At 39.0% G+C, this 144179-nt stretch overlaps 2 protein-coding genes across 3 annotated transcripts; one reads left to right on the top strand and one right to left on the bottom strand.

The window, feature by feature from the left end:
* Positions 1 to 2944: 2944 nt before the first annotated feature.
* VGLL2 (vestigial like family member 2) lies at positions 2945 to 9484 on the top strand (the record flags this gene model as incomplete). Of its 2 annotated transcripts, XM_084228106.1 has the most annotated exons (4): positions 2945 to 3025; positions 5236 to 5548; positions 7560 to 8081; positions 9444 to 9484. In XM_084228106.1, 4 exons carry the CDS (start codon positions 2945 to 2947, stop codon positions 9482 to 9484), a joined length of 957 nt encoding a protein of 318 aa, XP_084084232.1. The 2 variants fall into 2 exon arrangements, with proteins under 2 accessions (XP_084084232.1, XP_084084233.1); XM_084228107.1 differs by lacking the exon at positions 7560 to 8081.
* A 14142-nt stretch (positions 9485 to 23626) lies between these two features.
* On the bottom strand, positions 23627 to 129358 carry ROS1 (ROS proto-oncogene 1, receptor tyrosine kinase; the record flags this gene model as incomplete). The annotated part of the gene is made up of 44 exons (XM_084228398.1): positions 23627 to 24047; positions 28220 to 28380; positions 32130 to 32264; positions 33558 to 33761; positions 33993 to 34090; positions 36470 to 36599; positions 37495 to 37559; positions 38997 to 39159; positions 40414 to 40549; positions 49853 to 49936; positions 51633 to 51823; positions 54038 to 54155; positions 54817 to 54982; positions 56855 to 57031; positions 57118 to 57350; positions 58105 to 58249; positions 59938 to 60140; positions 62916 to 63092; positions 66888 to 67174; positions 68361 to 68566; positions 69659 to 69861; positions 70212 to 70275; positions 74021 to 74283; positions 76316 to 76460; positions 76834 to 76994; positions 77310 to 77524; positions 78646 to 78746; positions 89748 to 89939; positions 92325 to 92503; positions 93476 to 93586; positions 94307 to 94519; positions 96203 to 96699; positions 98452 to 98549; positions 99251 to 99435; positions 99595 to 99717; positions 101165 to 101241; positions 101859 to 102060; positions 104080 to 104218; positions 104903 to 105051; positions 115064 to 115124; positions 118923 to 118949; positions 119540 to 119599; positions 121705 to 121749; positions 129236 to 129358. The coding sequence occupies 44 exons, from the start codon at positions 129356 to 129358 to the stop codon at positions 23737 to 23739; spliced, it is 7023 nt and encodes a 2340-aa protein (XP_084084524.1). The 3' UTR covers positions 23627 to 23736.
* Positions 129359 to 144179: the final 14821 nt, after the last annotated feature.

Genomic DNA, 144179 nt, shown 5'->3' with positions numbered 1-144179 from the left:
GGCATGTTATAAAACTGTGGACTATTTATATTTCTTACTTCATTCTGGATTGGGGGAAGGGGACGGTTTTCCTGCCTAAAATCAATATTGATGCTCACTAATCCAATCCCTGTGTTTCTTTAAATTCCTGTGCGGCCAGTGAACACCTACTTAGCGTCAAGGAAGTGTTCAAAACAAAACAAAAAAAAAAAAAAAAAAAACCATTTCAAGTGAAAGGAGATTAAGAAAGTGGCCCTAGGCAGCTGACATCGTATTCTCTGCATTTTCTTCCTTTGAAGTGTAGGAAATCGCCGCTCCTGTAATCCCTCCAAAAATAACATTTTTCTGGGCCTTATAGGATTCCGAGAGGTTGTCGTTATTTGCTCCTGAATTTGCAGAAAAATCAAAGCTCTCCCAGTGCCGTGGTCAAAGTAAAATAAAAGTGCCAAAGTGAGCAGGCACAGGGGATAGGCGGAGGCGGCTAGTGAGGACAAGAGTCTATTTTCCCAGCAGTCGCGAGACTAGCTACCCGGTGCCGGCCTTCCCCGCTGGGGATTGCAGCCACCGACCCCGCGGCTGCACCCGGACTGCGCCCGAAGCAGCGCGCTCTGGAGACTGACGACGGCCTTGGAGCCACGGTGGATGCCCCAGCCCCGGGAGGAACCCTAAACCTAGGAAATCAAAATAGAATCTCTGTGTCCAAATTGGAGCCTGAAACCTGCGGGGGAAAAAAATGGGAGTGTTCCCTTGAGAGCGCTGCTGGTGGCGAGCTGTGGTGCGGTGGCTGCGTGGGCGCATCGGCTCGGGCGGAGTCCTTGGAGCTGACCCGAGGGCCCATGCCCCGCCCCCCACCCACCCAGGGCCTAGCGAGGTGTGGGGAGTTGGGAGGAGGGGTTGCCGGAGGAGCTGCGCCCAGTACCTTGGGTGCTTGGCGGCAGAGAGCGAGATTGGGACACGCACGACCACACCCGCCCCCAGATCCACAAGGACGCGCTGTGGTTCTTCGGGTGACAGTTGGGCTCTTCTGCCCACAGAGGAAATACAGACCGGTGGTTATTCCCCTCCTCTGGCACTTCCAGGGTGGAAGGACCGCGACGGGGCTGAGAGAGTTGCTCCACTTCACCTGCGAACCGACGTCTGTCCCAGGCCAGAGGAGCTCAGCCGCTGGGTAGACAGGCCCTTCAAAAGGGTTTGCTTAAAACTGGGCTAGAGGGGTGTCTTTACTTTTATTTTTAATTTTCATTAAAATAGATTGCCTCGTAGTTAAAGGAACTCCATTTATAAACCGGATTGGATAGGACAAAACTCAAAATCCACAGCGGAAACAATTTCGCTTTAAATAGTCACTATTCAAAGACTTGAATATATCTTTATACCTTAAATGCGTTTGTTCACAGCTTTAGAGCCAGAGAACTTTTTGTTGGATCTAAACTGAGGAATACCTAGAATTGGCTTGCCTTAGTAACCCAAGCTCTTCCTTGTATCTGGGCATTCAGGGCTTCCGATCTCTGCCCACCCCCCCGCCCCCCAACCTGGCCCAAAACTACTTCCCTAACACCTCTTCAACCCCCTGACCAGCCCCACGGAGTGCCCGACCTCGATTCATTCCTCAGGGGTGGGATGGAGCGCTCCTACCTCACACGGCCGCCCTAGGGGCTAGGTTTGCTTGGGGGAGGGTGGAAGGATCTCAGCAGGCAGGTGGAGCCTGGAAAGCTCTCAGGGCGAGGAAGAAAGGATGCATTTTACAGAGGAAGGGCATCCTCTCTCGCTACTCTAAAACGAAACAGAAAACCGCAGCTTCATTATTACTGGCTGCAGAGGCAGCAAAAGCTGTTTGTGACCTCTCTTGGTTCCTAGGATGCCCCCTCAGGCAACCAACCAGCCCTTGCCCCAAAAAGTAACCGAAACTTAAAAGATCGCCGGCTGGTCGAGGTGACCCGGGCAGCCGGGGGCTGAGTAAGACCTCCTCGACTCCTCGAAAGCAACTCGAACAGCGAGGAGGCAGAGTTAGGGCGCGACCAAAGCGGACCCAGCGGGTTTGGGTGGAGGGCTTCTAAGAGAAAGGGGAGCGGCGGGACCCTAGAAACGCTAAAGGAACCCACCCAGCCGAGCGGAATCGAAATGCAGCGGCCGCCCGAGGCGCGCGAAGGCGGCGGGGCAGGGCCCCATTTGCAGGCTTCAGCTCCCCGCCGCTCTCCCGCAGAGGGAGCTCCTTCGCCCGGGTAGGAGTCCCCCGCCCTCTAGATACCCTAAGAATACCCGGGTCCCTCCTAGGGGAATCCTAGAGATAGCGCCGTTCCTCCAGGGACAACACCGGGAAGAAGAGCAGAGAATCTGACCCCCCTCGACACCCCTAGACGCACACAAACTCTCAAGGCTCCAGTGTGGGTCCGGAGCTCTCCCACAAAACCTTTCCCCACCTGCATCAACTTATTTCTATACCCATCTGTAAAGCCTCCCATTTACCTCTTCTCCCACCTCATTCTCTCTAGCCCTCGCGCCCTCCTTACTCCTGGAGGTGTGCAAGCTCCCAGGGGCGCCCCGGGCTGCGCTGAAGCCGCACGCCCTGGACACCGACTCCGCGGAGGGGAGCCGCGGGAACTCTCACCCACGGCCCCTTGGGTCCTGGTCCCTCGCTCCCCATTGGCCCCCGGGTCCCCGCCCTTTGCGGATCCCCTCCCCCGGCTCCCCCCGCCGCCCTGTCCTGCACCGGGGAGTGGCGTCAGCACGCCAGGCTGGCGTAAGGTTTAAATGCCCACGGGCTGGCGCCCCGGCGCTTCTGTCCCCGAGCGCGGACGGGACCGGAATTTCGGGGGTGGGGGGAAAGCGAGCTCGCGAGCAGGCTCCCGAGCAGCCGAGCGCCGATGACTCTGGAGCTGGGGCCCAAGCACCACCCATGCAGCATCCCCGAGCTCCACCGGCCGAGAGTTGATAAAGCACTTGACCGTTTCTGCCGCGGGGAGCCATGAGCTGCCTGGATGTTATGTACCAAGTCTATGGTCCTCCGCAGCCTTACTTCACAGCCGCCTACACCCCCTACCACCAGGTACGTGTCTCCTCCGGGTCTCCTTCGCGCAGGTCTTGTACCCCGAGGTCGCGGCGCCTCCGCGCGGGTCCGCAGCTTGCGACCTGCGGCAGGAGCCGCGGAGATGCGAGGATTGCGCGCGCGGCCACCCGGTAGGTTGAGCAAACCCCGTTAGCTTGAGGGTTTACCCTCCCGGGAAGGCGGCTAAGCCCAGTTAAGCGTTTCCCGAGCTCCCTGAGGGCAGCCGGACGAGGATCGCGCGGGCTGGGCTGTTTTCTTAGAGTCTGTCGGACTCCAGGGTCTTCTGAGCCCAGTGCTGGTGCACGGAGGTGCGACCCAAGTTCACGAAGGGAAAACCAGAGGTGAGAGTGACAACAAAACAAAAGCAAAGCCCTGGCTCTGTCTGGGAGCTGCGAAGACCTGCGTTCTCATCCCCACTAGCTCACCTGAAGGCATACTTTTTGTCCGTTTGAATTCCCTGACGACCAGGACAATTAGCTCCAGAACTAGCGAATTCGTTAAAAAGAGAACCGCACCCAGAGCGTTGGTTTTGTAATTGATTCACAAAGCTCTGGTGATATCCCGGGACTGTGGTTGACCTGACAGAAGCAAACTTCGTAGGTGACAGTAGTTCCCCTTTGTCAGGCTTTCTTGACCGAATCCAGTTGCCTTGCCTTCAACCAACCAACCACGGGGGTAAGGCCACTTAACTCTGGTTTTACAAACTTTTCAAGTTCGTTTAATTATTCTAATTTCTCTTGTCTCTGGGTTGCATCTGTTGGAACAGGTTTTCTTTCCATTTCTCAGCTGATGAGTCCAGGGAAAGAACAAAATCACTCGCCAGGGCGGTCGAGGGTCGCAGGAGTGCCAGGCAGGTTCAAAATTGAGGGCCGGGGCTCATGCTTTGGGGAAATTGAAATATAACCCAAGCAGAACGAACGAGTCCATGCTTTCACCAATTTTGCTTGCAAATTTAGAACGTTTATTCGCAAATTTCCTGATGAATTAAGGATGGGGTGGATAGGTTTGGCTTTTTCTACGCCCTCCTTCCTCTTTTAAAACTTTCCAACCAGGAGTTTTAGCCTCAATGTTAATTTTAGGTATCACCAGACTCCTATTTGTAAGCCAAAAGGGAATGTGAAATAAGTGGTGCTATTGCTAAATAATTCAAGTCTTTTTGGCTTCAGTGTCTGAAACGAGTTCCCTTCCTAGGCTGGGACTATTACAAATGGAAGAGGTGGGTTGTTTTTCTGTTTGGTTCTTTCACCTCCCTGACCCTGGACTCATCTTTTGTATGAAGATCTGCCCATTTTTTCAAATGACTGGCCTCCTTTCTAGGCCATCTCTTCTCTGCATTGCAATGAGACCATTGCTCATTTCTAAGAAAATTATTTTCAGTAGCTGCACTTAGTTTTTAGAAATCGCTGTCAAACAGTCAGGATTTACTCATCCTCACAGCCAAGATCCTAACCTTCTCTTCTGTTCTTTTTGTTATTTATTTCCTCGGTGTGCATAAATAATGGGGAGCATAGAAATGCTTATAGTTCACTGTTTTTTTTTTTAATTTATTTATTTACTCACAAGAGCTCTTTAAAAACTGAGGTAGGCTTTTAAATGGGCGGTTTATAAGACCAAACAAATAACTTACCTTAATTAAAATGACCCATACACAATGTTATTCCTTTTACTCCATGTGATTCTATCCTAAAGGGAACTATTCCACACCTGTTACATTCCTGGTTGCATGAAGTGGATTTTGGTATTTTCATATTCCATCTTGAGGATGCTTAATCCTGCATCTTGTGCATCTGCCCAGGAGTCAGGTTTTAACAGGACTTGGGTGTCCTTTACCCTTGAATTTTAAAAATATATCTGTCCTGAGCCCAGTTCTGCTGTTAAACTCAGCTCAAAACCGGGCAGTTTAAGCATCTTCTGGGATCTTCACCTTGACATCTTTACAGAGCTTTTTCTGTAGCCTGGCAACAATTCCCTGGAGACCAAGGCACCAAGAAGGTTATCTGCCTCTCAAAAAGCCCACCCCTTTTTGGTTACAGGTTGGGAGCCTTGTTGACTGTGCCACCCATGCTACTGCTGGATTTATAGTCAAGAGCACAAGACTTAAGACAGTTGCCCCCTGGGTACCTTAGAAGTCCAGATGAGGGAGCGTGGTCTGAACCTAACTTGCCATCTCTTTTGAAACTAATTTCTCTATTCTTTCTCTCTGTGAGCAGAAACTAGCCTATTACTCCAAAATGCAGGAAGCCCAAGAATGCAATGCCAGCCCCAGCAATAGCAGCGGCAGTGGCAGCTCCTCCTTTTCTAGCCAAACTCCAGCCAGTATAAAAGAAGAGGAAGGCAGTCCAGAGAAAGAGTGCCCACCAGAGGCTGAGTACATCAACTCCCGCTGTGTCCTCTTCACCTATTTCCAAGGGGACATCAGCTCTGTGGTAGACGAGCACTTCAGCAGAGCCCTGAGCCAACCTAGCAGCTATTCCCCAAGCTGTACAAGCAGCAAAGCACCGAGGAGCTCTGGGTCCTGGCGGGGTGAGTATGATCTCCGCTGAAAGGGCAGATGGAGAATCCTCTCAGCCTGGGGTTCACCTGCAGGGGCCTAAGGAGATGCAGCTGAAAAACAGTGTGCATCAGGGAACAGCCATAGACATAAAATTTCTCCTTGAAGAGGTAGGACAGAGTAGAGCAGTGACCTTCAGAAGCACTGTGCTGGGATTTGGAAAGTTTGGATTTGCTTGTTGGTTCCACTGCTTCCTAGCAATATGACCTTGGGCAAGTTTCTTAACCTCTTTGAGGTCATTCTATTTACTGGTATCTAAAATTAGGATAATACTTGCCTTCTTAATTATCCCTGGGGGTGACTTTAACAGAAACAGAAAAATATATGTAAACATACCATGGAAGATGTGAAGTTTTCAACACTCTCCCAAGGCAGGGAGGAGAAGGAACATCGACTACAACTTAGAAGCCCTTTAACCAACTCTTGAAAATTTTCCCCAGAAGAAAGCATCCTAGACCTCATACCAAGAAAACCTACTGAAGAATGTCTTCCTAAACCTCCCTGTGAATTTTGCCAGTTTTTTATTACTTGGAAATCTTGAAACAGATAATATCTGTCAATGAACAAGTAAAATAACAGAGAAATAAAAACCTGAGTACAGTCAAAATATCTCTAAGAGTTTTCCCCAAACACATTTCCACTTTGTTATTCTACTCTTCCCTCAAAGCACTGCTTTATCTAGCCTGGGACACTGATTTCTTGAACAAGTGAAATCACTCTCCCTTCTGTTGTGAAACAGCCCCTCCCTTTTTACCAAGACAAGGGTGGGGATGATTATTCCATAAACTTTCCCTCTAACTTAGTTTCTGATGTTTACCAAGCTGAAAAAATGAAGACTTTGTTGTAAAAAGGAAAACAGATATTGTATTTTGAGGGGAATGATACCTTCATCCTCCCTTTTACCGTTCAGTCTGACAGTTTGTAAAAGCCTTGCCTAGTCAAGAACTAAGAACACTCGTTTCAAATACAGATGCTTTTTTATTCTCCAGGTGCCTAAATATTTTAACATGAAAGGTTATTCACTATTTAGAATGTGTTTTCAAAGCATTTTAAATTCTCTACTATGTGATGTAGATGACTTCCCCAGAGGAGGTGCTCAATAAAAAAGTTCCTTGAATTAAAAGCCTGTGTTTCCCACCCTCTCCTCTAAAGGCAACAAATTTGATCTAGAATTTCAGGCACTAGGAATCAGCCAGAATATTGATGCTGACAAAGATAATGATAATAATAGTATCGTATCGTACAGTATTTAATATTGTAGTATTGGCAACATTTTTTCCACTTAAAACGTTTAACTTGTGTCCCTCTGCAGATAATACAGCTGTCCTTTTAACGTATCTAATTTGCTCTATTGCTTTAGTTCTTGGAAAAAAAATATTTGAAAGGTTTCTAGAAAGGAGGCTAATAATAGCAAGACTTCGAAATATGTCAATGGACTTCCAGTCTATGAGAGGTCTTGGAGGGGCACATTTTCTGGAGCAAGGGAGGCTGAAACGCGAGAGGGGCTAGTGAGATTGCTAGGCGACCGACCAAGAGAGGGAAGTGGTATCTTTAGCTTGAGAGGCTGCGGGCTGGGAAAGGGAGAGAGGCCTGTCTGCCAGGAGTTCACTTAGGCAGCTCTGCCCGGAGTCAGGGTAAGCTCTCTGCGCCCCCAAACGTGCACTTGTGGGTGTGTCCATTCTTCCTCTTGCAGCCACTTTCCGTGTTTCCGCACTGGAAAAGCATCTGCAAATACCAGAAAGAGGACCTCCCCACTAAAGGGTTCTTCATAGTGCAATGCCCGGACCTCGCCTTCACAGGCTGCAGCCCCCTTAGAAAGGCTCCTCCCTACCAGCCCCCTGCCGCGGTTATCCAGCCTCCGCCTGCGGGCGCGTTCAGCTTTCCTGCCTTGCAGGGTCAGAGCTCGTGCCTCCCAGACTGACACGCTCCTCTCTCTCTCTCTCTCTCTCTCTCTCTTCTCCCCTGCGCCCCGCGGGCCTGCAGACGGCTCCTTCCCGATGAGCCAGCGTAGCTTCCCCGCCTCCTTCTGGAACAGCGCGTACCAGGCGCCGGTGCCCCCGCCGCTGGGCAGTCCGCTGGCCGCCGCGCACTCGGAGCTGCCCTTCGCCGCCGCCGACCCCTACTCTCCGGCCGCGCTGCACAGTCACCTGCACCAGGGTGCGGCTGAGCCCTGGCACCATGCGCACCCCCACCACGCGCATCCGCACCATCCCTACGCGCTGGGCGGCACCCTGGGCGCTCAGGCTGCCCCCTATCCACGAGCAGCCGCGGTGCACGAAGTCTACGCGCCCCACTTCGACCCGCGCTATGGCCCGCTGCTGATGCCCGCCACCTCGGGGCGCCCTGCACGCCTCGCTCCTGCTCCGGCGCCTGCGCCCGGCAGCCCCCCCTGCGAGCTCTCCGCCAAGGGTGAGCCGACTGGCACTGCTTGGGCTGCACCTGGGGGGCCCTTCGCTAGCCCCGCCGGGGATGTGGCCCAGGGTCTGGGCCTCAGCGTGGATTCAGGTAAGCTGGAAAGGGAAATTGGCCTCCTTCGGCCCCTCCTACCCCATTCCCGACCCTGGGTTGAGCCCTGGACGCCCCTAGTTCTCCTCCGATACCCTTGTGGCCCTGTAGTCAGAAGGACTATTTGGAGAGGTTGTGTTTCATCAGACAAAAAACCCTTTATTATTGGTGTGGGTGGAATGAGAACTAGGACCCTACCCTAATCTGGTTGGCAAATATTACGGAGGATTTTTTTTCCCCACCAAAGAAAAGTCGTTGGAAAGGTTCTAGCTCTGCGCTGTTATTTCTATAGCCACCAGCCACGTGTGTGTTGAGCACTTGAAATGTGGCTCGGCCGAATTGCGATGCGCTGAGTGTATAATGCACACTGTATTTCAAAACTTGGTACCAAAAAAAATGTAAAATTCAACTCACTAATATTTTTATGTTGACTGCATGTGGAAATAGTTTCAACACATTGCATATATTGGGATAAATAAAATATACTCCTAAGATTAATTCTCATCTGTTTCTTTTTATTTATTTTTTTCAATGTGGCTGCTAGAAAATTCAGAATTGTGCCTGTGGCTTCCACTGAGTTTCTGTTGGACAGCGCTGATCTAGAGTACCTGCTAAGGGTGTAGCTTAAAATCCTCTACAGCTTGAAGAGATCTTGTCACCTAGCCACAATCATAAGGAAAGAAAAACATGTCTCTGATATCAACTTAATTGCCAAATAAAATAGGTCTCCTGAAAACATAGAATTTAGCAAAAGTAGGACTTTAATGATAATATTAAGTCTCTGACTTAAAAAGTTGATTTTTTTAAAGGTGTATCCAAAGAAGGGTTTATTTTTGTGCTTGCTTTTTTGGGGGGGGGAAATGAATAAATGCAATCATTGGTTTGTAGTTTTGCCCACTCCCCCTTCCCTCCAGTGAAGATCTGACATTTCTGTTGACTTTGCTGTTACTTGCATTCATACCCTTTAGATGAATTCTGTGACTTCCACAATAAAACAATGGTGTTTGTCTCTTTCTTTCCTTAAATATCCTGTGCCTCTCCTCCCTATCCTTTCTCTCTCTCTCTCTCTCTCTCTCCCTCTCCCCCTCCCTCTCTCCCTCTCTCCCTCTCTCTCTCTCTCTCTCTCTCTCTCTCTCTCTCTCTCTCTCTCTTTCCTCTCCTCGACTCTCCTCTCCTCTCTTTTCCTCTCCCTCTTTCTTTTTTCTTTCGGTTTTCAGGTTTACAGCCTCAGGACAAAAGCAAGGATCTGTACTGGTTTTAGCCAGCCCAGCTTCTTCCCAGTAGGTCTCTGCCTAGCGCAATTGGTGACACTCAGAGCTGACATCAAGTGGGTTTGTAACAGCTTCTGATCTTGGTTTGCAGCTCGTCGTTATTCCCTCTGTGGTGCGTCCCTCCTGAGCTGATCTGCTGCCCCAGGGTCCTCCTCCCTTTCTCTTCTGACCAGCCACCCAGCCTCAGCTTCTCTGCCTCTCACTGCATGGATGAGAACCGTGGGGGATGGCAGAGACTTCAAACTTCTCCATGTGTTGAAAAAACTCAAACATACTTCTACAGAAATAGTATCTGAAAGTTATTCTTTCTGTGCGAAGAGCAGATCCAAAGACCCTGAATTATGTTTAATGACTTTTGGCCAAATCACTGGAAATATCTATGGAGAGAGCACTTCCGTGATAGAAGTTTTCTTGGAAAGAGGGAAAGAAAAAAAGACTTTTTGGTGTGAATATTTTTTATGCTGATGTGAATTATTTCATTAAGTAGTGTGGTCTTAACACTACTGATGTCAATATCCTCAGATTTAAAATGTATTTGTATTTGCATCAAAAACTGTGACAGAGAAGTAAAAAGAAGTTAATTCCTTCTTCTTCCAGCACCCTTTCTGCCCACTCACTGGCTCCAGCACCCACTCCAGACACAAAGACACACTTTTTTTTCCTCTGGCCTGTGAACATGGAAGTCTCAGCCTGAATGTGAGTGGCAAGTGGCTTATCTGGAGCCACCTGCCCAAGTCGTACTGAAATGCAGCTGTTGTAGGACAACTGTTTAAAACTCCAGAAATACATTGACCAAGGTGGTACTTCCCCATGTTTGGCACAACAATTGCAATTACACTGGATATATTTTATATATGTGTGTACATATATCATATTTTTTACAAGGAACATTTTGTGATGAAAGAAGAAACCCTTCTCAGTCTTCTCTCCCACAAATCCTGTCCCTCCCTCTGTCCTCTGGATTTAAAAAAAAAAGCAACAGGAGACCCCAAACTGTCTGCAGGACAAACTAGGAATCACCACAAGGGGAAGAAATGCCCATGAAGACTCCAATACCTCAAATATTTTTCTCAGTCTCTATGGTCATGATTGGTCACTTTAATCTTGGGACAGAGCAAGGGGTCTGTGTGTGGGCAAAACTGAAGGAGATGAGGAAGAAGGAACGAACATTAAAGATGTCTATTTACTACAAGGTCACTGTGTTGTTTCATAAAAAGAAAATAAATGTCTTAGTTTACCTTCAGTAGAATAAAATGATTTCTAGTTGTATGGCCTGATGTCAGTAAATAATATTACTTATTATATATATGCATATATATTTATAGCTTATGTTTTTCCAAAGTGCTGGCTGTGCTGTGAAACCTGTTAACCCCTTTCCACCTCACATCAACCCTGGAGATGAGCAGTTAGGTGACCTGGAGAATCAGAGAAGGTGCAGAAAGCACTACTGTACACCATTCAGTGACATACACATTTATTATTCTCTAGAAAAGAACAGTTGTTACTTCTTAAATTCTCAACTCTTAGGACAGTAGAATTGTAAATTAAAATGCATTTTTAAAAATATTGGTTATTTTATATTTTTTTAAGATTTAGTGTTATATTTTAACTGTTCATTTCTTGTGTTTTTTTAAAGATTTATTTATTTATGCATACAAGAGCTGGGATACAGGCCAGATATGCAGAGGGGTGAGAGGATTCACCAGAGACAGAGTGGGGAACAGGCAGACTGACTGAAACACACTGCTGAGGGGAGCAACTGGTGAGCCAGAAGAAGTCTGCTGCACCATGTGGGTAGCTCCCTGGCCGTCCAGGGATCGAACTCATGCTGCAGTGTCTGCGGATTGCTTCATATTGCAGTGCTTAACCCCTTGTGCCACAAGGGAGGCCCCAGGTTATTTTACATTTTAATAAGCTCAACAAGGAAACCAAAATCATCAGTAGACAAAAAAAAAAAATAAGAAATCAATAATTTCCTCTTGACACCAAGTCAATCATTTTCTCTTACTCAAGTGCCCGAGAGAGATATTGTGTGTTATTATCAAAATTCCCTTGTCAATTGTTGAAACATAAAAATATTAAACACAAAAATGTTGACCCTTATTATAACATGAGAGACATATCATTCAGATAAGAGTCTCAGGAGTTGGGGAGTCAGGGACCTTACTCAGAGCATGGCTTAGATTTACCCATTCCCTCTTCCTATCATTTTGGTAACTGTGAAGTAGCTCATGAGCATTTCAAGAATTTTTTACTGCTTTTTGCCCAGAAGGAAGGGGTCTTGTGATGGCATTGTACCATGTGTGATGACAATAGCAACTGATGTTATTGTTTGTCATGTACCAGGCATTGCTCCAGGGGTTATTTACTTAAGCCTCACAACAATTCCATGTTTTATTTATTATTGGCATTTCCTCTTACATGAAAGAAAACGGAGGCTCACCAAGGAGAAACCATTTGCCCAGACACATGACTTGTGAGTGGCAGAGCCAGGATGCAAACTCAGGCCGCCCAGGTGCAGAGACTGCAGTTAACCACTGTGGCACCTGCTCCAAATATATATTGCTATGTCTTTGCTTCTTTCTTCCTCCCTGTGCATGAACAAGGAAGGGAAGAAGCAGGACAGCAAAGACTGACAGTATAGAACTTAAAGAATCCCTGGTATCATAGGATGTTGCCCAAATTCCTTTATCAAATAGCATTACCTGGAGACCATTTGGTGAGATGTAGGTTTCCATGTTTCTCCCAGAGGGAATAACTCCCTCCCTTATGATTCATGTCAGTATTCAACAGCCTTCACTGGTCTGAAGCTCTTCATACCCAATCCCACCAGGTCACGTAAGAGTTAGCCTGAGGTTTGGACATTGAAGCAATAACTAAAATTAACTTTGGAATTCTCTGTGATTTTTAAAAAAAGATTTATTTATTTATGCATACAAGAACTGGGGTACAGGCCAGAGGTGTGAGGGTGAGAAGATTCACCAGAGACAGAGTGGGAAGCAGAACAGGCCAATCCACTGAAATACACCACTCAGGGGAGTAGCGAGTGAGACAGGAGAGGTCTGCTGCACCATGTGGGTCATCTCCCAGACTGGGGATCAAACTCGTGTTGCAGTGGCTGCAGACAGCTTCACAGTGCTGTGTCTCAACCCCTTGTGCCACCAGGGATGCCCCACTCTGTGGATTTTTAAATCCATGTTCCACTACACGAATCAGTGGTATATGCAAGCATAAACAAAATGCATTAAGTTTCCAGTGCATGCTGCAGAATTTGCCACAGAGTGTGCAGTTGAAGAAAGCACAGCAGCACATTCTCGGCTAGCCGTCTTTTCTGGCAGCCTTTTACATGTGCACACCCTGCCAAAAGCACTCACAAGATCTCTGCTGAGAGCAGGAGCCTTTCCCCAAGTTGGAGATGCTGATTACTGAAACCTCTCTCTTGACTTGCCTCAGACCTGAATCTCAGATTGCTGGTGAGGAGATTCATTCATGGGAACTGGCTTTGAGGCAGTCCTGAACAGACAGTCCAGACTGCGGGGCCAGCCTCAAGTGAGGAGACCAGCTCCTTCTAGGGTACCATTCCTAAAGTAGAAATGCAACACGGTCTCAAATTATGATTTGGTTGTGTGTAAGAAGAGCATCAAAGAGAAGTCTGGTGACTAAATAGCCCTAACTGACATTCTCTAGGCGCACCAAGTCTGGCAAGATACAAATTGCTATGCCTTTCTTGAAAATATCAGTGCAACCTTGCAGAATAGAGTCATTGAAAAAAAAAAGAACATTCAGGGAAATGAGGGATGGTGTGAGAAGAGGAGAACTTGACGTCTTTACATATGTTATACCAGCTGAGGGTCTGAGACAAAGATGCGATTCCCCTCTCACCATCCCCGTTGGCAGTAGAGTGTCCTCATCACAGTTTTCCATTTGCAGTTGGCCGAGGCTGAGGAAGAGGTGATGAAAAGGGGAGAGACAGCTCTCCGCCACCAAGTAATCCTTTTGCCGATTGCCCTCTGGCTGAGAACTCAGTCACCCAACTACTGGGAACTCTATCTGTTCTGCTCCTTCAGTTTAAGAGGAGTTGCCATCCTGTCTCTTCCCCTTTGAAGTTCTATTTCAATGCCTGGCAAATTCTAGCAATGACTTAAGATTGATTGGGGCCTGGATGGGAGGAAGGGAAGACATGGTGTATGTCTTGCCCCCCTTTCTGCATAAGTACTGCATTTTCAGTGTCACTTTGCATCAAGGGAAAACAAGTCCTAATGTAATAACCTCCAGTTTGATTAGAATCACAAACCTTGCATCTTTGTGCATGCACCCATACATTTTCTGTCAAAGTAAACCAGAAGCTCTTTTTTTTAAAAAAAAAAAAGATTTATTTACTTATGCATACAAGAACTGGAGTACAGGCTAGAGGTGCTGGGGGGGGGGGTGAGAGAATTCACCAAAGACACAGTGTGGATCAGAACAGGCAGACTGACTGATATGCACTGCTGAGGGGAGAAGTGGGCGAGTCAGGTGAGGTCTGCTGCGCCATGTGGGTTTCTCCCTGGCGGGGAATAGAACTTGTGCTGTGTGGCTGCAGGTAGCTTCATAGGTTGCGTCTTAATCCCTTGTGCCACCAGGGAGGCCCCAGAAGCTCTTTTTTTTTTTAAAGCACTTAGTGATTGATTACTTGGGATTGGATAAGATAAAGCTTTACAAACTACTTTCCATATAAATGCCATTTCCATATTTGTATTTTTAATACATTTCATTAGGTGTCAAATTATAGGAGAAAAATTGAAAGATATTTGAAAAGATGAAAAATAAATAAAACCAAAAAACAAAATTCCTTTATAAAATATTTTAATGGTCTGTTGACAGTTTGCATACAAATAATTCACATTTGATTGCACTTTTCAAAGTCTTTGTCTTATAGCATTCTTCTTGCAAGGTTTTTAGGATATATTATTATTCATTGTTTATTATTATATATTCCCAAAATCTGGAGTAAAGGAATAAATGTCCTAAAAGCAGTATCATTATTACAGTTGTTGGTTGTCCATAACTGTTTTTGACATTTACACAAGCAAGAGGGGAAAGCAAACATTCACTTTACATTTCTCAAACACCAGCTCTCATCTCCCATGAATAAATGAAGCTGTTATAATACAAATATGATAACCACACAGTAGAAGCTATCCACAATGCACCTGTCTGTCTGTTTCTGTGTGTGTGTCTCTCTCTCTATCACACACACACACACACACACACACTCACACACTGATGCAGCCTAAAGAGAAATCAGAGACACCATACGCTCAGACAGGCCTAGACACAAATGATTATTCTCACTTGACAGACCAACTGCACTGCTCTTTGCTTGTATTTCACTGCAGCCCCAGAGGGCTGGGTCAGGAAAGAGACACTTGATAGCTGCAGTTTCCGTGGTTGAAATATTTGTGAAGTTAACGCATAATGTGAAAGCAGAAGCTAATAAATTATAGGATGCTAATTGGAGCTGTAGTGGAGCTGTCAATCATGCCGTCCTAAACACAGAGAGACCCTCATAACCTAAAAAGGCAAGGCAGCCCTTAGGAACAGCTCCAGTTGTTTCCAGCCTTGACCTCCAGTCACAACCACATGTCCGGGTAGAGTGGCCACTGGGCAGCAGGCAGAGGTGATTCTGCTAATCCAAGCTCGCTTTAAGAAGCCAGGCACATTCTCTTTCAGGCACAAGAGGAAAATACTTTACTGAAAAAGTAATGTTTAATGTTCAGAGAAATGCATACTGAATTTATAAGGGTGATTATTAAACATTACTCTTCATTTGGGATTTTTCACTTTAAAAGACAAGTTTAGCTGAAGGAAAAAATTATCTAAAGTTCCCCACAATATACCTATCTCAAATTACAGTATTTCTGTGAATCTTCCAATGAAATCTTATGAACTAAGCTCCTCTAGAACAAAAATAAGAAGGCCAGATTTCCTCTGCCTTCCTGGAACTCATTTATTGTAAGAAGAAATAGGAGTATATTTCCTATTCTTCTGTTTTTAGACTCTCTCGTTAGCTCTAGTTCTTCATATCTCCCAGTGTTTTAAAATGACTGATTTTGTTCAAACTATTGGCCTTTGTCATTATTTCCATCTTCTATTAGAACTGCGCAAATGAATATATTTTACCATTACATATAAGAAATCTAGGCTAGTAGTAAACTAAGCTTTGGAAAACAAAACCAAAGAATTAAAATTTTTGATTCCTCATCAATATGTGCATGACTCAAATGATTAGAAATTTTTATCGGTTTATTTTTGAGGTGCATACTTTAGTCTCTATTTACAACAAGTAAAATGTTCCAATTACCTTCTAAGTTGGAAGCTGCTTTAGAATAGTTTTCACTCAGGAAAAGTAAATGGTCTTTAATCAGACCACTCAAGCAGTTTTATAAAGGAAACTTAGGTTTTTTTGGTTTCATTTATCTTTTTTGTCTCTTCAAGTACCTTTCAATTCCTCTAAATTCTAAACACACACTTGATCAAAACAATCACAATGGAGGGAGTCACAAGTTCAGTTCTTTGCCTGCTTACTCTCATTAATGACCTCATCTTTATTTTAGCCAACTGTATTATCAGTCTTGTGCTAATAATGTTATTATTGAGAAAAGGGATGGAAAACAAAACTCAAAAAAAAATTTTGGTTGTTTTTGCTCTTTAATTTTACCAGGCATGATCCTCTTTCTTTTTTTCTCCCTGCTGTTTTACTCAATGTGCAATCTATTTCAGGAAACAATTGGATTTTTTTTTCTAGTATCATACAACTCTTTTCATTCATTGTACCTGCTTTTTTAAGGAATCTCCTGCTGTCCCTGGATGCACTGTCAAAGCTTCTGCACTGTTGGTGTCAGGTGGCCTTGCTTTGTGTAGTGTGCTATCCCCTTTTGCCTCGGGTACTTTGCCCTCCACTCTCATCACCTGACAGAAGGGCATTGACAGACAGATTTTGGTAGGAAACACAGAGAACAGAGCTTATGATATTTGTTCTTCTTTGTTCAAAGACTTTTTCTAAAAACACATTCTTTACTAGTACTTTTTCTAAAAGAGTAAAAAGAGGATCAAGAGAATGTCAGACTTCTACCCTGAGGGAAAAACCACAATGAAGTTGTATTCTGTTGCAACTGGGCAAGAGGAAAGTATTCACAATATTACACTTAATAGTTCTAAACCATGTATATTCACCATCATCTTGCACTGAAACTTGATATGTCTGTTAATTTGATGTATAAGGAATGATATTATAATAATACCAAATTTTTAAAGAAATTCATCATTGGGACACTGCCATCTTCCTTTTTTTTTTTTTTTTTGCTTGAGATATAAAATATACTGAAACTAAAAAGAGAAATAAATATTGCTTCACAGCCATAGAATATATCCAGGTTGCAGGTTAATATTGAGGGTCTTAGGAGAATGAGGCAGAAAATCTAGATTCCACCAAGTTTCCATATCACAGAACAGCAACTAGACCAAAACCAAGATTTTTGCAAGACAAAATCATACAGTTTATATTTTTTTAGGATCATAAAACTTATGACTACATTCTTACTATAATTTTAGTGAGAATATTTAATTCTTGTCACTTCCTTTATCTGGAGAATTTCAAATTTGAACTCAATTACACACCTTTTATTCTCCTTACTATAAAGAGAAAAGTGCTAAAAGTGACATTATAGTTAACAATGTGCACATTGTCTTTTTGTTTCCTGATCGAGGTCTTGTGGTCTTGTGATTTTGTATCCTCTATGTTGGTATCAATGGCCAGAATGAAGTAAGTGCTAACTCATCTCAGTTTTCAACAGGATTCTAAGCTCGCCATCAGACAAATTCAGCTAATGGGCCATAACCTAGAAATTACCAGCATGCCCAAACATAGTTTTTCTATAACAGTTGACTCTTTCTCTATGTTAGAGCAATCTGCAATGTTTTTCTCATGTTCCATACAATTCCCTGTAAATTCCTACCTCCCTGTGTACTCACCACTAGTCTTCAGCCTGACTTCCCTCTTATCCGAATGCTATCTATTCTTCAAAGTCTAACTTAAATTCTGCCTCTTCATAAAGGTTTATCTCCACACCAGTCACAGTGAATGCTCTTAGCCCACCTGATATCAATGCCTCTTATTGGCACTTAATAACCTCTTGCGACATGAGTTCAGGATTTGAGAGGTTGCATTAACCGTAAAGATCATCCCATTCACTCTTAACCTTTATTTTCTTTATCCTTAAATAGGTATTAAGTATACTGAACAGATACCATTAGCTATTGTGAACAAAATTAATTATTGCATTAAAATTTTTAATTTTATGATGTGCAAACCAATTTTAAAAATGAAGGTTGGTCTGAGGCTTGGAGTTTATGTTTAAACAAAAGCTGCCTGGGTGCTTAATGAGATGTCCCTGTTGCAGTAAAGAATTATTTAATGGCATATTTAGTACAATACTAAACCTATTATAAGAGCCTATTTAACATATCTTTGCATTTTAGATTCCTTCTTCAATCAGTTGTCACTTTACTCAACACTCTGATCATTCCATAAAATGGAAGTTATGTCTAGATATGTTTTCTCACTTAATAAAATATAAAATGTGGATGACAACAACAACAAAAGGAGTAAGAGGGCCTCCCTGGTGGTGCAGGGGTTAAAGACAGCACTATCAAACTATCGCCAGCCACTGTAGCATGATTTCGATACCCAGTCAGCCAGGGAGCTGACCTACATGGCACAGCATATCTCTCCTGTCTCGCCTGCTGCCCTCCTCAGCAGTGTATTTCAATGGATCTACCTGTTCTGCTCCCCACTCTCTGGTGAATCTTCTCACCTCCCCTGCACCTCTGCATCCTAGTTCTTGTGTGCATAAATAAATAAATCTTTGAAAAATAATAATAAATAAATACATAAATAAAAGGAGTAAGGAGTCTGTTACTTCTAGCAGGTGCCAAATGGTATCAAATATCCTTTTCCTGCACTTGTATCCTCAGTCTCTACCTTCTGTCCTAGGACATCACTTCAACAGTTACCCTCTTTTCTTCCTGCATATTCACTTCCCTGTCCAGTGAGTCATTCCCATAAATATAAAACAAGCTGTAATATTCTTTGTTTTTTTTTTTAAAAAAAAAAAAAACCTCCCTTAACCCTATCTCCTTCCAGTTACTACCATGCTTCTGCTCCCTTCATTTTTTTTTAAAGATTTATTTTATTTATACAAGAACTGGGGTACAGGCCAGATGTGTCCAAGGGTGAAAGGATTCACCAGAGACAGAGTGGGGAGCAGAACAGGCAGACTGACGAAATACACTGTTGAGGGGAGCAGCGGGCGAGACAGGAGAGATCTGCTGCGCCATGTGGGACCCTCGCTGGCTGGGATCAAACTGGGCACTGCAGAGGCTGCGGACAGCTTCACAGCAAGATACTCAACCACCTGAGCCACCAGGGGAGGTCTGTTTCTGCTCCCTTTGAACACCAAAATGCCTTAAATGAATCATCTCCTTACTGTCCCCACTTACTGTTGCATTTTCTTTTGTTCCCATTTTCTTTTGTTCTAATTTAGCTTTTCCTACACACACACTTGTCAAGGTCAGCAGCTAGCTCCATATGGTTAAACCTGAAGATCAGTTCTCAATAGTTATTTTACTCATCTCATCAATAGGGTGATACATCAGTTAAGATCTTCTGACAAGCACATGTCAAGACACATGCACTTGGGCCTCCCTGGTGGCCCAAGGGGTTAAGACGCAACCTATGAAGCTATCCACAGCCACTGCAGCATGAGTTCAATCCCCACTGGCCAGGGAGCTACCCACATGGCACAGCAGACCTCTCCTGACTCACCCGCTGCTCCCCTCAGCAGCGTATTTCAGTCAATCTGCCTGTTCTGTTCCCCACTCTGTCTCTAGTGAGTCCTCTCATCCCCCACACCTCTGGCCTGTACCCCAGTTCTTGTGTACATAAATAAATAAATCTTTTTTAAAAAGACACATGCACTTGAGACCTTTTTTAATATATTCCAGAAAAGATACTACATCCAGCATAAGAAGAGCAAATGGGGTTATGTAGGTCATGGCACTCCACAAACATGCTACAGGATCCAATCGTTTCTGCAGGAGCCTTGGTGACTTAAATGGAGAAATGATAAAAACCATGGTCCAGGACTGTGCCCACATATCAGTTGTCATAAGGTCTTCTTCTCTAGCTATTTGCATGGTAAATGAGCCAGACGCTAAACACGATCTTGCTACCTGTTCTCTTAAGTCATTCCTAATAATATACTAATAAATGTACAGTTTCAGGCCTTGAAGAAAAGAAACAATTACCAAGAAGAGTAGCATGCAATGCTTTGTCAGAGGAAATACCTGAGAAGGATAAAGAGGGGAAGAAAGAACAGATGGGAATGCAGGCCTACTACCTATAAAGGAGAGAGGAGGGAAAGTTAAACTGGCTTCCTTTGACCAAGGAGAGAAGGTCAAAAAGAAGTGAAGGGCACCTTAACATTTATCCCACACCCATAAAGCCCATCTGAGGATAAGAGCTGGTGTGAGGCAGGGAAGAAACATAGTAATGAAATAAATTTTTGCCTCCTTTAGCAAACATTCACTTCTAGAATTCCACCTCATCTAACTTAAATATGAACCTCATAACAGCCACCCAACTTCTACTCTATCTAGGTGTGGGGAGATAATTCAGCATCACAAGAATCCTCTTGAGTCATGAATATCATTAAACCTACTTTTTGTCATCTCTTTTATGAGCTACAAATGAGAACTTGTGAAATGTATAGGAAAGGATGATGAGAAAAGCAACTGATTAATCCATTAAACATAAATACCTGCTTTGTTTAGGATTAAAAGTGTTACAGGACACAAAAGTTTATAGGACACCATCCTATCTTCAGAAAGTTTTCGTTTTGAGTAGATAGATACATAGAAATAGGATGGGGGGCCTCCCCTGGTGGCACAGCGGTTGAGCACTGGGTTGCGAGGCTGCCCGCAGCCTCTGCAGCACCAGTTCTATCCCCGGCCACCGGCGAGGGTCCCACAAGAAAAAAAAAAAAAAGAAATAGGATGGGAATACATCTGGTTATCACTGAAGTGCTATAAAGACAATAAGGGCAAAAAGTAATTCTGAAAAGGGAGAAAAGATAATTGGGAACAAGCCTTTCCAAAAGTTGGAATATGAGCTAATCCTAAAGGATGAGTGCAGGGTCTCCTTGGTGGCGCAAGGGATTAAGCACAGCATTGTGAAGCTATTCAAAACCTCTGCAGCATGAGTTTGATCCCCAGCCAGGGAGCAACCCACATGGCACAGCAGACCTCTCCTGCCTCACCTGCTGCTCCCCTCAGCAGTGTATTTCAGAGCTGCCTGTTCTGCTTCCCTCTCTGTCTTTGGTGAATCTTCTCACCCCCTACACCTCTAGCCTGTACCCCGGTTATTGTATGTATAAATAAATAAATCTTTAAAAAATAAAGGATGAGTAGGGTTTAGATACGAGAAGAATAGGAGAGGTGGTCCCAATAGGCCAACATAGGGATAAGCAGCATATCTGGGCCTGGAACAGATCATTTTGAATAAAGTATTTTCACCAGAAATAAATCAGCATTAATTTTACATATAAATATTTGTTCAATTGGTAATGTTAAATCATAAATAATGCTTTTCATTTTCAACTTAAATACTTTACTTATAAATTATTTCTTTTCCTTAAATTAAAATGAAGATTAGATTAACTTTTCTATTGTCTTGTTTTTACCAATTATAGCTTCTGCCTAGGGGAACCTTTATTTCTCCCACATCTAATATTTTCAAGTCAGATTTTGCAGATTAAAAATTTAACAGGAAGATTTTATTCCTCTGTTAATACTTGGGAAAAAAATTTTTTAATGAGTGCTATTTTTAGCGATTGCCAATTTTTTTCTATACATTGCAAATTCTAACTTTTTCACAATTATACAGTATTCATTACTAGTCATTAATATTTTATCAATAATAAATTTTATCTATGAAATTTTAGCCAGTCTTTTTTATTTTGTGTTATATATTTCTACCAATGTTATTTATCATGAAATATAAAAATATTGCTAATCTATACTTATTTCTTAGTTCAAGCATGATATTTTATGGGCCACCCCTTCAAATAGCCCATACATGTCTCTATTTTCCAAACTGAAATGCAAAGTCATTGTCCCAAAAATCCAGTTCTCTACATGTCTGATTCCCTTGTGTATTCAAAATAAAGAACAAAGGCACCTGGTTGCAAAAGCCCTGGTTGCAAGCAACAGCAACTGATTCCAGCTGATTTAAAAGAAAAGCATTTTGGGTCCTCCCTGGTGGCGCAAGGGCTTAAGCACCGCATTGTGAAGCAGTCTGCAGCCTCTGCAGCATGAGTTCGATCCCTGGCCAGCCAGGGAGCAACCCACATGGCTCTGCAGACATCTCCTGTTTCGCCCGCTGCTCCCCTCAGCAGTGTGTTTCAGTCAGTCTGCCTGTTCTGTTCCCCACTCTGTCTCTGGGGAATCCTCTCACCACCCCCCTCCGCATCTCTGGCGTGTACCCCAGCTCTTTCATGCATAAATAAATAAATCTTTAAAAAAAGAAAAAGAAAAGAAAAAAGAAAAGCATTTATTTAAGGGATTTGGGGGTAACTCACAGAATTCTGGGGAGCACTTGAGGACCACACTTGGAAACGACAGAAATCAGGATCAGCTGCTAAAGGCAGATGATAGCTGAGCTGGTCTAGTCTGGTTATCTTGGCTACTACGGGCACCAGGCTTCAAACTCATTCTGCTGGCTCTCCTGGCCCTTAACACTGGATGTCAGGAGCCAGACCAACCACCGCTGCCACCATCACAGGGAAGCCTCACTGTGGCCCGTTTCTTTGCACCCCTAGCTCTCTAATAGAAGCCTGGAGTTGGTGTGTCTAAGTGGTGGGGGGTAGGGCACATACCTGCCTTCTCGCTGCAAGAAATCCAAGGGTAGCAAATGGAACTTAACTCCTACCCAGAAAATATAGGTGGAAGAATTGCTCAACACTAGAAGGGGTATCATTGACTGGCTATCAAAAAAGAATGTTAAATGTCCACTAGAGACATTTAACAGTCAAAAGATCAGAGAGAAAATATCCTGATCTTGTTGAACAGAATAGCCACAGCCCCTGGAACTTTACACGGGAGCTGTTCACACCAGGGCTAACACATTGCCTCCCCTGTATTCTTCACTGTATAATTATCTGTGCAGTTTCTCAGGCAGAAGTCAGTTAAATAAATAAACAAAATTTTCTGTGGGGAAGCCAATATGCACTCCTCCCTCAGTAGTTTATAGCAAATATTTTAATCAAAATGTTCTCTACATCTAGTATTTTTTCTATGCTTCTATTGATGTTGCCATTAGAGCTGTTGAGGTTTTCAGATTTCAATGGGTAACTGAAAAAATGATTGCCTTTAAATCACCGCATTTCTCTGAAGATTTTTAAAAATAGTTCTCATTTGGATATTTATTATTTCATGTAATGTTAAAAATCACAGAGCTTGAATTAACATTGTATAATCATATATATTTGATTTTAAGGATAATTCAAAACTACAATTTTAAGCATTTTATGTATAAAATAGGTTGAGCAAATAAAAACAATCTTTATGTTAGCAAATTTCCATAACAACACACAAGTCACAGAATGATTTTTATACAACCCAAAGATTGTGGAATGCTAAACTTTAGGACTTAGGGATTTCATGATCCTATTTTCAATATGATTGAGGTTGCTATTCCAAGCATCCAAAATACAAAATATTTTAGAGTAGTCATTAAAGACAAAATTTTTTTACAATAATAACTTTCCAAATGTTTTCTTGTGTCATAGTGCTTGTTCCTTCTCTATGTGTAGAATTATTTAGTCAGGGAGGGAGGGCGGGAGAGATGAAGGGAGATATAAATATTCCCTTCTAAATAATCCGTAATTCCGCCAGTCCCCTAAGCATTCTTCTTAGTACCCTCTTTTGGATCCCTGAACAAAGCTATTTTGTTTCCAACTATCTGACCAAGATGTTTCTGTTACAGCCCAGACTGATTGACCTGAGGGATGTCCAGGGAAAGGGGGAGCAATGTCTCTTTTGAGGTCTTCCTAAGCTTTCCAAATGCTTAGTGTGATTTCACCCCAGAATTCTACTGAAGTTTAGGCAATTGTTATGGGGTTGTCACAACTGAACACAAAAGGCTCTTGGAATGAGGAATTCAGGAACTTTCCAGTGTTAATTCACTGTCATGGAATACCACAGTTTCTATCAGTCTACTATGGTTTTCTTTCAGTAAATACTTCAAGGGACTATTTATCTCAGCCTTACATTTCCCAACAGAATTATTAATCAGACCCATCTCCACAGCCACTGTGAGTGAGACAGGCATAGTTCAGGCTTTCGGGCTTGCCAGGAGAGCAGTAAGCCTCTTGTTTTTCTTGGCAGATATTTTTGTCTGCATGTGGTTCCTTCTCTTCTTTCCTCAGACCACAAGATTCTGATTCCTTGGAGCCTAGAGGACCCTCAGAATTTTCTTCACCCTGGCTATATTCTGCAGCAAGTACCATGTAGTTTAACCCTTCTTGGTTCCTGGTTTCCATTAAAGCAATTGACATAATTCCATCTGAAGTCACACAAGTCATACTGCCATCTTCATCTGTAAAAAAAGCATAAAAGTTATTCTAGCATCTATTTGACTTTCTTTACCTGTAATATACAGGCTGTATGAGAACTATAACAATACCAACCTTATACATTAGTTCAGCCAATATTTATGAGGCCCACTGAGGGAATACAGAGATAAACAAGACATGTTCCCTGACCTTGAGTTAGTGTAATCTTAGTAGGAGGGTAGAAATATTACCACAGAAGGTGATATGTGCTACATAAAGGAAAACATAAACTGTGGTTAGAGTGCAAGAGTGATTACATCCACCACAATGGGTGGATCAGGTCATGAGAAAACAGCAAGAATAAGGGTTCCAGGGCAGGAGCTGGCGGGGGTGGATTGCAGAATGGGTAGGCAGTCAGCATGACTGGCCCTCCTCAACTGCCTAATCCCCATAAGTAGAATATGGAGCCATTAATATTAATTGACAAATAAATTAAAATGAGAATGCTTACGATCTCAAAAGGCTGATCAGGAATGGACACAGGCCTGGCAAGTTTTGATGGCAGATTTGAAGGAGGCAGAAAATGACATGAAATACAAACATCATTATCATCTCTGTCGTTACTAACATTCATGGAAACCAAGCACTTCTAAACTGTGCACATATACAAATGTTAAAAAGTGATAGGGAGAAATATGATATTGAATTTTGTATAATCGAGTGGCCCAGATTATTGAGAAAGTTTTAGAATTTCAACAAAAACTTAAATCTTTAGTATGTGTAGCTAACTCATGTTATCAGCTGCTTAACTGCCATATCTTTAACCCATTAAGTGCCATATTGGGAAACTTTCTGACAAAACATGATTGATTCTTAATTATTGCCAGTTGTTAGGTTATTAAAAAAACTTTTTAAAAAGGCAAATAATTATTTTTTACAAATTCTGGTGCCGTATGTCAAAGAAAAATCATTAACTAACTACGTCTTGGGTTCACAGTTCTTAGAACAATATTTAGTAATTTGATTCGGTAAAGCTTTCAGCAGGCAGTACATCTTATTGCCTAAAGAACGTATGAGAGATTGGGGGGGGGGTGTTTTGTTTGTTTTTGTTTTAAAACTGAATAAAAGGTGTGCAAGTCCCTTAATGCAGAAATAGGGAACAAAGACAGCACACCCTTAGTAACCCTCTCTTTAAGAGGGAAATATTAAAATACAGACATCCCAGTAAGACAGGGTATTTACAGACGAGACATATGCTGGCTGACAGGCTATGTTTAGAACAGCAGAGGAGCATTTAGATTTGTTTCCTGTAGAACGCTCTGGGCTGGTGAGGTGATGTTTACACAAATGTTTGGATGAAGTCACTGAGATATTTTTACTAGATGCCCAGATTTGTTACTAATCTCTCTCTCTATTCCCACTCTACCACATTAGGTTAGTAGGACCATAGGATAAGTGTGCTATTATTTGTCCTTGTGATCTTAATGTTTTTTTTTTTCCCCAAACAAATTCCTTCCAATGTCTTCCTTATCTTACTATATACCTCCAACAGAAACAATGAAGACAGGCCTCTTCCTGTTTTGCTAAATATGCCCACCAATCTACAAAGCAGTAAACTGTTTTTAAACAATTTCTATTTTCTTAAAAAGTAATATAGTTAGGCTTCCTTTGAAGGGGAATTGAAAACCCATGATTTCAACCCTTTGCAAATTTTTTACCTGTCAATCTATTTCTTCTTTCTTCTCTGTCCCTTTTGTTTAGTCACATCTCAATTGTCAAACATTTTAGTGACTTCCATATCTCTTTTCACTCTTTATTGTCGGGATATGTATTCATTTCAAATAATAGAATGTGAATTTCTCTTTTACTAAAATTATATTTGTGTTGGCAGAAAATTACTCATTTCTAGCTACATTTTCAAGGTTTGATGATCTTCTCTAAACTCTTACTTCATTATTCTGTAGATTCATGTCTGCTTTTCTCTTTCTTGAATATTATTTAGAATTTTGATTCAGTCTGCCAACAACTTTGGCACCTAAGAAACCAGGAAAAAATGGAGTATCTTTCCCAGCAGGCTATACTGCTATGTTCTTTCAGATACTTAGCAGTTAGGTATGTGCAGTGCACTTTTGATTGTGTACTTGAGAAGCATGTGTGGGCAATTTCCTTACCACAGCCATATCTCTATGAAGACTCTGGAATGGAGCAAAACTCCAGCCTCACCTCAGCATATGACTATGGGCCAGTTTCTAAACCTCAGTCTTCCCCTCCATAAAATGGTGATATAATACACCTATCAAAGAGTTATTGTGAGGATTTCATGTAGTACAATGCATGACACATTAAAAAATGCTAAAATAAAATAAAAGCCATTTTTTTATTTTAATTTTCTAAGCCATTTTTTAAGGGGGTTTTGTTCCATATTTTTGTGTGAGTATTATTTGCTACTTGTCTCAGTCACATAGGTGACTTAGGAATGCAACATGGTAAAAAGATTATCTCCAGGGATCATGGAGACTCGAAGCAGCTAAGGTAAAGCTAAGCTCTCAAACCTTCTCACAGCCATAATGGTATGATTTTTATAAGATGCCTGCACACATTAGAAAAAAAGAAAGGACTCCATGGACAAAGTAAAAGGGTTGGGTTTTAAAATACAAATCAACTGCAGAATCCTTTTATTCCTCTGAAACTTTTTTCTTTATAGCATTTGATCCCCATTCCTTATTGAGCCACTCTCCTTTGAATTTCCATGACAATACTCTTTCACAGACTCCTTCTTTCCTTTCTGGCTTCTCCTCTCCATGCCTGCCATTTTTTTTTTTTTTTTTTTTTTTGTGAAAACCTTCATATATTGACTGTTCTTTCAGTGCCATGCTCTGTCGCTTCTTATTTTATACACTCTAATTGTGTAACTGGTGATTGAAGCCAAAGACTGTTGCAGGTGGTGTCCTCTGGAGGGGGTGCAGGGAGGATGGATAGCCCCAGGGAAAATTCGACAAAGTATGGGCCCAGGTGGAGACAATGGTAAGAAATATAAGGGACTGCAGAAGCAGCCCCAGCATTCAGTGTTCGGGATTCAATGTTCCGGATTCAGCTTCCGGGATTTCATTGTTTTTTTGGATCTTCAGCTATTTGGGGTCAGCGATTTCTGCCCCTACCATGTTGATCTTCCAGAAGGCTATTGTGGGCCTCTGAAGGATGTGGAGAGGCTTCCAGCAGCCAACCTCAGACAAGAAAATTTCAGAGGTTTTGCAAGTAGCTGAGATACTGAAACTGTTCCTTTCTGCTGCAGCTAAGGCCCAGCAGGGAGGGCAAAAACCCAGAGGTGGCTGAGCTGTGGGTGTGGCCATTTGTTGGGCTGTTCGCTGTGGTAGTGGCTGTTTTGAGTGGCGCTTGTCTGGTGCTGTACTGGGGCATCTTGGCAGCTCTGTAAGCATCTCCTGTTGTGTATTCTGCGGACTTCGTAAGTTGGATCCTGGCATATTGTTTGGCTGCTACATGCTGTAGGGCCTTTGCAGCGGGAAGACACCATCTTCGGAGCATTTGTTTAGGATGAGACTGCTTCAGGTGAGGTAACGGCCATTTTTGGCCTCAATAACTCTTTGTTTTTCTTTGGTTTGTTAAATAAATCCCATTATTTTTCTCTGAAGCTGAGTAGTCTTGCAATTGTGCATGTGCATGAAGAACTCAGGCAATGACCAATAAACTATTTGGGTGCTATCATTGGCCAGTTTTTGTGCCCATTGCTGCCTTGTATCAATTGAATGGTCTCTCACCTGTATCCTTGACTTCAACTCCCTCCATTTACAGGATCTACTTTCAACTGAATACTAGACTTCTCCTCTAATTCCATAGCCAACTCAAACCAAACATGTATAAAGCTCTTCCTTCTCCTAGCCCCCCATCTTTGGAAGTGTGCTACTTTTAACCTAGTTTCATGAATCACAAGGATTCAACATGATTGCCTCTCTTCTTCACTAATTAGATGCCAAATCCTACAGCATCTACCTTTGTTCCTTCCAACTACACCTGTTACCATTCATTAACTCAGCTTTCATTAACTATCCTTTTTCATCTGTTTTGAGTAACCACTAGCCCTCCAATTTCATCACTTGCCATTTCATAAAATGTCTTCCGTATACAGTCCCTTTCACCTAGTTCATTCAGTTCACACTGAAGAGAAACCAGAAAATTCTGAAAAAATAGTCACACTTACCTTCAAAGCCTTCATTTATGACTCCACTGGTTGCTTCATCTCTGCATTGAGATATGCTGTTTAAGGAAGCACTTCTGAATAACTGAAGCTGATCTTGAATTTCATTGAAAGTAGGTCTTTGGTCAGGTTCCTGAGCCCAGCACTGGGTCATTAAATTCCACCTGGATAGGAAGTTATGTAAGGGTATCATTTGATAATATTACTTTACCCACATACAGTCATTTTAGAAGGAAAAATTTCAGTTATTTATAATTGTCTGTAATTAATATAAATGAAGAAGAACCAAAACTTTGATTTCTATTTACTAATGTGCAATATTACTTTTTATAGTTACTAATGTAAATAAGTAGATAAATAGAGGGTTGGAAAATGTTTACCCAACATATGATGGAACTAATAGTTCCATTATAAAAGTTATCAAAAAAAACTGAGATTAGAAACTTTTACATTCATACATTGATATATAAAACAAAATCTAAGAATTACTTCCAAGACACACAGATATTTAGTATAGAACCAGATTTGATTGGAATGCTTTCACTCTTTATTACATTGTCAAGTTATGAGAGACACAGTTCCCACAAATATTTATAACTGGTTGATTAAACACTACCTTTAATAGCTGTCTGAGAAATGTCTTTAGAACACTCTTTATCTTTTCTCACCATCATCCCCTTTCTGGTGGCAAAACATATGACTGATAACATATAAATCATTTCTCTCCTCCCACTCTTGGATAAATGAGTACTGAAGTGCCATAGAGAAAACAGAAGCTCTATAATGCAATAGTATTTTAAAGGTAAAAAGCGTGATTTGTGCTCTTCAACTGGCAATGGAATAAAATGAAGGGGCTTTTAAGAATCTAACATCCTAAAAAATGTATTTCTTATGCTTTTCAGATAAACTAATAATGATAACTATACCTTTGGCATGGAGGCCCTTAAAAATATGCATTGTCACAATTCAATATCAGGCATTATTGTACTAAATAATATTTACAAACACTCACGCATGATATACTGACAGGTCCTTCACTTTTGTTAAAATTTGCCTAGGCTGATTGTTCTAGTTCTAAACATTTACGTACTCTTCACATCTGAACTTTAGCCAAGTGTTTTAGGTTGTGTTTAGCCAAGTGTTCAGGTTGAAATTACTCCATTCAACATAGCAATCCTTTATTCCTTTGACTTAAATTTTTTTCTCAAAATTGGATAAGATTCGTTAACCGCGTCCATTATTATTAGTCTCTATGAGTATTAAAGTCCTTGGATTGATAAAGCAATTGAAATTCAACAGACGAAAACGCCACATTATCTTTCAGTATTAAGGGGATGAGTTTCATAGGTATTTTTAAAAAGCACATAAAATACAAATTTTGCAAATTCCCTCACTCATTTACCCAATCCTGGAGAGATCAACCAGTAACTAGGTGCACATATTTTTAGAGGGTAAAATAAGATGGTGAATCTCATGTTCTCCCATGGTTGCCTCCTACTTTGGAGAAACTTCTAGTAATTACAGATATTACGGGGATACATCTGTCAGAGAACCCCAAAGAACTCACACTTGAAGTAGGTTGCCCTTTGATCCCATTTCTACTCCAGAAATGGTTGTTGTGCAAACTAAAAGTTGTGCAAATTATTGTTGTGCAAACTAAAAGTTGAAGAGTATACTGAGGATGGGGCTTTCCACTGTACATCCAGGGCTGTGGAAAGAAGGGCAGGAATGCTGTGAATGCCCTCATTCCATTAATAGCTGAACAAGCACAGCCCAGCCATCCACAGCTCACCTGGCCCCAGAGTGCATCCAGGTGCTGAGTATTTAAGCAATGAATAGAGGGCGCAACATGGCTCAGTGTAGACTTTCAACCCTCTAAGCTGGGCCTGTGATCTCAGAAAACAGGCACAAATAAAAATCAGTTTCCTCTGTACTCCAAGGAGAGTAGTTAATCTTTATTATGACAACTGAAGGAAAGGCCAAATTGAATGGCATCACTGAGAACTCCATTTTCTAGCAGGTTGGCAACAGATCTTTAACCCTTCCTGGGTCTACTGAAAGCATGCAGTACTTGGGGGCAAAGAGCATTATTTGCTTTTTAATTACTGATGTTCAAATAAACTCCCAAAGCACCAGTGAAAATCTGGGTTTCCAGGAAACTATATCTTTCATCAGATTAGGGCAATAATATATCCAACTGATGAATTATTTATAAAGATAAGATTATATAAAATATGATTTTTTCCACTTACAAACAAATACTTTTCTAACATTCTTTTTTCCTTATCCTTCTAGTTGCATTTTTGCATAGCTTTAGATAAAGCAAAATTCAAGATAGCTGTATTTTTCTGCTCCACAATAGGATAAGTAGTTGTCTACCTCCATCCTCCCAAAACAAAAAATGAATATACCAACCAAATGTATGATTCAGTGATTGGCTCCTAAAATGTCTATCAAAAAAAAAAAACTGCATAATTGTGATGAAGTACATAACCTCCCTTGGTTAGGGGTTGGAGGGCAGGTAGGAGAGTTGCCAGATAAAATTCCCAAAATATCATGAAAATTTTGTGCAACTGAAATTAGGAGGGAAATTTATGAGTAGATATACCAATAGATGTTTAAGAGCTGCAAAAACAGTGATGCTTGCTGACTGTATGTTGGAGGTTTTTCTCAAATGTTACATAATTTCTTTTCCCTTAATTAACAGAATTTTTTTTCATCTCTCCAAAATTATGATGAATTTATTTTTTAGGCACCACCACCAAAATTGTTCATATCTGATCTCCCTATAAATATCCCAGGGGCTGTAAAGCTAAGTCAGAAATACACATTGATTAAAATCTCTTTCTTCTTCAGCTGGAAGATTTAAATAATATAAAAATATTCACCAGTAGAGCATTCAACCAAGATGCCCAGTTCTTAATCATCTTTTGGCTTCAGTCTGAATAACCCTCTAAATAACACAGCATAGTCAAGTCTGTGCACTATGCGTGTATCCGCATACTGCTAATTCCTCCTGCCCTTGTCTGTACCACACAGTTTAGCACTTTATTACATGTTGGCTTGTTATCCAAGTGCTCCACGTGTGTGTCTTTTCTTTCAAAATGCATTCACAGATGCTGAAGAGCCATGCCTCTTGTTTAAACAGCTTTGAGTCCCATGCACATAGATAGAATTATGCACACAACAAAGGAGATTATTATTATTTGTTTTTCTTTCTTTTTTTGTTTTTAGAAAACTCTTGGGTAAAACACCTCTTGGAAAAAGCTTCAAAATGTGATGTCCCCAGAAGTTGTTCACAAGAAGATAACATAGTACTTAGTACAATAACTTGTCTTTTATTATTACATCAAAATTATTACATCAAAATTACCTCTTCTGAGGATAGCAAAATTATACAAATAGTGGCCAGAATCAATTTAGTATATCACTTAAGTCACTTTGTGTTAAATTCATAAATATTACAACCTGCCTAATTTTCAGTAGTGCTATATCTCATTATCAGCTATGATAATGGTAATCTAACATTAAAACATTATATTCTATTTAATAGAAACTTCTATGCAGATTATTAGCCCAAACATATCTTCCAAAACAAAGTGATGTGTGTGTAGTGTGTATGCATGCTATATACTCACACTATACACACACACAGCTTTCATTTATTTACTAGAACCCACCTAACCAGTAATACAGATGTATTCTATACTTCTAAATCTTCTTTCTGAAGTGAAATAGCATGTGTATATAAAAAGAGACCATCACACATTGAGTAAATTAAGTGCCACACTTTAAATTTTATGTAACTTATACAATCTAAATTTCATATTTTATTTAAAAATATGTCAATGAGACATAAGATTGTGCACTTAATTTTATTTTGGGGGTGTTTATATTAGCATAATTAACTTACAGATCATCAGGACAATTTCTTGGTGGCTCCAGTCTCCCTCCTGCCTGCACATAGTTTAAAACATCAAGATTGGAATGAGCTGGATAAGGCTGATGGCCAAGAGTTAAAATCTCCCAAATCACAATTCCAAAAGACCTAAGAATATTAAAGAATTTGCTTTAGTTATATGTACTTGAAATATCATGCTTACAGTAGTTTCTTTTACATAAATTCTCCTGGGGCTGTTGCAATCTACTTTGTGATAGTCATTATTGAACCCATAGAAGGCAAATGGGAGACTTAAAAGCAAGTTAATTTAAAAAAAAAAGTAAAACAAGCAGCTGACTGCCAGCAACTCTTCAAAAGTGATAGGAAGGCTTTGTGGAGGCATGAAAACACGCACATGCACACTCTCACACGCACACATGCACACACTGCTTCTCCTCCTTGATTAAAACTGCACTGCAGATCTTCAGTACTTAAAACCATCCATATGCTGACATACTTATGGTGGGTGATCAAAAAGAATTTTACATTTTTCCTTCTGAGTTTGAGAGCTAGTATACATAAAGAGGGAAGGTATGGGGCCTCCCCGGTGGCGCAGCGTTTGAGCGCTGGGTTGCAAAGCTGCCCGCAGCCTCTGCAGCGCCAGTTCAATCCCCGGCTGCTCCCCGGCCACCAGAGGAGGGTCCCACATGGCGCGCAGACCTCTCCTGCCGCCCGCTGCTCCCCTCAGCAGTGTACTTCGGTCCTTCTGCCTGCTCTGCTCCCCGCTCTGGCTCTGGTGAATTCTCTCACCCTCCCGCGCTTCTGACTGTACCCAGTGCATGTATAAACAAACAAACAAACAAATAAATAAATAAAACATGCCTCTATAAAATAAATAAATAAATAAATAAGAGGGAAGGTATGAATAAAAGCTGGCAACACTGAGGATCAATTTTACCTCATTCCCAACTTTTTCTAGGGTCAGTCCAAATTAAAAGTTATTGAATTTAAATGTCTCTATTTTGAGCAACCCTACTCAAAAGTTTTGGGTAAGTAAACAAACAAACAAACAAGGCCTTATTCAAATAATACAGACATTCAACTTCCCCAGGTCTTAATCTTTGAGATCCATGATTAATGTTTACTTATAAATTAATGATCAAACATTAATTCATAGGCACTAATTCCTACTAGTCATTGCTTTTACACTTTTGGGGAGTAATAACATATTTGAAATAATTTACCTATTTCCTATATGGTAGCAAAATAAAGGAGGGAGGAAAGTAAAGAGGTGAGACCCAGGATTAGTCCCACCTAGGCCACTATCTTTCATTGTAGCCTGAGGCAAATCACTTAATCTTTCTGGTCTTCTGTTTTCCACAAAAAACAAGGATGGGTGACCTTTTATGATCCCTTCCTGCTCTGACATTGACTAGTTCTTCTGTGTCCTGTTAAGCTCACCAGACATCAGATTGAGTAGTGAAGAGTCCATCCATCAAACTTTCTGGAGGCATCCACCGAACGGGCAGTAGGCCTTCCCCTCTCTTTCTATAGTAATCATTTTTATAGATGTCCCTCGCAAGTCCGAAGTCCCCAATCTTCACTACTCGTGATGGACTGGTATAATCTTTCACAGAGACAAGGCAATTCCGAGCTGCCAGATCCCTATAGCAGAAACTATATTTAATAATAATAATAATAATAATAAAGTTCCAGAGATCACACAAGTAACATACAAATAACACTAGTAGAGCCGCAGAGAAGAGAGACTTTTTACAGAAATAATTGGCATTTTAAAATAATGAAAATGTTTAATTATCTTGTATGTTTTACCCAAATTTTAGATGATTATTGTACAATATTCATAAGACCCTTGTATCCAGAATATCACTGTACCTGTGAATGAAATGCATCTGCTCCAAGTAGACACAACCTTTTGAAATATCTACACACAGGTCTACAAGGTCAACCAAGGTAAGTAAAGGACCATGAAACTGTAAAAAATGAATGAAAAATTATAGGTGCTTTCCCCATTTGCACAAAATATACTTGATATATTTTGTCACACATGTATACGTATGTCATATACATGTTTTAAAGGAATTTTTATATGGTTATAAGAATTCAGACAAAGAGAAAAAACAACTAATTTGTATACTTTCTATCAAAATATGCATAAATGAGATTGTATTTTGTAAGCAGAAGCAATATAGGATTTTTATTGGAAATATCTCAAGGTATCGGGTCAGACAGACCAAGATTTGAAGCCTACGTTTGCTACTTTCTAGTTGTGGGGTTGCTCAAATTGCTTAGTTCACTAAGAAACTTTCTTGTATGTAAAATGAGAACAATAGTTCTCACTGCATAGAATTTGATACAAGTGATGTAATATGGCTGAAACATAACCAGTAGTTAGTAAAGAGGAGCTGCTCTCATAAATAGTAAGATCACCACTTAAAAGTGATAACTAGATTATTTTTTTAAAAGATTTATTTATTTTTGCATTCAAGAACTGGGGTACAGGCCAGAGGTGTGGGGAGGTGAGAGGATTCACCAGAGACAGAGAGGGAACAGAACAGGCAGATATACCGAAATACACTGCTGAGGGGAGCAGTGAGCAAGGCAGGAGAGGTCTGCAGTGCCATGTGGGTTGCTCCCTGGGCAGGGATTGAACCTGTGCTGCAGTGACTGTGAATAGCTTCATAGGTTGTCCCTTAACCCCTTGTGCCATCAGGGAGGCCTGATAACTAGTTTAATTGTTGGCCCAATGTCACTATTGTTTGTAAGTCAGTTATGACAATGGCTTGTTCCTTATATGAGTTTCATCTAAAGTGCTGCCAATACTCTATTTCAAGTCCACAGATGACTCTTTCATCTAAGAATCAGCACAAAAGACAGTTGAAATTGTACTATCTTGCAATGATTGCTACATGGAGAAAACCAGTTGAAGTTTTTACTAGCATCATAGGGAGAAAAAAACAATCAAAGTTCCTGCCCTAAGGCTATATTCATACACTGTCCCTCCAATGCCATTCCCCTGTAAGTACCCTGAGCCAGGGCAATTACATCCCTGACTTCCCATGTCCCCAGTCTCTTGTGTTCTCATGAGCTTGCTTCATTGTCACCTGCTGCCTGTTGAGCCTCAGGCTACACCAAAATCTCTTTATTCCATTTATTCCAGTTTCTCTTCTCACAATCTATATTGAGTCCCACCTCACCACCTGCAGTACTTTAATCTTGCTCTGCATTTCTTAATCTCTCTTCTTTGTGCCTACTGTCACTCCCAGAATGCCCTCCTTATTCTTATTCTCCATGCACATCCTTCACTGAGCATCTCAAGTGATTCACAAATTTGTAATCCCTCAATTCTTCATAGATGGATGCTTTTAAATGCTGCTCCTCCTTCCTTCCCTGACAAGCTCATGTCTTGTCCACAAACTAGGAAGAATCCTTATCTTCTAGGATTCAGCATTGCTATGTTCCCACTCAACAGCACCAAGGTCTGGTAACTAGCTGGGTCTTACTAACAGGAATCAGTCCCCTTGCAACCTTGTTCATGTCCACTAGACACTGGTCTCATGACCTGTGTCTGAGTTTCTGAAGGGTATGCTAACTAGTTCACTGGTCTCTCTGAGTAGAATGCTGCTCTGCCCTTGACAAAACCTACTCTGCTCTAAAGATTTCCTTTGCCTAAATCCCTGCTCCTGGCCTACAACCTAGTAGCTAGTAACCTCTTTCCTGCTAATGGATTTTTTAGAATATCACCTGCCTGCCTGCCAACCTGGGTCTCTAACCATCCCTGTGCCAGGTACTGGTGTTGACATTGGAGAGAGAAAAGAGAATGAACTGGGGCTGTAGGCAGAACTATAGAACTTGCAAGACTTGCTAAAATGGTTGTAGGGGAAGAAAAAGCAAGAAACTGAATGAAATGGAGCAGCAATATACAATCAAGAATTCTGTTTTGGCCAAAATAAGCTTGAGATACTTATTAGAATCCAAACAGATATGTCAACTGGGTATGGACATATAAATCTGTAGTCAGTTAAGACATAAGAGCTAGAAACCTGGGACTGAGAATATGTGCTTTTTCCAATGCTGCATGATCCCTGATTTCCAGAAAATATGATTCTAGCAATGAGGTCTTATTTTTCCACTAACTAGTAAAAACAATTTCAAATAACCAAAAATATAAGTCTAGGATTCTAATTGTCCTAATCTAATAGGAAGGAAATCTAGTAATTATTTTCACAGAAGTCTTCTAAGTTTCTACCATCAGCTAGAATAATAGTTCATTGATTAATAAATAAAGAAAATTACTAAGAAATCATAGGAGATTTGCATTCCAAAATAAATTCTGTGGGCCCCTTTTCTACCGTTGTCATGCGAGCTTTACGTAAGTAGGTAAGAAGGTCTCCTCCTTCCATCAATTCGAGGATAATGTACTGGGGTTCATTCAGCAGACAAACTCCAAGCTGCTTCAGAATGTTCGGATGATTAAACTTGCTAAAAGGTGGAAAGAGAGACAGTGAGATGACAGGATAGCAACAGAAGCCCTAACTGAGGGGACCTGAATGGAATAGATCAATTTTTTTATCCAGAGACTTCTTCAAACCCCAGATGTTTTTTTCTCTAAGCCTCCTTTTCCAGGTTCTGGTCTACAGACTGGGCTTAAGGAGGTAATATGGCAACCCCTAGTGGCCAATGCATATGTATTGTAGAGGCTGATTTTTAGGAGAAATTTTATATTAAGAATTTTGTGTTTGGGGAAAGTTATTTTTTAAATAAATGTATGTCCTCAAATGATACTTGAAAAAATTATGCTTTTCATCATCAAATTACAAAATAACATTCTCTCCCTTTTAGAAAAGCAACTCAGACATGCCCAGTGTGGCTATACTCTTTTCTCAAAAGTCAAAGCAAGTAAGCCCAAATTTAATTAGATTCCACAGCTTAGGATCCCTTGGGTCTTCCCTTAATGCTGTCCACAAGCAATTTTCATGACCATAAAATGATTCGAGTCTTGAAGACAAGTTTACCAATATTAAGGATCTTTTCATTGACACTTTAGTTGATCTCCTTGACATAAATTCACACATTTAGATAAATATAAGCATATTTAAAGATGAGCATCTTTAGAATTCACTTGCAAAATATAATTTTTACTAAAAAAAAAAAAAGGAGAAACTTTTTGCCTGAGGACTGCCTGCACCCAGGCTCAGAAGACTGACTTCTACAGAACACTAGGTTCTACAAACATGTTTTCATTGAAACAACAGTCATTCTTGTTTTGGTCATGAGCTGTTATGTTGAGTCATTTTGAATGTTAAAAATCCATTGATCGGATGTAAAAGCTTTCTACTTGTACCAAGGGAAAATTATTTCAGAGCTGCCCTAATACCTCATCAGATGTGCCTCCTTCAAGAATTCAATCTTCTCCTGGTCTGTGGAACCCTTCTTCAAAGTCTGTGCAACGTAAGAACAAGCCCAGCATCAGTATAGCAGATGTTTCTGTGAGCTCGGTGGGTTAATAGAGAAAATCTTTGTTTTGTTTAGTAATATTCACTCTGGTGACTGAAAATAGATAATAGATAATGCACATGCTCTGTAAGCCTACTCAAAAGTTATTGATTATTTTTAATCAATAACTCCTGTTATTGATAGTTTTCAAATAGGAAAATCTTATAGATAAAAGATCTAGTAATATTTATATGAAGTCCCTCTAAATTTAAATTATAGAATTCTATAAATGAGAACAAAATTGGCATTTAGACCCATTTATGATTTTTCAGTTTTCGACTCAATACCTATTTCCCTCTGCTTCCTTGGGTATTTCTAACAATGTCCAAATTTGTTTCTTGAAATCAAGGTACTCAGTCCTCAACAATTGGTCTAAGCTAATCATGAAGGTCATGTACTGCAATACTCTAGTCTCCTTTGCAAGTAAGTGTTGTTCACATAGCTCAGTTATGGTCAAAGACATATGAGAAAAAAAAAAAAACTGCTGAGGGGGACAGAGGTTTGTAGAAAACTTTTACTTTCCTGAACATCTAAGACCATGTTTTTCCTCTTCTTTGCCTGAATAAAGATGTGATGCCTAATTCTATGGCAACTATTTTGGGGCCATGAGGCAATATGCATGTGCAAAGTTAAGAGGATTTTAGATATACTGGTTCTGACTGACACCATACTCCAGCAATGCCAGCAGTCATCTTGATATGTGAGGAAAATAAACACTTTTTAAAATAAGTTGAGGTTGGGATAAGTGAAAGGACTTTTAAACAATATCACTGGGAATTGGAGAGAATTTTGTCAGCTTTTCTGATTGTATAGCCTACCCTCAAAGCAAAAACTCCCTAACAAGCAGTGATCAGTATATTACTCAATTACATGAAAGATTCATCATCCCTCAATGAAAAGAAAGTTTTACAAAAATCTGAGAATATATCCAGGACTTTCCTAAAACCACCTTATATATACCATGATAAAAAGTTGTGTAGTAGAGCCAAAAAGCTACATCCCATGGAACAAATCCAGCATGTCACTTATTTTTGTACAACTTGCAATCTGAAAATAGGTGTTACTTTTTTTCCAACTTTACTGAGGTATAATCGACATGCTACAATTTTAACAGCTAAAAAAATCTGTAACGAAGAATAATACTTAGAACACATGAAAATTGTATGAAATTCAAATTTCTGTTTTCACAATAACATTTTATTGGAACACAGTCACACTCATTTGCATATTGAATATTACTGCTTTTGGCACTGCAATGGCAGAATTGCATTAAATTGAATGCAATTTTTACAAGTTACATACAACTGTATTATAGTTGAATCCATGTAAATCCAGGTAAATATGCTCACATAACATGTTAAGCAATTACAACATCCATGTTACCTTCACTGCTACTTTGGTCTCTCCACTTCCAAGTCCTAAAATGTCCACTGCTGTCCCTTCATACACTTCTCCAAAGGCTCCACTCCCCAGCAAGAGACGCAGAGTCAGTTTTTCCCGAGGGAAGGCAGGAAGACTTTCAATCTCCTCTTGGGTTGGAAGAGTACTGGAAAATGATAACAATATTTTTGGTCTTTCAAAATACATGTGGTTTGCCAGGTGGGTTGGTGTTAGTGTTAGGACTTGAGAGAAAAAGAATATGAAAATGAGAACTCATAACTTTAAAATACTGTAGTGAATTCTATGTAATAAAGGGATGTAGAATTTTGTGTTCCCATTCCTTTCCTCTTCTACCATCCAGAATATACCTTCCCTAGTCCAAATCCCAAACAAAACCTGTCACTTTGCTTCTAGGTACCTTCATTTTTATAGATATATGCATGTGCATACACTGCCTTGAAATATTTACTGTACCTTGATCTGTTAATGTTATCAGCTGGCAAGCTTTTCAAGTTGCCAAATTTTATTAAAAGCCAGTGCAAATTAGTAATAAATACATCTGGGTTTATAAGCTAAAAAGCTTTTATTTTTACCTGTTTCACACATCTTAATCTCTTATGTAAAACAAAAGTTACTATGTCTACCAAAACCAACTCCATCTTCATCAGGGTTTTAAGACAATTTAAGCTTTTTCATGTGGAATATTATGAAGAGGAAAATTCACCTGCATTTGAAATGCTTTCAGTTTTCAAAGGAGAATCTTGAATATCACATATAATAAATATTTTTTCTAAGAAAAATCACTTCTGAATAGCTGCGTTAGGTTGCTTCCATGTTACTTCATAGCCTTCATTTTATCTTAAACTATAAATTTCTAGAAGCAAAGCCTATGATTACAATTCTTTCTTATATAGATGATATTTCGCATCTGTTATCAAGAGACATATAATATTTTCTTTAATTATAATAACAGTGAAATTTCAAATTCATCTATATTAAAGAGGGTTTGTAGGCAATCACCATACAACATCTAAAAATGGGAAAAGATTGATTAACTAGCACATGCATGAGACATTCAGAATTCCTCTTTCTGTCACCTCCAGTTGAACCAATCGTTACCAATCACTGTCTTCAAAATAAGTATATATCTCCTTGTTTCATTTATTTTTGAACTATGTGGTAAAACACTTAATTGATTTATATTTTTTTCCTTAGGATAAGATATCCACATAAATTTGCCATAAATCCCAGGTCACACTTGGCAGAGGTCACACTTGAGAGTTAAGGGGAGGATGCTATTAATAATTATGTCAGGAAAATGGACATAACCAGGACAATCTCTGGCACCACGGGATATGTGGGCACTCTCTTTCTCTGCCCACTCTTCATCTAGGTGCCCCATAGTGATAGCCTTACGTACTGTATTGCATAGCAGGCATTAGCCAGTCCTACACCAGTTGCCAGACCTCGAAGCTCACTCAACTCTTTGTCTTCGTTTATGAGACCTGTCAGTCCTTCCTTGGGAGTTTTTTTATTTTTTAATCTTCTATGCCAGACTATGAAGGCAAAAGGACATAATTTACAAAATGAAACATTATTTCCTTCAGGAAATATTAGCAGTCCATTTTAAGTGTTTATGCATAAGAACACTATTAACAGAACAATAGAATCTGATTCACAAATTTTTCATAATAGAAAAACTATTAAATCACATAACTTTTTGATATCCTTTTTCACCTACTGCTGAGAATAATGTTTAACATATTTTTATTGCTATTATGAACAAGTGGAAGTATATTAATATCAGAACTTATTTCTCAAAATTGCCTGTAACCTAGAATTGAATAAACCAAAACAAATCTGTATAATAGTTATTAGTGAAACAAATTCATTTCTGAGTCCAGGTATGTCCAAGTTATACTTCTCAATAGACCTGGGGATGATTTCAATATAATGGTAGGTTTTAGTTTAAAAAATATAAAGAGTACAAGAACATATATCCATTGTTATACTCAAATATATAGAAAAATTATTGAAATAAACTCCACCAAGTATTAGCAGTGATCCTCCCTAATTATGAAATCATGGGAGACATCTATTGTCTTCTTCACACAATGAGCAAATATTTACACAATTATAAAAAGTGACATTTTCAAAGATTAAAATGCAATTATGTCAATAAGATCACCCATCTATACTAGACTGACTCAGAAGTTGAAAACAGCAAGCATACTTTGTGAAGATGATCGTTAAAATTTGAATTTTATTCCATAGTAGTAGTAGTAGTAGTAGTAGCTTCTGGAGCCAATGGGTTAGAGTTAGTGAAATGAAATGCAAGTGAGAGACTACCTTTGCTAATGTAGTCTTTTAAATACTAGTTTTAAGGCCCCATACGGCCTCAGGGACACCAGTTATCATGTCACGGCACTGCCTTGTACATCTTGTATACTATTGCCTTTCATTGTTGTTTATAAGTATCTCACAATTTATCTTTTCACATAGCTATGTCTAACCTTATGAAATGGCAAGCTCCAAGGTGAGCAACTCTATTTCAGTTTTACCTTTCCCTCTGTTGCCAGCAAAAGGCTAACATTACACACTCTATTAGACCACTAACCAAAGCAAAGGTTGTCAATGTTTATTTTAAATGCTAGTTTCACTTTTACATTTATAAGTATCACTGATGAAAATTCTCAAAACAATACAAATATTTAAATAATCGCTATTTATCATTATTTTAATAATGCAATCTTTTCTCATGCATTCTCACACCCTACTAGTAAAACCACATGCACTGCTACTAAAAGGAAAGAACTGAATTAGCTTAATTTAGTTTAATGATGAGAAAATACAGTGATAATACCAAAATCTATGCTCAAAAATCCATGAGTTCCAAATGAAATAAAGACCTTTAAGTCCTGAGAAAATCAGATATCCATAGGATGCCTTGGAAGCTCAGTAAGTTGTCTGAAATTATTTCATGTTCATTAGAGTTATGGTTTTATATTATGGTGATGTACAACTAGACAAAGGTCAGATGAAGGATTCTTCACATAACACTCCTTCCCAGTAAGAAAGCAAATAAGCAGTCTAGCCTATATGCCAACTGCCAAATATACTGCAGTCATATGCATAATTCTGGAGAAGCTGGCTTAGTGGTACAAACATCAGCTGTGCAATGTTTAGACACCCTGGAACCACAGGTTAAGGTTCTGGCAGGGTCAGCTGAAATGTTTAGCTTTCCAATTTAGCTGAAGGAATTTCATATATTATCCTGTGGGAAGCTGTGAAAAGAAATCTAAAGTTTCAATGTGGGAGGGGCGGAGCAACATGGCGGCGAGGAGACGCTGCGAGTAAGATCTCCCATTAAAAAAAGTTAATAGGGAGGAAAAGCGGCAGGTCCCAGTGAGAACTGGGACACGGAAGATAAACGGGTGACTCCAGCAAACTACCCGAAGAAGAAAGTGGCCATAAAAGAGGACTAGAAGGGAGGGAAGCGCAGAACCCTGCTCCCCTCCCCCGCCCACAGAGGCGGCACTCTCCTACCGGCAGAGAGGAGGGAAACAACAAACCAAAACGGCCAACAAGAACAAACGACCCAGCAAGCGGGACTGTGAGTGGAAAGGAACTATTGCAGCCACCACACCCCTTGAACGGGAGCTGAGGCGAACCCTGCAGGATTCGCCGCGGCGGTGAGCGAACGGCTCCGGGCGCCATTAGAGAAGAACAAAGACCCCGGGAGACGCGCGCACACAGCCCGGGCTGCCGGTAAGCTTGCTCGGATAACGGCGTGCTCAGCGCGCTTGAAAAGCAAGTGCAGACCAGGATCGCGGCTGCCCAGGTCCCCGCGCCTGCGACCTAGGCTTGGGAGACGACCTAGGCTTGCGGGGAGACGCGCAGAGGTCCTCACTGAGGTGAAGGTCCCTCCATGAGTAAGCAGGAACCAGGCGCCCAGGCACGGGAGCAGTGCAAAAGGCGCCATTCCCGCGCCACTGAACTGGGCTACAGCCCGCGTCCTGGAACTGAGGGCTTTGGAACTGAGACCCGGGGCACGAAATTAGGGGCGTGGGTTCCCCACGACGGTGGGGCACAAGGCAGACACAGCACCCCAAAGCCGTTGAGGTGTACCCTACCATCCCCGCTCTGCTCCCTGTCCCACGGGGTGGAAAATCAGCTCCCCAAGGGCTCTAGGAGAGATCTCTGGCGCCACCTAGCGACTTGTAGCCAGCAGAGGCTCCTGAAGGAGCTAGTGGCCAGCTGGGGAGTTAGCCCACACCCGGCCCGTTCTGAACAAGTAGTCTGAGCACACAGGGAGAGCGAGCACCCACAGCCAGGGCAGACCAGGCACGCAGAAGAGTGTGCCTGACACCGGACGCGCAGGGAGTGTGTCCCACATCACCATTTTAGAACAGGGACATTTCTTCAGTAAAGACTACCTGCAGAAGGCTTCTTCAGGAGCCAGAGGTGAGCGGGGGAAGTTCGCCCACGCCAGACCCCCTCTGGCCTGCAGTCCAAGCCCAGAGGGGGAGCAGAAACCCACCGCTGGGGCAGACCAGGCGCACAGGGGAGTGTGTCCCCACATCGACATTTTAGGACAGGGACCTTTCTCCAATAAAGACTGCTTGAAACTGACAGATGACTCCTGGAGGAACCAGAGGGGAGCAGAGAAGCCCACCCAAGATGCCGGCCAGTCCCAACAACACAGTGTCCCAACGCATACGGCAAATTAGAAAACAGACAGTAGGGAGGAGAAGAACCACACGCAACCTAGCAACTCTCCAGAGAAAAAGCACACCACAAAAAGAAAACCAGCCCCCAGATTGCAACGACAGTAACTTGGAAGAACTTCTGAGCCTTCCAGAAAGAGAATTTAAAATTGCCGTGATTAAAAAACTGACAGAAGTCATAAAGGAAAACAATGATAAGGAAAAAATAATCAACGATCAGAAGAATGAAATTGAGTCCCTAAAGAGGGAAGTAAAAGAAATGCAGGAGATCAAAGAATTAGTGGAAGAACTAAAGAATTCTGGGAAAAGCAATGAAAGCAGAATTGATGAAATGGAAGAACGAATAAGTGCTCTTGAAGACACAGAAATAAAAAGAACCAAAACAGAAAAGGAAAGAGAAGTACGAAGGAAAAAGAATGAAGAAAGACTTCGGGAACTATCTGACTCCATGAGGAAAGGAAATATAAGAGTTATAGGAATACCAGAAGGAGAGGAGAGAGAAGGAACAGAGAAAATATTCAAAGAGATAATTGAAGAGAACTTCCCAAATGTGAAGAAGGAGCTGAAAATTGATATACAAGAAGCAAGAAGAACACCAAACTTCCACGACGAAAGAAAAAATACAGCAAGACACATAATAGTAAAGCTCCCAAGAATCCAGGACAAGGAAAAAATAATGAAGCTGGCAAGAGGGAAGAAACAGATAACATTCAAAGGAAAGCCAATCAGGCTGACATCAGACTTCTCCGAAGAAACACTACGGGCAAGGAGAGAGTGGAGGGACATAGTCAACAGACTCCAAGAAAACAGATGCCAACCAAGAATACTCTATCCCGCAAAGCTCTCCTTCCTCTTTGAAGAAAGAATATGGACCTTCCCAGACAAACAGAAACTCCGGAATTTCATTGCAACTAAACCCCCACTCCAAAAAATACTACAAGGAGTCCTAAAGCCAGAACCTCAGAGGGACGAATAACAATGAAAGAAGGCCAAAAAAAAAAAAAAGTTATTAAAAGAATAAATAAAATCAAAGGAAAGACAAACACAATGGCAAATACAGATGTTAACATATCAATATTAACTCTAAATGTAAATGGACTAAACTCTTCAATAAAAAGACACAGAGTTGCAGCCTGGATTAAGAAACAAAACCCAACCTTTTGCTGTCTCCAGGAAACACATTTAGCTACAAAGATAAAAATAGGCTCAAAGTTAAAGGATGGAAAACAATCCTACAAGCAAATGGACCAAAAAAGAAAGCAGGAACAGCTATACTTATATCAGATAAAACAGATTTCAAACTCAAAAAGATAAAAAGAGACCCCAATGGTCACTACATTATGATCAAGGGGACAATACTTCAAGAAGAAATAACACTCATTAACATATACTCACCAAACAAAGGAGCACCAAAATATATCAGACAACTGTTGTCCTCTCTGAAAACAGACATCAGAGAAAACACATACGTAGTGGCAGACTTCAACACACCACTATCAACAATGGATAGATCAACAAGACAAAAAATAAGTAAAGAAACCAAAGCTCTAAATAAGGACCTAGAGCAATTGGGCTTAACAGACATCTATGGAACACTAAACCCCAAAAAAACGGAGTACACATTTTTCTCAAGCGCACACGGATCATTCTCCAGGATCGATCACATACTGGGGCACAAGACAAACATCAACAGATATACCAAGATTGAAATCATATCAACCATCTTTTCTGACCATGAAGGCATCAAACTAGAAATAAACCATAAAAAGAAGGCAAGGAACTTTCCTACCTCATGGAGATTAAAACCACACTACTGGAAGACCACTGGACTAATGAGGAGATCAAATAAGAAATTAAAAAATTTTTTGAATTGAACGACAAGGAGGACACCAATATCCTAAATGTATGGGATGCAGCAAAAGCAGTAATAAGAGGAAAATATATAGCAATAGAAGCTCACATCAAGAAACAAGAAAGAACTCAAAGAAACAACCTAATCTCGAAGCTCAAAGATCTAGAAAAAGAACAACAAAAAAACCCCAAAACCAGTAGAAGAAAAGAAATAATAAAAACCAAAGCAGAAATAAATGAAATTGAAACTAAAAAAGCAATCCAAAAGATCAATGAAACCAAGAGCTGGTTCTTTGAAAAAATCAATAAAATAGACAAACCCCTAGCCAGGCTCACAAAGGAAAAAAGGGAGAAAGCACAAATAAACAGGATCATCAATGAAAGAGGAGAAATCACAACGGACACAGCAGAAATCAAAAGAATAATCAGTAACTACTATGAACAGTTATATGGAAACAGTTTAATAATCTAGAGGAGATGGACAAATTCCTACAACTCTACAATCACCCAAAGCTAGATAAAGAAGAAATAGAACACCTAAACAGACCAATTACAATTAGCGAAATTGAAATGGTAATGAAAAACCTCCCCAAAAACAAAAGCCCAGGACCTGATGGATTTACAAATGAATTCTACCAAACATTCAGAGACGAATTAGTGCCTATCCTTCACAAACTCTTCCAAAAAATTGAGAAGGAAGGGACAATACCAAACACGTTCTATGAAGCCAACATTACACTAATACCAAAACCGAACAAGGACAACACAAAAAAGGAAAACTACAGGCCAATCTCCCTAATGAACACTGATGCAAAAATCCTCAATAAAATTTTAGCCATCAGAATCCAACAATGTATCCATAAGATAATTCACCACGACCAAGTAGGATTCATTCCAGGGGCACAAGGATGGTTTAACATCCGAAAATCAATCAACGTTATCCAACACATCAACAAAAAGAAATATAAAAACCATATGATAATATCAATAGATGCTGAGAAAGCTTTCGACAAAGTGCAACACCCATTCATGATAAAAGCCCTTGAAATTCTTGGGATACAAGGAACATACCTCAACATCATAAAGGCCATCTATGACAAGCCAACAGCCAGTATCATTCTCAATGGTGAAAAGCTGAAAGCAATTCCATTAAGATCTGGAACAAGACAAGGATGTCCACTCTCACCTCTGCTTTTCAATATAATACTGGAAGTCCTAGCCAGGGCAGTAAGACAAGAGAAAGACATCCAAGGAATCCAAATAGGAAAAGAAGAAGTCAAACTATCACTATTTGCAGACGATATGATATTATACATAGAGAACCCCAAAAACTCCACAGAAAAGCTAATTCAACTCATCAATCAGTTCAGTAAAGTGGCAGGATACAAAATCAACATGCAAAAGTCAGTAGCCTTCCTATACACAAACAATAAATCTGAAGAAGAAGAAATCAAAAAAACCATCCCTTTTGTTATTGAAACAAAAAAAATCAAATATTTGGGAATAAATCTAACAAAAGAGGTAAAGGACCTATACAAAGAAAACTATAAAACACTGTTAAAAGAAATAGAAGAAGACACAAAGAAATGGAGAGACATCCCCTGCTCGTGGATTGGAAGAATAAACATTATTAAAATGGCCATCCTTCCAAAAGCAATATACAGATTCAATGCTATTCCAATCAAAATTTCAATGTCATTCTTCAAAGAAATAGAACAATTATTGATGAAATTCATATGGAATCACAAAAAACCCCGAATAGCCAAAGCTCTCCTGAAAAAAAAAGAAGGGAATGGAGGCATTACACTCCCAGACTTCAAACTATACTACAAAGCCATAATCATCAAAACTGCATGGTATTGGAACAAGAACAGACATACAGACCAATGGAATCGAATAGAAAATCCAGAAATAAACCCACAGATATATGGTCAACTAATCTTTGACAAAGGAGCAAAGAATATGCATTGGAGCAAAGAAAGTTTGTTCAATAAATGGTGCTGGGAAAACTGGGTCGCTACATGCAAAAGAATGAAGCTTGACCACTACCTCACACCATACACAAAAATCAACTCAAAATGGATTAAAGAACTAGACATAAGACCTGAAACCATAAAATATATAGAAGGAAATATAGGCGAAACACTACGTGATCTGCACATCAAAGACATCTTTACAGACACATCACCCAAAGCAGTGATAGTGAAGGCAAAGATAAACAGCTGGGACTACATCAAATTAAAGAGCCTCTGCACAGCAAAAGAGACAATAACAAAAACAAAGAGAAACCCCACCAACTGGGAGAACATTTTTGCACCCAACACTAATGATAAAGGACTGATCACAAAAATCTGCAAAGAGCTGATGAGACTCAACAACAACAAAGAAAAGAATCCAGTCAAAAAATGGGCAGAAGAGCTAAAAAGAAACTTCTCTGAAGAGGAAATGCAAATGGCCAACAGGCATATGAAAAAATGTTCAACATCACTTGCCATCAGGGAAATGCAAATCAAAACTACCATGAGATACCATCTTACACCAGTGAGAATGGCACATATTAAAAAAACTAGCAACAACAAATGTTGGCGAGGGTGTAGAGAAAAAGGAACTCTTCTGCACTGTTGGTGGGAGTGCAAACTGGTCCAACCACTGTGGAGAGCTGTGTGGAGATTTCTGGACCTACTAAACATAGAGCTTCCATATGATCCAGCAATTCCACTCCTAGGTATTTACCCAAAGGACACAGAAACATCAATTCCAAAGAACACCTGCACCCCTATGTTTATAGCAGCACTGTTTACAATAGCTAAGCTTTGGAAACAACCCAAATGCCCAAAAATAGATGACTGGATCAAGAAGATGTGGTACATATATACCATGGAATATTACTCAGCATTCAAAAAAGATAAACACATGCAATTTGCAGCAACATGGAACATGGATGGCGCTGGAAGGGATCATGCTCAGCAAAATAAGCCAAAAAGAAAAAGAAAAATACCGGATGGTCTCACTCATAGCAGGAATCTAGAAAACTTAAATAAGGGACCAGGAAAATGAATAACTATAAGAAAGTGAAAATCAAAATCAACAAAAAACTATGAACCAGAGACACTTTTAGGGGGGGCGGGGGCGGGAGGGGAGGGATTGGGGTCAGAATGGGGGGGCTGCAATTGTATGGGGAATATAACAATAAAATTTATAAAAAAAAAATAAAGTTTCAATGTGCTCTCATAGATTATGGCTCCAGTTTGGGGAAAGAATTAAGATTTAGAACATTTAGTGAAATATGGGCATTCTTTATCCTGAGAGAGTTATTAGTTATAATTTTTCCTTAAACTTTTCTTATTTATCAAAAAATTAAGTCACAATTTCCCAAACATGTACATGAGTGTTCTTTTCTGTTAATCATAAAGCCTTTCTTGCAATGTGGCACTCACAGTATTAGCAAATGATGGTGTGGTATATATCTTATTATACAAACCAGGAAATTTTGGGGACTGAAAAAAGTACTAGTGATGTTTATGTTGAAACAACAGAATGAACCAGAATTGATGATCACTATGGTAACCTCACAGGACCAATATTTGATCAACCTTTGGTATTATCACTGTATTTTCTCATCATTAAACTAAATCTTTTTTTTTTAAAAAAAGACTTTTAGGATTAGCATGTTAGTATAAAATGAGAACAGAGAGAAAGCTAGCTTTCTGTCTATTCAACCTAATTATTCTGTTTTCCTGGTCATTTATAAATGAATCAGGATTTGAAATAAGCAGAACAGATGTCTGAAAGTAAGAGTGGATCGGCCAAGCCAGAAATGGATCTTCTGCTAAGAGGCCCTGCTCATTCTACCAGGCTGTCCGCCTGGAGACACAAACTATCCCAGCCAAGGATTGTCTCTGGTATCCCACTAATCCCACACTTTCTCTATACCGACTTATTTTTCTTTTACTTATCCCAAACTATAAGTAAAAAAACTCTTGTTGCATTACCAGTCAGAAGTAAATATTGTTTTAACAAAGTCCGTGCCTGGGAAAGTAGTTTTATTTAGTTTTGTGCCATGAAGTATAAATAAAGATATTTTTATCATAAAATAGTTACCCCTAATTCAGAAAACAATTCACAGAAGTTAGTGTTTATAAAATTATAGCCAAAGGTGATATTGTGAAGTTTAGGAATTTATTTCAAGTGGGGGGTTAAATAAACTAAGATAAACTAAGATAAATTAGGGTGATCAAGTAAACAGTTTATTATTTATTTAAAAAAATCTATTATACTTACCAAAGATCAGTGGGATTGTAACAAGCAGAAATATTCCAATGAAAATAGTAAGTATAAGACTTGTTTCTGGTATCCAAAAACCATCTAATGAAATAAATGAGAAAAAATTAATGTACAGACTAAAGCTAGATAGTCCTAGTGATATGCCACATACACCAGGATGAGCTACTGTAAATATACTAGCACTATTTCCTACCAGATATTTGCAAACCACTTGGTAAAGCTTGAAGCCTCTGCCCCTACTCCCCCGGTCCCCGTAAACACCAGTTCTATGGCATGCAGCAGTGGTAGTGTAACCTACCCAGTAGACAGGGTAGGCAATAAAGTATTTGTCTTCCAAAAAAAATAAATAAATAAACCAGGTAGCTTGAAATCTATGGTGATAGTATTTATATCATGTATACATGAGAAATCAAAATCAAGGTTTTCTTTCTTTTTTCCAAAAAATTGGTTTAGCAACACATATTGGGATATATACATGCAGCCTTCTACATTAAAGTGACAGGGAAAGCATGTCTGTATAATCTTTTCAATGGATATGACAAAGACATCTTGGTCTTCACATATTCTATAGTTGGGGTTATTATTTCTTCTATAATATCTTCAAACACATTGAACTCTTCAAATACATTTGATGGGATTCAAACTGAGAAATGTGCAAATGAAAACATGAATCCTTCTCTTAGGTTGTTTCAGTTGAGTAGAAGAGACAAGAGGCTGCTTGGTGAACTCCTACACAGGCCAGACCTTGCTACAGTTTGAGTATGTGCCACCCCTGAGCAAAGAGTTCCTTACATTTAAAGAAGAATAATATTATATAGAGATTTGGATATAGCCTGCAAAACCTAAAATATTTACTATTTAATTCTTTTCAGGAAGTTTGTTAAGTTCTTACCCAGATAGCTAACTATAATTCAAATAAGACTAAGTTTTAAGCAGAATTACAGAGTGAAACTAATTCATATTGCCCATGGAATATCAGTTAAACTTCAATGAGGGATCATTTAAGTTATGCCTTGAAATATCATAACCAGGAAGTAGGTTCCCGCCAGACATCAAACCTTCTGTCACCAAGATTGTGGACTTCCAAGTCCCGAATTATAAGAAATAAAGTCTGCTGTTTGTTAAGACAAAAAAAAATAAAAATAAAAAAGACCTAGTGCCATAAAACTTTGTACTGGTCTAATAGGATAAATATTGGGGAAAAGGATATAAGGACATAAGGATAAATATTGGGGAAGATGAAGGAGAAGCCACAAAAGGCCTCAAAGGAGATGCAAAAGTTTGTGCTTCATTCTGAAGACAGTGAGTGCAGAGGTTAAGTGATCCAGCTTGTGCTTCAGTTAGATTAATTATCAGCAGTACAAATACACCAAGCTCACAAAAAGTGTAACATTAACTAAAATATGAAGCTTGGTAGAAGATGTATATATTAGGGAAGAGACAAAGCACAGTTTTAAACCCAATGTGTATAAGAGATTTATACCATGACCAGACTGTAAGGCTGGATAAATCGAGTTCAGACTGTGGACAGCTTTGGAAGCCTACCTAGGAGCATGGATTTGATGTGCTGGGATTAGGAAGTAGCTGATCATTACTGTAAAGAAAAATGACTTGATGACTATGAGGTTTTAGGATCACATCAGATAAATGAATGATTCAATAGTTTTGATGATAAGTTATACAGTCATCCAATTGTTGCTAATATTAGGAATTCATTTATCTTTATCTTTGAACTTTTGGGTAATAAGGTAGTTTATAGACAGATAAAGTAACATACCTCCAGCTAATATAATACTATCACTGATTCCACTGTATTCTCCAAACCCCAGATGATTTGCAGCTACTACTCTGAACTGATATACTCCTTTAAGCCTTTTGGATTTCCATGTGCAAATGCTGCCACAGCTTCCATTAAAGGCCATCTCCCACATTAAGTCCTGGTTCTGTGAATCATTTGAACTGCCCTTTCTGCAAAAAAAGGAGAAAATCAAAAATATAGAAAATGTGTAAAATGGCCTATGTGTTATTTCTAATGCTCCTGTTATCATTTTAATGACAGAACTCCAGAGCATCTTCTGTTGCATATTTTTCCCGTGGTCTCATTCCTCTTCCATAATTTGGCTACAGAATAGAGCATAATCTTATAAAGTCATCCCAACAATGCATGGAGTCAAACAACTAAGCCAAGCAGGAAAGTTACCAATAATCAATGGCCAAGAAAGCTGAAGAATCTCTTCCTGCTTCTACAAGAATATAGAAACTTTCTTCAGCATTCCAAATACATTAGACAATTATGTATTCCATGATTTTTAGTAGTGAAATTTTTTTAAAATGTTCAATCTCCTGTGTCATCTGTAATTTACTTAGACCATATCTGGATGACATAGAACATAAAATTGATAAGGAAGGTAGGCTATTTCAGCTATCAAAGTTATTGTACATCTGAGATGCGAAGGCTCATTGTTTCCTTGTGTGATGGCCTCTCACTCAATTCACATAAGTCTCATCTGACACATGGAAAGAGCACAAGCAAATGATGTAACTTAGTGGATTTCAATGGAATCATAGACTGAAGAAGGCAAGCTCAAAAACCTTTCCATTATATCTTCTCTAACAATGAAGAATTTTGCAAGTCTGAAATTTTCAGACTGTGACAGTTTTAGGACTTCACCCACCCACAGTAAGTTTGGGGATATGTGGTGGAAGTCAGTTCTGCTCTACTTAATGATCTTCTTTCTGAAATAGCAACAAGAATAGTGAGGGTTGAGTCTTTTGAGGGACAGGAAGTGAGCAAGAACAACAGAAGTATTGGGAAAGCAAAGCTGGTCGTAACTGTTACCAGGAGCTAAGTGTCCAAGGGATTACTGGCAATCACCAGAAGGTGAGAGGCAAAGAATTCTTTTCTTAAAACAGGAGCACAGTCCTGCCAACACCTTGATTTCATACTTCTGGTCCCCAGAATTATGAGAAAATACATGTCTGTTATGTAAAGCCATGCAGCTGGCAGGGCTTTGCCACAGCAGACTTCAGAAACTAAAAGAATCTGTTCAACTCCCAAGTTCAGGCACTTGGCACCACCCCCACTGCTGCACCATCAGTAAGGATGCAGGGCAGGGACTATGTGTCCTGACTAAAGTTACTTTGAGATACTGAAAAGTACAAGAATTCATTTTGTTATCCCATAGTCCCTGTTCTGACAGTAGAGACATGGGATAAGGAAATGCAAAGTATTTGTGAAGTTATAGACTTAAGGTGCTGCTGAGGCCAACACCATGCAGAGGTCTTAGCAAGAATAGTGTGTGTCCTGGATGGTGAGCATAATTGCAGGCAGTTCTTCAGGTCAGGATGAAAAATAGTAACAGAAATTTCAAGAAGGTTTTAGTTAGAAATAAGGTCACTAACATGAGCAGTAAAATTTTTTTAAGGTTCTGGGAATGCCAAAACAAGATGAAACAAAAATAGATCTAATGCTCAAGCTACCAGGACTATAATTATGGAAATGACTTTTGTCATTGGAGCGTCTTAAAAGATGGTTTCATAGTCCTATAAGGGGAGCATCTTTGGAATTCTCTCTTCAAGTTGGCCTGGAATCAGTTTATCTGAGTCATTATCATGAATCACAGCACTCCCCATACTGACTGGATCTGACATGCATTGTTCATTGAAGGCACATTTTCAGCATTTTTACATACATTGCAAACTGTATATAACAAGGGAATCAGAATCTTAAGTGACCTAACATTTCAGACCTTAATCTTATTTTACATTCTAAAAAAATACCTAGTTCATTGCTTATTAGCAGTAACAGTATTCATCTTGTTAAAACATCTAAAATATACATGGATACCATCATCTAACATCAATCAGCTCAGCTTCTCCAACAGAGCAGACTTTAAGTATATAGTAGTTGCATGTGCTGATGATTGAACAATTTCCATGAAGTTTTAACCCAGTAGTTGCAGATTTCTGGCAAGAATGATACCTTGTAATTGAAGTACCAAGGCAGACCTCTACGACCATAATGACAGACACAAGTTAAGGACCCTTTATGTTTATTTATAAATTAAGGACCCTTTATGTTTATTTATAAATATCCTTTCATAAATATTGTTAAGTTTGGTCTTTTAACACCTTATTATTAACTGCTTAGCACTTACAAAACCCTTTTGCAAACAGGCATACCTGATCTCAAGGATATAATATTGAAGTCGGCTTCCATTATCTTCAGCTTTTTCCCACTGTATTGAATTTTTACTACCTTCTAATAATTTTGGAATTCCTGGTTTACTTGGGACTCCAGCTTTAGAAACAAAAGAAAAAACTGATATGTTAAAAGTATAAAACATTCAGCATAATGTCTTTCTATAGAATATACTACTAAGGTGGGACATCAAATACATGAAAGAACTATTCACAAATATTCTCATATGAGCACATAGTTTTAAAAGAATATCTGAGATCTTCATTCATGATGGATTAGATGGATTAGTAATAGAAGTAACAATATATCTTAGCTTGATACAAAATAAATGTTGTAAATAAAACTGTTGCAAGTTTTACAGCATTTTCCTTTCTTATAGGAGTCAGCTTAAAATTATTGTATACCTTTCAGAATACTAGTTAATTTAATATAATTTTTATTTTTAATATCTGGATTAGAGTAGTAAGTAAATATTTGTTGCACACTCAGTGATACTAATTTTATTTCATTCTCACTGTAAAATATAGCTAGACAGGAAATCAGAAGACTGAAAATGAAGTAATTTCACCCAGTTCAGGATCCAACAAGGTCAGCTCAGTATTATCTCATTACTACCTGTAAGTACTCTTGGTTCTTTTCAATGCCTTCATTCAAACTCTAAAAATAGCAATATACTCCTTAAAAAAAAAACTTTCAACCCCTAGGATTAGCAAAAAAATCGATGAAAAAATTATCAGGCTTCCTAAAAGTTAGTACTCACCTTTTGTCTTAAAGCTTTCTGGAAATGAGGTGCTATTTTCCCCTGTGGTATAAACCACCACTGCTCGAATATTATAGGAAGTATAAGGCTGCAGATCTGTGATGGTACAGTCATAAGCAGGACCTTGTGTGCATGAAGCTTTAACATGGTAAAACTCGTAATTCCACTAGGAAAAGACATCTCAATTAAGATTTTTGTTTCTTTATGAAAATATAAATCCATAAGCCTATAACAAACCATTTAAACTTAAATAAATTTTACTTTCTATAAAAAACTAAGAGCTTTTTTTATGAATGCTCTATCCCTAACACCATCACCACCGCTAACAGCCATTTATTTTTATGAGATGCTATGACTGTCTTGAATGACAGTTCTTAGGATAACCAAAGGTGGGACATATATCTCTGACTCTATATCATCAGGGAAAAATTGAAAGTTTGGCTTCTAGCTATCCCTAATTGTAAACACCCATTGCTAAAATCAGGTTATGTAAGAAAGTAAATTCACAGCTGAGGGACAATGATGGATTAAAACTGATACTGCTCTAGAGATTAGTCATCTCCCAGGGTCGTTCTTTGCCTGGCTGGTAATATCTGATTCATTTCGGTGTCTGTCTGGGTCTCCAACTTCTCTGTAGTAAAATGAGAGGCTAGATAGTCATCATCATTCAGGTCTTTCTCTATTTCATTTCTCTTACCTAGGAAATAAACTTTACATTCCTCCCCTTAACTTTAAACTGAACTGCATTAAAATTATTTAGCTAGAAGTAAGGGGTTGGGGTGGGGGAAGCTGATTCTCTAATTTCTCTAATTTAATAGCATTTTTATAAGATCATCATTTTTAAAATAGATCACAAATCATTATGAACATGTCCAGTGAAAAAGTCCAGTTAAACTATTGCCTTGTTTTTGTCAACTCAATAATCATATTTTTCATAGTTTGTATCTAAAAAGTATAAGATCATTTTAAAAAGTCCTACATAGTAAAATTTTAAGATGTCCTAGAGAGCAACTTGATTTTTAAATAAAAATGATCGTGACTACATTGATTTGTTTTTATGCTACCACTGAACAAAGTACTCCCAAATAAATTTTACAAATGCAAACACACAGGTATATAATGGTACAAATGAAATATAGAAATTATAAAGACAATAATCTATTTGAAGAGCATTAATATAAAAATCAGTGTAGACTTTCCATAGCAGTGAATTAATTAAATTTGGTAGATGTATATTGGTTAAAGTATGAAGATTTTTGGATGAGGAAGAATTTAAAGTTTAAAGTCAAAATCAAACTAGCTTATAAAATGCTGGTTTTATATTTTACTTCTCTCCTGTTACTAAATAGCCCTCAAATGGTTAGAAGAACATTAACATTTCTCTCTCTCTCTTTTTTTTTAAGATTTATTTTATTTATACAAGAGCCAGGGTACAGGCCAGATGCACGGGAGGGTGAGAGGATTCACCAGAGACAGAGCAGGGAACAGAACAGGCAGACTGACTGAAATACACTGCTGAGGGGAGTAGCAGGCAAGGCAAAAGAGAGGTCTGCTCGCCATGTGGTTGCTCCGAGGCCTGCAGAGATTAAACTGGCACTGCAGAGGCCATGGACATCTGCACTCAACTGCCTGCGTCACCAGGGAAGCCCCTAAAAGAACATTTCTGATCACGGTTTTGAGGGGTTTTTTTTTGTTCATTTCTTATACTTTTTGCAATGAAAACATCAAATTGCTATAAACTTTAGAACAAAGAACCATGCCAACAATATCTAAATAAACTAAGTGAAATATTATAAAAATTAGTATACCATAACTCATACTGTTTTACATGAAGCTTGTTAAGAGCAAATTAACTTCTCTTCTTTCAGTTATTAGTCTAGATAGCTTATTGCTTCTATGTGTCAAATCTAGGTTAATGAAATGCTATCAAATATATTGTTGATTTATATGGTATTACTCTAAAGATATGAAAAGGCCTTTCAATTTATTCTACATAATAAATAAAGATTTGCATTAAAAATATACTGTAAGATTCTACCTTCTGGACTTCAAACCAAAATCTGGTGAGATTAACATTAAATGGTGCTTTCCAGTTTAAATGCACACTAGTGTTCTCTGGAACCAAGGCATAAGGTTTTTCTGGTGTGTCAAACATTTCAGCAGTGACGGGATGACTCTCAGCACACCACATTTCCTCTGAATGGCAGGCCAGAACCTTTTTGTAAAAAAGAACAATCACTTGACCTTTTAGGGAACTTGCCTTGAGAATGACAATAAACTTGTCCTGTATGTTCACTGTACCTTTAATACATACAGTTTTCCACCAGACAGCCCAGGAATAAGGAGAGCAAGCCTTCCATTTGGATATTCACTTTGTCGTAAAGGAGTCTCAGGAATTAGGGCCAGGTGTGAGACTGCCACCTGATAGCGAATTGACTCTTTAGGTCCATTTGGCTTGGGAGATTCTTTCCAGGATATAATGAGACTGGTGTCTGACTGCACAGTTGTGTTAATAAGCCAAACAGCCTCTGGCACTAAGATAAACAACAAGGAATTATAAAGGATATTACAGCAGCAGTGAAGGATATAAAGAAATAATGGGGTCTTAGTTGAGGAATAATCCTATCCTATGAGTAGAATGGAAGACAGATGTTCTGAAGAAACACCAGCCTCTTACATAATGATTGCTTATCAGGCTGCTGGAAAGAAAGGCTCTTGCATATATTTGCTTAATGACTAAAGCATTTTCTGATTCTAGCTCCAGGATATGGCTGATAATGATGAATAACCTGACTCAGGTGAATTTTGAGTATATCATAGATATTTGAAATAATGGCATCACCTTATAATAATCAGCACCTCTTAAAACACCTTTTTAGATTTTAGATCCATTTTTAATTTAGGGCAAAGATGTTATATATTAGTTTAAATTTCGGTGGCCAGCAAAACTCATATGATTGGACTTTCCTGCCTCACCACACACACAGAGACCTATGACTATATAGGAAGAGGGTGACACTGGGTGGTGAGACAGAGAATGCATTTCTTGGTCAAACAAACTTACAGTTGTTTTTCATTTTGATGGAATATTATTCATCTTCTCCTGGTATTAGAACAAGGATCAAGTCATCAGACTATTGTTCTAGAATTATTTTTTTCATACTAAGCTTTCAAAAAGCTCATGTAATAAAGATTACTTAGAATTCAGAAAAAAAGCAGAAATAGACATACAAATCATATTTATCACAAGATTCCATTCTACATACCCACACCAACCCCATAACTCACCTCCACTTTTAGTTTTTCCCCAAATCTCTTTTCCCAGAGGTAACTGTTCCAAAGGATCTGAATAATAATCCTTTACAGTTATCTGTATCACATATGTTGAAAATGGTTGTAAACCTTCAATAAAGGCTATACTCTCCTGAAATTCCTGTAATTAATTAAAAAATAATAAAAATCTGTTCTTATCTTTTATAAGATAAAAGAGGGGAGAAATTATTTAATCAAAGGAAGAAAATAATTAAAAAATTCAAACAAAGTTAATTTATATTTCAGTGTTGGATTATAAGTGATAATATTCACTGCTCTAATCTTCCCAGACCTGAGTTGTTCAATATCTCCCAGAAAAAAACTGTCAAATGATTGGCAGCACCCAGTCAATTTTGTGACATATTCATCTCAGAAAATTAAGTTCCCGGGAGAGGACACTGTTTTGTTAACATTGCATTAGGACTTCAGCCAGATGGTATTTTAAGAATGTGACAAAGAAGTGAATACAACAGACTAAACTATATTATCTAATCATTCTTAGAAATAAAGCAATAACATTTAAGAAAGTAAAAAGACTTTCCTTAGACCGATGGCTTTCAACTTTGCTTTTACTTTGGAGTCTTCTGGGAAGTTTAAAGAAAATACTAACCCCAGAGATTCTGATTGAATTGATCAGAGAGCAAGCCTGGGTCCAGAACTAAATTCACACATATGTGAATATAGAGAAACAAAACAAAGGATCAGACAAAAACAAACCCTAGAAATCTGTAAAACTGAGGTTGTCCAGGAGGAGTGGGGGAAGGTGGAAAACAAAGGGAGAGGAGGCTCAATGGACTATGGGTGCCTTCGTGATGGGTGTGGTGGGGTAACATACATCTGAAGAGTTGTGAGCCTATACCTGTTATTTGCATACAGTATTATAAACCAATGATACCTCAAAAAAAAAAAAAAAGTTCCAATGGGCAGTCAAACTTGCCTTTAACTTAATAAATGTGAATATAATAAGATAAACATTAATGACAGAAATATTCAATGCTACAAACCCAATCTTGGTCAACAAAATGATCTAGTCAGTCTCTGGAACAATTCCACTTAAAACTGTGTAATAAAAGATTAGAATATAAAAATAAGGGAACAATAATCAAGTGTACTTTCTGGTAAAGTATATAGTACTTAACGTCCAATAGATGATGGCCAGTTTCACCTTTGATTTGATTAGATAATAAGCACAAAACAAAATATTGGAGATACAGCATTCCATTACAAGGACAACTGAAACATTATGTCAGTGATGGGATAAGTTGTGCTACTTCGTTTAAATATTCAAGAAATATCTAATGAATTCCTAGGTGCCAGGAATACAATGATGAACAAAAACAAGATATGGTCCTGCATACTAGCCCAGTTCACAAAATAGAGGGCTACATCAGGCTGAGCAGCAATTTTTTTGTTACAGTGTACTATGGAAGAAGTATATACATACAGTAATGTTTCATCTGTCCAACTCCTGTCTTACCCCTCAATCTTTTGATACATAAATACAAGTATTATTTTCTGGGGATAATTAGAATCAGGGAGGGCAACAAATTCAGTTCTACCAGGACACTCAGGAAACAATTACCCTCTCAATCCACCAACTGGCCAGAGTTCATATACTTTATTGAAGCTCAACTTACTCCAAGACAAGATGACTAGAACACAATATGGCTTGATGAATCATCAGTAAAAGCTTGCATAATAGCACATTTCAGAACATACTATAGAAAATATTTTACAGTGGCTGAGAGTTTTATATCAACAAAAAAGGGAATTTTGTAAAAAGATAAAAACCACTAGCTCCATTCTTACCAGCATTTCATATTTCAGTTTAGAGCTATTTTTCCTGACATTAACTTCTTTGTAATAAACCAGGTATGTTGGTGTAGGGCTGATGATACCATGCAACGTCAGCTTCGTCCTGGTGGGCGGTAATTGGATGGTGAGGCTGGTATTAGTAGTGTTAAGTATAGTTGGCTCTGCAATATCTGAAGCTAGAGACAGAAATGCTTTATCTAAAATAATAAAAGAAAAAATTAAGATACACATCTATATATAAGAGAGGAACAGCTGATTTATTTAACATCAAGGATAATGACTTTTTTTATTTAACTGATATGATATATTGATGAGCTGGAAATGTTAGGACAGGAACACATTTTTTCCATACATATTGAAGATTTATTTTTTAATTTTTTTTAAAGATTTATTTATTTATGCATACAAGAGCTGGGGTACAGGTCAGAGATGCAGGGGGTGAGAGGATCCACCAGAGGCAGAGTCGGGAACAGAACAGGCAGATTGACTGAAATACACTGCTGAGGGGAGCAGCAGGCAAGACAGGAGAGGTCTGCCTTGCCATGTGGGTTTCTCCCTGGCCAGCCAGGGATCGAACTCGTGCTGCAGAGGCTGTGGATTGCTTCATAGTGCGGTGCTTAACCCCTTTGAACACCAGGGAGGCCCCATATTGAAGATTTAAATGCCTCAGAAAAAGAGCTCAGTAACCTGAAATTGCTTAAGATTTCCAATAGATGGAGCTAAAGTATCCTTAACAATGTACCCAGACAAAATGTAGTTAACGCTTTTATTTTGAAGTCAGTAATGACGGCTTTAGTCACGTTTTAAAGGAATTCCAATTAGGAAAACTCATACACCTTTAGGATTTGTATTTTTCGAGAGGTGTGTGTGTATGTGCGTGTGTTCAACTCCAAATAGATATTGCATGGACTTTTCTAATCTCTCAAATTTCCCAAAGTAGAAAATGAAAATTATTCTATCAAAATATGCACTCAACTTATTTACATATTCTTCCACTTGTTCATATGTTACAACATATTTTCTTTTTTTCTTTTTTTTTTAAAGATTTATTTATTTATTTATACAAGCACTGGGCACAGTCAGAAGCGCAGGAGGGTGAGAGAATTCACCAGAGCCAGAGCGGGGAGCAGAGCAGGCAGAAGGACCGAAGCACACTGCTGAGGGGAGCAGCGGGTGGCAGGAGAAGTCTGCGCACCATGTGGACCCTCCTCCTGTGGCCGGGGAGCAGCCGGGGATCGAACCCAGGCTCCCCGCAGCTTCTGCAACCCAGCGCTCAACCACTGCACCACCGGGGAGGCCCTGTTACAACATATTTTATAACTGAATACATCTAAGCAAAAAAAGTGTGTTTCAGTTTTCCTATCTTGAGAGAGAGGAGATTTTATTTAATTTAGAATTCTATTGCACTGTTGTGGCAGAGAAAGCTGGGGAAAAGACTAAGAGACCACTTTTTATCTGAATGTCACACATGAAGTTATGTAATGTTGTACTTGGAGGGGGGTAGTGTTTGGTTGATTTTTGGATTTCAAACTTACTTTTATTACACCTTTCGGTAGAATAAATGTAATCTGTTCTGCCATAATGCAATAACATATTCCTAAAAGACACTACTTTATACATATCACACAATAATCCCCCCAGTTTGTGTGGTTAATGGGGTTAGGAACACACACTAAAAACCTCCATTAGTGACATATAAAATATATATATTTTATATATATAGTAACTTCAATATATATATATTATATATAGTAACTTCATGAAAATAATAGCACAAGTGTGCACATGTTAAATTATTGACATACATAACAGTACAATAAGTAGAATGCTTTACCTTATAAAATGACCCAGGGCCTCCCTGGTGGAGCAAGGGGTTAAGACGCAACCTATGAAGCTATCTGCAGCCACTGCAGCACAAGTTCGATCCGCAACCAGGGAGCAACTGACATGGCAAGCAGACCTCTCCTGTCTCACCCGCTGCTCCCCTTGTTAGGGGGAAAGGATGTCCTGAGATAATCTCATACAGGCTTTGTGGACTCCACCCCCACTCCAGACTAAAGCCATCAGGACATTGGGAAAAACAAATCCCATCACCACCAAGGGGAGGGTGGCTGGGACCTGGGGGTGGAGTTGGGCAGCCAGGTTGGATATAAAAACCAAACACATGGGCCTTGCTCTCTCTCTGGCTTGCAATCGCTCGCCTCCTGGCTTCACCGCTCCTGCCTGGCGGCCAGCTCCCAGAGCGCCATTTTGGGATTCCTGATCGGCGGATCGGGTAGGACTCTTAAAACTTTGTCTCCCACTTTTCTCCCAGAGCTGTACATTTCCTCATTTCCCCTTCCCTTGTAAATAAACCTTTTATTAACCTTTCACGTGTGCCTGCAGTAGAGCATTGATAAGTCCTTTTAAGCGCGCGGGTGAGGACCCCCAGTCAGGCACCCCGTTTTGTATCGGGGTTGCTCTACAACACCCTCAGCAGTGCATTTCAGTCAGTCTGCCTGTTCTGTTCCCCACTGTGTCTCTGGTGAATCCTCTCACCCTCCCACACCTCTGGCCTGTACCCCAGTTCTTGTATTAATAAATAAATCTTTTAAAAAAAATGACCTGAAGTTTTATGCAATGCTTTTTGACACCACTGGGAAGTCTAAAATATCCTTAGAGGGGAAAAAAGAAGACAAAAAGAAGGGGAATTTTTAGGACTGAGGAAAGAAAGAGGACAGGCAGAAAGAATGATGGGGAAGGACTCCCCATGTCTAAAGTGGGTTACCCCAGCTGAGTCGTGCATACCAGCAGAGAGAAACTGTGATCCAGGGCAAACAGCAATCACATTGTGCACCAAATCTTGGAGCAGTGCTGAAAGCACAAGGAAGAACTTGGAAGAAAGATCCTCAAGAAAGGATGAGAAAGGCACAGGGTGAGAATTTTCTGACCATAATCTGGAGAACAAGATGATTAAGCACGTGACTTATTACCTGGAAAAGGCTGCAGAACTGAACTGTAAGCCGAGATACACTTATTCCTCAGGGTCTTCACCTGGGAGAAGATGGCCCCACTGCTTTTCTTTGTTTGATAAATCTGTGTGCTGTCCTTTGCTGTGACCATCCAATATAGAAATTTACCATCCATAGTTAAGCTAACAAGTGTTTTTCCTGTTGATATAAAGCAAAAAACCTAAAGAACAAAATATATATCTTCTGTTTACTACTCTAAGCAATACATGAAGTCCTTTTTTTCTCTATCAAAACTCCACATTTTGAATCTATTATTTCTATATGAAAAAAAGAACACTTTCATGTCATATAATTAGGATTTTACAGATAATTTCTTCTTTTACTTCCTTATCAAGCAAAAAAGATATTGCTACTAATGGAGGCTAAGAGTAGAAAATTTAGAATGGCGGCATCACTAGACCAAAAACTGGAGGTGGAGGTAGAAATGATAAACCTAGTTTTAAACCTGCTATAGAAATGAAAAATCCTTAGACCCCAACTGCTTTAGCAAGTAACAGAATGCTACAGAAAGTACCCAGAGGCACAGACCAAAGGTGGGCATATGGAGATTAAGGGCCATTGTAGAGTATCATCCGGTCCTTACAAATCAACCTAGTCACACCCTAGAAGTAATTAATTTAACAATAGATAGCAATTTCCAAAGGGCTGAACCCCTCCCTGAATAAGGAACACTGTATCTATACAACTTCTGCCCTGACAAGAGGCAGCTCTCCTGAGGATCTAGGACTATGCAGGAATTTTTTTTCACAAATCTTTTACCTTTACAAAGCAGCAGCAGCAGCTATTCCTGCTCTCTAGTCTGGGCAAACATCCTTTACTTCCCTCCTCTTTTTATAATAAACCTGGCCTTTTGGATATAACTACACATCTCTGCTTCGTGGAGAAACTTGCTGTGTGCTGCTGAAAGGGGAACTCTGGTGAAGCTTTCCTCAGAGGTAACCCAAGGACCCAACTCACCAAACCCAGCACCTCATCATAACGACATTACTAGTATTTATTTAGAAGTGGCAACTGAGGCTTGGATGAGTTAAATGGTTTTCTCAAATTTCATAAAGGACACAAATTTCATAAAGAACAAAGTCAGGATTTGCAAGTAACCTGTGTAACTTTACATCAACCATCTAAAGATGTTGGGGGGCAAAGGATGTCCTGAACAAACTCCAGAGACATAGGTTTTAAGGACTCTGCCCCCACCCCAGACCAAGGAGATACAGACACCAAGGACGACAAAACCCATAATGTCATCACCACCAAAAGGGAGAATTGCTGGAAACTAAGAGTGGAGTTAAGCAGCCAGGTTTGTTATATAACAAAGGCTCCAGACATGGAGCCTTGGGGGTGCTTGGTTTTTCTCAGGCCTTCAGCATGCAATTGGGGTCCCAGCTCAGTGGAACTGGTAGGAGGCATTCATCAATTTATCTCTTTCTCTTTCTCCCTGAGTTATTCCTCTCTTCATTTCTCCTTTTTATAAAGAATCCCTTTATTAACCTTTTTGTGTGTGCCTGTAGTTGAGTCTCATTTTAAGTCCCCTTTTTTATACAGACCCATCCCCATGAGAATAACAACCATTCTCCATGGAGGGATGGGGAGAAGCCTCTGGTAATTATTTTTTAATGATTCTTTTTTTTTTAAATAGAGGCATGTTTATTTATTTGTTTGTTTGTTTGTTTGTTTTTTGTTTATACATGCACTGGGTACAGTCAGAAGCGCGGGAGGGTGAGAGAATTCACCAGAGCCAGAGCGGGGAGCAGAGCAGGCAGGAGGACCGAAGTACACTGCTGAGGGGGGAGCAGCGGGCGGCAGGAGAGGTCTGCGCGCCATGTGGGACCCTCCTCTGGTGGCCGGGGAGCAGCCAGGGATCAGCAGCCAGGGATCAAACCGGCGCCGCAGAGGCCGCAGGCAGCTTCACAACCCAGCGCTCAACTGCTGCGCCACCGGGGAGGCCCTCTGGTAATTATTTTTAAAAAGTTAATATTCAGAATTGTCAGACAGATTTTTTAATAACTTTTTTTTAATAAATAGATATCCAGGCAAGGCTGTTTTATTAAAATTTCTTCTATGTTATCTTTAAAGTAATTTTATATTTCTAATTTTGAGATTATGAATTTTAATGATTAATGAAAGACTAAACAGTTCTATATAAAATAATGGCCCATGAGATCATTCTTGTGTATCAGATGTTAAAGGAAAATTATTCAGATTTGTTTAAATGGTAAGAAAGACTTGATAGTCAAGTCTCTTGCAACGAGGGAGAGAGATGTGTTCAATTCCGAACACATCAAAGACAGAAGGGGATATGGAGTCAATAAGTAATATAAGGATGTCAGTGTGTGGAAAATTACTAAGAGGAGACTTCAAAGGTAGAGGAGATTCTTGTTAAACTAGCCCAATAGGATTCTTGCTAAAGCCAAAAATGTTAAGGGTAGAGGATGAAGAAATTGATCCAATATCAGTGGTGGAGGATTGTCTCCAAACTATGTTAGTGGGATTCTTTTTTTTTTTTTTTAAGATTTATTTATTTATTTATAAAAGAACCAGGGTACAGTCCAGATTTGTGGGAGGGTAAGGAGATTCACCACAGACAGAGTGGGGAACAGAGCAGGCAGAATGACTGAAATACACTGCTGAGGGGAGCAGCGGACGAGACAGGAGAGGTCTGCCACATCATGTGGGATTCTCACCAGCTGGCCGGTATCGAACCCTCACTGCAGAGGATGTGGACAGCTTCACAGCGCTGCACTCAACCGCCTGCACCACCAGGGGAGGCCCTGTTAGTGGGATTCTTACCAAAACTGGACTCAGTAAAGATGGATACTGAAGTCCAAGATGGAGGCCTAGTTGAGAAGTGGACTCAGAAGAGCCTCATTAGAATCTGATCAGGTAAATAGTCTTTGTCATGGATTGAACAGAAACAAGTAACTTTCCTAGTAAGAGAAGTTCAAAACATTATCTGTACTTAGAGCTACTGAGAGTATATTAGAATTATTTCTCAAAGACTGGATTATAAGTCAACAAAATCTTATGTGCAGTTATAGCACAAACACATACACATACATTTACACATGTATATTTGCAATTTCAAAACTTCACTGTATAGACAAGCAAAGCCCAATGGCACTCTTGATGATGTAAATATTCTGTACCTATGCCTCCTAATACAGTTTGCATCAGCTATTTAAGTAGCTTTGAGCACTTAAAATGTGACTAGTGTGACTGTGAAATTAATTTTTGATCTTAATTTAAACTTAAATCACCACATGGCACTACCACTTACCATATTGGACAGTGAGGGTATTTAGAGTATATTTTTTGTTAGTGCAATTATTCCTCATTAGAAGACTTCCAAAGTACTTTAGAATTTCACATATTTACTCCACAAGAATGTAAATTTCAATAGACCTATAAAGTATTGACTATCTTAGGCTGAATGTAGGTTTAAAGGGATCATCAAAATGGATGTCAAGTAGGGCATTGGTAGGAAGGTCATAGATGTGGCAATGGACCCAGTTATAAATCTCAGCTCAGACTGTAGCTCTCTAGACAAGTTACCTTACATTTCTCAACCTTAGTTTCCTCATATGTAAGATGAAGATACTACTACCTACTTTATCTGGGTAAATATTAAATGAGATAATGCATTTAGTAGCAAACTTAGAATATATAGTTAAGTTCAATAAGTTTTCTGTTAATTATAAAATAACAATAGCAAAAAAAAAAAAAAACAAAACCCTCACCAATTCAGAAAATTATGTGAATGTCTCTATATAATTTGCCTATAAACAACTTGAATTCTGCAAGGACATTTGGCATGGTCCAGAGAAAATATCATGTGTATATTCTTTTGAGTATATGTAGAATGTAAGCCTTTTTCAATAGGACAGGAGGGGGTCACCATTACTAATTAAGATCAATGTGCATACGCGCATGTCTTACCATGCAAAGCAGGCACCATGATAACCTGCTGACATTGACATCCTTCCAGATCCATGGCCCAGATCTCTTGTCCTTTGACAAAGTATATCTGTGGCTTCTTTAGGTCAGAAGTATCGATGGTCATCACTCCATTTAACTCAAATTCAGTCACATTGCAAGAACATTGGCTCCTTCCATCCGAATGGTTTGTGGGTGTGTGTTGCACAATGTGGTGCAAGGTCTGGTTGATTATACTGTAGTAGAACATCTGAGAGCCAAAACTAGAAACTTCTGCCCAATACAGGCGACTATAGGGGGAAAAAAGAGCTTCCAACTTAATGAGTAAAATATATCATTGCAAAGACCAGTTTCCAATGAAGGGGCAAATGTTATCCTCAGAGAGAACTCATCCTAATGTCCAATTTCAAAACTTTCTTCTGAGATGGAGGAAGTTAAAAGAAGTCTAGTTTATATTATTTTCCAATGACTTCTCAATAAATGTATTTATACAGTTGATGCTCTTAAAATCTCAAAGTAATATAACTACATTGTAAAGCACACAACCAAACAGGATATTCTCATATCGTAGGACTCCTCAGAGGAAAGTCAATTAAGAGTCTGGTGCATCTAATTCCATAAGTATTCTAGCCATAAAAACATCCTATTTTGTAATAGAATCTATATTTCTGATTTGCTGCATTTCTTGCTTCTTTGTTTGCTTGCTTTTGGTTGAAGTCAATCTTTCTGGCAAAATTGCAATATATGGTGGACATATTTTTAGAAAAGCAAATAAATTTCATTTTGAATCTGTTAAATAGAATAATAAATGTGTTTAAAACTAAATTCTTGGACCAGAGTAACCCAAGGAGCTATATTAAATGGCTCATCAAGGTTGTAAATATGAAATATATTTGCATAGGCTTCATCAACACCCCTCTCCATTCCCCATCTCTCAAATTTATTTCAGGTCATACTATCTAACAATCTGTTCCAAAACAGATGCTAAAAAACCATATTTCTAGCACAAAATAGATCTTTCCATTCAGAGAAACTGCTATTCTGTTGCTAAATGGAGGCCTTAAAATTCATGAGACAGTTATTAAACTAAGACAGATGAGCCCAGAATACCTTTTTCTGTGCCAGACATGCTACCCACCTGTCTCCTATTCATCAGCTGCCACTTTCTCAGTCTCCCTCTTGAACTCACCAACTGATGATATTATTAAATTTACTGGTATAAAATCTGCTTTGGTTGTCTAGTGGTAATTAGCCTAACTTCAGGTTAGTTGAATTGTCAACATGGATTAGGTTTACATATTTAGAGTGTGGGCTCATAAATTGCATATAGAATTTTTTATTTTTAGTGAATATGGTGAGCCAAGAAGACTGAGAATCCTATTTTCCCATCTTTGACTCTAATATGAAGCCAAAGATATTACACTACATTGAATTTGTCTATTTTATTACAAAAAGAAATAAATATACTTCACATACCTTAAAAAAGGATATACAAAAAAGGAGATTATTGTTGAATTTCTGTTGCAAAATTTCAGCTTCCTGGGGTATTTTACCTTTTGTTCAAGATCAACATCAAATATCTGCATTCCATTTTGTGATTCTTTCATTACAAAGTAGAGATGCCTTGAAATCCAGTCAATTGTAATAATAGTGATATCAACAACTCGTGCATCTTGGAAAATCTTAACATAGGTAGAAAACACAGCAAAGATAGGATCTTTTTTTCAAGTTTGAGAAATTTTCTAAAGCACTCATTTATTGACTATACTTCTCTTTTGTCCACTCTCTTTTATACTTTCTTACTTTGATACACTTCTCAATAACTCTGGATTGTACAAGCATTATAATATTTGCCCTCTTCTCACATTGGATATTTCATCTGGTTAATTTGTTAATTGTTAATTTCATCTAGTTTCTTTGTTTCAATTATAATTGATAGACTAGTGCTACCCAATTCACTCCTTACCTCACTGCCTTTCATTCCTGTCTAGATTTCTGTGATAGCTGCTAATCGTCTCACACTTAACCTTCTCTAGTCATTATTTACTCTGCTAACAGAGGTGTTTCTAAAATACCATTACCAAGTATTTCCCTGCTTTTGCTCTTGCTACTCCCTCAGCTTTTACCCACCTTCACCTGGCTCATCTACTTTGTACCCAAGATGTCCTTGCATGCTGCCACCAATACCACATCCATCCCAGATTAGGCATCCATTCTCTGTGATCCCATGCCTCCTGCCCTGAAAATAGCATTTATACTGTCTTCTCTTTTCTCTAATAGTTGACATTCATGAATGTCTTCCACATGCCAAGTATTGTGCTAAGCGCTTTAGAAGGATTATCTCACTTAATCTTCTTCACGAGATGTATATAAGGTACTATAGAGCCATCACGATTAAATAACTTGCTGAAGTTCACAGGACTAGCAAATGGTCAAGCTAGAATTACATACTAGGTTGTCAGGCAGCAAAGTTCATCCACTTAAAAACTGCAATACTGTCTTCATAGTGTTAGATGAATACTGGGCTGATTCATTAGCTCTATCTAGATCTAACGAGTGACTTAAAGTCAATAACTTTGCTAAATTAATCCTGAATGACATTTGCCCAAAACTTAATCTGAATTCATGTATATCTAAATAATTATACAGTATCTGTCTTTTTCAACATTCTAATCTTAATGGCTCAGCCACTAAACAATCATTTTAATTAGAAGTTACTATGAGATACAAATGCTCCACTTCCTTCCTTTCAAAAGAATTACATAGCAAAGTACCTCAGAGCTAGATTGATTGTGCATGTTCAGAGTGTAGAGTGAGTTTCCTTGAGTGTAATACACCATTGCGTTATCTGCTGTGTAACCAATGGCACCGATTTCCCTTTCTGCTGAGAAAGTCCACACAATTTTATTTTGATCCATATCTAACAGAACTATCATGTTGCCAGACAGAGCCATGAGGTATGGAAATGGATTGATTTCTACAAATAAAAAACAAGGAGTTAATATGTATGAGAAAAATATCTTTAGTTCAGCAAAATTCCTTGGATTCAATATCAGACCATTTTTTTTAATGTTTTATTTTTGTTTTCAGACCTTTTTTTTAAAACCTTAGATGCATCTCTCAGTTCATGTAGTACATCAGTCTCAACTGAGACTGCAGGCACTGTAAGCCCTGGTGTGTTTAGGCATGTTTAGTAGTGATAAGAATTGATTAATTTATTTAACTTCAAATTCAGTTCAAATACAGCACTCAAATCCCTAAAAATAACAAGGATCAAATGTTTTTAAGACACTACTGTTATTTGTGCTGATTTTAAATAATAAATACCTGATGTTCTGGCCTTTGCTATGTCAGAAAATGGTCCTGACCCTTTGGATGTGAAAACTCTAACCTAAAGAAAGAAAAAGAAAAAGAAATTGCATGCAACGATACACTCAGTGACCATAATTAAGCTCTAAAAGTAGTAAATCATTGAGCATTGCACGTCACATTTCTGATACACATTATTAAGAGTTAAAAAAAATCATTTACATTGAAGTGCATAGCAATAAAACAAATAGGAAAAATATTGCCTCATACTCATGATGGAGGGGTTGTGGAAAAAATACAAAGAAATGACATAAATTTCTGCTGCAAAAAAAAATGAAATTTCTGAAAAGTCTTTGGTTATTTCCAAAATTATGTTTCAGAGAAGATTTAACAGAAGCAAAACTGCTAGATGAATTTGGTTGATGTCCACTTACCTTGAGATCAAGAACTAGAAGCCTCAAATAACTAATTTACTGTACTTTTTAATAAGTACATTTATTTTTTAAAATAACAAGGCTTGTATTTGGAAACAAATGGTGCATTTTATTTTTTTTAAAGCAAGTTTTTTTTCTTAAGATTTATTTATTTATACAAGCACAGGGTACAGTCAGAAGTGTGGGAGGGTGAGAGAATTCACCAGAGCCAGAGCAGGGAACAGAACAGGCAAACTGAAGAAGTACACTGCTGAGGGAAGCAGGGGCAGCAGGAGAGGTCTGCGTGCCATGTGGGACCCTCGCCTGGTGGCCAGGGTTCGAACCAGCACTGCAGAGGCTGCAGAGGCTACAGAGGCTGCGGGCAGCTTCGCAACCCAGTGCTCAACCGCTGTGCCAGCGGGGAGGCCCAAAAAATGGTGCATTTTAAACCTTTACATACATTGTCTCTTTTGATCCTCACAACTACTGAGAGTCGAAATTGGACAAGGATCATAAATAAGGTAACTCATCTGCAATAACACATGCAGAAACTGTCATAAGAACCAAGTCTTCTGGAGTCTGCATACTTTTCTTCCCATTGTGCCACACTGTAAATAACAGCAACGGATTTGTAAAACAATTTTTATTGGATGTCTTTTGTAATGTAGTAAATCATTTCCATTTCCAAACCTTGCATATGTACAAAAGTCTATAAAGAAAACTGACATCCATAATTATAGTCTCAAAATATTGATCCTTCAGTATCCTCTCAATAAAATATTGGATTATTTTTATTATGCTTCTATGTATAGTATAGTAATTATGTATATTTACATAATTATATTATTGTAAAATTATGTATAATATTAAATATACTTTACTATATACTGTATTACTACCCTGTGTTTTATACCTATGAGATGTATACTCATGAGATATATATCTCATGTATATAATATACACATACATAGATGGTATATAATATTAATATTATACACACATATCAAGCAGTCTTCTCTTCATATGTAAGTGAAATTCATACACACCCATGCATATTCCTTTACATAGTTCTGTGGTGACTACAATTTAAACAGAGACACAGATAACTCTTAACAAATAAGAATGTGTTATTATAATTGCTGATCATGTCAGTTTTACCACCACATTACTTTTCACAATCCACTCTACTTTTTTAGTTAACATTGCCTCAAGAAATAAAACTATAAAATAATGAAAATGTAAGAATGTGTACATCATTAATTTTTATGTATAGCTGTTTTTATTGGTATATGTAGACCTAACAAAGTATCAAAATTATTACTAAGTTAGATTTTTAGAAATAGAAAAAAGAAAAAAATCCTGAGGAAACTCAAATCTCTAAAACACCATGTTTCCTAAGAAATGGAAAATAACTCTATATATGTACAGTATTGTCACCATTCTGAGAATGAATGAAGATATAAAAGTCATCAAGTGATTTATCAGAAATGGAAAAACTATTTCATATGAAATTTAAAATTTAAAAATGTTAGGATGGGTGACAGTAGCTCTTTTTCTTAACTATAGACCATGTACCAGACAGGAAATTTTATATTCAGTATTTCATTCCATGTTCCTACTGTCCGATGACAAAGACACACCCCTGGATGTATCTGTCAATTACTAAAGCTACATGGCTAGAATGTGACGTACTTTTTTTAAAATTGAGAGATAGGGGCCTCCCTGGTGGCGCAAGGGGTTAAGCGCCGCACTATGAAGCAATCTGAAGACTCTGCAGCATGAGTTCGATCCCCAGCCAGTCAGGGAGCAATCCACATGGCACAGCAGATCTCTCCTGTCTCGCCCGCTGCTCCCCTCAGCAGTGTATGTCACTCGGTCTGCCTGTTCTGTTCCCCACTGTCTCTGGTAAATCCTCTCACACCCCACATCTCTGGTCTGTACCCCAGCTCTTGTATGCATAAATAAATAAATCTTTAAAAAAATAAAATTGAGATATAATGGACACATAATAATTTTAGGTATACAGCACAATGATTCTATATTTTTTTTATAGAGGCATTTTTATTTATTTATTTATTTGTTTGTTTGTTTGTTCATTTGTTTTGTTTATACATACACTGGGTACAGTCAGAAGCGCGGGAGGGTGAGAGAATTCACCAGAGCCAGAGCGGGGAGCAGAGCAGGCAGAAGGACCGAAGCACACTGCTGAGGGGAGCAGCGGGCGGCAGGAGAGGTCTGCGCGCCATGTGGGACCCTCCTCTGGTGGCCGGGGAGCAGCCGGGAATCGAACCAGAGCTGCAGAGGCCGCGGGCAGCTTCGCAACCCAGCGCTCACCCGCTGCGCCACCGGGGAGGCCCAATTCTATATTTGTATTGCAAATTGATCACTACATTAATTCTAGTTGCCTTTTATCACCATACATAGTTACAATTTTTTTCCCTGTGATGAAAACTTTCAAGCTCTACTTTCTTAGTACCTTTCAAAACACAATACAGTAACATCAACTATAGACCCCATTGCAGTACATTAAATCCCCATGACTATTTCATAATTGGAATTCTCTATACTTTGCCTTCACCCATTTCATCTGCCCCCATGCCCAACTTCTAGCAGGCAATCTGTTCTCTATATTCATAACTCAGGTTTTTATTTTGGTTTTAGGTTACACATACGTAAGTGAGATCAGACTTTATTTGCCTATCTCTGTCTGACGTATTTCACTTAGCATAATGAACTCAGAGTCCACCCAGATTTTTGTAAGTGACAAGATTTCATTTTTTTTATAGTTCAAAATAATATGCCATTATATATACTATATTTTCCTCATTCATTAATCCATAGATGGACACTTGGGTTGTTGCTTTTTTCCCTTAACACATTGTCTGTGGTTTCCTCTTCAATTAGCAACTAGGTAATAACTGGAGGCATCACTTATACAGACATCAGGTTTTATTTGCATTGGTGGTAGTCCCAAACTGGGGGGTACAGATGACTCATGGCTACAATGTGATAATGTGGGAAGGACTTTAGAAGTTGGGCTTTAGCACATCTTGTCCTAGCCATGCAGCTTTAGTAAGTGACTGATACACCCAGGGGTGTGTCTTTGCCATCAGACATTAGGGGGATTGAATGAAATAACAAATATATAAAAAAAGTACCTGCCCGTTACATGGCCTATAGTTTATGATGTTGAAAAATAATGGTTTACATTGAATTTGAAGTTACGCTGAGTACAAGAAAGTTGTCAAGATGTCCTTTACTTTTGTTATCTCTTCTCCCTCCATATCATTGCTGCCCAGTTGGCCTCTGTGATCATAGTATAACTGAAATTACTGACAGAATGGCAAAATCCCACCCTCAATTAGCCTTCTACTCAGACTATTAAAAGCCTTATCCCTGTTTACTCTCTCATACCTGGAAGGCAACAGTGTACCCAGCGCTCATGCCCTCTAGTTGAAAGGACATCACTGAGGGGGGGGCACTGACAGCAATCCAGTCTTCTAATGTTTTTTTTGTTTCACTTTGGTTGGAAATTCGATAGAAAATTTCAAATTTTGTTAACACTCCATTTTCATGCTTAGGCTTACTCCATCTAAATTCCACCACAACTTCCTTCTTGTTGCTGTATTTTCCACTAGGTAATACAAATATTCTGGGATTCTCTGGTGCTGATGGAACTGAAAAGCAGAGACACAAATAATGCAGAAAAGATAAGGTTGACTTTTACCACTCCTGATGAGGGTGTAGATCACCTTAGTAATAAATATTTATCTTTCCAGACAGTGGAGGTCTATCTTTCTCATTCTTTTTAAAAAAAATATTTGTTTATCTATGTATACAAAAACTGGGGTACAGGAGCAGTGTTGCGGGGGGTGAGAGGATTTACCAGAGCCAAAGTGGGTAGCAGAACAGGCAGACTGACTGAAACACACTGCTGAAGGGAGCAATGGGTGAGACAGAAGAGGTCTGCTGCACTGTGTGGGTAGCTCCCTGGCCAGCCATGGATGGAACTTGTGCTGCAGAGGCTGCAGACAGCTTCACAGCGCTGTGCTTAACCCCTTGTGGCACCAGGGAGGACCTTTATCTCATTCTTAAATACCTTCAGGAGAGAAGACTTGATAGATTTCTTTAGGGAGTTAGACTGGTATTTCAGCAAATCTTCCTTGTCTCCAACCCCAAACCCTCTTACTACCACTTATATACATCTTTCTTTTCTTTGCCCTGTACAGTCAGACAGTGACTGATTCTCCTTATAAAACGCAATGTTTGTTGTCATCCTAGCAATGATTTACCCAGCGGTGGAAATGGCAGCAACCAGGAAGGCAGGCAGTGACTCCATCCAGCATGGCTAGGACGTAATGTTCAGGAGGTAAAATATGCCCCTCTCACCTTGAACACCCCTCCGAGGAGAGAGAAACTATCCCAGGAATATGGCTTGGAGGCCCCATTTTTTTCTAAGGCCAAACCAAGCAATGTAGTCTCTCTCTGTCTTCTAATCAGTTTCTTCTTTCTCAATCAAGAGCAATTTCTTTGCCCAATTTCCAAGAACCTCCATCCTAGATGCCTCTCTTCTTCCTCAGAGCTCCTCCATATGGTCCCCTCCCACTGCCCCATTCCCATAGCACTGCTTCTTAATGTTCAGCACTAACATTGTTATCCAACCTCCACACCCCCTTACACTGTACTCACATGGGAGACCTCTTTGCTTCACGCTTCAGGGCCCAACTCAAGTTTCCATCCCCCAAAGGCCTTCCAGGCCACACCAATCCCTAAGCATCACCTTTCATTAGAACACTGCGGTAGCTTGATCTAGGTGAAGGTTTAGTAGTCATGTCTGTTCACTCTATGCTATCCTACTCAGTCATCTCTATCTTATTTCTGTTATGTGCAGCACAAAAAAAGAGGCAATAGTAGATGGACACCACTGTTGACTGAGTCTCTTACTCCCTACCAGGTCTTATGCTAGGAAGTTTATATAAATTAAATCAATGATACTATTATTTGCCAACATTTTAAGAAATGACTGAATGGGTCAAGTCTCCGTCCTGTCACTTATTAATTATTTTATAGTGGGCAACTACTGGGCTTCTGTTTTCTGATTGCATACCTGAAATAATCACCCCTGTCCTATCTACCTCAGATCTGTGTGAAGGTCAAATGAAGGTCAAATGAAGTGATAAAATGATGTTTCTGACACATGATAGGAATAAATAAAAGTTTAATAAAGGAATGATACATATGAATGTGCTTTGTGCACTTTAAATATATATAAAAACACAACTAGCATCCTCTTAAAAATAAGTATATTCCAAAGAAAAACATTAATTTTAAACATCAGTTATTCACTTAGGAAGCACTGGGAGCTAGCTTCAGTAAAATCATTTTCCAATAAGTCAACCTTCCAAGAAACTATCTTTGTTCTTAAATATCTATTTTCTTTATGAAGCATTTCACAAATTACCTGAAACATCTTTCCACATCTTTTATTTCATAACAATCAAGTGACACTGTCTTTAAGACATCTTTGAACTATTCTTTTGGAATAAATTATGTAAATTTAGTTTAATGATGCTATTCTAATCCTCAGAAAATTATTGAAAGGATATCGAATACAGACACATCTACAAAACTGAAAGTTCTTTAAAAATATTAACTCTCCATTCTAAGAGGATAGAAAACATTTTTTTAAAGATATATTAACCCCTGTACCTGTTTCAGGTGCTCGAAGTGATAAAGATGTTTTGGGGCCCTTTCCCCAGTAGGTATAAGGAGTGACAGAAAGATTAAAGGAGGCATAGGGCTCCAGTCCTTCCACAGTAAATACAGGTAAAGGCTGGTGTTCACTAGCCAGGAACTAAAATAAAAACACAAAGCATTTTCTTGGGGAGAGAATCATAAAATCATTTATGCGTAATTAAAATCTCCAAACATTTGACAAATAAAGTCAAAATTTGAATTTTGCAAATGTTAATGTTGTTAAGTTAGGCTTTTTACCACAAAGACCAGTTAAAATGTATCTAATACAGCAGTTGCTAACAGTAACCATAAGGTAGCCCCAGTCCAGCCCTAGACAAGATCCTCAGGCGTAATCTTAACAACCACATGCTAGAGGAACAACAAAGGAGATGAGGTTGACCAGGGAAAGGAAGGCCAAATCAATGGGACAAGACTCACATAAGTGGTATAGCCTGCTTTAGAAATGGAAGTTACAAGAACCAATGCCATACCTTAGAATGAGCACTAAATTCCACACTGTAGAAAATTACACCCCAATCTACTTTCGGGGCAGCATTCCACAGGATTTGAAAACTTGAAGCATTTCCTTCTATCCTAAATGAAGACTCTTGAACAGATTCTGGGATGACTTTAGGGGTAGAGGAAAAGTTCCCTATGAAAGAAAGAAAGAATAGAGGGAGAATTTAGGATTATCAATAATCATTGAAAAGTAATAGAAACAGCTAATCATCAGGAGTCAAACAAAATTTTCCTTTCCTTTAATATATCCTGAAAATCTTTGTTTGATTATTTCAGGCTTTATGTTTGGGTTAAGCTTAAGATGAGCACAAGATAAACAACAGAAACTACTAAGAGCTTTTTCTCTTAAAACATAATTTTTAAGGGGAAAGTGCCAACTCAAACATTTATTTAACGGAAAGTGCAGGGGGTCAGGGCAAAGAGCATGCAGGCATACGATAGTTTGTACCTGGTAGAGGCTTAAGCGATGTCTGGATAATTGTGAACTGATTAAACTTGGCTGGTTCCAAAATAGAGACACTAGTTCTCTGACCAATTTCTTGGGCTGTGATAATCCTAAAGCCATTGATCCAGAAAAGCCGACCACTGTAGTACATCAGTGCATTCTGGGAAATTTCAGAAGTGCTCCAGGCTGCAAATTCTGTGATGATGGGATCACCAACACTGTTAAAACATGACACCAATTAGTGTGCATTTGGAGTGAAGAAAGAGCTAGTGTAGTGCATGCAAGTAATGAAGAGAATACATCTTTGTAAATGTATGTTCTTGTGTATATGAAAACAAAGAGAAAATATTTTGCAACAATAATTGTTATTATTCTTAGTTCCATATTATGTTTTTTATTTACATTTTTCTGAAAGTATGCCTAAAGCAAATTATATAGGAGCTTTTCTTATTAATGTGATATTGCAATAAAGAGAGTATTACAAAAATTTTAAAAAATAGTTGCTTTTTGCTAATACCCTACTTTAAAGGCACAATCTGAATTCATTAATTCAATAATCATATCAAAGCTTGAACTTATTCCATAATCTCTACATTGCTTGCATTAGCAGAACACAGAAGGCTATAATTTAAGGGCAGGGATGGGGAGGGGTTATTGGGAAGGACACCAGAAAATTTCTGTGACAATGGATATATCTATGTCTTAAAATGCATTTGTCAAAACTGATATAATAGAATATCATGTGTATTACACCTAATTTTAATATGCAAAAGTATAAAAAACTGTGCAGGAAAAAATATCTAACGCTAATATGAAAGATGTAGAACTGCTAACAAGAGAAGGACAGGAGGTTTAGTTTGAAGATACAGTTTCAGAAGATAATTCATGTGATCCTTTTCTACTCTCCAGTTTTCATTTGTGTCATGTAGGATGATTTCTGCCTTGCCTCCATAATGTACACTCTACTTTCTTAAGAAACGGAAAGACCCTTCACCCTCTTCCTGATCTCTTGAGAAGCATTCTTTCTTTTCATGTATGTATTTATTTTTAATTGAGGTGATATTAGGATACCCCCACCATAGTGCACCCACCACCAAGAAGTTTTTTTATTAGGGTTTCCACTGTATTCTCTCTATACTTCATCATAGTATTCACCGTATTCTACTATAATTAGTTGCTCACAAATTTATCTTTCCTCACAAGTACAATGCATGCCACAAAATGGATAATTAATATATTTATTAAAAGAATAAATGAACTTTCATGCAAAATCATTTGTAACTGAATATCAAGTCATTCTCTTATTCCCAACGGACTGGCTTCAGGGAATATTACTTACCTTTGCCCTCGAAGAACTGCTGTGTACAGATGAATACATTGACTATCTTGAACCAACCAATACAGGAGCCCGTCACTGAGATCTAAAGTTAGAGCAATTACCTAAATAGAAAATATAATATGAAAACAAATCAAATACATATTTGAAGTATACCTTTGTGAACAAGTCACACTCAAGCTATAGAGTTCTCCTTAATGGCCTCTTTGGAATAATACTTTTAGTTATTTTTATCTTTCACTGAATATAAAAATTATGTGATTATGTGTAACATGCTGTCTTTAGGTCTATACACTGATTTCCTAAGAATCTCCAAAAGGCAAGGACTATTTGCTATTCGCAGCTATATGCTTAGCTCTATGGTTCTCGAAATTTGATTCAAGGATCAGTAGCATCCCCATCATCTGGGAACTTGCTATAAATACAAATTCTCAACCACACTCCAGGTCTTACTGAATCAAGAACAAGTGTTCCAGAGAGGGATCTCCATAAAAAGGAGAGGTTCCATGTTCCTTGGCCCCACCTAATGAAGACTAGAGCAGAATGGTGAAGGTAAGCTAGAGAGGACTTAGAATACTGAGAAGAGATGTCTTCAAGGAGACACGTGGGAGACATGTGAAGTCCTGCTTATTTCTCAGCTTTAGACTTGCACCAGGGACTTGGGGGCCATGGAAGGAGACACATGGAATGGAGACATATAAAGACACTTGGAAGGGATGTGCGTGAGAGACACCTGGGGAGGCTGACAATGCAAACCTTTATCTTGCTTACTGGTTTCTTCTGCCCCTTTCCTATGGTTCCCTGCCAGCAGGTACCTTAGACTGATGGCAAGCTTTGGCGTTCAGCAGACCCACTTCGGACCAACCTTGTTTGACTGCACATTTACACACAAGGGGATGGGCAACTTTGAGTGTTTCATTAGGAAACTATTACCATTTATTATTAATTTTTTTTTAATACAAGCACTGGGTACAGTCAGAAGAGCAGGAGGGTAAGAGAATTTACCAGAGCCAGAGCGGGGAACAGAACAGGCAGAATGACGAAGAACACTGCTGAGAGGAGCAGCAGGCATGGCAGAAGTCTGCGTACCGTGTGGGACCCTCGCTGGTGGCCGGGGATTGAACCTGCACTGCAGAGGCTGCGCACAGCCCAGCCCTCAACCGCTGGGCCACCAGGGGAGGCCCTATTACCATTTCTTTTCTTCTGTCTCTGGGCAAACTATTCAGTTAAAGTTCTTACACGCTATGAATATGCTTTGTCTTTCATGTGGTGGATGGCAGAACCCCATCAGAGTGTGTAGGTTTGGGAGTCTCTGGATGTCTTTCAGTCTGCCCACTAACTATGACCATAACTCTGAACTCTTCAGCCACGTAAATCTATCAGCTTCAATATTGCTCAAATTGGTTGTTCTCAAACATTGCTGCACATTAGAGTCACCTATGGGTTTTTTTCACATTTCACATTTTCAACTGCCAGAATGCATCCTATTAAATTTTGTTCTCTAGTGTGTCTTTTAATTCCCTAAATCATTCTAAGGTGCAGCCAAGTTCAAGAACCAATGTTTTAAATTATTTCAAATTGTGTTTTCTGCTAATTACAACTAAAACATTCTGATACACTTGAAAAATACAATATACACAGGATTTTAAGTGTTATACTTGGATAGAATCATCTGCATGTAAAGTTCTATTTCCAGCTGACACCTGAAAATTATTTGTTACTCTTAGTTGTCCTCCTGATACAATCCATGTCATAATTTTATCCAGTTGTCTAGGCAAGACCTGAGGAAAGACTGTTCTCCTATAAACAGAGTGCATGAAATAGAACTTATGATCCAAGGGATCTTTTTACTTTCTTTAGCTTTATTGGTATTTTTTGAATAAGCTGAGATTGGCAGGACTCCGACTTGACCATAGTGTAGTGTCTATATAGCCGACATAGAGGCTGCAGCGTATCAGGTAGCATTAAAGGATTACCCCTTTAGCAAGATACAGCAACATATAGACAAAAATCAAGAGGCCACTGGAAAATGTAGTAAGAATACAATAAGGCATAAAAGAGCTAAAAATACTTGCTGACAATTTATCCAAAACCTTATGCAAAGAAATAATCCTAGACTTAATGACTATTAAGACACTTTACTTGTCATAAATGACTTTCTTTTGCCAAAAAAACTATTCTAACAATTCCCAACCTTTGGGAATTGAATCATGTCCTTGTTTAAAGCTAAGAGAGACATTCCGATGATTTTTCTAATTAAAAGGGACATCATGTTAATACTGTTTACTGATTTATGATGAGATGCACCGAGGTTTCCCAAATTACACACTATTTCTATTTTTTTCTCCTTACAAAGAAGATTGTCCAATCCATTTGCTGGAGTACAACAAACTATCTAAACTATAAGTAAAATTCAGGTGTCAGGTCATTACCCCATTCCTTTGCATCAGTCATTTGGGCCCATGTTTAAATAGAATCAGAAGGTATTCCATAACCTTTTTGGTAACCATTGATATATATAATGAACCTCGTCCTTAGAAATAATTTATCTTATCTAAAATAAAACTTTGAAGTTTAATCCTATGGTTAAATGTACTATGACTTATACATATGATATATATATAGATATATAGAGATATATACACACACACTATGAGCCTGATCCATGGCAAAAAGTATCTTTTCACTTTAGATAAATATCTCATTTTATTGTCTCTTCATCACACAAGTACTGTACGTTTTGAGTAATAATTGGCCAACCATATTGATTATACCTGCTGGTTGCAAACTATCTTAGAACTCCATGATAAAATGTGAGTGACATACAAAAGTGATGTCAGCAACATAAGGAGTTTTGCTTGGTGCCAAATGTGTTGCCTTCAAAACAACCACTAGTGTTAGTAGAGACAGATTCCTCACACCTGGAACCAAGACTGATTTACACAAACAGCAACACTTGCTAGTCTGTGAGAGGATTTGGGAAATTTAAAGAAAGAGTATTGCCTCCAAACATGCTGAAAAAATCTGACTCACTCATTTACAGAAACATCTCCATAATCACTCTAGTGCTCTCCTGAGTGAAAATATCTCAAAAGTTAGATCAGAGCAGTGAGAGATTACTGACAAAGCCCTGGGAGTGGACAGGAAGTTACTCTTAATATAACAGTATTTTTAAGTATGCTTTTACAAAAATTAAAATACTTTGACTTAACATTTTTTATAATAAATTTTATTGTTATATTCCCCATACAATTGCAGCCCCCCCATTCTGACCCCAATCCCTCCCCTCCCGCCCCCGCCCCCCTAAAAGTGTCTCTGGTTCATAGTTTTTTGTTGATTTTGATTTTCACTTTCTTATAGTTATTCATTTTCCTGGTCCCTTATTTAAGTTTTCTAGATTCCTGCTATGAGTGAGACCATCCGGTATTTTTCTTTTTCTTTTTGGCTTATTTCGCTGAGCATGATCCCTTCCAGCGCCATCCATGTTGCTGCAAATTGCATGTGTTTATCTTATTTGAATGCTGAGTAATATTCCATGGTGTATATGTACCACATCTTCTTGATCCAGTCATCTATTTTTGGGCATTTGGGTTGTTTCCAAAGCTTAGCTATTGTAAACAGTGCTGCTATAAACATAGGGGTGCAGGTGTTCTTTGGAATTGATGTTTCTGTGTCCTTTGGGTAAATATCTAGGAGTGGAATTGCTGGATCATATGGAAGCTCTATGTTTAGTAGGTCCAGAAATCTCCACACAGCTTTCCACAGTGGTTGGACCAGTTTGCACTCCCACCAACAGTGCAGAAGAGTTCCTTTTTCTCCACACCCTCGCCAACATTTGTTGTTGCTAGTTTTTTTAATATGTGCCATTCTCACTGGTGTAAGATGGTATCTCATGGTAGTTTTGATTTGCATTTCCCTGATGACAAGTGATGTTGAACATTTTTTCATATGCCTGTTGGCCATTTGCATTTCCTCTTCAGAGAAGTTTCTTTTTAGCTCTTCTGCCCATTTTTTGACTGGATTCTTTTCTTTGTTGTTGTTGAGTCTCATCAGCTCTTTGCAGATTTTTGTGATCAGTCCTTTATCATTAGTGTTGGGTGCAAAAATGTTCTCCCAGTTGGTGGGGTTTCTCTTTGTTTTTGTTATTGTCTCTTTTGCTGTGCAGAAGCTCTTTAATTTGATGTAGTCCCAGCTGTTTATCTTTGCCTTCACTATCACTGCTTTGGGTGATGTGTCTGTAAAGATGTCTTTGATGTGCAAATCACGTAGTGTTTCGCCTATATTTCCTTCTATGTATTTTATGGTTTCAGGTCTTATGTCTAGTTCTTTAATCCATTTTGAGTTGATTTTTGTGTATGGTGTGAGGTAGTGGTCAAGCTTCATTCTTTTGCATGTAGCGACCCAGTTTTCCCAGCACCATTTATTGAACAAACTTTCTTTGCTCCAATGCATAGTCTTTGCTCCTTTGTCAAAGATTAGTTGACCATAAATCTGTGGGTTTATTTCTGGATTTTCTATTCGATTCCATTGGTCTGTATGTCTGTTCTTGTTCCAATACCATGCAGTTTTGATGATTATGGCTTTGTAGTATAGTTTGAAGTCTGGGAGTGTAATGCCTCCATTCCCTTCTTTTTTTTTCAGGAGAGCTTTGGCTATTCGGGGTTTTTTGTGATTCCATATGAATTTCATCAATAATTGTTCTATTTCTTTGAAGAATGACATTGAAATTTGGATTGGAATCGCATTGAATCTGTATATTGCTTTTGGAAGGATGGCCATTTTAATAATGTTTATTCTTCCAATCCATGAGCAGGGGATGTCTCTCCATTTCTTTGTGTCTTCTTCTATTTCTTTTAACAGTGTTTTATAGTTTTCTTTGTATAGGTCCTTTACCTCTTTTGTTAGATTTATTCCCAAATATTTGATTTTTTTTGTTTCAATAACAAAAGGGATGGTTTTTTTGATTTCTTCTTCTTCAGATTTATTGTTTGTGTATAGGAAGGCTACTGACTTTTGCGTGTTGATTTTGTATCCTGCCACTTTACTGAACTGATTGATGAGTTGAATTAGCTTTTCTGTGGAGTTTTTGGGGTTCTCTATGTATAATATCATATCGTCTGCAAATAGTGATAGTTTGACTTCTTCTTTTCCTATTTGGATTCCTTGGATGTCTTTCTCTTGTCTTATTGCCCTGGCTAGGACTTCCAGTATTATATTGAAAAGCAGTGGTGAGAGTGGACATCCTTGTCTTGTTCCAGATCTTAATGGAATTGCTTTCAGCTTTTCACCATTGAGAATGATACTGGCTGTTGGCTTGTCATAGATGGCCTTTATGATGTTGAGGTATGTTCCTTGTATCCCAAGAATTTCAAGGGCTTTTATCATGAATGGGTGTTGCACTTTGTCGAAAGCTTTCTCAGCATCTATTGATATTATCATATGGTTTTTATATTTCTTTTTGTTGATGTGTTGGATAACGTTGATTGATTTTCGGATGTTAAACCATCCTTGTGCCCCTGGAATGAATCCTACTTGGTCGTGGTGAATTATCTTATGGATACATTGTTGGATTCTGATAGCTAAAATTTTATTGAGGATTTTTGCATCAGTGTTCATTAGGGAGATTGGCCTGTAGTTTTCCTTTTTTGTGTTGTCCTTGTTCGGTTTTGGTATTAGTGTAATGTTGGCTTCATAGAACGTGTTTGGTATTGTCCCTTCCTTCTCAATTTTTTGGAAGAGTTTGTGAAGGATAGGCACTAATTCGTCTCTGAATGTTTGGTAGAATTCATTTGTAAATCCATCAGGTCCTGGGCTTTTGTTTTTGGGGAGGTTTTTGATTACCATTTCAATTTTGCTAATTGTAATTGGTCTGTTTAGGTGTTCTATTTCTTCTTTATCTAGCTTTGGGTGATTGTAGAGTTGTAGGAATTTGTCCATCTCCTCTAGATTGTTAAACTTGTTTCCATATAACTGTTCATAGTAGTTACTGATTATTCTTTTGATTTCTGCTGTGTCCGTTGTGATTTCCCCTCTTTCATTGATGATCCTGTTTATTTGTGCTTTCTCCCTTTTTTCCTTTGTGAGCCTGGCTAGGGGTTTGTCTATTTTATTGATTTTTTCAAAGAACCAGCTCTTGGTTTCATTGATCTTTTGGATTGTTTTTTTAGTTTCAATTTCATTTATTTCTGCTTTGGTTTTTATTATTTCTTTTCTTCTACTGGTTTTGGGGTTTTTTTGTTGTTCTTTTTCTAGATCTTTGAGCTTCGAGATTAGGTTGTTTCTTTGAGTTCTTTCTTGTTTCTTGATGTGAGCTTCTATTGCTATATATTTTCCTCTTATTACTGCTTTTGCTGCATCCCATACATTTAGGATATTGGTGTCCTCCTTGTCGTTCAATTCAAAAAATTTTTTAATTTCTTATTTGATCTCCTCCTTAGTCCAGTGGTCTTCCAGTAGTGTGGTTTTTAATCTCCATGAGGTAGGAAAGTTCCTTGCCTTCTTTTTATGGTTTATTTCTAGTTTGATGCCTTCATGGTCAGAAAAGATGGTTGATATGATTTCAATCTTGGTGTATCTGTTGATGTTTGTCTTGTGCCCCAGTATGTGATCGATCCTGGAGAATGATCCGTGTGCGCTTGAGAAAAATGTGTACTCCGTTTTTTGGGGGTTTAGTGTTCTATAGATGTCTGTTAAGCCCAATTGCTCTAGGTCCTTATTTAGAGCTTTGGTTTCTTTACTTATTTTTTGTCTTGTTGATCTATCCATTGTTGATAGTGGTGTGTTGAAGTCTGCCACTACGTATGTGTTTTCTCTGATGTCTGTTTTCAGAGAGGACAACAGTTGTCTGATATATTTTGGTGCTCCTTCGTTTGGTGAGTATATGTTAATGAGTGTTATTTCTTCTTGAAGTATTGTCCCCTTGATCATAATGTAGTGACCATTGGGGTCTCTTTTTATCTTTTTGAGTTTGAAATCTGTTTTATCTGATATAAGTATAGCTGTTCCTGCTTTCTTTTTTGGTCCATTTGCTTGTAGGATTGTTTTCCATCCTTTAACTTTGAGCCTATTTTTATCTTTTGTAGCTAAATGTGTTTCCTGGAGACAGCAAAAGGTTGGGTTTTGTTTGTTAATCCAGGATGCAACTCTGTGTCTTTTTATTGAAGAGTTTAGTCCATTTACAGTTAGAGTTAATATTGATATGTTAACATCTGTATTTGCCATTGTGTTTGTCTTTCCTTTGATTTTATTTATTTATTCTTTTAATAACTTTTTTTTATTTTTTGGCCTTCTTTCATTGTTATTCGTCCCTCTGAGGTTCTGGCTTTAGGACTCCTTGTAGTATTTTTTGGAGTGGGGGTTTAGTTGCAATGAAATTCCGGAGTTTCTGTTTGTCTGGGAAGGTCCATATTCTTTCTTCAAAGAGGAAGGAGAGCTTTGCGGGATAGAGTATTCTTGGTTGGCATCTGTTTTCTTGGAGTCTGTTGACTATGTCCCTCCACTCTCTCCTTGCCTGTAGTGTTTCTTCGGAGAAGTCTGATGTCAGCCTGATTTGCTTTCCTTTGAATGTTATCTGTTTCTTCCCTCTTGCCAGCTTCATTATTTTTTCCTTGTCCTGGATTCTAGGGAGCTTTACTATTATGTGTCTTGCTGTATTTTTTCTTTTGTCGTGGAAGTTTGGTGTTCTTCTTGCTTCTTGTATATCAATTTTCAGCTCCTTCTTCACATTTGGGAAGTTCTCTTCAATTATCTCTTTGAATATTTTCTCTGTTCCTACTTCTCTCTCCTCTCCTTCTGGTATTCCTATAACTCTTATATTTCCTTTCCTCATGGAGTCAGATAGTTCCCGAAGTCTTTCTTCATTCTTTTTCCTTCGTACTTCTCTTTCCTTTTCTGTTTTGGTTCTTTTTATTTCTGTGTCTTCAAGAGCACTTATTCGTTCTTCCATTTCATCAATTCTGCTTTCATTGCTTTTCCCAGAATTCTTTAGTTCTTCCACTAATTCTTTGATCTCCTGCATTTCTTTTACTTCCCTCTTTAGGGACTCAATTTCATTCTTCTGATCGTTGATTATTTTTCCCTTATCATTGTTTTCCTTTATGACTTCTGTCAGTTTTTTAATCACGGCAATTTTATATTCCCTTTCTGGAAGGCTCAGAAGTTCTTCCAAGTTACTGTCGTTGCAATCTGGGGGCTGGTTTTCTTTTTGTGGTGTGCTTTTTCTCTGGAGAGTTGCTAGGTTGCGTGTGGTTCTTCTCCTCCCTACTGTCTGTTTTCTAATTTACCGTATGCGTTGGGACACCGTGTTGTTGGGACTGGCCGGCATCTTGGGTGAGCTTCTCTGCTCCCCTCTGGTTCCTCCAGGAGTCATCTGTCAGTTTCAAGCAGTCTTTATTGGAGAAAGGTCCCTGTCCTAAAATGTCGATATGGGGACACACTCCCCTGTGCGCCTGGTCTGCCCCAGCGGTAGGTTCCTGCTCCCCTTCTGGGCTTGGACTGAAGGCCAGAGGGGGTCTGTCGTGGGCGAAATTCCCCCGCTCACCTCTGGCTCCTGAGGAAGCCTTCTGCAGGTAGTCTTTACTGAAGAAATGTCCCTGTTCTAAAATGGTGATGTGGGACACACTCCCTGCGCGTCCGGTGTCAGGCACACTCTTCTGCGTGCCTGGTCTGCCCTGGCTGTGGGTGCTCGCTCTCCCTGTGGGCTCAGACTACTTGTTCGGAAGGGGCCGGGTGTGGGCTAACTCCCCAGCTGGCCACTAGCTCCTTCAGGAGCCTCTGCTGGCTTCAAGTCGCTAGGTGGCGCCAGAGATCTCTCCTAGAGCCCTTGGGGAGCTGATTTTCCACCCCGTGGGACAGGGAGCAGAGCGGGGATGGTAGGGTACACCTCAACGGCTTTGGGGTGCTGTGTCTGCCTTGTGCCCCACCGTCGTGGGGAACCCACGCCCCTAATTTCGTGCCCCGGGTCTCAGTTCCAAAGCCCTCAGTTCCAGGACGCGGGCTGTAGCCCAGTTCAGTGGCGCGGGAATGGCGCCTTTTGCACTGCTCCCGTGCCTGGGCGCCTGGTTCCTGCTTACTCAGGGAGGGACCTTCACCTCAGTGAGGACCTCCGAGCATCTCCCCGCAAGCCTAGGTCGTCTCCCAAGCCTAGGTCGCAGGCGCGGGGACCTGGGCAGCCGCTATCCCGGTCTGCACTTGCTTTTCAAGCGCGCTGAGCACGCCGCTATCCGCGCAAGCTTACCGGCAGCCCGGGCTGTGTGCGCGCGTCTCCCGGGGTCTTTGTTCTTCTCTAATGGCGCCCGGAGCCGTTCGCTCACCGCAGCGGCGAATCCTGCAGGGTTCGCCTCAGCTCCCGTTCATGGGTTGTGGTGGCTGCAATAGTTCCTTTCCACTCACAGTCCCGCTTGCTGCGTCCTTTGTTCTTGTTGGCCGTTTTGGTTTGTTGTTTCCCTCCTCTCTGCTGGTCGGAGAGTGCCGCCTTTGTGGGCGGGGGAGGGGAGCAGGGTTCTGCGCTTCCCTCCCTTCTGGTCCTCTTTTATGGCCACTTTCTTCTTCGGGCAGTTTGCTGGAGTCACCCGTTTATCTTCCGTGTCCCAGTTCTCACTGGGACCTGCCGCTTTTCCTCCCTATTAACTTTTTTTTAATGGGAGATCTTACTCGCAGCGTCTCCTCGCCGCCATGTTGCTCCGCCCCCTGACTTAACATTTATTAATGAGACATAAGAAATAGACTTTCTTCAGACTCTGGTGGCTCCAAAGTAGAATTAAGGGATCCTTCCCTTATTTGACAGGAGTAATTAATCTCTGTGGTACTGTAGGGTAAGTGATGGTCAGGCTTTTGCGCTGTTGGCCTTTGTGGCTATCACCTGCGGCCTGAAAGCAGGCGGTGATTGGGAGTCTGGCTCTAGGTACGCACGCCTGATTGTGGATACGTGCAGTATGGTGTGAGCATGCGCAAGTGTGCACACCTGAGCCTTGAGGCTGAGAATATCAGAGCGTCATCACTCAGGCCGGCTGTGGCAGAACGCATAGGAGACAAGAGACAGCTGCAAGAGGAAGAGACCAGAAGACAATGCCAGAGAAAGATTCACAGGGGGCTGCGCGGCTCCTGCCCACCCTGCTCCTGGTTGCCTCACTACAGGTACATAAATTTCTATTTCTTTTAAATATCTGTGTTGAAATCTGCATATGAAAATCAGTTGTCTTTAAATATCCTAGGAATTATTGCCCATATATCCTATGGAACTTGGTAGCAAGCGACTCAACAATTTATTTGTTTGTGAAGATCTAATATAACTTCGTTATGTGTATTTTACCTGTGTCAACAGAAAAAAATGACTAAATTTTTTTAATGTAATATCCCAGGTAGCAATAATTTGAGTGATTTATTTCTCAGAGCTTGTTTCTGTAATTTCTAAATTTCCTACTGCAAACATACATTACTACTATGACAAAAAATAAAATTAAAAAATTTACAGGGGGAGCTAGAGTGTACCTAAAAAGTTTCAAGAAATATAAGTAGTGCTTCTAGAAGTTGAGGAAATAAAAACTTTTTTTTTTAGAGGCATTCCTATACCAGTTATGCTTTTCACATGGTGTTACAATAATGAGATTAACTACTGATTAGTAACCATGAGCTTGGAACCATCCTCACTACTTCCCATCATCCCATTTAATCTTCACAGCAACACTAAAAGTAGGACAATTGTTAATATTCTCATTTTTTTAAATAATGAAACAAATGAAATTGTGGCCTAGGAGCAGTTTTTAGAGCAAAATTGATTTTGAACTATTAAAACACCTAATCACCACTCAATAAGAAGCCCTAAAATAGTCAATAGATTCCTAAAGAATATAAAAAGCCAGAAATTAAAATGCTTTTAAGTGTAGGTTCAGTCAAGAGAAAGCAAATTATAAAAGACTCACTATTATATTTCATTTTTAAACATTTACAAAACTTAGAGGAATTTTGGTTATACCAAGATCTTACTGTCACTGTATTTCCTTCAGATTCTACCTTAACTATTCACAAGCAAAGACACTATTACCGTAACTATACAACAGCACTGTTAAGTATTACTACATGATCAGATCTCATTTTTAGTGTGTTACCTTTTTCCCAGAAAACCAAGGCTGTGCCTGTAGTATCAGGGAACTTTCCCCATTTAGTCGGGTACTTTCAACTGAATATAGTGTGGTCCAATATAGAAATCCTCCAACTGAATCCACCACCATATCATTCACCAACAACTTCACATGAGTCACAATGTCGGTATGTCCTGTCAACAAAGACTGCCTTTGTATCTATAAAACATAACAGTGTGGTCAGTTAAGAATTTTCAAATAACATCATTATTTCTGAATTTATTCAATCATTTATTTTTTTAAAGATTTATTTATGTATGCAAGAGGAGGTGAGGTGTAGGCCAGAGGTGCAGGGGATAAGAGGATTCACCAGAAACAGAGTGAGAAGCAGGACAGGTGAATCTATAGAAATACACTGCTAAGGGGAGCAGCAGGCGAGTCAAGAGAGGTCTGCTGTGCCATGTGGGTCTCCTCCCCGGATGGGGATCAAACTTGTGCTGCAGTGGCAGTGGACAGCTTCACAATGCTGTGACTAACCCCTTTCGCCACCGGGAGGCCCCTATTCAATCATTTATTGATTTTTATTGTAACCATTTGTAATCGCATTCATTCACTTATGCAGCCACAAAAATTATTAACCCTATATGCTGGATAGTGTGTTAAGAAACAAAACAGTCATGGTATCTGCCCTCAAGCAAATTATCTCTTTATATCACTATAGTAAAGGGAGGTAAATTGATTTTGAGTTTAAATACTTGCTCTTCCTAATACACCCAACAATGAAAACACTGCTGAATTAGAATGCATTTGACTGGATTCCCAAAGTTGTGTACATCCTGGTAAATGATGTCTATACTTGCTCCTTTCCTTGAGTATATTTTCCTAATATTACTGCCATTAGAGTACTGTAATATGCTAGCCATTGTACCTATTTACTTTTAAAATACTAGTTCTTATCACCCCCAACAATAAGTCTATAAGGGATTTTTATTTCCTACTTCACGAGTAAACTGGCTTCATAAAAGTTATTCTTCTGAAGCTGAACAGTTTTGTAAGATGGAACAAATACTTGATACCAACATGAATATCTTTCCTTCCAATTCCTCCTTTAAAACTAATTTTAAACTTACCCATTTTAGGGAACATTCTCTGACTAACCTCACTCAAGTCCCTCCTGCTTGCATAATGTTGGCACTTATGAATTCATACTACATTACTTTGCTTCTAAGTACTTGGTTTTGTATGCTTCTATTTTAATAGGTAATTTAGCTGATGAAGAAAGTAGGGACAAGTGGTGATAGCACACAACACTGAGCATACTAATTCTCTGCATTTTCTACAACAAAAGGGTGAACTTTATTGTATGTGAATTATACCTCCACAACACTAATAATCTTTATTAAAAAGAACAAATATATGCCTATTTATATTCCCAACTATGCCTACTCACAAAGCCATCAACATTAGTAATAGATAAGTGGTCATTGAATTGAATAAATAAATGGACAACAAACAACCCCCAGATTAGGAAATTATTTCAGTAACATGTTTCTTGATCTGTCAGACTTGTTTCCGCATCATTACCTATTTTTCCTTCTCAGTGTGCTCTTCACAGATGTCTTCACCAGGTCTTCTCTCCACCCTACTCTGTGCCTCTAGAAGCTGACATCTATGAGCTGCCTCAAGAGAGCTCACTTGTTCTCTGGCTTCAGTAAGATTCAGCCAATGGAAGCACTGGCAGAATATCAGAGGGCAGAAGGAAAGAGGGATTGGAGTGTTTATTTCCCCAGATTACTCCTTGCCAGACACACATTTTGGTGTGCTCGGGTTTCATGTCGGAGACTCTTACACAATCCTCCCCAGATTCTTGCCCTTCTTGCCCTTGCCCCTTTATACCTCAAGGTAGTTACATCTTTCCAAGTTCCCTAGCCCAAGGCATGCTTCACCATCCTTTCATCATTTCTTTAGCCCTCTCCCCACCTTTGACAACTGTCCCTTCACTTGGTTTCCTTTAACCACGTCTATGGAACCATCTTTCTCTGAATACTGACCCACATATGAACATTTCAATAAATTTCTTTTTTTTTTTTAATAGAGGCATTTTTGTTTGTTTGTTTGTTTGTTTTGTTTATATAAGCACTGGGTACAGTCAGAAGCGTGGGAGGGTGAGAGAATTCACCAGAGCCAGAGCGGGGAGCAGAGCAGGCAGAAGGACTGAAGTACACTGCTGAGGGGAGCAGTGGGCGGCAGGACAGGTCTGCACGCCATGTGGGACCCTCCTCCAGTGGCCGGGGAGCAGCCAGGGATTGAACTGGTGCCAGAGGCTGCGGGCAGCTTCGCAACCCAGCGCTCTACCGCTGCGCCACCAGGGAGGCCCTCAAATTTCTTTTAAGATATTATTGAAAATATATAACTACTATATCAAATAGTGAAATAAAATTTCGTTTACACATAAATGCATTTTAATTTAGAATTTAGACATAAATATTAAATGTAATAGGATAGGTTGTACACAAGTATGAAAAAATCAAGAAAATGACATGCAATTCACTGGAGTGCATGGGCATTGTTCTCAAGCATCCAGAATACAGAGTATTAACTTACCACGTATGTCTTCCCAGCCCAGTAGAGAAAGTGACCCAGCCACTCGAAAGCTAAAGCCCCTGCACCTGCGATGTTGGGTATGTGATAATTCTCTGTGGTGTCAGTCCCATTCAGTAGCCACATGTAAACATCACCTCTCTTGTCGCTATAGTAGAGGCTGTTGTTATACCAATCCATGTCTTAAAACAAAGTGAATTGGTAGCAGTTACCTTTCATGTATGCTAGCATAACCATAGTCAGTCAGCAAAACACACAAGCACAGCTATACAATTTTAAAGCACCTACTAACTTAGAAATTCACTAGGACAGCAAAGATATATTGAGAAAATTTCAATAATGTTATCCCAAATCTTAATCCTTGGGACTGGGGAATAGAACTAATCTTCATCTGAACATCTCCTTTTGGTCAAAGATTGTCACAGTCACTTGTCTTACTTAATTCTGAAAGCAAATCAAGTAGGAATTAGCCCCATTTTTTGACATGGCAAACCCAAGACTCAGGGAGATAATATGTTCTCCCCAAGGTCTCACCGATGGAAAGAGGGGAAGCACAGATTCAAGCCAACTCCAAAACACACTGCCTCTTAAGTCCTTGAATCTTAAGTCCTACTATATTTTGGTCATATGTACTTTAATAGCCAATTAAACAGCTAATAGAGCTATTTAGAGAAGATGTCATCTTCAGGCCAGACCACTGTTATACTATCTGGAATGAAAACTTCTTCATTCTAATGTGTTCTGAGCAAAATTACTGACTTGTTCCTTAATAATCTTCCTTATTAAGAATTTTTTCTTTGATTTAGAACTTCATGCAGCCATTCTCCAGTCTTAAATTCATAATAAATCTTAGTGGAACAAGATAAGCTTTTACTGTGAGACAATATTGATATATTAAAATACGTGAGAAGACTATCAAAGCTTTCCTCAAATGGGCATAAATCAGTAAATAACCTCACATTTTGTGAAATGATAAATAGCATTCCTATTGAGAACTGACATTTCTTAATAGCATTACTGGCAGGATAGTCAGTCAATATTTTTTTCCTTTCATTATTGACCTAAAACACTCAGCTCTTTTGATTTATTAAATAGCTTAGAAGACTTCTGAATAGAAACCTATCCTCCAAGTGAATAAGGAATTTGGTGTGTACCTGACACATTTCCTATATCAGAGGATAAGAATTCTCCTGGGCCAAAGCTATTTAATGGTTTACTCCAAAGTCCATCTTCTTTCACAGCCATAATAAATGGTGGCTCTTTAGCTGTTTGATAAATAAAAAATATATATATATATCATTGAAAATATACTTTTTAAGGTACATCTCTTATGCCCCATATTTCCTTTATAAAGTAAAAGGATATCAACATTTTGAAAAATACTATGGAAGGATATGAGTAATACCTGCTTAATAGAACTATCATATTAAGTATTTTATTTTTATACAAATCTCTGAAATTGAATATGAAGGAAAGTGGGTGGTAATGTTGCCTCTATAGCAATATCATAGTGTGTAAATTATTTATTGTTTTGCTTTGGATACTGGTAACCACAATCCCACTTAGTACACCCAGATGCAATTGTGATAACAGTAGGCAAACAGTACAGTTATCTTCTATTTTCCTTCAGCCAAGAGGACAGAATTCAACATAATTCCCTGCCCCTCAACTTCTCTCACCATGACCTGCAGAGTATAAGAGGTGCTATTTTTCAATAAATCATAAGAAAAGAAAAAGTCAGAAGAAAACTATATTGTTTCATCAAATATCTTGGAAGAGTTTAAATAGCAGGTTTTTAGAAGCAAATTAAAAGTCATACAGTGCCTTACTTGCTTTCCTAATCCCTATCTCAAAGTAATTTAGTCAAGAGGCCAGCACACTCTTCTTCTACTTTCTCTACCATAATGAGGTGAGGAATTTTAAAGGGCATAGGAAATACTCCTTTTTTGTCAGAATCATTCCCTAAATCAAAGACATTTTCTCACCTGGCACCAGAGTAGTACCCACCGAGGGCTCTGACCAAGGGCCTGACCCCTTGGGAGAACTTGCTCTCACAGACACCGTGTATTTCATAGCACTCTGCAGCTGGGGTACATTAAGCATGGTCCCACTTATGTTAGAAAAAACATGAGTGATTTCTGGGAAGTCTTGGCTTGATAGTTTCACATCGTAAGTCCAGTTCTGCCAGGCGGAAGGGCCTAATCAGATGAATTAAACAATATTACTGACTTAAGATGACATCAGCAAGGGCAAACAAAGGATCATGGTGTGAATGGAAAGGAAATTGGGCTATAATAATACCTTTACCCCAACAATCATCAGAGCTATGACTAGCATCATGTCTGTCCCACCCATCCTAATTATTTTGCCCCTTTGAAGGAAACCTCATTCCCATCAAATCAGAGGGTAATATTTTCAGTCAAAGCTGCACATCTGCAGCATAGAATTGGCAGAGGGGTTTTCTTTAAGACCACTGGTCTAACCAGGTTCCGAGTAGACAATTGCTGAATGATAAATTGCTAATTTTGTATAGCACTTTTCTCCAAGAGGTGCAAACCAAATTAAAAAAAAAAAAAAGCCTGTTACTTTTTAGCCATCTTTGAGATATGGAACAAACAGGCATAATTAACTTTATCTTAAAGTTTTAAAAAAGTCTGTTTGCTGAATACTTTAGGGGACCAGTGGTTGGCAAACTATAGCCTACAGGCCAAATTTGCCTACTACCTGCTTTGAAAAATAAATTGTAGTGGAACATAGCCATGGTGACTCATTTACATATTATCTATGACTATACACACAATACTAGGGCAGAGTAGCTGTAACAGAGACCAAATGACTCACAAAGCTGCTCCTTCCTCAATAGAAAAAGTTTAACTTCTGGGCTAGATACTGTTCCAAGTGTTCTACCCAGGTATCTTAAGTTAATCTATATGACAATTCCATAGAAAAATATCATTAATATTCCCATTTTTCAGATGCATGGCATGGTTAAATAATTTGTCCAGGGCTGTTCACTAACTAATGGAAATACCATCTTTGAATCTTTGAATCCATGCAGGCTGGCTCCAAAATCTGTTTATGCACCATACATACTGCCCTCCAGAGATGGAAGTTCAAGTTTAGAGAATTTTAGAGAGTTGCTCAAATCTATGCAAATCTCAATGCATGAAAATCTCAAACAGAACACTATCCCACTGGCTTCTATACTGGCTCAGACTAGAATGCCAGTGTATGGCTCCTTCTAGACACTCAAGAAATGTTCAAGACATTCTATTGGCATATACATGATAAATATGGAAATCTTCCCAAAACTAAATTAGTAAATGCAGAACAAATAGAAAAACACCTGTGTGTATGTGTAGAAATGTTCAAGATATTCTATTGGCATATACATGATAAATATGGAAATCTTCCCAAAGCGAAACTTAAAATGCAGAATAGAAAAACACATTTGTGAGTGTGTGTGTGTCTGTATGTGTAGAACTGAAGTCTAGGCAAGAGGTGCTGGGGGTGAAAGGATTCACCAGAGACAGAGTAGGGAGCAACAGATCTACTGAAATACACTGCTGCAGAGAGCAGTGGGTGAGACAGGAGAGGTTTCCTGTGCCAGATGTGGGTTAGCTCTCTGACCTGGAATGGAACTTAGGCCATAGCCTAAGTTGATAGTGCTGAGACTTAACCCCTAGGCCACCAGAGAGGCCCTGAAAACACTTTTGGTTTTTTTTTTTTTTTTCAGCTGAATATCCCTTCTGGTTGATGACAGAAGCAAGTGATGATAGAATCACATGAGGGGACTCAAAACTGAGTCACAATGTCAAACAGTTCAAGTTTTCCTTTCCCTCCAGCAAGGCTAGTAGTCATGCTGAGGGCAGGGCACTCACTGGCTCCTATGGCGAGGGCAGGAGGCTTCCACTGGACCCGGGCCTGGTGGGAGCCAAACAGAACTGAGAGTTGCTGCGGGCGGCCAGGGAGGGGATGCGGCTGGGTGTGAGAACCAAAGATGACCAAGTTACTGAACCCAAATTCTTCTATGTGACTCAGGTCACATCCCACAATGAACTCATTAAAAGATGAAGAGTCTTGTTGGAAAACGGCCTTTCCATCTGTGACCAGGAAGTCATTGTTTTCACAAGCAAAGCTCTTCACTTCAGCAAAGACAGTTTGAGGCAGGACAAGATGGGAAGCAGAGCCATCCAGAAATGTTGACATGAAGCTGTGGGCCGTGTCATTGAAGTAAATTATTCGCTTGGACTGTGGCTTTACTGCAAAGTCCTTTAATGTGCAACTCTCCACAATACGCACCACTTCAGAGCCCCGGCCAGGTGACACAGGGAGATCTACTTTATAAATGCCATCTCTCAGGAGATAAAAGACATACCTGACAAAGGAACAAAAGAAGTGTGGCATGATTCAATGCAATGGTAGATGAGTAACCTTTTCAGTTCATTACTTTATCCTGTTGTGCCATCAGAATCATAAATCTTTGGAGTGGCTAAGGACAAGATTTCTCAAGGTGCAAAAGGGTACAGGTATTTACTAGAGATATCCTCCATTCATTTAAGTTAGAAATTGGAATACTGGAAAAGCTCCACCTCAGTTTTAATGCTTTGAGAAAAAGCAGCTGTCAAAGACTTCACTGAGATGCATCTTGAATGATTGATTTAATTGATGAAGATAATCCTCAAAATGAGTCATTTTTGTATAATTGTTAGCAACAAAGTTACATTTCAAAGGTTCTTACATAAGCTTTTACAAATGAGGAAAATAAGATCCAGGGAATCAAAAGGACTTGCCCTAGGTCACAGATTTTTTTTGTAAATATTCTATAATTCAATTGTTTACATAAGCCTATGACATTAAAAGAAGTAGCTAATACATTATGAATTAATGTGAATAGGAAAATTTGATTTTAAATCAATGAACAATCTTCAAGAAAGTCAATTGTGAGAAATAACAAGTGTTATGGGCTGCATTTTTTCTTTAATTCAAAACAAAAATAACTATTTCTATAAGAAGGAAAAAGCTTGATTTTATAAGCATTAATATCTTATTATTAATCTGCTATTATTGGCAATATTTAAGGAAAACCCCAAAACAACTTCCTGTTTTCATCCTTCACATTTATGTGCATTTGGTGATCAAAAAATACATTCACAATAAATACCTCATTTCATCTTCAAAATAACCCAATTGATTGGTATTACTTTCTTCCTCATGTTAAAGGATAAACCTAGGTCACAGACATGAAGTTTCTTACTCAAGGCAGCACAACTAAGCTAAAAAGTTTCCATTTCATTTGCAGTAGAGAGGAAATAGTTATTTGTAATGGAGAATTCTCACTGATTATTAGCCATCAATTCCTATCTCTTATGTTGGATGCTAGAAGCATCCTCAATAAATGTCTCTTGATAGCTATGAGAACCAAACCAAAGAGATGAACTGGAGCTGGACTGCTCAAAAAAATAAAAACAGAGGAAACAGAGGCAGAAAGAGGTTCTCATGGGGCATTGCAGGGTCATAAAATCCAGAATGACAATCCCAGTACCTGAGTTCCAGACATGAGTTCTTTCCTGTGTACTCATATTTTACTGTAAAGGACAGAGGGAAAACTACTTAACTAGAGGGCCTCCCCGGTGGCGCAGCGGTTGAGCGCTGGGTTGCGAAGCTGCCCGCTGCCTCTGCAGCGCCGGTTCGATCCCCAGCTGCTCCCCGGCCACTGGAGGAGGGTCCCACATGGTGCGCAGACCTCTCCTCTCCTGCTGCCCGCTGCTCCCCTCAGCAGTGTACTTCGGTCCTTCTGCCTGCTCTGCTCCCTGCTCTGGCTCTGGTGAATTCTCTCACCCTCCCGCACTTCTGACTGTGCCCAGTGCTTGTATAAATCAATCAATCAATCAATCTTGTATAAAATAAATATTAAAAAAAAAAAACTACTTAACTAGAGAAGCTGTAGATCAACTTTGAAAGAATTTCCTCCTGGCTCTACAGAATGAAGACTTTGCCTAGATTTAATTAAATTTGAAATGAGATACCTAGATTGCTTCATCTGTAATATGATGTTTCCTTAGCAAGCAAGTTTCCCAAAGATTCTTGCCAATGGAAGAGAATTCATATTTATAAGACTAACACTTACCCATTGTATGAATCAACCACAATTTTTTGAGGTGCATTAATGAAGGGGGGAGTAATTTCCTCACTGTTTGAACAGTTCTCTAAATCACAGACACATACCTAGAGTATAAAAAATACATCAGTAGGATTAGTGTCTATATTCAATAAAGCCAGCAAATATTCGTCCAGAATCTGTTCCTTGCTTAGAATTAGTTGCTGATCACTTTTCAAAAGATTTTTAAGTCATTTTTATATCCATTCTTCTGAGTTTATGTTCTATTGGCATCAATGAAATGCCTATTTTCCTGGCTTGTGAAGGCATTCAACTAAATATTAAGCTATAGTTTTAATATTTAATTTGATCCAAGATTATGGGCTTCCAGCCATAGTAATAAACCTGTTTATTGTGATAAGAAGAAAACTTGAAATACATCAAGACTGTGCCTTCTGAAAGATTTCAGTGATACTGTCTCTTTAGAAACTGACTAAAGTTATCCCTTGTTTTATATAATTTAAATGTTTGCAGCCGGTTCTGATCACAATGAACCGTCCCACTAATATAGTTACCACCACTATCTTTCAGAAGATGGATCATCACTAGTTTTAATTCATGACTCTAAAAATATAAAAGTGATGAAAAGCTAAGACTAATATTAGGTAATGTGAAGACACTCTTATAGACCAACTCATGATTCGTTTGTTAATGAATGTCTAAAACATCTTAAGCACTTAACAAGTATTTATTGAATGAAAGAATATATTTTGTCAATATGCACATGAATGCAAATATCTGTCTATTCAGTTTAAATTTTCAGACTAACCAGTTCATCCATGATGAAATACATTTTCTGATAAAGCCAGTCTACAGAGATGGAAGAAATGAATCCTGAACCCCTGTAAAAAACTCTTAGGTCAGACATGCTGGACATGTCAGGAGCCTCCTTCACCCATATGAGAGTTCCTTCAGAGAAATAAACAGCTTGCTGGTGGACATTAACTGATATTCCTGGAAGAGGCATGCAAATACATGTGAGTTACGATAAAACAAACAACACAAAAACTTACATAAAAGAGAATTTATTTCTTTAGATTTTAATAAAGAGACATAAAATAGAACTAAACCTGGATTTTTCTTTTTATCTTAACACATTTATATTATACTAACCTGTAATATTATGGTGGATAGCATCTGACTGAAGGCAATGTGCTTCATCTACTAAATGTTTTAAAGATCTCTTTCTTAGAGAAGTTTTTCTGGATAAAAAGAGCCATTGTTCCTCTTCTTGAACTAAAAACCAATGACCATGATTTAAGACAGATAAATCAACCATTTCCACATAGGCACACAAAGATCAACACCACATTTCAAAACATGGGGACTAGAAATTGAAAGAAGTTGATCAGATTATTTTTTTAAGACACTGGGGTATTTCATTTGTGGTATAAATCACATTATTCTATGATTTGGGGTAACTAGTATAATGTCAATCAAGTATGACTTATGTGTATGTGTCCCTAAAAGTCCCCACAATAACATTATATGTTGTATCACCATTCCCAACAGCCTTGCCCGAACAGGAACTCAGCTCATTATCCTTGACTTCTTGGTAGAGGTAGTCTAACCAAGACCAAAGTGAGTTATTGAATAACACACACATATAGACAGACATTGGTTATCTTCAATATCTCTCCCTTTGAAGTAGAAAAGTCCTTAGAGAAATGAAATTTAATGACTGCAAAACTCTGCCTGATATCCTGTTCTACTAGAGATTGATGCAGTGTGCTTTGTTGAATACTTTCAGGGCAATTAATAAATGTTATGCAATAGTCGGAGTACTAACCTTAAGCCTACTCTATATTTAACTCATCCTTTGGACATGCTTTTGGCATAACAAAAATACCTCCCCTTTCCTAGAGTTTAGTAATAGCCAAAAAACTAAAAGCTGGTGATAGATGACATGCAGTACTCACTGGCATAGTCATGTGAAAGTTAGGGTAAGGGGTGGTCAAATCAGAAAATTGGGTTCTAGCAAAAATAGAGAATAGAATTCTAGAATTCTGAATCTTGGTGTGTTATTTAAAACACCTTTGCTAATTTCCCGGAAATATTTCCATTGCTTCTTAGAAAGCACTTTCATCTGACTTTTGCTAACATAGGCATCATGCATTAAGTATCCCATTTCTCAAGATCCTTGTTAAAATGCTAAAGCCAAAAAAAATTACATATTAAATGATTACAAAAGTTAATTTGGGGATTGACGATTCAAAATGGTGACAAGTAATTTATTAAGTCCAGATACATTTAAAAACCTTGGAGACTAGAGAAGAAAAGGATATCTGATATGTATTGAAAGATCATACATACTGAAAAATGGGAGATAGTTCAGAAAGGTTACAGGTATACCCTAAGTATATAGATGTGTTACCATTACCAGTGATTTCAACTGAAATCAAAGATTTGCTTGAGGCTCTTTTTTTAATCCCTAAATGTTTTCATTCTAGCTTCTAAATTCCTAAATTCTAATGTGAAAAGTTTTGATCTGACAACTTACCTCTCTTTGTCAAATACTGGAACTCACTTAAAATTGAAAACTTACCAACTACCCAAAAAATAAGTGTCCATTTGGGCAGAAGAGATAGGGTCTTGAGGCCTACCGGGTGACCCAGGACCTCTGAGCTCACCCTTGCCACCCCCTCAATTCCCTTGGAACAGATTGAGCATCCGCAAGCCATACCTGCTAGGGATGGAGTGGTAATATTAGATTCTGCTTCTGGCCCCTCACCAACTTCATTTACTGCTGCAATAGAAAACCTATTCCAAAAATAATTTAGAAAGATGTGTTTCACATGGCATGGTGTGAACATGAGATAAAAATAGAAAGAGCAATAACATTTCTGTTTAAAGGACAATGTGGCAATATGTGTATCTAATTACTTGGCGCCACTGCTCAGCACTAAAATGACCATTAATCACATCCTTATTTGCCTTCCCCATAGGATAGTTCAGGGTCACAGAGGTCAAAAATTGAACTCCACTATCTGCATGACCCCTATTTCTACCCTAATTTAAAGAGACCTTAGTAAATGTTAGAAAAGCTAACAATAATAAAATAATCCCTCAATGGTTAATAAGAAATACCATTAACAGAATAGCACCTCTTTATTTTTTTCATGTTAGATTAAATGAGGAAATGATATTCATGAGATTTATGTCTTTGTTCATTTTTATAAGAGTCCTCTGAATATAACAGAAAAATACATGAGAATGTTTTGTTTAGGATGATATAATCTACTAAATATATAAACTTGAAGAAAACCACAAAAACTTCAACCCAATATCAAAAGCCAAAGGTGCTCCTCAAAACACATTTAAATTATTCTTAGCCATATTTCTTAAATAATTGCTAAACCTGCAGACATAATTCTTACCTGTAGGTGGTATTTGGTAGAGTGGAGTAAAACTGGAAACTGGTTCTCTGTGTCCCTGAATCTAATTTTTGATTTTTGCTGATCAGTCTTAAGTTATAACCCAAAATAGGTCCACCTGGAAACTGGGGTGGTGCCCAGCTGACTTCCACCGTGTCCGGACTTGAGCTCTCAATATTTCTAATGAAAGGAGCTGCTTCAGGAACTAGAAGAAATAATGGTAACAAAGCCAGCAGAAAAATTTACAGGGTTTATGTTTTTAACTAGGATAGAAAAATGTTTTTATTGAGATTTTTCAATCAGCATTCAATATTTTTATCAACATTCAAAATAAGTCAGAGAAGGTAGTAAAAGATGTATGAGCTACAACTCTTTATCCCTAAATTATACTAGTTAGCTACTTTCCTAAGGAATCACTCAATTTTTTTCTCCTCCTCAATTCTATTTATGAAATAAAATTAAATGTGGAAGTATACAAAGAGGATAACAAGTCTAGAAAAAATTGTCAGAAGTTTCCAGTGACCTAAATGAGTTGAAAGGTAGGAATGCACCCAGTTAGGAAGAAAAAAAGAATCAGTAGCAAAGGAATCTGGAGTCAATGATTAACATGAGTTGAAAGAAGTGGGTCCTGGGGCCTTTTCCCTCAGGAGGGTGGGATGGTCTGGCCAGTTCAGTTGAAGATATAGTTCAGATAAGCCTGAATTAGAACAATCTGCTTCACTTTTGCTGGCATCAGCTCTGATGACCCAGACTATATCTTCCTTAGCCCAGCTCCCACGGTCCCTTGGAATCCAAGTTGATTTAGCAGTATACCTTCTCTTGTAGTGGATTAAAAGAGCATGCATTAATTAGCTAAGCATCCACTCAAAGAACAGATAAGAAAACAATCTAACAATCTGCCTTTTATCCATGTCTCCATCTATTTTTCATACCTCCCATCCCCTGAACCCTTTTTCATTTTCTGTTTTCATAGAAAGTCATACTTGAAATCATTGTGCTCTTGAGCAGATTCTCCCCCTCTGAACACTTTTGGCATATGCTGTTTTATCACCCCTGACTCATTAAAGTTGGGAGAATTAATACTGTTCAGCCCTCGCCTTGGGTGAGTTTAAAAAAAAAAAACTCAATAAATCACTCAGTCTTTTTCTGATCCAATTCCTTCCCAATTCTCAGACTAATCTTTGGCAAACACAAACACCATTGCAACACTTCTCTACTCCATGCCCTCAGTCACTCCGATGAACAGGGGAGTGGGAATTATCTCCCACTAATGAGAATGAAAATGTCAGAAAATCTAATTCGTTAGGATAATGCCCAGACACGATCTATTCTACTTCAAGCAAGTAGGATGCCACCTACAAGACAAACTTACTTTCGTTCAAATCTTGCCCCCCAAATTCTCCATAGACCCAATAGGGTATTTTAAAGGACTGCAGCAGCTTTGGTGAAGGTGTGCTGTGGTGACATACATCTGCGGAGGTATGAAGCTGCTCTCCTAAATCATACAGTGTTGTAAACCAATGTTACCTCAGTCAAAAAAAAAAAAATCCTCCCTAAAAGACTGGTCAGGTTAAGCAAGGAATAACCATTCAACTTGATTAAGAAATTACTTTCATAATAACCCCAATTAAGAGGCAATAAATACCCTCTAAAATCATGTATTTCCTGGAGCTAAAAGAGACTAGGACCATGAGGCAATGGAACACAAAACAGGTAATTTTATATAAGTTTTGATGTAGCTAAAAGTGAGAGAAAATTGAAGAGTGAGTTACCATCCATGAAAAGGATACACACTAGAAGGTCTGAAATACCTAGAGGTTATATGGACTTGCTGTTGACTGAGGTTGATTCTGACCACTTTATTGAATTTGCCACCTGACTCTCCTTCCCTCGTGTCCCTACTTCTAATCCCTTAAAGGTCAGACCCAGCTCAAAATAGTCCCCTTACCATAGTACACAACACCTTCCCATTTACAATATTCTTTCCTTATTTACAACGGTTTCTGCTTATAGTATTCCTTCTACATTAAAAGGTGAGCTCCACAGGCAGGAATATTACCATACCCCAAGGTATGGTAATAACTTAGAACACTACTTAGCACATAGGTCCTCAACTGTTGAATGACTGTTAATGAAAAAATAAATGTATTTCATTTCTTAAAACAAGCTAAACCAACACTTTGGGATAATGTCCTTATTCCCATAAGCACGTGTGACATCATACCTCCAGAAGGATGAGTTCTATAACTGGAACTTGGGGGAGAATATAACTGCAACTGAGCTGTGAAAATCCAAACCACTCGAAAAGTATACTCAGTGAAGGGATGCAGAGACTGTACCACATATGAGAAATTGGACACGGCCTAGATTAACAAGAGATCGATAATCAGCATTGATAGCATCATTACTGTACAGTGTGACTTGAAAGTAAAGACCTATAGGTAATGGCTGGCTTTCTGGATATTGGTTAATCCAGGACTGCCAGACCAAATGTAGAAGCAACTTGGCGCTCAAAGCCAAGTCATCCTAATATCAGTCTGTGCAACTCACACCAAGTCTTTCCTTATTCAAAATTGCGATATTATAGATTCAATTCTGTTGAATCTAAGCTTTTGTTTTTCTATGCTATTATACTTGGTGTCTTAGAACTGTTTTTCCCTCATTTTGTTGATGCTTTCCTAAAAAGGAGAATCCTGAATGACACTCTACACAACACTTCCAAATGGAACAACCATCTGTGAGAATCTTCTTGCCTTCCAACCATGTTGAAAGCATTTCAGGAGTCAGATAATGACCAATGATATTTGTAGTTGGTGAATGACGCTATGCTGAAGAAAAAAATCACTATATCCAATGTTTCCCTCATAAAATAAAGGGTTTGGCATAAACATGTTACAGAGTAGCAATGATTAAAGTTCATCCAATCCACCTATTCATTTTATGAGTATCTAGAATATTTTATGCTTATAATTATATACAGCAATTTGGCATTTTTAATAATTTGGGGGGGGAAACCTATGTCTAGGTACATTGGCAGCTTCTCATACCTCAGTGTAAGTCCAGCTTCCCGAAAGCTGTGTGTATTTCCACTGTATGATATATTTTACTCCAGAGATGTTGGCAGATTTCCATCGTAGTGTCACACTATGACTTCCAATGGAAGAAGCAAAAGGTGCAGTGGGGAGATCAGCATTTTCTGGAAAGAAAACAAGATTTCATCCACCATGTACCCCTGCCTAGCCAAGCAGGAGAGCTTGTGCCTATTTCATCTGTTGTCCTCAGCAGTCTCTTGCCACAGCTCCATCTTCCCACAACCACTCACCTGATCAATAACTGATGCACACATTCAACTGATTTATTTTTTTTATAAATTTTATTGTTATATTCCCCATACAATTGCAGCCCCCCCATTCTGACCCCAATCCCTCCCCTCCCGCCCCCGCCCCCCTAAAAGTGTCTCTGGTTCATAGTTTTTTGTTGATTTTGATTTTCACTTTCTTATATTCATTTTCCTGGTCCCTTATTTAAGTTTTCTAGATTCCTGCTATGAGTGAGACCATCCGGTATTTTTCTCTTTCTTTTTGGCTTATTTCGCTGAGCATGATCCCTTCCAGTGCCATCCATGTTGCTGCAAATTGCATGTGTTTATCTTTTTTGAATGCTGAGTAATATTCCATGGTATATATGTACCACATCTTCTTGATCCAGTCATCTATTTTTGGGCATTTGGGTTGTTTCCAAAGCTTAGCTATTGTAAACAGTGCTGCTATAAACATAGGGGTGCAGGTGCTCTTTGGAATTGATGTTTCTGTGTCCTTTGGGTAAATACCTAGGAGTGGAATTGCTGGATCATATGGAAGCTCTATGTTTAGTAGGTCCAGAAATCTCCACACAGCTTTCCACAGTGGTTGGACCAGTTTGCACTCCCACCAACAGTGCAGAAGAGTTCCTTTTTCTCCACACCCTCGCCAACATTTGTTGTTGCTAGTTTTTTTAATATGGGCCATTCTCACTGGTGTGAGATGGTATCTCATGGTAGTTTTGATTTGCATTTCCCTGACGACAAGTGATGTTGAACATTTTTTCATATGCCTGTTGGCCATTTGCATTTCCTCTTCAGAGAAGTTTCTTTTTAGCTCTTCTGCCCATTTTTTGACTGGATTATTTTCTTTGTTGTTGTTGAGTCTCATCAGCTCTTTGCAGATTTTTGTGATCAGTTCTTTATCATTAGTGTTGGGTGCAAAAATGTTCTCCCAGTCGGTGGGGTTTCTCTTTGTTTTTGTTATTGTCTCTTTTGCTGTGCAGAAGCTCTTTAATTTGATGTAGTCCCAGCTGTTTATCTTTGCCTTCACTATCACTGCTTTGGGTGATGTGTCTGTAAAGATGTCTTTGATGTGCAAATCACGTAGTGTTTTGCCTATATTTCCTTCTATATATTTTATGGTTTCAGGTCTTATGTCTAGTTCTTTAATCCATTTTGAGTTGATTTTTGTGTATGGTGTGAGGTAGTGGTCAAGCTTCATTCTTTTGCATGTAGCGACCCAGTTTTCCCAGCACCATTTATTGAACAAACTTTCTTTGCTCCAATGCATATTCTTTGCTCCTTTGTCAAAGATTAGTTGACCATAAATCTGTGGGTTTATTTCTGGATTTTCTATTCGATTCCATTGGTCTGTATGTCTGTTCTTGTTCCAATACCATGCAGTTTTGATGATTATGGCTTTGTAGTATACTTTGAAGTCTGGGAGTGTGATGCCTCCATTCCCTTCTTTTTTTTTCAGGAGAGCTTTGGCTATTCGGGGTTTTTTGTGATTCCATATGAATTTCATCAATAATTGTTCTATTTCTTTGAAGAATGACATTGAAATTTGGATTGGAATAGCATTGAATCTGTATATTGCTTTTGGAAGGATGGCCATTTTAATAATGTTTATTCTTCCAATCCATGAGCAGGGGATGTCTCTCCATTTCTTTGTGTCTTCTTCTATTTCTTTTAACAGTGTTTTATAGTTTTCTTTGTATAGGTCCTTTACCTCTTTTGTTAGATTTATTCCCAAATATTTGATTTTTTTTGTTTCAATAACAAAAGGGATGGTTTTTTTGATTTCTTCTTCTTCAGATTTATTGTTTGTGTATAGGAAGGCTACTGACTTTTGCGTGTTGATTTTGTATCCTGCCACTTTACTGAACTGATTGATGAGTTGAATTAGCTTTTCTGTGGAGTTTTTGGGGTTCTCTATGTATAATATCATATCGTCTGCAAATAGTGATAGTTTGACTTCTTCTTTTCCTATTTGGATTCCTTGGATGTCTTTCTCTTGTCTTATTGCCCTGGCTAGGACTTCCAGTATTATATTGAAAAGCAGTGGTGAGAGTGGACATCCTTGTCTTGTTCCAGATCTTAATGGAATTGCTTTCAGCTTTTCACCATTGAGAATGATACTGGCTGTTGGCTTGTCATAGATGGCCTTTATGATGTTGAGGTATGTTCCTTGTATCCCAAGAATTTCAAGGGCTTTTATCATGAATGGGTGTTGCACTTTGTCGAAAGCTTTCTCAGCATCTATTGATATTATCATATGGTTTTTATATTTCTTTTTGTTGATGTGTTGGATAACGTTGATTGATTTTCGGATGTTAAACCATCCTTGTGCCCCTGGAATGAATCCTACTTGGTCATGGTGAATTATCTTATGGATACATTGTTGGATTCTGATAGCTAAAATTTTATTGAGGATTTTTGCATCAGTGTTCATTAGGGAGATTGGCCTGTAGTTTTCCTTTTTTGTGTTGTCCTTGTTCGGTTTTGGTATTAGTGTAATGTTGGCTTCATAAAACGTGTTTGGTATTGTCCCTTCCTTCTCAAGTTTTTGGAAGAGTTTGTGAAGGACAGGCACTAATTCGTCTCTGAATGTTTGGTAGAATTCATTTGTAAATCCATCAGGTCCTGGGCTTTTGTTTTTGGGGAGGTTTTTGATTACCATTTCAATTTCGCTAATTGTAATTGGTCTGTTTAGGTGTTCTATTTCTTCTTTATCTAGCTTTGGGTGATTGTAGAGTTGTAGGAATTTGTCCATCTCCTCTAGATTGTTAAACTTGTTTCCATATAACTGTTCATAGTAGTTACTGATTATTCTTTTGATTTCTGCTGTGTCCGTTGTGATTTCTCCTCTTTCATTGATGATCCTGTTTATTTGTGCTTTCTCCCTTTTTTCCTTTGTGAGCCTGGCTAGGGGTTTGTCTATTTTATTGATTTTTTCAAAGAACCAGCTCTTGGTTTCATTGATCTTTTGGATTGTTTTTTTAGTTTCAATTTCATTTATTTCTGCTTTGGTTTTTATTATTTCTTTTCTTCTACTGGTTTTGGGGTTTTTTTGTTGTTCTTTTTCTAGATCTTTGAGCTTCGAGATTAGGTTGTTTCTTTGCGTTCTTTCTTGTTTCTTGATGTGAGCTTCTATTGCTATATATTTTCCTCTTATTACTGCTTTTGCTGCATCCCATACATTTAGGATATTGGTGTCCTCCTTGTCGTTCAATTCAAAAAATTTTTTAATTTCTTCTTTGATCTCCTCATTAGTCCAATGGTCTTCCAATAGTGTGGTTTTTAATCTCCATGAGGTAGGAAAGTTCCTTGCCTTCTTTTTATGGTTTATTTCTAGTTTGATGCCTTCATGGTCAGAAAAGATGGTTGATATGATTTCAATCTTGGTGTATCTGTTGATGTTTGTCTTGTGCCCCAGTATGTGATCGATCCTGGAGAATGATCCGTGTGCGCTTGAGAAAAATGTGTACTCCGTTTTTTGGGGGTTTAGTGTTCTATAGATGTCTGTTAAGCCCAATTGCTCTAGGTCCTTATTTAGAGCTTTGGTTTCTTTACTTATTTTTTGTCTTGTTGATCTATCCATTGTTGATAGTGGTGTGTTGAAGTCTGCCACTACGTATGTGTTTTCTCTGATGTCTGTTTTCAGAGAGGACAACAGTTGTCTGATATATTTTGGTGCTCCTTCGTTTGGTGAGTATATGTTAATGAGTGTTATTTCTTCTTGAAGTATTGTCCCCTTGATCATAATGCAGTGACCATTTGAGTCTCTTTTTATCTTTTTGAGTTTGAAATCTGTTTTATCTGATATAAGTATAGCTGTTCCTGCTTTCTTTTTTGGTCCATTTGCTTGTAGGATTGTTTTCCATCCTTTAACTTTGAGCCTATTTTTATCTTTTGTAGCTAAATGTGTTTCCTGGAGACAGCAAAAGGTTGGGTTTTGTTTCTTAATCCAGGATGCAACTCTGTGTCTTTTTATTGAAGAGTTTATTCCATTTACTTTTAGAGTTAATATTGATATGTTAACATCTGTATTTGCCATTGTGTTTGTCTTTCCTTTGATTTTATTTATTTATTCTTTTAATAACTTTTTTTTTTTGGCCTTCTTTCATTGTTATTCGTCCCTCTGAGGTTCTGGCTTTAGGACTCCTTGTAGTATTTTTTGGAGTGGGGGTTTATTTGCAATGAAATTCCGGAGTTTCTGTTTGTCTGGGAAGGTCCATATTCTTTCTTCAAAGAGGAAGGAGAGCTTTGCGGGATAGAGTATTCTTGGTTGGCATCTGTTTTCTTGGAGTCTGTTGACTATGTCCCTCCACTCTCTCCTTGCCCGTAGTGTTTCTTCGGAGAAGTCTGATGTCAGCCTGATTGGCTTTCCTTTGAATGTTATCTGTTTCTTCCCTCTTGCCAGCTTCATTATTTTTTCCTTGTCCTGGATTCTTGGGAGCTTTACTATTATGTGTCTTGTTGTATTTTTCCTTTCGTCGTGGAAGTTTGGTGTTCTTCTTGCTTCTTGTATATCAATTTTCAGCTCCTTCTTCACATTTGGGAAGTTCTCTTCAATTATCTCTTTGAATATTTTCTCTGTTCCTACATCTCTCTCCTCTCCTTCTGGTATTCCTATAACTCTTATATTTCCTTTCCTCGTGGAGTCAGATAGTTCCCGAAGTCTTTCCTCGTTCTTTTTCCTTCGTACTTCTCTTTCCTTTTCTGTTTTGGTTCTTTTTATTTCTGTGTCTTCAAGATTACTTATTCGTTCTTCCATTTCATCTATTCTGCTTTCATTGCTTTTCCCAGAATTCTTTAGTTCTTCCATTAATTCTTTGATCTCCTGCATTTCTTTTACTTCCCTCTTTAGGGACTCAATTTCTTTCTTCTGACCATTGTTTTCCCTCTCTAGGGACTCAATTGCATTCTTCTGATCGTTGATTATTTTTCCCTTATCATTGTTTTCCTTTATGACTTCTGTCAGTTTTTTAATCACGGCAATTTTAAATTCTCTTTCTGGAAGGCTCAGAAATTCTTCCAAGTTATTGTCGTTGCAATCTGGGGGCTGGTTTTCTTTTTGTGGTGTGCTTTTTCTCTGGAGAGTTGCTAGGTTGCGTGTGGTTCTTCTCCTCCCTACTGTCTGTTTTCTAATTTGCCGTATGCGTTGGGACACTGTGTTGTTGGGACTGGCCGGCATCTTGGGTGGGCTTCTCTGCTCCCCTCTGGTTCCTCCAGGAGTCATCTGTCAGTTTCAAGCAGTCTTTACTGGAGAAAGGTCCCTGTTCTAAAATGTCGATGTGGGGACACACTCCCCTGTGCGCCTGGTCTGCCCCGGCGGTGGGTTCCTGCTCTCCCTCTGGGCTTGGAATGCAGGCCAGAGGGGGTCTGGTGTGGGCGAACTTCCCCCGCTCACCTCTGGCTCCTGAGGAAGCCTTCTGCAGATAGTCTTTACTGAAGAAATGTCCCTGTTCTAAAATGGTGATGTGGGACACACTCCCTGCGCGTCTGGTCTCAGGCACACTATTCTGCGCGCCTGGACTGCCCCGGCTGTGGGTGCTTGCTCTCCCTGTGGGCTCAGACTACTTGTTCGGAAGGGGCCGGGTGTGGGCTAACTCCCCAGCTGGCCACTAGCTCCTTCAGGAGCCTCTGGTGGCTTCAAGTCGCTAGGTGGCGCCAGAGATCTCTCCTAGAGCCCTTGGGGAGCTGATTTTCCACCCCGTGGGACAGGGAGCAGAGCGGGGATGGTAGGGTACACCTCAACGGCTTTGGGGTGCTGTGTCTGCCTTGTGCCCCACCGTCGTGGGGAACCCACGCCCCTAATTTCGTGCCCCGGGTCTCAGTTCCAAAGCCCTCAGTTCCAGGACGCGGGCTGTAGCCCAGATCAGTGGCGCGGGAATGGCGCCTTTTGAATCCCGCTTCCCTGCCTGGGCGCCTTGTTCCTGCTCACTCAGGGAGGGCCTCTGCGGTCTCCCCGCAAGCCTAGGTCGCAGGCGCGGGGACCTGGGCAGCTGCGATCCCATCTGGATCAGCGCGCCGCTTTCTGACGCTTTCTGCGCAAGCTTACCGGGCGGCCGGGGCTGTGTGCTGGTGCTGGTCTCCTCCTGGGGGGCGGGGCTCTCTTTAATGGCGCCTGGAGCTCACCTCCGTGGCGGATCCTGCAGGGTTCTCCACAGCTCCCGTTCACGGGGTGTGGTGGCTGAAATAGTTCCTTTCCACTCACAGTCCCACTTGCTGCGTCCGTTTTTCTTGTTGGCCGTTTTGGTTTGTTGTTTCCCTCCTCTCTGCAGGTCAGAGAGTGCCGCCTTTGTGGGCGGGGGAGGGGAGCAGGGTTCTGCGCTTCCCTCCCTTCTGGTCCTCTTTTATGGCAACTTTCTTCTTCGGGCAGTTTGCTGGAGTCGTCCGTTTATCTTCCGTGTCCCAGTTCTCACTGGGACCTGCCGCTTTTCCTCCCTATTAACTTTTTTTAATGGGAGATCTTACTCGCAGCGTCTCCTCGCCGCCATGTTGCTCCGCCTGATTTATTTTTTAAAATGAGCCAGTGACTCTGGCAGCTTCCACCCACCTCCTCCCAATTGAACTTACTGTCATTTTTGAATTTAGTCTCTTTTTTCACAGGCAAGCACTAGGCAGTGTTCTGAGACTATGCCATTTTCTCATGTGATGCCACTTCCTCACAGGTGACAGGGGTGGGTCCTTAAATCATATCTGCTGCATTTGTACCCCAAGACATTTTTTAACCTTTATACTATAATTATGCTACTGTCTATCTTGTCAACAATTTTATATGTGCAAAGACTTCTATAGTCAGCAGTTTTGTATTATGAAATATTTCATGACATCTAAACATTCGTGATATTACAATTGGCATAAAAGTCTATAAAGTAAAGTAAAGGCAGTAAAGATACTACTTCCAAGACACTGTAAGGGGATCGGATTCTGAATGGGATATACCACTGGGGTGAAATCATTTTGATTTCTGTTTTCTGAAACCATGACAAATTTAATGCTTTGGCTTGCTTTCTTTTCCACAATTATTGTATAAAATATACAGGTAATTTTACTTTCTCCTTTCAAATGTGGATGCATTTTATTGGATCCATCAATTGGACACTGCACCATTTCTCCAATATTGTAGTCATATTGAGTGCCAACTTCTTCATTTTCTGTTGCACATTTCTGTTTTCAAGGTACTTACTTTTGATCACAGTCCCTATCAAGACACCCAACATCCTAAAGAAATTATGTCATAAAAAGGAATGTAATGCAATCTATCACACTACTGTGAACTACCTCCATTTGGTGGTTCCAGCAAATGTTGGCTAACTGTGTACCTCCTTAGAATATTTTAAATGTCCCTTGGCTCCCTGTGGGGTAATTTTGATGCCCTGGGGCACTTGAGTACATAGTTTGGGACCACAAAATGTAGATTTTATCCAAAGTTATCTTCCTCTACAAAGAAGGGAAAAACTGTAATATTACTACTTCTCCACAGAAATGTCAAGGAGAGTGTATTGTGGGACACTGCAGGACAGAAGTAAATTAGGAGAATGACTTACTTCTAGACAATTTCCATCATTCCTGAGAGTAAGGAGAAAGAAAGGGTTATACTGTATGAGAAAGAGCCAATCTTCTCCCAGCTGGAATTGTAACAGGGTGGTCCCCAGGAAAGGGGGAGGTTCCCTGCCCCACCCAAGGGAGGGTGGAGCTGAGCAGGAAGAGGAGAAGCTGCAGAAGAGACTGAGGAAGGAAGCAGGATGGAGCCAGGAGACCTGGAGGAGGCGCATGGAGCCTAGAGACAACGTGAATAAACTGCGCTTGTCTTTTGGTCGTGGACTGGGTGACACAGATGTGGGTGAGACCAGTGGGGAGGTGACAATGGCAGCTTTTATCTTGATGTTGATTTTGCTCTTTTCCTTCCGGGCTTGTCTGGTTGTTTCTGGCCCTTTTCTGTGGGTCCCCACTGGAAGATGCTTTAGACTTGTGACAGGCTTTGGGGCCTTGCTCTGGGTCAATCCCTTATGGATGGACTTTTACCCACAAGGGGACGGGTAACTTTGGGTGCTTCATTTAGAAACTAGACTCTGCCTTACCTGTATTGTTTCCTAGTTTTATTAAAGTTCCTTCCCATTAAAGTCTCCTGTGTTTTGTGTTGATGCGGCGGATGGCAGAACCTATTTAGAATAGGCAGGTTTGCGGGGTTTGGGCTGCCCCTCTCCCTGTCCTATAACAGATTGAATGGTCTCTCAGTAGGAGGAAGCTCTAAGGAATTCTGGAAAAGATAGCTCCTAACATCTAGGCTATGATTTATCAAAGCATTGGTCTTTCAGAAACCTCCAGAGAATTAACATACTAGAACAAAGAAATTTAGATATACCCAACCTGTTTTAACATCAGGTTATACCCAAGACCCCCCTCTCCGACTCCAAATTCATGACCCAGATGGCATAGCTTCAATACATCTTTTAATTTTCCCAGAGCCTTGTAGTGAGCCATACCTACAGTAGGCACTCTATTAAAAACTTGCTAGGTGAACAATAAAATACACATTAAATAAAATATTCTGACAATTTCAGTTCTTTTAGTGTTTTTTCTTGACATAAAATTGGCTTAGGTTTCACATTTGTTTCATTAGGACAGAAGTGATAAAAACATTAAAAACTGGGTCTACATTAAACTAGAAAGCTTCTACACAGTGAAAGATGCCCTATTGAGTGGGAGAAAATATTTGCACACCATGCATCTGGACAAGGGACTGATAATTGAATATCACCAAAGAACTCATACAATTCTACAAAAAGAAAATAAATAACCAGATCAAAAAAAGAGCTGAAGAGCTAATCAGATTATTCTCCAATGAAGACATGCAGACAGCCAACAAGCACATGAAAAAATGTTCATCATTACTTATCAAGGAAATGCAAATCAAGACCATGGTGAGATACCACCTCACACCGGTGAGAATGGCCCAGCGGAAAGAAAAAATGGCCCCACGTCTGGCAAAGACGTGGAGAAAACAGAGCCCTTCTGCAACTGGTCTAGCCCCTACAGAAAGCAGTATGGTAGTGTCTCAAAAGATTTAAAATGGATCTGTAATATGGCCCAGTAACTCCACTCCTATGAATCTACCCCCAAAATACTAATTTGAGAGAAAACTTGCACTCATGTTTATTGCAGCACTGCTTACAATAACCAGACTGTAGAAACAACCTAAGCGCCCAAAAGCAGGTAAGTGGATCAAGCAGATGTGGTTTTTATACACAATGGAATATTATGCAGTAATTAAAAAGATAAACTCGGGGCCTCCCTGGTGGCGCAACGGTTGAGCGCCAGATTGCGAAGCTGCCTGCAGCCTCTGCAGCACCGATTCGATCCCTGGCTGCTCCCCGGCCACCGTAGGAGGGTCCCACATGGCGTGCAGACCTCTCCTGCCACCCGCTGCTCCTCTCAGCAGTGTACTTCGGTCCTTCTGCCCTTCTGCCTGCTCTGCTCCCCGCTCTGGCCCTGGTAAATTCTCTCACTCATGGCAACATGGATAGAGGTGGAAGGGATAATGATAAGTGAAATAGGTCAGACGAAGATAAATACCAGATGGTGTCACTTCCATGTGGAATACAGAGAAGCCAAACTGAGGATCACATAAAAACAAGCTCAAAAACTCACCCTTGAAAGCTGACTATGGAGCTGAAGCATCAGGACCTCCCTGTGCCACCTATCCCTTATTTTGCTCTGAAAGGAGTCTTGCTGAGACTGAGATATTAGAATGAGTTCCACCATTGAAATGACTGCTTTTTTCCTACCTATTTAAAAAGTTTTAGCATAGCGACATATAGAAGTCTATGTATTTTCATAGGTGGTTTGTACTCCTTAGTGGAGCTTATTTAATGAAAGGCACACATCTGCTTACCCAGCACTTCCTCTTCATAGGCGCCCTCCGCGCTGCTGCAGCCAACCTCACATGATTCTCGCTGTGGGAGACAAGCAGCATGCTAGTCAGTGCAGCCTTTGTTCTGCTTTTGCTGATAAACTTCAGCTAGATTTTAAAATATGAGCCCCGAGCATATAAGTACATCTGCATATCAAGCTTTTTGATCACACCCAATTGTAAGAAATACATTTAACAAAAAACACTAGCTGGGAGAAAAACAAAATGATTCTTGAAAGAGTGCATAATTTTTTTCTTTTTGAATGATTTTATTGCGTTATATTTCACATACTGTAAAATTTACCCATTTAAAGCACACAGTTTTAGTGTATTCACAAAATTATGCAATATGCAATCATCCCTACAGTCTAATTTTAGAACATTTTCATCATTCCAAAAAGAAATTCCATACCTGGGATGCGATGCTATTTATTCTATTCTGTTTCATTTTGTTTATTGTAAATTGTGACTCACTAAATTGGCTCCAAACTTTCTCATTGGCAAAAACCCACATTTTGAAAATATCAAGCTCAACAACACAATTACATTTTTACCATCACAGTCTAAGGTTGTGAGCTAACCACCTAAATCTCCAGTCTAAAATGATCCCTATTTGTCATAGATCCATGCCACCTTTGAAAATCTTTAAATTGGCTATAAATTTTATAGTAACTATAATCTTAGTAGGTATTGCAATATCAATGTAAAATAAAAGGTCTACAAAAGTTTAGTGATGAGTAACATTTTAGCGCATTGATCAAAATCAGAGTAAACATTTTGAGACACAAACTTCCAGCAACTCTTAACCGATCTATTAAGGCTAGTTACCAAAAAAAAAAAAATTTAAAAATTGGATAAAAGACACACATTGGAAGACTACAACAGAATCCTGATGATTCTTTCTGTTTTTATTTAGCTTATAATTCTAATACCTAGGAAAACATGCTATTGTTTTTCATACTAATAGTAGAATCACCACACAATGCATTGCCCTAAACATCCCAGGCAGAGAATGCCTGTGATTTCTAAAAACTTGCTGTCAAATGTTTGATCTGTGCACTCAAAAAAGTGAAGCCTGATAAAGCCAGGTTTGCTTAGTTAAGGATTAATTTAAATACTTCAGTTTGGACTCAGGATTATTTAACTTAAGAGTTTATTTACTTTTCACATCCTCTTTGCAGGTTTCAGTGAAATACATTTAACACATTCATTAACTACAGAGAATAAATATACCAAGGTGGTAGCAAAATTATCATGTAACATGGGTTTGTTTTGTTTTGTTTTTCACCAAAAAAAAGTGAGGAAAAAAAGAGCTGGAATAATGTTTATTTGAAAATATAGCTAGTTCTGACAATAAGGAAAATGTGGGCTTATTTTTCCTGAATTTTTCAAGGGAAATATATAATAAAATTCAGTGTAGGGGTTTAAATGTTTTTTTTTCACTTCATTAAGATTATATTTTTTTCAACTTTATTGAGATGCAATTGATATATAATATTGTGTGAGTTTAGGTATACAGTTTGTTGGTCTATATATTTAAATATTTCAAAATGATTACCACCACATAGCTTTAGCTAATACCTCCATCCCATAAAACTACCTTTTGATGGTGAAAACATTTAAGATCAACTCTTTCAGCAACATTCAAGTGTACAAAAGAGTAATATTAGCTATAATCACCATGCTATATGGTAGACCCTCCAGAACTTGTTTCTATTCCCATTCACACCCCCATTTTGCCTTAGTAACCGCACCATCTTCATCATTATACCTCTGGCTCCACTTTTGTGCCTCCTACACCAGCACAGATGCTGTCTGGGCCTTTTCTTACACCTGTAACACACGGACTACCTACCTCACCACCCAAGTGCAATCTCACCATATGAATTATAGCTCATTTCTTAAAAAAAATCATTCACACCAAATATGTGTCAAGCACTATTTTAGACTGTAAAGCTATGACAGTGAGCAGACAAGTAAATTCCTTGCCTTTGTGAAATTTACATTCTCTTAGGAGGGAATAGACTGTAACAGCAAAAAATAAACTACATTTAGAAAATAAAAAGTGCTATGAAAATAAAAACATAATCAGATAAAGAAAGTAAGATTAAAAATGAAGAAAAGTCACAGGCATGAATCGGTAGGAAGGGGACTTACTTTAGCATGCTTTTTTAAATTATCAGGGACAAGCCATCTTACTTGCTAAGACCATTTTCCAAGTTAGATTTTGCTAATTTATCACATCCAAGACTATTTCCTCCAAGAAATATGTGCAAGAAGTCCAAGTTTCCTAGTTTGAAGCATTAACAATTAAAGAGTTTGATTTCCTAAAGGTGTAGGCAGCTAAGTTTAAAATATTCATATATCTTTATATCTAGATCAATAACCATAAAGCATTTATTAGTGTTCTACTTTAAGGTGTGATATTTTAAAGTATCAATAGTAAATTATAAATAGAAAAGAATAATCATATATGGTTATATACATGTAATACATATGTATACATATATAATCATATATGTATGTATCGTTATAACACTGACAGACAGACACACACACACACACACACACACACACACACACACGATTGAAATTATGTAAGTAGAGACAAGTGAGCAGCGTGATGATTAGCAGGGAATTCTCACAGTAGAAATCCAATCCTAGGTGGTGTCAATCCTTGAGAGACTTAGCTCTGGCACTTTTGATGCAAGTCTCCTAGGGATTATTTTTTATTTTTTCTAATTTTGCTATAATCACATTCAGCACTCTCAGCACTTGCTTTTATTTTTAAATCTTATTCAGGGAAGACTTTCAATTGCCTATTTACATATGGGTCAAACTTTACTTCTGCTCTATCTCTTCTAAGCCAACCCCCACCCAAGCTACTTCTTAAGAAAAATGATGCAGATACAGAGTAACCATAGGTTTTAAAAATAAAAATTCCTGTTTAATTTTCTAGTGTTCATTTTTATTCACTAGTAAGAGGGAAATTTTCTATTTTACAAGTGAATGAAATTCGTATTCCCCTCAGACAACATAGCATAATTCTCTTTTTCAAAGACATTTAAATAGAGTACAAGACAGATTTTAAACAAAAATAATGTAGACCTGATGTCAGATAACCTAAAGTTAATCCTGAAGGGTATGAAATCCAGGACAAGTTAGTACTTGAGGAAGATTGAATAGTAAATTGTCAAAATCCCAAGGCTTTCTGAAGGAGAGGAGAAACAAGTGCAGTGGGGGAGACTGGCCAGGGGCGGGGAGAGCTGGCAATGGGGATTGTGATGGACTTGGGCAGCCAACATCAGCATGAAGTCCTTATTATAGCAGTGAAAAAGCTGTGCTTCAAAATGTTGTTGAAGAAGCTTGTTAAATAAAGAAGAAAATTGCAATTAATGTGTTTTATTTTAATATACTGTATTTAATGATAGGACACATGCTTTACAGAGAAAAAAATAAAAGCTGAGATAAAGCTTTCCTTAAATATGCCTCCTCCTTTTTCTCTCCTCCACCCTTTCCCAACAAGACTCCAGAAACGACATTTCAAACCAAATTAGAATAACATACGTGTATCTGTTAATGTGTGTATATTGTGTGTATACATACGCACATATATACATTTATATATGCACATAGACATATAAAGCATAGCAAAAAATTGTGTCAAAGTGGAATTATACTATCATTTTTTATACCCAAAGTCATAGCACACCCAGGAAGAAGTTTCTATATACTGAGAATGACTCAGGTTTCTTTATTCTCATCTTAATAGCTTTTTTAATAACAAGAGATAAAATCTGGTGATTGAAGACATCTTTTATGTAAACAGTTGCCAACTTACCTCATTAACAGTGACATAGGTATCATTCTGCATAGGAAAAAGAAAAGAAAGTAAAACTACTTAAAATGCTGAAGGCATAAGTAATGTCAGTAACATTAGCTGGACGTTTCTTGTAAATTAATTTGTTGCCCCACCATTGACAACCACAAGCAAGGTTGGCAGGAGCCAGATCATCATTCCAGACAAGCCACTTGACAAACAGCTATGAAATCTTGTTTGCATCATGGGAAAAACAGACAGGCATGATGCCTTCTAGAAAACTCCAGTCACCTAAAAGGCCATCTGTGATGGACCGGGCTAGGGGTGATTGCAGATGCCCAGGGGAGACAAAATCTGAAAAAAAGTGAAAACCACCAGCAGTTTTGGGTAGCAAAGGCCAGCAAGTTCCTCTATGCAGACAAGCCTCTCCAATGTGCACTCTGCTTCCTTGGACTGTCGCTGGCAGCCAGTGGTGCCTTCACTCGGCAAGTGCTGTCTGAGCACCTGCTACATGCCCCATGCTGTGGTCAGTGCAGGGGACACAGTGTGAACACGGACAGCATCCCACCCAACATGCTTACAAGTGGGGACAACTTTTAAGGGAAACATTAGTATCAAATCAGAAACATAATACTTACACACTTTAGAGCACAACTTTCCTGATCTATAGAGTTCCAAAAATGACATCCTTGGATGCACTGCAAGAGACCATAAGAGACAGTAGTCACTGAAGAAGTGTGACTTTACCTTGTGACCTGAAATTTCAACATAGTGACAGAATATGTTTAGAAATAGAAATCTACCAAGGGATGTATGGCCTCAGGCCCCTCTGGGGTAAAGTATGACTGTCATATCTACAGACAGAGAGGACTTGGTGTGGTTCAGTGAAGGGGGACAGGTTGATACATGGAGTTCAGCCTGGGGCAGACAGGCCCTGAAGCTAGTGAGCACTGCCTTTTAGGGGGCACACTGTCCCCTGGGTGGTTGGCAGCAGTTAAAGCCCAAGACAAGGCATCAGGCATAGCAATGGTCCGTGGTGTGTCCTCACGTGACAAGCAAAACTCAGAGCTGGAGACTCACTCAGAAGGCAGCAGATCAAAGTCTAAATAGGGGGCAGTATGGGAAGTCTGCTCACTAACCCCGCTTTCACCCCACAGCCCCTGAAAATTTTGTCCCAAAGCTGCCTTGGCCTCCTATTAGACAGACTGGATCCCTTTCCTCTTCCTTTTACTTGACTTGTCTGTGCCTATGACTGTGTCGTTCCTTCCCACCATAGAGCCACGGTGACACCTGCATCTGCTTGCCTTTCTCCTTTTTTGCCATTACATTTTTCTTTTCCCAACTCTATGGGTTTGTGTCCTAGCCTCAGCTTTTTCTCTTCTTGCTCTTCAAATTCTTCAAGAGTGAGCTCATCCACTACCTCAGCTTCAACCTGTGCAGTTCTCAATAACCCCCAATTTGTAACTTCAACTAAGGTTCCTTCCTGAATCCCAGGCCAGATTATTGAAATGTGCATAAGTCATCTCCATTTTAACTGTACAAGCACCTCAAATTTAGCAGGTGAAACATTGAATTGCTCACCTTCTACTTCTATTTCCTTTCTCCGGTGTTTTCTATTAATTAGCTGTCATCTTCTGAATATCCCAACCCAGGGATGAGGGCACCCTCTCCTTCTCATCCCACCAACCCCTGAGGACAATCTATCACCAAGTCCCATTGTGTCGCCTCTTCAATAACTGAATCCACTTGAGTTTCTTACTCACTGCCCCTGTGTTTCTTTTGTGCCTACTGCCACTTGCCAATAGCCTTCATGAGACACCTCTCGTTTCCACATTTGGAGTGTTCATTTAAAAAAAAAAAAAAGGCCTAATCAGACCCTTCTCTTATCTAAACTGTGTAAATCAAATTCCCAAGTATAATACACAGGGCTCTCCGTGGTCTGAACCCAGCTAATTTATCAACTTTATCTTCTGTGTCCCCACCCTCCACACAAATACCATGTTTTTCAGGCAAGGTGAAATATTCTTACTTTCCTGAACAGTTAGCCTACTTCAAACTATTTTGCCTTGGCACAAATGGCTCCCTCTGATTGTTGGTCTCTTTCCATTCTATTCCTTCTAGAAAAATCTTCACTTTTCTAATTTTAGTTTGAAAGCTATACAAGTGGAGGTGTTTGTCCTCTTCTGAGTTCTCTTTGTCCCTCACACTCACCACTGTTCAGATTCTCACAATGCTGCGTGGTCATAGTTCTGTGTGTGTCTCTCCTGTGAGGTTGAGAGCCCTTTAAAACAGAGGCCCTATTTTATTTTTCTTAAGCCTGTCATGCCTAGCACAGTGCATAGTTCACACTGACATGTTGAGTAATTAAACACTTGAGTCAATAGATATAGATTCTAAAAAGTAATAAAACCATAGATGCAATTGTTAGGGGGAAAAAAAAAAAACAACATTGGAAACTATCTAATCCGACCCTCTCAGAGAAACACAATAAAACTTAGTCTCAGGAATTTATTAAATAATTTATCCAAAGCCACATAGCTACACAGAATGAAAATCATGGATTTCAATAAGAAACGCCCTCTTAAGTCCTGCCCTCTTTTCACTTCAACACAGTGTCCATGACTTCATTTTCAAATATACTGTTTTTAGACTTCTCACTGTTTTTGACTGACATTCCTTCATCAGAGACAAATAAGTGAGATTTTACTGAGGCAGCTTTCTTATTGTGCTAAAACCTAACCTTTGTCCCTTTGTTATCAATTCACACACTGTAAACTTCCTGATGATGGAGGTGATTACTCACAGTTTCGCTCAGGTTATATGGTGTTCCAGTGTCAAGCTGCCGACCCTGAAATGAAGGAAATAATAACCACCAGCTACCAATACTGTATTTAAAAAGAAATAAATAAAAAGCTTTCTAGAATAGGACTGCCTCTTTGGTACTTTCTCACTATAAAGTAAGCAGTCACATGTTTAAAGATCATTAAGTCGGTCATGAAATCAGACAAAATGCCAGAAAATTACAAGATGTAATGCCTAGGAATCCTGCAGAAATGATAAAAGTAGGAGTGGGTATATGGCTTTAAGGTGTGGTTAAGGAAAATAGAGACTCTCATGTTATTAAATAAACCTATGTCAGAAATCAACTCCAGACAAAGGACTCCAGGTTTAAGTAAAGATAAATTATGTTCATATTTTTCCTTTCTTAAAAGCAATCTCCTAAGTAACAGTGAAAAAACATACAAAATCAGAGTTTTAAGTAAACATCAGATTATTTTTCATTCACAGATTTTTTTTAAGATTTATTTATTTATTTATTTGTTTGTTTATTTATACATGCACTGGGTACAGTCAGAAGCGCGGGAGGGTGAGAGAATTCACCAGAGCCAGAGCGGGGAGCAGAGCAGGCAGAAGGACTGAAGTACACTGCTGAGGGGAGCAGCGGGCGGCAGGAGAGGTCTGCGCGCCATGTGGGACCCTCCTCCGGTGGCCGGAGAGCAGCCGGGGATCGAACCGGCCCCGCAGAAGCTGCAGGCAGCTTTGCAACCCAGCGCTCAACCACTGCGCCACCAGGGAGGCCCTCACATTCACAAATTTTAAGACAATTTTATGTGCTGGGGAATAAAAGAAATGGGAGCTAAGGAAGAGAGAGCGTTACTCCTCCTGGTCATTATTTGAGTGGAGTCCTTCAGAAACAGAAGGGCTCACAAAAGGTGACAGTGCTGAGTCTATGATAGTCATGTATAAATGGATATAGCCTTACGTGGGTAGGATCTGATTATCAACCAGCCTCGCTGATTGACTTAGAATTACAGCCAGGGCCTCTCCTGGTGGCACAGAGGCTGAGCGCTGGGCTGCGAGGCTGCCCGCAGCCTCTGCAGCGCCGGTTCATTCCCTGGCCACCGGAGAGGGTCCCACAAAAAAAAAAAAAAAAAGAATTACAGCCAAGCCAAATGGAAACTACATGAATATGTCAAGTAACTGTAATTGGTGCTGACCAGACCCTTCCCTTAAAAATTGCTGAATTTGAACCATTGAAAGGTGATTAACACAGCACAGACCATCTGTTCTTGGCTGACCCAGTACTACTTGCAAGATGTATCCCAGGAGATCACAGAAAATCCAAAGTGGCTGGGGAAGAGGTTTAAGCATCTGTTGTGGCCTTTTGAACAGCCAGTGCTTTTCAGAGGAGAGAAACAAGACATTCTTCACTAAGCTCATTGAACTCTCAGCTCTCTCTTCCATATGCACACCTTCCATTTTGCCTTCACGCTATCCCATCACTGGAACAGTACCTGATGGATGTTCAATAGATGTATGCTGAAGCAAGAAATCCATGAGCTCAAGATGGCCTAAGACATAGCGATGTCCCAGAAGTCCCATCTGGCAGCCTGGCATTGTGGGGGTCTACTTCAGAAGTAATCAGACATAGGAACGAAGGAACACCAGATAACTTTTTTTCCTGTTATTTGAAGTGTGAATGAAAGGCCTCTAATGTCTACTCCCTAACCACTTATATGTGGAGGGAAGGGAGAGGTGTGGGTGCTTAATAAGTTTTTGTTTATACATAAGTATCTGAAAAGTAAGAACTACTTCCTTTAGATTAACCATGTAGCTTCATACTGAGTAGAATTTTTTCTATGATTTTAAGTAAAGGAAGCTTTCGATTCCCCTTTAAATGATTGAAACACAACCATATAAAATCAAATATAAGATAATGACTTTGCAATTGAATATTTTCCTATCCCCTCAAAAATGTATGCTAGCTCATAAATTCACAAGGGTGGACCCAATTTAGCTTTGGTGCTCCATTTTAAGTAAAAGGGCAAGGGAGATGTGTATTGATGACTGTAAAGTCACTGTGTCAGTAGTCACTGTGGAGCACTTCTGTTATCAGGTCTCAAGATTAAGTTTAATAGACTGACAATAACATAGATGGAAATTGTAGGGATTATGCTAAGCAAATAAATCAAGGGGAGAAAGACAAATACTGGATAATTTTGCTCATATATTCTACTCACATGGAATATAAAGAAACAAAACAAAAGAACAAATAAAACTAAAGCAAAACAAGCCCTAGAAATTTGACTGTATAGTTGAGGCTGCATAAAGGGGAGGGAGAAGGTGAGGAAAAAATGGGGAGAGGGGCCCAACGGACTATGATGGAGGATTATTCGTGCTTTGGTGATTGGCTTCGTATGGTGTGAACCTATGTGCCCAAAACATACACAGTGCTGGAAATGGTTGTTACCTGATACGTAAACATACATACATACATACATACATATATACATACATGCATACATAAACTTAACAGGTTAAATGGAGTGTCCATTGAGTGATCCTAGAAATGGTAATAAATCTCATGAGTTAGGTTTATGGGATTCTGCAGAAATAAATTTGGCAACACTCTTTCCAAATCTCTATTCTTTCTCCTCCTCCTCCTCCTACTTAACATTTTAGTCAGTAATTCCTGTTACAGGCAAGCGCTTGACACGGAATCTCATTCAACATTTCAACAGCACTATTAGGTAGAGACCATTGCGAAATCTATTTTATAGATAAGACTCAAGGAGGTTTAGTAAATTGCATCGAGTTAGGGTTGAAGGGTGGGGGTTGGAGGAGAAGGGAAGGAGGAAGGAATGCCTGCAGAGCTTGTGCCTCCCCTAGCCCGCACCAAATTCACCTTCATCACCTTGGCGTCTGATCCTCACCAGTTCACCTGCTCCAATTAGCTGCTTAAAACACACAGTCCGAGTCCAGGATCTTAAACCTCTTACCTAACACCTACATCTTGGCACAAGATTTCCTATCCTGCCTACATCAGCCGGAACTAAGTTCAGTCTTAACTTCCTATTCTGATGAAAGAAACAGAGCACAATGATCTTCATTTTAATCCCTGGTGACACTTGCTCCTGATGAGATATTTTCAAAGTTAGCTGTGCTAAGTGTCGTGTTCTCATGTGAGAAACATCAGTAGGATAATATTTATTTCATAAGGTTTGGTGAGGATTCAATGTATTAATAACTATCGTTCAGTGCCAGACACTTAGAAATCCATTGCTAATGTTGTGAGCAAACATGCTATAAACAGTCTTTATGCATACATATCTTTGGTTCTATTATGCAGTAATTGTCTCAGAGAAATGTCTTGATGTGCATGGTTAAAGGTAAAATTTTCCTTTTTAATTTTGATATTTATTAACCTGTTGTTATCAAAAAACTATCAATTTATCTCCTAACCAACAGTACATGAAAGTGCCAGCTTATCAAAACTTTGCCAACTATGAATGTTTTTATCTTTGCCAGTGTAATAGAAGAAAAATTAATAACCCATTTTAACTTTGTAATTCTATGGTGGCTGTGAGGTTGAACATCTGTCCCTTGCTTTTTAACTATTTGTACTCTTTTTAAAGTAGCACTTTATATTCTAAATTTATTTTTTATATATAAGGACTGGTAAAATTTCTTGGTTGTTTTTTTTAAGATTTACTTACTTATACATACAAGAACTGGGATACAGCCCAGAGGTGCAGAGGGGGCAGGGTGAGAGGATTCATCAGACACAGAATGGGGAACAGAACAGTTAGACTGACTAAAATACACTGCTGAGGGGAGAGACAGGAGAGATCTGCTATGCCATGTGGGTCACCTCCCTGGCCGGGGATCGAAATCATGCTGCAGTGGCTGGGATAGCTTCATAATGCTGTGACTTAACCCCTTGTATCATCAGGGAGTCCCCTGGCAAAATTTGTTTATCTTCTATAATGCTTTTCCATTTTTGACTTTGTTTTTACTGTATTCTGTTAATTGTTAAGAGTTTCTAATCAATCAAATTTTTAAACATTTCTTTTAGGGATTCTAGATTTCTTTTAAAGTAGCCTTCCTAAGGCACTCTGACTTCAAGATTATAGAAATATTAACCCTAATTTATTCTAATATTTTTGTAGGGTAAATTCTTACTTTGTTTTGCTTTTATTATTTGTCAATTATAGTATTTAAATCACACTATTTTAATACTTCCTGGAATTTAATTGAATCTGGTAGTGATGTAGAGTTGTGTTATTTTTAAAAAGGGTTGTTATTTTTTTTTTTTTAAAGATTTATTTATTTATTTGTACAAGCACTGGGTACAGTCAGAAGCACGGGAGGGTGAGAGAATTCACCAGAGCCAGAGCGGGGAGCAGAGCAGGCAGAAGGACCCAAGTACACTGCTGAGGGGAGCAGCGGGTGGCAGGAGAGGTCTGCGCGCCATGCGGGACCCTCCTCCAGTGGCCGGGGAGCAGCCGAGGATCGAACCGGTGCTGCAGAGGCTGCGGGCAGCTTCGCAACCCAGCGCTCAACCGCTGCGCCACCGGGGAGGCCCTAAAAAGGGTTGTTATTTAAAAAAAAACTTTTTAAAGATATTTTCAGAGAAGGTTTAGGTTTATAAAAAAGTGAGAGTGAGATAGAATGATTTCTAATACACCCCATGCCCCCTTATGCATAGCCTCACCATTATCAATATCACTCACCAGAATAATATATTTTTGCCAAAGATAAACCTGTATTGGCACATCATAATCACCCAAAGTCCATAGTCTACATTAGGGTTCATTTTTGGTACGGTATAGTCTATGTATTTGGACAAATGTTTAATGACATATACCTATGATTACACTATCATGCAAAATACATTCACTGTTCTAATAATCCTCTGTGCTCTATTAATCTCTGTCACCACCACCACCACACTGCTTCCCCATCAGCCCTCATTCCTGTTAACCACTGATCTTTTCTTATGTCCAGAGTTTTGCCTTTTCCAAAATTCAGGATTTCCAGAATGTTGGAGTCATATCACTTATAGCCTTTTCAGACTGGTTTCTTTCTCTTAGTCATATGCATGAAGTTTCCTTGGTGTCTTTTTATGACATGATAACTTATTTCTTCTGAGCTCTGAAACTGCAATAATCCATTGTCATTGTCTGGATGTACAACAGTGTATTTATCCATCAACTTAATGAAGGAGGAAGTTATTTATTATTCTGAATAGATATCCCCACTTTGTTTAGAGTTTTATTTTCATCCTACCCCATACTCCCTTATGTAAATGATTTTTTCCATACTGTATTCTGTTTTACTGGCTTGTTTATTCCCACACTAATACAAACTATACTAATTTCTGGATATTTTGTGAAATTTTTAGATTATGGCTTTGTTCCACACCTTATTATAAAGCTACATATTAATCTACAAGAAAGGTGTTGGTGCTTGTATATGTTTTTAAAGGACAATCTTCTGAACTCTATTTTTCTAATATTCCTTTATTGAATTGAATTGATAGTTATGATAGAGCATTTCTCAACACTAGTTCTCCAGTTGTTGGGATTTTTTTACTCAAAAAAAGAGTTTTTTTAATTGCGAAAGATCAGAAAATTGTGATTAAACAAAGATATTAATATGCTATTATATCTTATGGATCCAGCAGAAGAGGATATGACAGAAAACATTTCCATAAGTGATTTGACCATCAATCTTCTTTGTTTATTTTTCATAAAGAATCACAGAATACTATTTTTTTGTTTGTTTTCTGCACATGGCATATATAATTTAAAAATATTGTCATCTAATATACTCAACTAATACATAGATCCTTGAATTAATATAAAATACCCTGGCTCAAGCATAGAATTATGAGTTGTGCATTTTTTGGACAGCAATTCTAATGTTCCTTTGTGTAAAACCATTTGTGACTCTTTTCAACAACATCAAAAACCACTCAGTGAAATCGGGGAAGTCTTTCACAGCAAATATCCAGACTAACAAAGATATTAGAGAAAAATTCATTAAGTAAAATACACTCAAGCACTTTGCATATCCTGGTCCCTGCTCCATCTCTGTGTAGTGATCACTGTTCATTCACCAAGACCTTGCCCCCAAGCAGCCCCTGTGTGGGAGGCCCAGATGGAGAACATTTATTACAGTCACTAGTCAAATTGGCAGACTGTGTCTCTTGCTGTTGCCACCACATCAACTGTGCCTTGCTCTGTAGGTGGTGAACGGAAGGCAACACACAAAAGAACAAACTGTCTAGTCTAACTGCAAAACCCTGAAATCAAGGAGCCCACACAAAAAAATAAGATAGAACTAAACTTAACTAAAATGAAATGGAGACTGTAAGAATGGAAATGACCGACTTCAGTTTTGGTAGCAAGGAAATTAGCAAACAGCATGATGGGATACTCTAAATATATTAATGGTCTTGTTTCCAAGGAGCTGCAAGTTATAGGGGGAAACTCACAATATAATGTTAAATGAAAAGGCTGTGTACACAACTATGTATAAAATTGTATATATGCCTAAGGGAAAATATACTGAAAAAATACAATCTGAGTCTAATAGTGAAGGAATTACAGTTTCCCCCCTTATTTGTTTCTATGTCTTCTCCACCCAATAAATATGTATTCTAATGAATATGTTTAAATTAAATCAAAGGAATTTAAGAGAGATCATTTCTTTTTGAATCTCCACATACTTCCATCTCTAATAATGTGTTTGGTACTTTCATTATTTAAATACAGTAACATCTACAATATTTGCTTTTTCCTTTGTCCTTATATGAGAAGACTGCATGTTTCACTGAGTAGAGCACATTTGGTTTTTAAAGTTGACTTAGTGACTCTTTTAAGCACAACAAAGTCATAATAACTGAAAAGATAGATGCAATGTAGAAAGGAAGGGTGACACCCAAAATGAGAAAGCAAACATAAACTTCTAATCAAAAAACTCAACCAAAAAAAGGGTATAAATTCATAGAAACAAATAAAGAAATTTACCAAAAAAAGAAAAGAAAAGAACTAAAGGCATACACAAATAATTCTCGCTTTAAAAATCAAATGCTCTCTATGGCATCTGCATCTGCCTTCAGGGTCCTGTGCCTCCCGGTACAATCGTCCTTCCACAAATAAATAGTGCTGCTGTCTGCAACCAGAAGGCATTGCTCTGTGGCCAAACCTATTTCATACTTCAAGACCAATGTAAATGATTTTGTAATAAATGAGTATAAGTTTATATTTCTAAAGCATGCAAAGTTGATTTTACTTAAGCCTACTTTGCCCAAATTCTCTATCCACCCCCCCCCAAAAAATCTAGGAAACAGATAATTAAAAAAAAATAGCACTGCCCTACCTTCTCTAATTATAAGTGTTCCTAACTTTTTTGCAAAAATAACATCCCTTGCCTTGATACCACTTCTCATCAGAGAACATCTATAGAGAAAATAATTGAATTATAACAAGCTGAGTTCTACATGTTTCAGTTCATGCAAAGACAAATATTAGAACAGTAAAACTTACCAGGTTAGTTACACATGACTTTAGGCAGCTGTTTAAAACTGTACACTGTGCCACAGAAATCCATATGCAGCCAAGAGTTGCAAAATTGACAAGTTGCCGAATAAGCCGTAGAAGGTTCTTCATCACTTCACCAATGGTGTGTTTTTAAATGACCATTTTCTCCATATCTCTATATGAATTCTTTGGGCTTCATCCCTTCAGTTGAAAGTGATGTGTTAGAATATCTCTGCCTTTTAAAATAATACTTAGATCTTTTAGTTTAGACCTTTTAATCCTAAATCTCTTATAGCACTCACATAGCAGCTATTTCATAACTTGGCTTCCTTATACTTCCATAAAGAAAGTCACCGACTGACTCAAGGTTCGACTTAGAAGAGCACTTCTCATGGAAAGTAAACAAAGTAGAAACGCACATTGCATTTCAGCAAGCATGTGACACGTGCGGTCCAAAAGTGAAACGCTCTGATGGGTCATCCACAACTTCACTTCTTTGAGGTTGGTTCAGCTATGCAGGAAGTTGGGTTTTGTCTATCAGTGTGGTAACAAACAGTAACACTAACCAAGGATTATTGGAAAAATATACGTGCCTAAATCAAGTTATGCTGTAGAGGGGAAAAAACAGATCCATTTGTAACCAAATACATATTTTAAATGAAAAAGAAAAAGCTAAAATTAATAGACAAATATTTTGAGGGTGACTTCCAGACAAGGAAGTATGTTCAAGTACTTTCAGAACTTTACTACATATTAACTAAAACACCTACCTTATCAGGTCTATTAAGACAGAGAGCTGAAACTCGCCACCACAGAGACCTAAGATAGCTGCCTTGGAAAGGAAATCATGTACAAAATTTCAATTAACCTAACATGAAGATAAAGTTATACTAAAAACAAAGAATTTGAAGTCTGCAAAGAATTTGAATAAGTAAGTCATTCTGGATAACTACTTTTCACATGGCCCGAGGTTAGCAATTTAAAGTCAGATAGCTTTTGTATTGGTGCTCTTTCATGCAATAATCTAAAGTATTAAATAAATTTTTGTCTTCTTAATTAGCTTATCTCAAATGTAATTTAGCCTATTAATGGCATGCAGTCTCATTGGGAGCAACACATGCATGAGGTTTTGTTTTGAACTAAATATCTTTTAGCAGATGTTGACAAAACTGGTGTATGGCATACAGATGATTAGCACCCACTCCAGGACTGACCCAAAACATGTTTTCTTGGGAAAAAACCAAACCTTCTGTCTATCTGCTATTTGTTCATTTTCTACATCTTAAAGAATGTAGATAAAAGAAGTCACACCTGTTTTTTTGTTCTGAAAAATGTGGCCATTTTTCAACAAAATATACTATTAAATCAGAGAATAAAGTACTGTGCCTAAGAGACTGTCTCATCCTAGCCAAATTTGTCTTCTTCACCATTGTTACCAGTATCTTTAGCCTTATTAACACAAATAATAATACTTGAACTTTTACTTCACTAACAAAAGGGACCACTAAGTGTTTGCTTGAAAAGCTGAGTACATTCTTTTTTCTCACTAGATTTAATTTTATTGGTGGGACATGAAAAAGAAGAAATATCTACTTTCCAAAGGTTTATCTCTCTTTCCAAAGAGCTTTCCAAAGCTCTTTCCAAATTTCCAAAGGTCCTTTGATGTAAAGTTTTTGCCAATATCACCTCCTCTGGGACATCTTCATCTTTATCATCACAACCACTTTTTTTTAAAGATTTATTTATGCATACAAGAACTGGGGTACAGGCCAGAGATGGGTGGGGTGAGAGGATTCACCAGAGACAGAGTGGGGAACAGAACAGGCAGACTGACTGAAATACACTGCGGAGGGGAGCAGCAGGCGAGACAGGCGAGGTCTGCTGCGACATGTGGGTCACCTCCCTGGCCGACTGGGGATGGAACTTGTGCTACAGAGGCTGCGGACTGCTTCACAGTGCGGTGCTTAACTGCTTGCACCACCAGGGAAGCCCCACAACCACTTTTCTTATTTATGTTGTTCCTAGACCTGGGGTTTCAATCCTACCGTTGGTCAAAATTTAAGGCACCTTCAATCCTAGGTGAAGACTGCATCACTGAGCTTTTGACTAATTTCCATTTGTTGAGATACTGCCTAGAGTCTGGGAGTCCATAAACTGGTGCTAGATAGATCACGAAATTTATATCTTCATAAGTAATCTGCTCTGATTCCTTGTTCCCATGCAGTGGCTGCTGACCTAACTTTCTCCAGTTACAGGCATTGGCCTCCAAGGTGAATATTTGGGTTCCATATGCTGGTACCCCACGCTCAGTGCTGACCCTGCCATTCTTATATTTGTACCAAGGATTTCCAGTTACCCAGTTTCTTAATTTTTCTTTCTAACAAAAGTGTTGCTTTTTATTTGTTAAATCTCCTATGTATTTGCATTTTTTAACCTCTTAAATCTTATTATAGACTAAAAGACATTGTGTCTTTTTTTTTTAAAGATTTATTTATTTATAACAAGCACTGGGTACAGTCAGAAGTGCAAGAGGGTGAGAGAATTCACCAGAGCCAGAGGGGAGAGCAGAGCAGGCAGACTGACTGACGAAGTCCAATGCTGAGGGGAGTGGCAGGCGGCTGGAGAGGTCTGCGCGCCAAGGATCCACCGGGATCCTTGCCCGGTGGCTGGGAATTGAACCGGTGCTGCAGAGGCTGTGGGCAGCTTCTCAACCCAGCGCTCAACCTCTGCGGCACCGGGTGGGCGGGCCCCAAAGACATTGTGTCTTAATGGCACATATTTCAAGAGATTGTGACCAGATGGAAGATGACCACTTAAAAGTTTTATCTAGAGGTAGCCCTTTCTAAAAATTTTAGAAAAGTTTTATCTAAAACTGCTTTAGATAATAAAACTAGGAGGTTTTCAAAAGCAAAGTTAGGGGCCTCCCTGATGGCATAAGCAGTTAAGCACCACACTGTGAAGCAGTCCGCAGCCTCTGCAGCACAAGTTCCATCCCCGGCCAGCCAGGGAGCAACCCACATGGCAAAGCAGTCTTCTCCTGACACGCCTGCTGCTCCCCTCAGCAGTGTGTTTCAGTCAGTCTGCTGTTCTGTTACCCACTCTGTCTCTGGTGAATCCTCTCACACACACCCCCAATACCCCTAGCCTATACCCCCATTCCTGTATGCATAAATAATTAGATCTTTTTTAAAAATTGTCTTTTAAAAAAAAAAGCAAAGTCAGGCTCCTGAGCCTTTTCCTCTTCTGCTAGACTCCAGACAGAGGAGCCACAGTCTACAATAGGGTTGTCACTGTTTTTTCTCTCACAAGAGTAGCCCCAGTCTTTGTACATAGTATGGTTTTCTCCTTCACCTGAGGAGCTAGACCCCAGTCAGCCCACTGTTTCTGGCGGCACCACCAATGTGCTCAAAGATCACACATATACACAATTGCACACTTCTGCCACCACCACCCCCCCTTGGACAAGAATTACTACTGATTCAAACCTCTGCTTTAGGCAAGGAATATCTGGACATGAAAAAGAAAGCAACTGCCATATATAGAAGGTGGGCAAAGGGCAGAGGAAGTACGGATGGGACTGGGGCAGGGAACCTCAGTAAGAGATGGGAGCCACTGAAGGAGGCAGACTTGTGAGAACCAACCCTATGACTTTTGTCTATCAGTGAAGTCCACACACTTTAAGAAATATGTGATCATAGTTGTAATTATTAGACCACGAGTGATTTGGGACAAACTCCAAACTGACCTTATTACAGATACTGAGAAACCAATAAAAGTAGGAGGATAAGGAAACCCTACTAATAACTTACTATATCATTTGTGATTCTTTACCCAGTATGACTAATTAGTCTGAGCACAAAACCAATTAGCTTTGAATACCAACTTCAGACTTCAATATGTTCTTCTAAGAATACATTGAATTTCACATAGGAAAGGAAAGAATAGTATCGTTCAGATTTCTTGCTTCAAACATTATTGCCCTGGTAAAAGAGTTTATTGGTACATCAAGAAATAGTTCTTAATTCTAAACAAGTACGGAGAGCCTAGTATATCTCAATGCATTTTAATTCTCTTATTCCCCACAACAGGTCTCTAACACCAACGCTTCACCTTTTCTGTCTCCTAGAAATAGTTAGAACATGGACTCCCATATTAGCCTGTGTCCAATCCTAGCTCCAACTCTGAACTTTGTGGCCTTGGGTATTACCTAAAAACTGTCTGCCTCAAATTCTTTGCCTATAAATGGAAATGACAGATTCAATTTCAAAGTTTTAGTGATTGACACATGGTGAGTTTTTAATTCTTTGCATGTTTAAGAGTTTTATCACTAGATATTCAAGTTGTTCAGTTCATTGGTTAAATTAGTCATCATAGTTTGTTGGATGAGTATTCAATGGTAATTGGGTACCTCCTATTTGCCAAGGATTATGCAAGGCACTATAAAGACAATAATGACCAAACAGATAAAAATCCCTATCATCACTGAGTTGGAGCCAGAAAAGACAAAGCAGACATACATTTAGTTATTTTCTGGTAATAGTTTCTAAAAAGAAAAGGTCAGGTTTGCAGGGATAGATGACTAAGTTTTCAGGCTGCGATTTCAGATATTATAGCATTGTTAAAAAACAAAAATCCAACTAATAAATCTGAAGAACTAATTGACTTCATTCAAAGATTCATGAATCTGGCAGCAAGCCAGTAGCCAGTGACAAGTTCCAAGGAGCTGGACAATACAGATGATTTTCTAGACAACAAGCAAAATTGGGAAAGAGGGGATTGTCTCAGGCAGGCTTAGCTTTATTTGAGTGACAGATGGGGTCTATTAAGCAAATTATCTCATTTGTGCTGACAAGGAAATCTAATTTCCCCAGTTAAAGTTTACATTTCTGAGTGATGTTGAAACCCCAATTAGGTTAGGTATTAAGTCTTGGTTTGCTGATGTGGGATTTAGCACAAGTGACTCCATTGGGGCCTGTAGTTTCTTTTTTCTTAACAGTATTATATAAATTCTCTATGATTTTATTTACGGTTAAATGAAAAAAAATTGTGATTTATGCTTGTGCTTGGAACAGTCTGCTAATATAAGGTTATCTGTTCATAAATTAGAAATATTTGCACAAGCATTGTTTTCTTTAGCTCTTTACTTTTCATAAAAAGATTTCTCAAAATCACTTGCATATTTTCAACAAGAACATTTTGTCCACTTCCAAGTAAAGATTACAGGCGAGATCAAAGTGCTTTCTTTTAGTTCTTGTTGCTACTGTGATGCTAAAGTACTGCTTAAACTCATAGAGGATGAAGAACTAAGAAGCTGATTTAAAACTTAGGAAGCATCTACATGACTTTATTAAATCACTTGATCTATATTAATAAACACTGCAACATATATGTCAGACAAAGATTTCTGTTGTTATCTGGAACAAGTTTGCAATGCGAAATGATTGTGAATCCCCTCTAACTAGGAATATATAATATTTACTTTGCTATTTCAAAGGCTGAACTTAGAGAAGCTGGTTAGGTTCAAACTGTTAGGGGAAAAAGGATGTCCTAAAGCTAATTCCATACAGGCTTTGTGGACTCCACCCCCACCCCAGGCCAAAGCCAAAGACACTGGGAACTCCAAATCCCATCACCACCAAAGGGAAGGTGGCTGGGACCTGAGGGTGGGGTTAAGCAGCCAGGATGATATAAAAGGCAGACACGTGGGCTTTGGGGGTCCCCCCCCATTTTGGATCTCCACCAGCTCGCAATGTCTGGCCAGCTCTGAGAGTGACTTTGGGTTTCCAGGTCGGCGGATCGGGTAGGACGCATTAAAGACTTTATTTCCCTATTTTCTCCCTGAGTTGTACATTTTCCTTATTTTCTTTTCCCTTGTAAATAAACCTTTTATTAACCTTTTGTGTGTGTCTGTAGTGGAGTATTCATAAGTCCCTTTTAAGCACGCAGGTGAGGACCCACAGCCAGGAACCCGTTCAATATCGGGGCTGCTCTATAACAAAACCACAGACATCAGAGCTTTACTAGTCAACCACCTGGAGTGGAGCCCAGTGCAGCACTGCCACATCCAGGAAGCAGGCCTGGCCTTCAACTGCCCACTTAGAGGGAGCAAACTGCTTGGGGTTCCTCAATGATGATTGCTATTAAAAAGATAGTGTGGGTCTGCTAATCCTAAGCATCCTGTTTGGCCATCATTTTCAGTTACTTGCAGTTCTACATTCCTGTACAAGGTCAGAACTGCCCTTTCAATAAGTCATAGGTGCCAAACCTTACAAGGTGCCTTTCAAATCAACCAAGAGCTTAAAGCTTGATCACCCTGGGAAGGCTATGCTTCACAAGGTATTCAGAAGGTATGACCCAGAACACTGGAAGTGGGTTCCCTGCTGCCGCACCCCGCCCCCGCCCCACCCCAGGACCAATGTATGACAAGGAACCCCAGAAGCTGATCAGTGGAAAGCCATGTTGATAAGATTGAAACCTTAGGGAGGGATCTAGGGCTTGATCTCAATTACAATACCGAGTCATCAAGCAGATGAGAAGTGCCTGGAGGGCAGACTCAAAACTGGTACTATAAATGACAGAGCACATTTTCTAGTTTCATCCCTCCCTTTTTTTTTTTTTTTTTTTTTGTCCTCCTTCCCCTCACAACTGATGCTGTATGATTATTCTATCAATAAAAAGGCCATTAACTTGCTCTTTGGTAGCATCTTGCTTCCTACAGCTTGTTCCACGGCTCCCTTTGTCAAGGCAGTGTTGTCAATGCAACAAGATAGTCATTAAGGAAAAGTGAGTTTGTGGTAGATTTTTGAAGATATGCTATTTGACTTTTTATATTTATATATCAGAGTTTAATTTCCCTGTTCTGAAATATACATATAATTCAGAATGGCTCTGATGGCTTTCTTCTACAGTGAGTTTTGAATTGACAAACAGTAGTAGCCATTGTGAAACAGACATAATAAAGCATGTTCTCTTAACCCACATTCAATGAGTACTATCTGTGTGCTATGAGATGTGAAATCATTTATGTGTATTATCTTGTTCTATTTTCTTTAGACTCAATGAACTAATTATTAGTGTATCCATTTTACAGTTGATAAAATTGAGGCCCAGGATGGTTAAAAGATCCTTGGGTTATTGGTGAATTGGAAACAAAATCTAAATATATCTGATGCTAAAGACCAGAAATTCAAACTTTGCATCAATATTAACACTAACCTCAGCATAAACATTGACATTGGCATCCATATTCAATTTTCTTTAGTCAGATGGGTCAACAGGACTCTCTTAGCTTGGGAGTAGAAAATCTAATCAAAACCGTCCTGCCCCTTTTAAGGAGGAATCTATTTTATTTAGCACCACAATTAAAATTTTAGAGTAGCTCCCACCCACCCCACCCTCTTCCCTGCCCCACCCAAAAGAAACACACAGGAAATAAGCCATAAATTGCAGTAGATTGTATTCCAATTGTTGTTAGAACAAATCATTGCTCAGTTTGGACATTTGAATAAGGCTCTTAGACAGTAATGATAATATTTTAAGTGTATTATTATCAATTGTGATAGTGTTGGAGGGAAAAGGATGCCCTGAAAGTTTCATATTGGGGTTGCCCTGTAACAATAGTAGCATTCCTTAAATAAATATTTTAGATTACATTAGATGTTGCTCAGAATATAAGAAATGAACTATATATATTTCAAAGGCATTACCAAGATGGATATCTAAAATTGAATAAGGTTCAGACAGTATACTTGGTTTTGATTTGTTGGGAACTAAAATGGCCAAAATGATTGTGTGGGAACTAAATGGCCAAAATGATTGTGTGTTCCAGGGAGCTCCAGAGATGACTGAGTTACATCTCACAGAAAAATGAATTGAAAATTGACCTAAGATCAAAGCAGCTGATGGAATCTGCTGAACTTGTATTTCAAATAAACTCCATTTTTGGAAATTGTTTTTGCATGTAACTGTGAAAAAAATCTCTGTGACAGATGATTAGAAACAAAGACAGCTAAAATCTTCAAGCAAGACAATAATATGTGTATCCTATTCAGGGTGATCAGCTCTTTCCAGTTTACCTGGAAGGACCTCAGTTTTAGCACAGAAAGTCCTGTGTCCTGGGAAAACTTTCAATCCCAGGCAAACGGGGAGAGTTATTCATCCTAGCCTGGGACTTAGCTTAGAAGGCGATTCTAGGAAAAACCACTTCCTGGGCTGAGTTTTATGCTTTCTAGTAAAGGCATAATTTTATTTTTTTAAACTTGCTTATGCAATAATAATCATTTTACATAGCTTCATTTTAGTAAGAAAGAATTTTCATATGTATCAATAATGTATTCATATGTATCAATAATGTATTTCATATGTATCAATAGTGTGTTCATATGTATCAATAATTTTCATATGTATCAATAATAATCATTTTACATAGCTTCATTTTAGTAAGAAAGAATTTTCATATGTATCAATTTAAAAGTTAAAGTTATATATATAACCTATTTGCCCTGCATTTATCTGTATGACTTTTTTTTTTAATTTATTTATTTTATATAAGAACTGGGGTACAGGCCAAATGCGCGGGAGGGTGAGGATTCACCAGAGACAGAGCAGGGAACAGAACAGGCAGACTGACGAAATACACTGCTGAGAGGAGCAGCGGGCAAGACAGGAGATTTCTGCTGCACCATGTGGGTTGCTACCTGGCCAGCCCAGGATGGAACTCAAGCTGCAGAGGCTGTTGATTGCTTCAAAGTGCTGATGCTTAACCTCTTGTGCCACCAGGGGAGGCCCTGTATGACATTTTATTAATAGCCATACTGCTAGCACTTTTGGAGTAGTTTTAAGAGAAAATACTTTTGGAGTAGTTTTAGGCTCACAGCAAAATTAAAAAAGTGCAGAGATTTCCCACACATCCCATTCTATCACACATACAGAGCCTCCCCATAATCAAAATTCCCTACCAGAGTGGTAGATTTGTTGTTATTAATGAACCTGCATGTTTTTAATGTAGCTATTTTCTGTCGTTAGTAATTACAAGACCTCTCTGAAAGATGAAAGCCTCATAGCCACAGGGTGGCAGTATGGTACCCCAAAAAGCCAAATGGAATTGAAGTAAAAACTATATTAATAAAACCTAATTTTTTTTGGAACTATGTAGCTTTATAAGAAAATATATAAGGTCAGTGAACTACTCAAGAGATCAAGTATTTTGTTTAATATTTATCAACAGCTACATACTATTAACTATTGATGTAATCAAAATGCTTGTTTAAAACAAGAAACAAATTTGATCAAACAGTATAAAGGCTAAATGCTATTGTTTCAAGATCTTCATTAAGGCTTTTTTTTTTCTTATGACACATTATAGAATCTCACAAGCCTTAGAAATAAAAAATTCAATGTTTTCAACTTTTTCCCCTAGAACATGTCACATTTTCAGATACTAACTATGCCCATAATATTTTATAGAATGTAACTTTTTTTTTCTCCACTTAAGAAAGGATACTGAGGCAACTCTCCTGCCTCCTGTGATTATGCAGGTGCCTCTCTTTTTCTTTCTCCTTTTCCTATAAACCTGTCCTTTTAAAATGTTTTTTTTTTCCTTAATAGACTATCAAAATTCAGCTGAGATATTATAATGGTAATAGCAAATCTCCTCTGTCTTCAAAGCTAATCATTTACTAACTTCAACAAATTACTTTTCCATGTTCTTTTTTAATAAAGTATTTTTTTAAGATGTATTTATTTATTTATAGAAGCACTGGGTACAGTCAGAAGTGTGGGAGGGTGAGAGAATTCACCAGAGCCAGAGCAGGGAACAGAACAGGCAGAATGACAAAATACACTGCTGAGGGGAGCAGCGGGCGTGGCAAGAGAGGTCTGCGCGCCATGTGGGACCCTCGCCCGTGGCTGGGGATCAAACGGTGCTGCAGAGGCTGAGGGCAGCTTTGCAGCCAACCGCTCAACCACTGGGCCACTGGGGAGACCCCACTTTTCCATGTTTTACAACCAATCTGTACAGAAGTGTATTAAAAACCGTAAGCTAGGAAAACTTAAGTACAATCTCTCATTGAATGTTGAATCCCTTTCTAGAACATTCTTTTGGGAGAGGTCATTCTTTTATTGAAAAAGTATTGGCCTATAACATTATATAGGATTCATGTGTACATCATTATAAATCAATATCTGTATGTATATATACTACATTATGTTCTAGTTTCCATCACTACCGTTCAATGGACTCCTTTTACCTTATTTACTCATACCCCTTCCCCCTTCCCTCTGGTAACCACTATTTGTAGAATAGGTATCTATCCTCTGGGAAATGAACACAAAAACAAGGATCTTTTATTTGCATTGTCTTCATTAGCATAAACCCAGTGTTTGCAGGCCTGACATTCATAAATTTTGTATTTCCTTATTCGTAGAATGAAAAAGTGTCTTAGAAGAAAATGTGTACTTTCTCCTACAAATAGAAAACAGACTCAGAATTTGGAAGCTATTCTGTTGCTTTTATCATGTGATTAAGGTAAGGGTAAAGGGAAGTATGAGCTACTATCTTTTGTGTGACAAAAGCATTGTGTGACAAAAGCATACCTTCTGTTAATAATAAGGCTCTAAGAGATTCAACAACTGGGGCCTCCCTGGTGGCACGAAGGGTTAAGTCTCACCACTACAGAAGCTATTGCAGCCACTACAGCATGAGTTCTATCCCCAACCAAGGAGCTGACCAACATGACTCAGCAGACTTTTCCTGTCTCACCAGCTGCTCCCCTCAGCAGTGTATTTCAGTTAATCTGCCTGTTCTGTTCCCCACTCAGTCTCTGGTAAATCCTCTCACCCTCCACACCTCTGGCCTACACCCCAGTTCTTGTACGCAAAAATAAATAAAATTAGTCTTAAAAAAAAAAGAAAGAGATTCAACAGCTGAGTAGTAATAATTTAGCAAAGAAAAAAAGCCCACAGATCAAATATTAACCTGGTGACACGTATTCACAGTGTCTTACCTTTTTTATATTGGGTCACAATGTCCAGGGAATCAAAAGCAATGGAGACTCAGAAGACTCTCCATTCTGTTATCTGCTGTCTTCTTGGAGACTTTGGTCCTAATCTTACTTTTTTTGTCTGCCCATGTTGATCCAGACATTTATCATGATGAAATTCAACATGTAGACAGGGAATATCTAATGTAAGCAAGAATAAGATACTATATGCTTAAATTTTTCCTGTTCTGTCCAGGAACTTTGTTTTGAGATTCTAAATGCTCACTTCTTTGTCTCTTTTAAACCTAACCACTTTCAGTTAGACGAATGGAGTAATTTTTTTCTTATGTTTTTTCACAAATACCAGGACTATAATCTACTTGCTCCAGAGGATCTTTGAAACATAAAATATATATCTTCGCGGAAGCTGCTTTCTTTAAAATAATATATTATCTATGTTAAATAATACATTCTCTAAACATTGCCTAATACATGCAAAGTGTTTGGTCACCCATTAGTAAATATAACAGCTGTCTCTTCTTTAAGAGACAAGGACTTCCCATTTACAGTTTCTCAGTAGATCCTGGAGTTTACTTAACAACTTCCTGTTTGATAGACGCGTCAGTACAAGCGCTCTTCCGATATGGGTGATGCTTCTGAGAGCTTTATCTTTGACGTTTCTTCAGGGGATGGTTGTTCACCTTTATATTTCAGAGGTCCATTCAGATAAGTTGCCTGTTGCTGGTTGCCCTAGAATACAATTTTAAATTTCGAGGTAATTCGGGGCCTCCCCTGGTGGCACAAAGGGTTAGGACAAAGCACTGTGAAGCGTCCACAGCCACGGCAGCTTGAGTTCCATCCCTGGTCAGGGAGGTGAAAGCAGACTTCTCCTGACTTGCTGGCTGCTCCTCTCAGCAGTTTATTTCAGTCAGTCTGCCTGCTCTGCTCTCCACTCTGTCTCTGGTGAATCCTCTCTCCGCCCACACCTCTGGCCTTTACCCCACTTCTTGTGTGCATAAATACATCTTTAAAAATAAATAAATAAATTTGAGGTAATTTTCTTCGGTTCTATATAAATCAGGTCTATATGAAACCAACTTAATTTAAAGAGACATTACCCAAAAATATCCATCCTGGTAATTCCAACTATCGTGTTGATATTTAGCATTTGAGGATGCCATTGATGTCTTGGGGTTGTCTAGATTTTTTTATTCTCTCACAGTACCATATCCAGAGAAGGTATTTCAAAAGTACTTTTTGAGAAGATTTGTGGATAGAAAGGTGAGTAGATGGATGGATGGTCAAACAACAAATGAGTGAATGAATTAATGAATGACCTCAGAACCATTTGTCTCTTCAATTATTTTTTTTTAATAGAGGCATGCTTTATTTATTTGTTTGCTGGTTTGTTTGTTTATACATGCACTGGCGTATTTATTTGTTTGCTGGTTTGTTTGTTTATACATACAGTCAGAAGCGCGGGAGGGTGAGAGAATTCACCAGAGCCAGAGCGGGGAGCAGAGCAGGCAGAAGGACCAAAGTACACTGCTGAGGGGAGCAGCGGGCGGCAGGAGAGGTCTGCGCGCCATGTGGGACCCTCCTCCGGTGGCCGGGGAGCAGCTGGGGATCGAACCGGCGCCGCAGAGGCCGCGGGCAGCTTCGAAACCCAGCGCTCAACCGCTGCGCCACCGGGGAGGCCCTGTCTCTTCAATTATTAATGAGAAAATATTACAGACTTGTTAGAACTATTTATCACCCATTTATTCAATAAGTATTTTTTTATTTATTCATTTAGTAGGTATTTTCTTATTTCAATTAAGCATTGATAGTTGAAAATTATTTTCCTACTTCTATTCACCCAAACCCATTTGCTATATCAGGAATTTTTGTTGCTAATGAAAATGATCAATTCTCTACCTCTTTAGTATGGTATAAAACTTAAAATGACAAATTGTTAAGCTTTTGTGTCTCTCCAGATCCAAAGAACTTGGTACTAACCACCCCAAAAGCTTTTCTTACCCTGATAGGCAGCCATTGCTTTCATCAGCGTTTAAGCTACAATTACCTACACTAGCTGACATTTTTCCTACCAAGAAAACTAGAAAATGTATCCAAGAATTATTTAAAAGTAAAACACTATGTAACAGTGCAAAAGCAAGTTTTTACTGGGTGTTTAACAATTTGGGGTAAACTTGTATACAGCCAGAAGATTGTGGGATCCAAGAAAAGCGTGCCTAGCCAACTCTTCTCCTCATAAGTGGAATCTAAAATGAATCATCTCTAACACTGTAAAATGATCCTCAAAGTCCCTATCAAAACTACATAAATAGTGTGGTTCCTGTGGCAAAATCAAGGCTCAATTTTGGAAGTTCTGGAGAAATACACAGGGAAATGTAACAGTGTTTGGGAGAAAGAGGAACAGGTATTAAAAAGACAGAATGACTTAATTCTTCCCTACACTTATGAAATGCTTTACCTTTTTACAATAATCATATTGTACTTTAGGCAAAAAAATAATTTAAGATTATTTTTATGTTCAGTTTCTACAGTTCATGTTACAGGTAAAAAAATTCCCAACGGATATCTCTTTAAGATACTCTGTATCTTAAAGATGTCTACTCACATTCATACTCATTTCTTATAATTCAATGTGCTTGAAGACATAGCATCTGATGAACACAATGTTTACAGAGACCCCAGAAGATGTGTGTTTCTAACAGAACTTGAAACAGTATTTCCAGCCAAAGTTTTCAAGCATAATCATGAAACTGGAAATTAGAAATTAAAAGTCATTATTGAAAGAAATTTTGCAAACCCAAAGACATATATTCTATAAATTTATTATAGGTTACTATTTATCTATATGTGTCTGATTAAAGTGTACAGTTGCATAATACAAAAAAAACACATGCTACAAATTTGCAATGTTCTCTAAATCAATCAGTCTTTAATATAATGGTTTAAAATGAAGACCCTTTGGGGCCTCCCCTGCAGCCTCCCCTGCCCGCAGCTTCTGCAGTACTGGTTCATTCCCCAGCCGCCGGCGAGGGTCCCACAAAAAAAAAAAAAAAAAATGAAATGAAGACCCTTTGCTTAAAATGCTTTCATGTGTATCTGGTTTTAGAAAAGAGCTTAGAATCCATAATAATGAACCTGGATTTATTACTTACCCAGCTGCAGAGAAGAAGAAGGCATACATTTTTAGGAGAGTACAAGAAACAGACTTCGCAATACACTAATTATTTTTAAATACCAAAATCAAATCATGACTCATTTATTAAACAAGATTGGAGAATTAGATATGGCACATTAGCTATTGAAATAATTGGAGTTAAACCATTTCAAATGTCTTTTTTTTTAATGACAAGCTATTAAAATTGTGTCAGATCTTTTCTCACCTAATTTAACAGAACATATTGAGAAGAAATCACCTCTTCGCTAAGGCTCAGAGACATCAGTTACTGTACTGCACAAAGCTGTCCATGACTAGCAAGGTTTTTTATACGCTGTTTGGTTCCCTTGCTACTCCCTGTGCTGTCTTCATTCCCAGCATGCCTACAGCTCTCTTTTCATTTTTCCTCCCAATATACCACACCCTAGGAACATAGAAATAATTGAAAGTAGCCAGGGAAAGCCTGATAAGCAAACTTGTTTAATCTGTAAACTTAATTTTACATACAAACCCCAGTCAATAAGCTCTGATAGGAAGTTCTGTTAGGGCGTCATTCCTCTCAGGCAGTGAGAACATTACCTTAACTCTTCAACTCAATTTGCTGCTGCTTTTTACAAGTCCAGGCTGCTCCTACATCCAGGTGGGTAAGATGTAGGAAAATGTTGGACAAATAATGAAAACAATACAGTTTAGGTTCACTGCATACCAGTGACATCTGCAGTCTTCTAGAATGCCCCCAATTAATAGCACCCCTTTCCCCAGCCAGCTATAAGCACCTTAAATAATAAAATAAATAAAT

Source organism: Talpa europaea (genome assembly GCF_964194135.1).
Source record: "Talpa europaea genome assembly, chromosome: 2".
Classification (NCBI taxonomy): domain Eukaryota; kingdom Metazoa; phylum Chordata; class Mammalia; order Eulipotyphla; family Talpidae; genus Talpa; species Talpa europaea.
The sequence above is the reverse complement of the archived record's forward strand: the minus strand, read 5'-3'. Positions and strand labels throughout refer to the sequence as shown.